This window comes from Pelecanus crispus, chromosome 13 (genome assembly GCF_030463565.1).
Source record: "Pelecanus crispus isolate bPelCri1 chromosome 13, bPelCri1.pri, whole genome shotgun sequence".
NCBI lineage: Eukaryota > Metazoa > Chordata > Aves > Pelecaniformes > Pelecanidae > Pelecanus > Pelecanus crispus.
In genome coordinates this window covers 5,125,942-5,270,120 of record NC_134655.1, presented here as the reverse complement: position 1 = coordinate 5,270,120, position 144,179 = coordinate 5,125,942, and the positions used below count along the sequence as shown (strand labels likewise).

The 144,179-nt window shown below is 43.1% G+C and overlaps 2 protein-coding genes across 4 annotated transcripts; one reads left to right on the top strand and one right to left on the bottom strand.

Annotated features, from left to right (window-relative positions):
- Nucleotides 1-23,378: 23,378 nt before the first annotated feature.
- Nucleotides 23,379-59,391, bottom strand: SMARCA1 (SNF2 related chromatin remodeling ATPase 1). Of its 2 annotated transcripts, XM_075720741.1 has the most exons (24): nt 59,284-59,391; nt 54,797-54,883; nt 52,030-52,196; nt 50,975-51,075; nt 50,753-50,853; nt 50,281-50,460; nt 48,891-49,046; nt 48,497-48,628; nt 47,667-47,735; nt 46,810-46,919; nt 45,889-46,115; nt 45,208-45,329; nt 44,659-44,811; nt 43,088-43,220; nt 41,978-42,126; nt 41,235-41,354; nt 39,896-40,006; nt 39,578-39,691; nt 37,002-37,124; nt 35,297-35,429; nt 34,214-34,332; nt 33,803-34,015; nt 28,462-28,572; nt 23,379-27,777 (listed from the first exon to the last, which is right to left on the bottom strand). In XM_075720741.1, exons 1-24 carry the CDS (start codon nt 59,389-59,391, stop codon nt 27,706-27,708), a joined length of 3,111 nt encoding a protein of 1,036 aa, XP_075576856.1. In that variant the 3' UTR covers nt 23,379-27,705. The 2 variants fall into 2 exon arrangements, with proteins under 2 accessions (XP_075576856.1, XP_075576857.1); XM_075720742.1 differs by lacking the exons at nt 54,797-54,883; nt 59,284-59,391 and adding an exon at nt 54,000-54,040.
- Nucleotides 59,392-73,726: 14,335 nt separating this feature from the next.
- On the top strand, nt 73,727-142,570 carry GAB3 (GRB2 associated binding protein 3). 2 transcript variants are annotated; one of them, XM_075720461.1, is made up of 10 exons: nt 73,727-73,839; nt 120,395-120,698; nt 128,267-128,483; nt 128,930-129,408; nt 132,007-132,062; nt 133,206-133,461; nt 135,199-135,280; nt 136,943-137,045; nt 138,297-138,410; nt 139,422-142,570. In XM_075720461.1, the coding sequence occupies exons 1-10, from the start codon at nt 73,768-73,770 to the stop codon at nt 139,536-139,538; spliced, it is 1,800 nt and encodes a 599-aa protein (XP_075576576.1). In that variant the 5' UTR covers nt 73,727-73,767; the 3' UTR covers nt 139,539-142,570. The 2 variants fall into 2 exon arrangements, with proteins under 2 accessions (XP_075576576.1, XP_075576577.1); XM_075720462.1 differs by having other exon boundaries at nt 73,750-73,839; nt 132,010-132,062.
- The last annotated feature ends 1,609 nt before the right edge of the window (nt 142,571-144,179 follow it).

Below are 144,179 nucleotides of genomic sequence, written 5' to 3'. Positions count from 1 at the left end.
TTTGGTTCCTATAATATATTATTAACGTAGAGGAGCTGATGCTTCACATTTCTTTTTGTCCACTTCCAATCACAGCGCCAAGTGCACTTATCTGAAGGACATTATTTTAATGAAGTCATTTATGCCCTTAAAAATTAATATGTCAGAGCAGTTGAAGTCTAGTGACTGTAACCAAACCAAATAATGCATAAGGGAGAAATGTAATGAGAAAAAAATACAGCCTGAAGTCAAGGTTAAGTAGTTAACCTTAGGAAAAAAGTGAGAGGGAAAAGAAAAGCCAGCAGCAATTATATGTCCCCTTGACATGCCATAAAGGATACCATTACATTGTCATCACCCCACTGTATACAGTTGTGCATTGAGATTTTTAACTATCACTGTACTGTACACTGGAGGCACCAGGAGTTTTATCTTCATTTGAGGAGATAAAAACGATGCTCTTGTGGTCTAGAAACACTCGACCTAAGAGAAGCCCCTTTAGCAGTGCAGTACCAGAGCTTCTCAGCCAGCCATGACTAAAACTGTCCTTTTTGTAGTAGAGTTTCATAAAAGTTCAATACACTGCAAAAATATGATGAAATGAAACATTCGGTCTTCCTGTTCTTTAAGCTAAGTCATACAGAAACTGCTCTTTAACTCCATCAATGCATGAAAATATTTCATTCATCATTTGCATAAAGCCATAACAGACTGTTATTGCAGCAGCTCCTTAAATTAGAACAGCTCCTAGTCAGGGCTTCCTGTCTTTAAATAATTCAGCTTTTCCACCATTCAGGTAAAACTGAACCAGGTACATCCCTCCAGCCCTAAAATGCCAACATGAGTAGCAAGAATACAAAGTGCACATGCTAATATGCTACTACTTCATCTCCTTTCTTGCCATGAAATTTTCTTCATTGAATGCCATCATTTGAATAATTATTAACAGAAGTAGAGTTAGTCCCCTGTGCAAGGAAAGGAAGTGTCCACATGCAGAGCTGAGGTTCCTCCCTGCAAGCTCCAGCAGATGCACTGCCCATTAATTCACTGCCCTCTTTGGGTAGCAGAAGGGGATCCCTAGCTAAACATGCAGGAGGTCTAAATACTTGAGGAGTTACTCCTTTGTCCAGATTTCCTGATATCCAACACTCCCCACATGACTCCCAACAAACTGACAATATTTTTCTCTCCAGAGAAAGACCATGTCCACTGGAAGCCATGCACCAGTCAGTAATCTAATACCACGGCAGTTCACTTGAGCTACTGCTCACATAGGGGTTGATGTCTTCATCATTAGCTGCAAGCGTTTCCAGACAAGAAAAGCATAGTCATGTTTGCAGAACCCATCACAGATATTTATGCATTCTTCTTCTTGGCCCATGGAATTTACTGGTTTGATCAACTTCCTTCCCCTTTCAAAGCAGCTTAGCGGTCTCAGGTGCATCTCCAAACTGGGTTAATGTACCTCCAGAACATTCATAAGGTAAAGAAATGTAATTTAATTTGTGATTGCATAAACCAGTCACGGAAGCCTCCCAAGAAGCCTGAGTTTTCATTTCTTTCATAGTAGACATTTAATTATATGATAATTACTTACAGCTTGCAGCTCAGCTTCTACTTTTATGAAATATAAATTGCACTTCACTCAAAAGTGCAGGATGAGCATTTAAAAGGCTTCATTAAGTAGGTTTTAAGATTTTCCTGACGACTTTCTTTAAGCTGTGGAATGGAAAGCAGATGTACCTGCAAACTGAAACTTGCTTCACAGAAGAACAAAGTAGAATTGCTAATGTAATACCAGGATGGATGAGTCTTTACAAGAAAAAAAATACTAACATTTAACAAATACATTTTTTTAAATAACAAACAAAATATTTCTGTCAAGCTGCATGATAAAAGGGACCAGGAGTGAAGAAGCAGTATTGCCAGCTCTCAGACTTGAACAACAAGGTTCTTTATTCCAAATTTCCAGTGCTTGGAAACCTGAGATTGTGTCAGACCCACACTGTCATTAAAGCAGACGGACCAAAAAATTCAGCTCATTTGTACCTTCCTAAAAGCCTGGAAAACAGGAATTAGGAAAGCAGAATGATGAAGACAAGAAAAATAACTTCACCTGAATTTATGTATTGTAATTCTGTGACTGGTTTAACCTCCCTCTTGATTTTGGACTATTAGGAGATGATCGCACTGGTACTTCCACTCTGTCATATCTTCATAGTACTGCAAGCTCAGACCTAGAAAAAAAAAGGGATGAGGACACAAAATCACCAAAGGCAGAGGTCCTGGCTGCTACAAAACATTGTGCAGGTGTTACTGTTATCTGGTGGCCACACCAATACCACACAGTGATGGTAGAAAGGTGCTCTTTGCTGCAAATCCTGAAGGAAACCATTACTCAGGCAGGCAGAGTAGTCTTCTGCTGCAGGGTTGTGGCTCTTTCCATCCCAGGCAGGAGTCGCTAGCCGAGAAGGGAGCCAAGATGTGAACTCTACCTTTTGAACCTCCAGCAGGTCAGGTTTTCTTATTTTAGTTCAGCAGTAGGGTATTCCTGTATTATCAGCTACATCTGAATTCATTAAACATGAATATCCAAAATGAGATGATAAAACTAACATACACAACCTGCCTGTAAATTCTGGGAAGAATATGTTCCTGGAGAAAAGAGAATGCACAGAACTGTGCAAGTCCTCTCTGCAATTGCACCAGAGTGCCATAGGAAAAGCAATCAAGTACAGTTGTTAAAATTTGTCTGTCATTTACAAAGATTGCAAAAAAGAAAAAAAAAAAAAGGATTAAAAAACCAGAAGTCTAAGCCACCTTTTGAAGGAAAGGCAATAAAACATTTGCTAGGAACAGAAGTTATTCCAAAGTGAAAACTGAGGAATGTGTAAAATTCACTAGCAAAGTCCCGCCCACCAACAGCTGAATTTCAGTCTGTTGTGTAAGGTGTCCAACAGCTCACCTGCACTCACACCAGCACTCTGCAAGTCAGAACCTGGCCTGTACTTTCTCCCAGCTCAAGACAAGGACAACAGCGAGAAGTCCCTTCTAGCAGTTTACAGTCGTTTCTACCAGCTAGAACAATAAATCCTAAATGAACACAGACATAGACAGAGCTTCTTTCTTAACTGAAATGAATCACATTCTGGCATTAAATGTTGCTAGTAGCTGTTAATGGCATTAGGCACGGGAACAGAAATTTGCATAGGAATGATTATACAGGGCATCCCCCTCCCTATAATGATGATGGTCTCCCAGTGACTTTTGCAGGAGCTTTTAATTGATTTGTTTGGAAGTAGCTCTAGATAACGCAATTGTTCAACTGAGACACCAGAGTGAAAACAGAGCGTTGCTTCAGCTGACTTGGGAAATCTATAAATACATACACTATTTCATAGTAGCTAAGTGTGCTAGGTAGTTCTGATATGCTAAACATAATATTTAACACACTGTCAAAGCAGTTCTCTGCTTTTGTGTATTCTGGATTTAAGACTGAACAATTGCTTAAAACATGTTGTCCAGCATCTTACTCTCCCCAGCAAACCCAAAGGCTGAGCTCAAGTGACAGTCTATTGCAGAGAAGTACGGCGCAGCTGTTGTCTGCCACCCTCCAAGTTGGTGCCATGATGGAGAAGATAAATTCTCTCTGAAACAGAGGAACACAAAACTGGGGACTTGCCTAGACCAGAGCACTCTCAAGGAAGCTAATCAGATCTACAAACACAAATTGAAAGGCTTGGTTAAACTGCATTAAGTCCTTGTACAGACACTCTCACTCACAAGTACCCTTAATTTAATTGAGGTTTATTAATTTCCAAGGAAGAACAAAGCTTACCAAAATTTTAGGCACTTAAATTCTGAAGAAACAAGTCTACCCAGAATTTGATCATTTGGTTGAAAAGCTACTTTGGAATAATTTCCTTAAAGGCTCCCATCTAGAGCAGCATTTGCACTGTGGTGTCTTTATAGAGACTGCAGTACTGAGCACTCACACTACCCCAGGCACACCTCTGTGCAGTCAGTGAATTCCGTTTACTAGGGTTTTGCTTCCTCTGGAGATGATAAACCCCAAAAAGACACTTTTAAGGGTGACTGTGGGCAAGCAGCCCCACAGACACTGATCTCTGTGTGCAGGCTGTGAATGGTGCTCCTAACTCACTGCCGTCGGGAGTCAGCCATGATCCAGTGGAAAATCCAAGAGACAACACCCCACAGCAAGGTGTGCCTTGTCTGGAACAAGCAGGGAAGTTCATCTTTATTTAATATAGTTTACAAAAGGGCATAAAATGCCACGCCATTTCATTCTGAACAGCTTCTTCCATTATCTACTGCAGCACGTAGCACTTAGCAGCTAAATAACAGCAAAGGAAGGAAATTAAGAAGTATAGAGGAGAGAAAGGAGTTGTATTTCCAGCTGCAACGTGAAGTGAATCAAGAGACAGTGCAAGGCTGCTTTATGTAGGATAGAACATATCTTCCGTACCCTTAATCACACCAATGCACTCTGCTGGGGTCACGCTCTCATATACCCTCATATTGATCAGTAACGTCTCAACCTGTGGAAATCAGCTTAACGCTGAAACAAAAGCTACCTGCTGGGCTGCAGCATATAAAAATTTAAAGCTATTTTGTGAGCACAAAAGCTGCACTGAACGGCGGTGGCCCTGTGAGCTGCCCAGCAGCCCGGAAGGGCCTTTCCCACAGGGAAAAGGCCATGGAGAGCTACTGTGGGACCTGGCACACTTTTGGCCACACGCATTGCCCTGGAAGGGGACAACGACTTGGAAGGGCACCTGCATGGAGCCCCACATCTCTGGAAACTGCCTGGGCACGGCAGCAAAGCCAAGCATTGGTGCCTGATGAGGAACTCCACAGCCTCAGCCACCCCAGGGCCAGAGCTAAAGCCTCAGAAAACAAGCACGTCATGGGCAAGCGCCTCTCCAAAACCACATCTTACTTCTCAGGTGAAGCAAACGCCCATATGAGTACTTTGTCCTCTATACCATTTGTCCTCCACCCAGTGTCACATCTCCCACTCACTCACATCTTCCACAGCTGCTTTTCTGGAACTTGTCTCACATCCAGAGAGGGAAGAGGTGGGTCAAGGGACAGGGGGACATCACTGCCATCTCTGTCCTGGCCTCTCTGCTCTTCTCCTGTTTCCATCATAGCCCATCAGTATACAACAAAATTGATCCTTCACCAGAAGGATCGTTCGGTGAAACAGTGGGGAGGTAAGGAGAAGGTCTGATCATGCAGCCCCGTAAAAATAAAAGGTTTCTTTTGATCTCAGCTGCTGCAGTTCCATTAAACCTGGCTGAAATTTTCATCCACAACAAGTGCACAATTAAGACTATAGGAGATAAAGTTGTAATTTAAATCTATAATTAAAACAAAACTTCTAAAAAGCAATCTTTTATTCTTCCCAATCTGTGCTTCTAACTTCTTATCAGTTCGAGGCATTTTTAAAGCCTATTGCAAGACATAACACCACACCGTTGCCAGGAAGTTAAGTGGCAGGGCCGCAGACAATATCTGCGATCGGGCAGGTGCACTTTGTGCTCCACTGAAGAACGTCCCATTTTTCAGAGCTGGATACTGCTGGGGAACCTCATTAGAAACCAAATTACTACCTGCATCAGGTTTACACTAATGTATTGACATCTACAGCACTTGTTAAATGAACCGTAAATCCAATACACTAAAGTCATTTTCAACTGAATCAAATCAGGTTTCAGTCAAAAGAATTACAATTGTTATATACTTAATGCTTGGCACTTTCCTGCTGTCTCCAGCTAGATCATTTCAGACACAGAGAGAAAATTGTAAGCCTATGAAACAGTGCAAGCTAAATTGGACACACTGCAAGCATACTAAACATGGTGCTAGGAGTTTAAGGATGATAATTGGCTCTAATTGACTAGTTGGTAAAGCTATCCAGGCATCCACAGGCACACTCCTTACTAATCTGTTTTCAACATGCTATTTTCTTCTCCTTAGTTAATTTATACTTTCTTATTATAAACCACACTGTTTGCATTTCCTAGAATCTTTGCTTTTTAAAATCTTTAACTCTTTTGTAATAGCTTTATGGGAATATGGTCACAGCTGCAATACGTAAGGAAAAGGCAGAGCGGCAGCACTGTGCACAGCTTTCCTCACACCACCTCAGTCTCAGCAGGAATCACAATGCCTTCCAGGCCTTGGGAAGCAAATTCACACTCGTGTGTTGTCTCTTCCCCTCACAGCTACAACTGGTCATCTTTTAATACTGACTTAGAAAACCTTGACCCATGTGTGGGACAGCATAAACGCCTTATTTCCTTTTCAGCCAGCGGACAGATGATTTCTCAGTAAATGCAGCACTACCATCCAGTGCCTGGTTGTGGCCAGGTGCACAGTACAAGAGGGGACGCCAGCAGAGGGGACAAAGCCAGTTTCCCTCTGCCTGCTCCTCCAGCCTACCCCCACAGCTTGTTTAAAGACATTTGAAAGACCCAGTTCAAATTCAGTACATCTATAAATTAGCAGATTTGTCCAGCTAGATTTTCCTCCAGCCTCATACAGACACTTTCCCTAAGTGGCCTTAGTTCTGTTTAATTTGTTTCCCAGAAATAGAAAACAGCAAAATGGAAATTAAAAAGGAAATACATATGAGCCAGCTCCTCTATCAGCATAAATCCATCCTGATACCAGTGAATTTACATTGACACTTGGTGTCTGAGGAACCACCTCTGATCAAGAGTTTATAGAGATGAAATTCATTTACTAGGCCAGACTCTGAACAACCTTCTCTGGTCTCTTGCTATCTAAATCCCAGGCAGATTATCTGCACATGTACTCCTCCTCCCCTTTGCTTGGAGCAGTGCTGTCTCCGTGGTATTCTCCAGCAATAAAGAGGTGCCCCTTGGAAGAAGTAGCCACACAAAAGAATAAAAGGCCACATTAAATTTATGCAGCCTGAAAGCAGTTCTGCTGATCAGCCAGAAATCAATTGGTGACCTTCTATTATGTGAAGAAATAACCTCAGTAGAAAGGGTGGAAACTACTTGCTTCCATTCATGCACAGAGCTGGATTGTCTGGAGAGCTCAGGCTGTCCAGCTGGACAGTGCTCTCGCACCTCTGGCCACTTTCCATCCCCGTTTACCATTTTCCACAGTGCCCATGTTGGTTTTGGCAGCCCACTGTGCTGTTCCCGGAGGATTCTAGCAGAAAGTCATCCTGCCAGTGTATTCAAGGACACTTTTTCAATACTCTGTTACTCATCTGACACATTCATTGGCTGATGCTGAAAGTGTGGATCACCCACACAGTGCATCCCATTCCCCTGCTGTTGCTCCAGCACTGGATCTGCCCCTAGAGCGGGGCTCCTGAACCTCCCAAGTCAGGCACCCGGCCGGTACTTGGCCTGTCCCCTGAACCAAACAAAACCAGAGCACAGGGCAGGTCTTCAACAAGGAAAAGCTGATACAGCTCAGCAGAAGGCAGTGGGCCATTAACTCAGTACATCTGCTCTCAAGTGGAGGGTCAGCAACTTATTTGTGGAAAAAATATGGAAAATGCTGGCAAATTCGGGTAAAACCACAGCCCCAAGCAGAGTGAAGATGGTTAGAGTGGAAGATCACACTCACCTTTGAACAGATTTGTTTTCAACTGCTTCTTCCCTCTGAATCCCGAATTTCTTTTTGTCCTGCTCAGTTTTCCAGCACATTGTTAGTTCCTTCCTCCCCTGCGAACACGCATCATGCACACAAATTTTACGTAGGTGTAACTCCTTTATATTGCTTACCCAGACTGCTCACAGTTTGCAGCAGTGTCCATCAGGAGACAGATGAGAATGATTCTATAATGTGCCATTGCGCAAGTGGCATGAATTCACCACGGTCTCTTCAGAGAGGTGGTACGTGGGCCTGCGCCCTCCTCACCGCATCGGAGCTCCTGATAAACAAAGGGCTTCAGTCCACAGCCAACTCTCCTACACTTCGTCTATGGTGATCTTACCCCCACCCCAAAAATAAGAGAGCAAGTGCTGATTTACCAGCTGTAGGGTTCCTTGGCACCCTACAGAGCCAGCTGCAGTGGGGACCAAACTGGATGCTTAACAGACAAGCAAAACGTTAGTGGGATAACCAGCACTGTGGCTAATGCAGAAGTTATGGAGACTTCTGTTACTGGATACATAAGCTGCTATAGCATGAGAAAGAATAAAGTCTGGGATTTCACTGTAGCTGAGACTATAACAGACATCATCTGCGAACCTGGACCTGCCCCACACGTTCTCCAGGGAATTAGGGGACCACATGACTACACTGGGCTTCACTTTACAGATGACAAACAAGCTGCAGGGCAAGTGGGGAACAGAGTTCAAGGAAAGTCTGGTCCATTGGGTAAGGGGAAAGAGTTTCAAACCATGTACCAACGAAAGGGCAATACCAAGAAATTGAGGTTCTGCTCCAGTTACAAAAGCTCAGAACAGGGAGCGGCTGTATGAAACTTTAAAAACTAGTAGCAGATCCAAAAACCAAAGTCCATCTTAAAATGAGTGGTAAAGGAAACAATCCCTAACATACTAACAGGTCAGAAAGATTGTTTCAGTGCAGAGCTCTCCAAATATAACACAAACAAGCTGGTTAGTGCTGACCTGGAAGAGTCAGGATAGTTTTCTTGTAGCACAGCATCTGTGCCCAACCATGGTGCAAACCAGCCAGAGCCAACACATCAAGTCACATAATCAGTGCAGGAGGATCAAAACCCCTTCCTCAAACACCTTTGACGGGGGCTTCTGCACGTTGAATTAGCTGCTATGCTTTGATTTATTGGTTTTGATTACAGTCTTTTGTCTTCATCCAAACTAATTATGCCTAAATCAATGGTAAGGGTAGATTTGGCATTGATTATCCCTGTAGATGCTCTAAACTTAAATTGTCCTTTTGCATATAGATAATTCCCTTGGCTATCTCCTGCCAGAACATTGACACCTGAGTATTTAACTAATTATTTTTATGCACGTCATCACTGGCATCTGATATAAACAACAGGAATACAAACAGCTTCTCTATCCTATATTGCCCCGAGAGGTCAGAAGATGGGCTCCCTTAGCAGTGAGCCGCTGTCTAATATTCCACTCAGAAAAGTGCATTGAAGCTTGGCCATGTTCACAAGATCAAGTTCCTCAGCCACAGACCCTGTACCAAAGTGTCCAAGCAGATCATTTGTGGAGTCTTACCTGTGTAAGACCAAATCTACTGATGTAATAAACCCATGTGTCTACATTTACCTTACTTGAAGTGCCAATAGTCCAACAAAGCTGGAAACTGTCAGGCTTTTGGGCATAATAAAAAGACTTTTGCAGTTTTGCAGCTGCCTTTATAATTGTCCACTTCTCCAAGTCTTCCCTGGCCTGAAAAGGGATACTAGATTCTGAAAGAGAAGCAAAGCCCACAGTGATCAGGGTGACAGCTGGGTCCACCTGCTGGCATAACAACCAGAAACTTCAAAAATATAAAGGGGTCTGTGGCATTTATGGGCATAACTGTTTTCTGCCTGTCCCACCTCTAAATTAGGAAAAAAAAAAAGCTGCCTATTAGAAGTGAAAGGCTCCTACATTATCAGAGGGAATTACTGTTGTCCACCTTATTACTCATACAAAAGTCATCTAGGTCAAAAGTACCCACTTGACTTTTCATAGAGAAAAGCATAACCAGATAGATGCAAAAAAATTTTTCTGACATTTGAAACTCAGAATGTAAAAATAGTCTCAAATAGTCCCTCTACATTTGAAAATTGCATTTACTTCCAAGACAAACAGGATTAGTCTCAGTGACAGATTAATTTGCTTTTTGATACAGAAAAAGTGCTCGGCAGGATGAACACAAACACTCTGCAGGCTCCAGAGGATTGCAGCAGCGCATTTCACGTCCAGGTCACTGGTTCAAATTCCATCTGGGGGTAGGGACTGAAAATTTTTAATGTCTAATGGTTGTTCAATGGCCCATGTGAAATGAGTTTTGTGGTTGTGCCTTCACTCCAGGTAACACTACTGAGTGTCTTAGCGGTGAGGCCAAGGACTGGGCAAGCGTACTGAGCAGCGAACCCTCACGCTTCCTGAGAGTTTCCTTTCCATAAAGGAAAGTCTGCTCTTGAGCTAGCTGTAATACAGTTGTTCAGTGACAAAACAGGCATTTTCATAGCATCAGGGCTTAACAGCTCATCACGTGTCACCAGAATTAAATTTGTTCTAAGTGAATGTTCAAGGCAGCATTTATAACCCAACAGCACCTGTTAGAGACTAAGATCTGATTTAGGGGTGAATCAGCTATTCCCCTCGAAAAGTTTCTCCTTTTTTCCTATTTGCAGATATTTGGGTTTCTCTAAAGAAATACGTACAGTCCCAAAGCCTATGAGACTGCAGTTCTGGAGCATTTCCAGATGCACCAGACGAAACACATTGCACCTGGAAAGGTCAGCTGTGGGCAGATGGAAATAAGCAATAAGCCATTTTTCCTTTATGTAGTCCCGTACCGCCAGTAACACAGCCCAGAGGCCTCATTCTGTACCTGATATGCATATTAAGCTACTTTTACTCCTGTGAGATAACACACTTACTATATTTTAAAGGCAGAAGGCTACTTGAGATTTTCCAAATTGGAAACCTGTTTTTAAGGCCGTAACTTGAGACACTTTGTCTTAGGGAGAAGACTGCTGCTCTCACGAAGGCTGCTCTGAGGACCTCAGCAATACCACAGCACTAATAAAAGCATTGCAGCCAGACACCAAGAACAGCTGTGCTGAATGCAGTGCTCTGCAGGGAAGGGAGGACACTGGAGAGGGAAGGCAGAGAGGCTGCTGCATGCTCCCAGCTTCGGGACCTCCGAAACCCAAGCGGCAGATACCAGCGTGATCTTCAAAGAACCAAGAGCTGCTCTGAGGCTACTCTGATCATCTTCTCCTACAAATTGCATCCTTTCAGTATAGCTCCAGCTATAGTGCACTACATGGGAGAGGGGAAGAGAAAGGCAACATTGCATTTTGCCTGCAATGAGTAGAGGAAGCAAAAAAATGAACTCACATGTTTCCCAGATCTTGCTGTAATGCTATATAAAACAAACAGCAGATGGGGAAAAGGTTCTTGCCCCAGCTACCCACCCATAACAATTTATAGCACCTGATTTGGGGGCATTAACCTGTACATGCAAAATGTGTCAGTTCTTATTATTCACTGTAAAAATGTCATATGCATGGAAATATGCCCAGCAAGGCTACTGAGGCTGGTACTGAAGTAGTAAACAGCCCATTAAATAGAAGCAGTAAATACTCCAAAGCACTGTAGATCTTAGGCAGTTAAAAAGCACTGGACAGGCTTTAAAACTGGAAAAATACTTGGCTCCATCTAAATCCTCTTCTTGCAATCCAACCTAACTTTGCACTGCAAGAAATTGAGGGGAAAAACAGCCAGGTAAAATCCACACAAGGGCAGCAAATACACTAGCACTTCAATAACTATTGGCTTCTAGAGTAAACACCACAGTCAGCATAAAAAACAGGCTCCACTAGAAGACAATAGAGGGACGAAACACTGGCAGGGGATACCCATGAGCACACATCCTTGTTCAGAACAAAGGTGCATCCAAGTCAGTTCAGGGAGTAGAAACACTGAACAGAAGGCTCTGCTGATGGTAACTGGTGATTTTGCATTGGAACACAGGACTACGTAGGAGGCAGAAACAAAGACAAGCCAGCGAGATAGCGGGAAAAGAAGAAAGCCCAGCATATATAGAAATACCATCAGATGATGCTGAGTAAAGAGCCAGAAAGAGAGCAAGAGCTTTTGGAGAGCTTCTGGGCTGACAGAAGGAGGCTCAATGCAGCACTGCAAAACTCTGCATTCCTTGTCCCACCACCCATTTTATACCCATATATATGGCTATAAACCCATAAAACCTTGATTTCTTTGGCTATCAAAAGGAGTGAGAACACTGCTCAAGTCTCAGAGGTATTGTGCTCTGGATAGGTGCAAAACAGAACTGCAAACCTGCTATGAATGTAAACAGCGCAGCTGATCCCTCCCGTACGTATCCACAGCGCTAACAAGGACACCAGACTGCCAGCTCTCTATTTCTGGGAGCTGATGGACCTCCAAATAGTCATAGCAGCCACACAAAGCCCCATAAAAAACAGAGATAGAAATTTGCAATTAGGTCATGTCTATGCCCCGCATTATGCCAAGTGCTTCAGACCTACATTTAGCCTTAAGTGACTTCCTTTAAGGGCAGGTACACTCGGGCTCTTTCCCTCTTCATTAACTGCATGTACTTTCCAGTCACAGAAAAGCTACATTGCCTTACAATTTCTTTCTTTACAATAATTCTTTTACTGTCACAGAAGTAATAGGGAAGATAGTCCAGAAGTCTTGATAGCACATCAAATCAGGCCTAGTAGATCAGGAAAACGCCTGTGCTGGGGATGTTTGGAGTGGGCTAAGCTTCACCACTACGCAGCGTTCTGTATCAGTTCACGGCTGGCACTGCCACCGCGGTCCTGGGGCACTGATGCTGGCGCAAGTACCAGTGTTGCCAGACCAAAACCAACTCTTCTCATCAATCCCAGATTCATATTAATAGGGACACTAGAGAATCTAAGACTTCTTAGATGTATGCACTGCTTTTAACTCCTGCATAACTAGTGAAAAGTTAGTTTACTTGGATTTTAAGTTGAGTAATAGGCTCGAGTTCCAGCCTATGAGAATGACCTCAAGCTGCGTAACCGAGCTATAATACTCTCTGTGCCATTTTAGCCTGACTTAAGCACAACTTTGGTTTTGTGAGTGTCCTGGTTTCAGCTGGGATAGAGTTAATTTTCTTCCTAGTAGCTGGCATAGTGCTGCGTTTTGGATTTAGTAGGAGAATAATGCTGATAACACACGGATGTTTTAGTTGTTGCTAGGTAGTGCTTATACTAGTCAAGGACTTTTCAGCTTCCCATGCTCTGCCAGGTGCACAAGAAACTGGGAGGGGGCACAGCCAGAACAGGTGATCCAAACTGGCCCAAGGGCTATTCCATACCATATGGCACCATGCTCAGTATAGAAACTGGGGGGGGTTGGCCGGGGAGCAGCGATCACTGCTCGGGGACGGGCTGGGCGTCAGTTGGCAGGTGGTGAGCAATTGCATTGTGCATCACTTGCTTTGTATATTGTTATTACTACTACTGTACTTTATTTTGTTTCAATTATTCAACTGTTCTTATCTCAACCCAGGAGTGCTTCTCACTCCTACTCTTCCGATTCTCTCCCCCATCCCACCGGGGCAGGGGGAGTGAGCAGCTGCGTGGTGCTGAGTTGCTGGCTGGGGCTAAACCACGACAGTAAGGGTGAGATGTATGGTGAGTCTGCCACATGGAACTGAGAAGTAAATTTTTCATTTCAAGGCTCCCCATCTGATATAAATAGCTTCCCTAAGGATTTGGTATCTAGTTCATAGAAATGTTTTTGCTAACAAGAAGGCACAAACATGTAATGCAGCTGCGGCTGTGTAACCCAGTCCGTGGACCAGTGCAGACACTGGGACAGGATGGGGACCTGTGTCTTACCACCACAGAGGAAATACCTGATCTGATTATTGTAGGGCTGAAACTCGGCTGTGCCTCACAGTAATTCACACTGCTATCAACGATAGAAACCACATGCTTCTTTCTTTACCAAAGACCACAAAACCTCATTTACTCCCCTGATTGCATTAGCCAATATGAAACAAAGTAATTTTTAATAAAGTGTGCCATGGCAGAGAAAAATTGATACAATCACAGAGCCGGTATAATAGGATTTAATTCTGCTTCAGATGTGCTAGTTTTAATAAAAAAGGATTGAGAAAATCTAAAATAAATTACACTGAAAGGTCAGGCTTATTGCTTGTACAGTTATGTTAACTCTTCCACAGACATTTTTACAGACTGTATTTATGAGACCTTTTGATTTTCAGAAGAGGTATAAAATACATCTGCAATTTTCCCATTATTTGCAGCAGTGTTTCTTCTACAAGTGTCATTTCTCAGTACTTCAATACAGATTTCTTTAACCGACACTTATAAAAAATGATGAGTTATTTATGGGGTGGTTTTGTTAAATTAGCGAAACTGTAATTCCCAATGGAAAGTTAAACCCAACTAGAAAAAAAAAATGTAAGAGAATGATGATTCCCATTTGTGTGCCAGTGACACTCATGATTTCTTATTCATTAATCATTCCACTGGCATGTCATTTTTTCAATAGGAAGCAAATCAATTCCTTATTTTTACATGTAGCTAAGGCCCTGACGCTGTGAAGTACTCAGAACAGACATGAATTGGAAAGAACTGTAAACACTGAATCTTATTACAAGGCTCTTATTAATATTAGAGCAGCACCTAGAGACCCTAGCCAAGATCGTAGCCCACTCCGCTCAGCACTACTGTAACACAGAGATAAATATACATCCTAACCCGAAATACACAGCATAAGCAGACCTTAGCAGTGGAGAGAAAGAGCAGAGAGTCTGCAAAGGAAGGAGCTTGTTGCAGAGGAGAGCCAGAAATGCATAGCAGTGTCCCAGGTGACAGTCCTGCGCTGCCGTTCAAAGGACCGTGCTGCCGCTCTCCAGCCTTGCCTGGGCACAAAGACCACACAACTCCTGCAGGCATGACCAGGGGCCTTGCAAGCACTCCAACAAGCTGCAGTTACACTGATTCTAGTCTTACTGAGTTTCTTGCCATTGCCATGACTGCAGAAGCATATCGCATGCAAATACAGATGTTCTCTGTTGTTTCTATGTGTTTTTACCCAACTCAGGTATACGTGAGACCTCACACTTAGAAAAGGAACTCAGCTCTACATCAATCCTGAGATAGTATCTAGAAACAACAAGCTCAATTCTCTACAGTCACCACCAGAGAAATTCTGCTGAATTTGATCAAAGGAACTATTAAAAAGAACAGAAAATCCAATCCACTGTTGATATCTGTCTGTATCCACACTTTCAGGGAACCTAGGTACAAGTCCATCAGCAGTGAGCATAGGCAAAGTAGGCTGGACTGTCTCATCATATTTAAAAGTAAAATTAAGTCTTGGGTTCACTGTGGCGTTCTGCTCAACACTCTTCAGGAGTTAAGAGTATCTCCAGTGGCAGGAGACTGCATGCAACCACCACTGGCAGCAGAAGGATAATAAAGACTCGCCACAGCAGCCAAGGACTTCCTGTGGGGGTCTTGGGGTTTAAGAATCACTTTAATTCCAAAACATTGATTTTTGTTTCATTCTGATGAAATCAACAAGAAATGGTTGCCAGCCATTACTATTGAGGAGCAGAGATAATACCTGCTTTTTGCACAGCACAGAGAATTCAACCAGAAATCTGACTGCCCCATAACTAGGAACATAAGCAGCTCATTTGAAATTAGAAAGCCACAGCTTTGTGCTGTGGGCTACAATAATTCAGTTTCTGTGGGCTGGCAGAGGAGATTCTGTAAAACACACATATCAAAGAGCTACACAGGCATAAACATGAGCTTCTTTGCATAGTCTGAGTCATATGAATATGCAAAACAAAGGCATCCTGGGAACACCTGTGAAGCCCCTTGACAAACTCTGCTTAATTTTATCCACATTGCTGCTTTTGACAGAGAAAAAAAAAATGTTGAGGTAGAGTGGTACCCAGAGTACAAAATTCCGTGTTCAACAAATACAAATGACCAACAGAACATGTCCATTAATAGAGCAGTGCTTGCAGTACAGAACTGTTTAAGTTTTGGGGCTTTCTGAAATACAGTCAAGGAACCAGCCCAGATCCTGGCCAAGGGCGGTAGACACTGTGTGTAAGTAGCAAAAGACAGTCTCAGCCACAAAACAGTACAGTGAAGGAGATGAAGGAGGTCACGTAGTACCAAAAACCTTCTAGAGAAGGCCCACAGTCCTGTCGGAAAGAATATCAAATGGCTCTGAGCGAACAGGTAAGTGTCATAGTTTTGCTGCAGTCAAACTGCAGGGGAAAAAAAAAAAAAAAAAGACATACAAGAAAAGTTAAGTGTGGTCTTTTTCTTTTGATGACTATTAGGTGGCTAGTAAAAAACTGGAAGAGGATGTTGTCTTAATTTTTCCATTTGGAAAATATAGCAAACCTTATAGAGACACCTCCTCAACTTTGCTTCAACAAGTAAAACATCTACCAAGCTTTTATAGATCAGTTCACATACACTTTTTCTTCCGATACCACTGACTCTTTGACAAGATATCTATATCTATTTTTATCTATGCAAGATAGAAACACAAACTACAGTCATTGCACAGGCCCTACTACGTACAACCTGCAGTTACTGCTGCTGTGATTGATGTGAATCCTCTGATCTCCAACAGGAATGTGGTCCCCATCTGACAAAACTGACTATCTTATTTTGTCTTCTATTTTAATAGGTTTCCTGCCAGCTGGGCTCTGCCTCCATTTGATCGAGGGTACTATGTCCTCAATCAACTCTTCTCCTTGGGGTTTTGTTTCCTCTATTTTTAAAAGCAGTGGCCCAAATCCATGAAAGCAGTAAAAATATTGTACTTTCTCAACTTTTATGACTATAGCTAATTTGCAATGAGAACAGTAATTTCTATAGCAACCCTCAAATTAAGGTCTCAAAGCTCTTTAAATCAAAAATAAATTATGTATGTAGACAAGCTGGCGATGCTGCTCATCTCAGTTTGTAGGCACCTTCCTTCATCCAAAAACAACACAGAAAGACCAGGTACATAATCCACTAACAGTCTTAGCAAAGCTGTACTTGAACACAAACTCATCCTGCTGCACTAATTACAAAGCAGACTCTCTCCTTGGCTCTTCTGCACCTTGGCACACGCAGGCAGGCTCTGAATGACAGGTTACAAACGTCGCTTCATCTAGTCCAAAGCATGAACACCTAGTTTTAAGCAAGGAAGACCACATCCACTCAAAACTCTTGGAATAACTTAGAGTGCAATGGTTTCATTCCAATCCAGGAAGAAGACAGGACTAATTTCTATGTGCTGTGTTAATAGGTGTTATTAGCTCCATATTACCTTTAGTTTCCTCCATTGATGAAGACTTTCTGACCATGTTAAGACAGACTACATTCAACACTGGATTGGGCCCTTTGTGCAGAAAAGACGCAGATTTCTGAAGAGCGATGCAGTCAGCCTATGTACAATATTCAAAATGCAGATATACAGAGCAAGCTAAAAGTGATCAGGTGGACTTTAGGCCACTTGAATAGCATCATACATAATTTTCCAAAGAGTTTTGTATCTCAGAAAATAGCCAGAAGATGCTAATTCATTTTTTTCCACCTACTACAACTCAGTAGCATTGTGCTCCTGTTTACAGTGGATTATTGCCTATAATCCCTGTTTTCTGCCTCTGCACTTAAGATTAAAGTAAGCCTCGAACACTCCTTACTTTGTACACAAAGCACACAAATGCTCATGGGGCTCTGCAAATGGTAAAAATGAAACTGTGGGCAACATGCAGCAAAGCATCTGATGCAGAACTATGGGGATCAGTATGAAAATAGTCAGCAACACCCTGCTTTGGGCAATGTCTGACTAGATCTAGAGAGTCCTTAGTAGACATGTTTAGTACACGTATTATCAGAGAAGTAGAATCAACATTGTTAGTTTTAAATATAAAGCAACTGTGGCAATTGGTCAATACAGAGACACCATTAAGGTTGGAGGCAGCTCTGCAGTAGGAAAATTAAAAAATTACGAATGCATAGAATACCATAAACCACCTTACAGCAATCAAATTGATGTCTGTGTTCTACCTCCTGCCAGAGATTCAGTCTCCTCATAAAACCATTATACCTGTCTTTCCAATTCAAATCAGCTCCGTCATTTAAATGAAACACTATCAGAAGAGAACAAGCTCTGCCACAGTGTACAGGACTTGGTGCTTTTAATACCAGAAAAAATTACTATGCAACTGTGTTCTGTTTTTCAGTTGGTTTTGGCTGATTTCACACAGCCATCAAGCTGCTATTTGTAAGGATCCATGGAAAGAAATAGCCATGCTCACTTGTTGGCACATGAGGGTCACGCCCTCCACCTGGTAGAAGCCCCAGGTGATGGTACGGATACCCTTATACTTCTGATGGGCAGTTGGTTGCTCTCCAACATCATGGGCAGAAAGGTATCTGCACTTCACAGCAAGGCCAACAGCTTACCTTAAACAGTCTCCACCACTACTTGACTTTGCCAGTCTCACAGCTACTGCCCTTTAAGGGATTGTGGAAATAGTCATCTCCTTCGGCCCATATCAAGTTGAGATATCATTGTCCATAAGGCGAGAGAGAGCTTGAAATTGGCCCTGAACTACTGAATCAGCACAGCGTGGTCACAGCTCTACCAGCACCTGTAATTGAGCAAATTTACACAAAAGGCTCAAAACCACAATTAAAAAGACTGTACACAGATAACTTCCCACCTTTCAACTGGTCCCACTGAAGATCGGATGGGCATCAAGGTCTGTGATCAGACAGCAAACCCTTAGACCCCAGGTTGCTAAATAAACTTCTAAAACGGGATGCCTGTCAGTCAGCATTTTAAGAAAATTGTCTCAGCATCCAAGAAATAAATAGACCAACATTACTCTTGTGTTTCTGATTCTGCCTCAGGTTCACTACAAAGTAACTTGCAGCTCAATAAACCTTGACAAGTTTTCATGTTATAAAAACAAAGACAAAAACTTATTTATTCACTTTTTACCTCATACATCCCAAATCAATAATTGCACCTATTGATCGATGACAAATTCAAAACATTTACATTGAGTACCGTAACCTAGCAAGAAGGCAACAACTGAATTTGTTGAAATCAATTTTCCTTTTGTTTCCAACAGAAAATCTTCAGGCCTGTAGAATAATAAGATGCAGTGCACAGAGCAGTTAATTATCAATGAGTAACACAAAAAGCTAAAATTAAATTTCTTTTGAATATGGAAAGAAAATGTTGAGTGTCCAGGGCTGCTATTTAAGTAAAAGAAATTTCTTGTACCTGTTCCACATGTACACTCAAGCAATGTGAATCATGGAAAAGTGAATTTCAGCATGTACTAAAGTCACTTTATAATGTAAATAAGTAAGATTATTTCAGAGATATGTACCTACAGAAACTATAAAGTAATGCTGAAACATTTAATTTTGTAAGGGCAGTATTTATTTATTTATTTTAAATTCCAGCAACCTAATTTTAATAGTAAGTCACTGAAGCAAAATCCTGTGGCACAAAGTGATGCTGCCTTTCGTGGTGCAGAGGGGCCTGCCTTCAAGCAGCAGTTGGATGCAGGCAAATACAGAGTCAGCACAGTTCTTGCACGCTGGCTCAGAGCATTGCACTGCCACACCAGCTAACACCTTAGGTTAATCTTTGATAGAGGCCTTTTAAAGTTGAACAAAATGCAATTTTTGGACAGGAAGACCTACCCAAATCACCTCTGGTAACTATCCAGCCAGCTTTGCAGGTATGTTTGGTAAGGACTGGCGAACTCTGAGGAGACAGCTGGACTAAAGCCCCGTCGAGACAAAACCTATGCAATTGCGGAGAGCACCTCAGCATTGCCACACCACCGGCCTCACCCACGTGAAGGGAGCAGCTCCATCCTCAGATTTCCTCCTTTCACATCCAGCACCGATACCTGGGGTCTGAATGGGTTAAAAGCACGAGAGCACTGCAAACAGGGAAAGCAAGAAGAGAAAAGCCTAACGCCGTCTTCACAAGCTACGCTCCGTCCTGAGCGTACATCACACACAGCTCTGGTGCCTTCAGTGGTAACTCCACTCACTCGGCAGCAAGTTATGGTGGCTTTACTTTTATTCTGGTTTACCATCAATAAAAATAGATAGATTTAGCCATCAATCTCCAGTTAATTACACACAGAGTTTCCCAGCCCAGCTCTCACCCCAGCCTGGCATGGGCAGTTGTTTCCAAGATTCAACCTTTCCCCTCTGCGTTTCAAATGTCAGAAGAGGAGCCTGCTGCGAGAGCAGCACTTGCACAATAACTGGGAATTGCGCCAAGGCACCCAATCTGTTCATTTGGACAGGCTTCCAAGGAGCCTCCTCAGGAAAATACCCATGATGGCAACTGACCCAGCAGGATTTGAAATAAGGCCTAGAAGCAAAGGCTTCCTCTCAACCAAGAGCCACATTTTTATTAAGCACATCACACACACCTGTGCATCCTCCTGCTTCTTACAGGGACCTGACCACCCTTCTATCCAAATACCAACCAATATTTAAAACAGGTTACAGTAATAACTCACAACTTCTTGTCTCCTCTGCGTTTTCCAGCCTTGTGAGCACAGCTCAGCATGCAGCGGCACAGCTTGGTATCAGGCTCCAGGGCTGGCCCAGCTCGGTGCCCAGAGGTCGGGCTCCGCAGAGCAGAGCAACAAGTGCCTCCAGGGAGGGTCTGTAACCCATGGCGGCCTCAACCCATGGCGGCCTCAACCCATGGCGGCCTCAACCCATGGCGGCCTCAACCCATGGCGGCCTCAACCCATGGCGGCCTCAACCCATGGCGGCCTCAACCCATGGCGGCCTCAACCCATGGCGGCCTCAACCCATGGCGGCCTCAACCCATGGCGGCCTCAACCCATGGCGGCCTCAACCCATGGCGGCCTCAACCCATGGCGGCCTCAACCCATGGCGGCCTCAACCCATGGCGGCCTCAACCCATGGCGGCCTCAACCCATGGCGGCCTCAACCCATGGCGGCCTCAACCCATGGCGGCCTCAACCCATGGCGGCCTCAACCCATGGCGGCCTCAACCCATGGCGGCCTCAACCCATGGCGGCCTCAACCCATGGCGGCCTCAACCCATGGCGGCCTCGCATGGGCTGCAGGGCAGAAGGGAAGACCGGGCACGCAACAGCCTCCTTTGTGCCAGGATACAAGGTACCGAATGAAAGTACTGATCCACATATTTGAGAAACCCTATGGGGTGCTGAAGGTGTCTAAGCCCGTGAATGGCCCCGTTCAGCTCCAGGACCAGGCCCAAGTGTCACACTGACAGAGGGGGCAGCCACCAGCCCAGAGGACTTCTCCTGCCACCCAGAGCAGAAACTAGGCAGGCACAAGCCACATCAGCTTGAGTTTTTTTGAGAGGAGCTGACTGAAAGAGGGGGGAGATGGTGCAGAGCAGGCAGGGGAGCGCACGCACGCTCATACCGACAGCCAGGCTAAAAGGTCCCCGCAGCGTCGGGGCTCCTGAAGCAGACATCGTCCCGCACCTTCGCCCAGGTTACGCCACACCCAGCCGACACAGCCCTCTAAGTCACACACAAACACCCAGAAAACAAAGTTGGAAATATCTAACTCTTCGGTGGCATCACCCAAATCAGGTAATCAGTGCTCTAGTTTGATTCAGCAGTATCAAAGATGTTAATACATTTACCAATGCATTAAGTTAGGCCCCCAATTAGTTGATGCTAAAGTACTCAAAAGTGTTTGTCTACAAAAGGTGTCTCAAAATCTCTAATGAGCAGCTACTCTTTTCAGAAGAGGACAAGAGCACTTCACTCACAATATCTATTCAGATACTTTGACTAAATAAAAGCTAAGACTCAGTATCAGTGAAGAGCTGAAAATTAACTTCCTATTTTTCTACACTGTTATCATGCCCACTACCACGGAATACGAGTTCATTTAACAAAGCATTAGTCAATGAAAATGTATTTCAGGCAGAAAGAAAAGAGTAATTAGCAAAGCTGTCAACATTTTACCCACACATACATAAAGGAAACAATTACTGACACAGATAAATATGAAAAGAAAGTTTATGGTTTACCAGTATGGCTGTTTACTATATTGCTGACTATACCATAAGATGGTATTTTACAGCCAGTTCCTCAAGGTGAATGACGATTAAAAATTCGTAACAGCCAACTTCAAGAACCCTAAACTGTAATGAGTTACTACTTGAACAAAATGCTGTATAACATTTATTTAGAAGCAAGGACTGACTGCTAACAGCATGGATATATCCTTGGAATTTTGTAAAAGTTCCATGAAATTCATAAACCACCAGTATGCAACAGTTTGCACTATCTTCACAAAATCTCAACTACAATTTTATGAATCTAAGGACTTAGGATTATTTTAATAATTTGAAGTACTCAGTAGTCAATACACTTTTTTTTTTCCTTTTCCTAAGCAGAAATGACAAAAGGCAAAACCAAACAAAAAACCCAACCAAAAACCATAAAAAAAATCCTGAAGGAATAAAGACATGAGAATCAAGGTATCTAGAAATTCAGGCGGCCATCTTAAGAAAATGTGAAAGCAACAGTTCTAAGGAAAGGGAAATAACAGAAGCCTTACTGGACTCCAAACCCTCACTGTGAAGTGGTCTCCTGAGGAATATCCACCTGTTAAGCTAGAGAAAGAAGACACATAATGCCATTTACCAAACTGCTGAGTGGAATTTAAGATTTTGTGGTCTTCAGCAGTGTCCACCTAATTAACAAATGAGAAGATAAATGAAGATGACTTTTCAGCCTGGTTTCTTATGGCAAGAAACTGCCATGTAGAAATAAAAAGGTCTGTTCCCTGAAAAAGGTGTCTGTAGCCTGACCTTCCCAAAACCACTGAATGCATACAGTGAGAATGATCATCACATGACAATACCAAACCCCACTGCAAACTCCACAGCCACTGAGTAGCTCTGCAGACAGGATCACTGTTCCCATTAGAAGTTCTCATGTTTGAACAGAGAATCTTCTCCAGAGGAGTTGGCAGGTACTGCTTCCAAGAAAATCTTGAAAACAGTAGACTTTAGCATTGGTAGATCGCCACAGAGAATATGTAAGAAGCAGAAACTAGCTATGGGATCATGCTCAGCTTGGCACTAAGCAAAGCTATCTGGAAGAACGGTAGTTCTTGTAGTGAATCCAACAATCATTTAGCCTGCTACTGAGGACAAGGTAAGGACATTCACATCTCTATTCCCAGCTCCTTCTTCCTGGTCTAGGTGCCTCAGCTGAAAAAGAAGGAGGTCTATTTAAAAAAACAAAGAAAAATCACTGTGAAGCTGACAAGAATTGCTACCAGCCAATGCCAGGATAAACTGGTCTTCCAGAGCTCCTTACTGTCTCTCTTTTTTTTAGGGGGTCATCCTGAGAAAAAAGTGTAAAACTGCACATTCCTTTAGGGCATACACTGCTCCAAGCAGAGTATCTACCATGTCTACTAGTGATCAACAGCTGCAATGACAAAATTCCTGGTCCCTACCACTCTGTGTCTCCTAGACTTAAGCTCCAAAGTATTTTATTTTAGTAACACACCAGAGGTATGAAATAACAGAAAAACAGTAATATACTTTAATACAGGATAAACATACATTGCATCATACCGTATTAAGAGACAACACAGGCAAGGCTGTCACAAAAATACAGGCACTACTAGTATTTTATTTTAGATTACAGGAAATTAGAAAGACTGAAAGCAGATGCAGAACAGCCACCGCCCCCCCCTTTACATTCAGCTACCATAGCCTGAAGGTTATGAGAGGTACAAGAGCAACAAAACTAAATCAAACTATTTTGAACAGTATCCAAGTGCATGGGCTCATCTGTACCATAAGTATAATTACCAGAAGACACCCGGTTCGTAGTAATTTTTATTTTCATATATGTACAACTTAAGAAACAAATCTCCATTTGAAAAAGTTCAGAAGTTATCTTTCAACAACACAATGTAGACATACCTTTGAGGCAGCAAATATTACTCCTATTAAGGCTCTTACGAAAGGATGGATATCATGCAAATGCAATTAAAGAGTACATTACATTTCAAAATATGCAAACCAAGTTCAACTTTAACTCTTTCCGAAAAAGAACGTATCAAACATTATAACTGTGACCCACCAAAGCATTTACATACATGCTTGAAGCTAAGTACACGGACTAGATAAACTTCAGTAAAATGTAACAACTGTCAAGTTACCTTAACCAGATCAGAACTACAGTCAGTGATCAATCCTTTCCAACGTCACAAGTGCCAATGCCTGCACCAATCATGTCATTTTACATTCACACAAACCATTGCCACCTGCAAAATTCTGGATGCTTTTTCAACCTGTAAGGCCCACGTTTAACTTTGGCATTAATTTGTGATCACTGGAAGTACTTAATCCCTCCACTGAACTTGGGGAAGAGGCATGCACAGAGAGCGCCTGTATCATAGCAGTGCACAGCAGGAACTGCGTAACGGAATTTACTTCTATCAGCCATTTAGAAAGATTCTGATTAATTTCCATATACTATACCCCTTGCTTATGATCTCAAAGAGTGAAAGCTCTATTTTTTTTAAACTATAACCAGCATTAGCACTAAATCAAACAAGCATTGCTAACCTACAAGAAAAAATTCTTACTTAATATTTTAGTATAGTAATGCTACTTGCACAAACAGTATCTAAAGATGGTCTAGTATTACCAGCAGGGAGAATGCTTCATTCCTTCTCTATTTCATTATAATAAATTGAAATTAAATATGATGAAGATGGTCAGCTGTGTGACTTTTTAATTGTCATCACTAACATAATTCAAAAATAAAAGGACTGATAATTTGAATGCAATGAATATGTGAAAAGAAAAAGAACACAACAACCGTTGTGACCTCTCCCAGGATGTTACATGCACTGCCTGATGTGTGAAAGGTTCTAGATGACTACTTTTTCTTTCTTCAAGCCTAATGCTAACACAATCAAATTTTAGTTGTCTAGTCAAAAGGAAACAACAAATTATTTTCAAAATTGTATATCATGTAATTCTTTTGGCAACTATCAAATTGCCTAAAGGCCCAGACTTTTCAGAAGTTCTGTATCACATTACATTCAGTGCTTACAAATTTCTTACAAACAGTATTTCTCACCTAAGAAAATAGTAGTTAAAAGTAGGAAGATTCCCTTATTTCAGTCCATCTAATTTTGAGTCACAGCAGCATATCATTTAGATACTGCTAGGCACATACTGTGTGTCTATCTGCAACTAGAAGAACGAAAAAGGAAAAGAAAGATCCATTTTACTTTAATCCTGACCAGCAGCTGTTAGCAATTTTCTTTAGTTATCACTGTGGGACATGATGGATGGGAAGACTCAATACGCTGAGGAACTAGTATATAGTGTACAAGTGCTCTCAAGGACTGTTGTTCAACAGCACTTTCAGTTTAACTAGGAACTACAGACTGTAAGAGATAACAGATAGTTCCTGGGAGCATCTATCATTCTTCAGAGAAGCTGTCTGATGAAGAGGATAGTATCTGGAAGAACAACTGCATGATCTTTTGCTATATAACTAGTATATCACGTCACTGAAGGAAAAGTGAACATTAACTCAAGTGGTAACTCAAACCAAGAAATCTGCATAAAAGAACAAGTTGAGATATTACCATTTTAAGACTTTCCATACACTTTGCAACACAGAGAAACTGGATATACAAAAACATACAAGTCAAACAAAGCTAATCTACAATACAGAAAGCCAGAATACACTTATTTCAAAACATGAAAATATTCACCCAGTGCTAAATAGGAGCAATGGAATAAGGTCTAGACCTAGTCATGTAATTCAATAAAAATTCAGTTGGCTCTTCCAGCCTTTATTTCCTTCCTCTTTTTACTTGTTTTCATAATTTCAGGCCATAAACTTACTGAGTGACACAGGAACCGAAAAGCAAATGTAAATAAGGCATCTTTCTCTCTCTATTAATAGCAATGCTCCAGGGATTTCTGATTATATATGTATATAGCTGCACAGCCTTTTTCCAGCCCACAATTACATGGGATGTCCTCCTCCCAAGGACAAAGCAGGATGTCAACTACTCCAATACCAAAAATATTATTTGAAAAGACATCCCTGCTTTCTGAGCAGACCTATCCCATCCAGGCTGCATACTCATTTAAAAGCATGCATTGACACCCATCACTAACATTCTGTCTGAAAGTTGTGCCCCATCATTACTAGATGGAGCTCTCAACTCATCAGATTAATCTTAACAGATTAATACCCTTTTTCACACTACAAATTTTACAAATAAAAGCCCAGTGAAATAATTAATAACATGGTCCCCAAACAAAAGCTCCATTCCAAAAATCAAATTATTAATCTTTTGAAATGCTCAACCAAGTCATCACACCCATTTTGCCCCAAACCTTAAAACACAGACTGTCAAGAAAGGCTGGAAATTACTCATAAGCTTACAGAGATTAATCCCAGAAAACTTCAAAGACACTCCAATATATTTTAAATTACATAAAAGAATATGGGCAGAATTCTGACCTAAGACTCAAGAACTTTTTATGAAGTCCTGAATTTTACAAATACAGAAGAAGGTAGCCAATGCAAAGAAAGCATGAAATACAAAGAGTTTAAAGAGTTGTTTTCATCTCAAGACACCTCAAACCACAGAAGGAAGGAAACTACACTAGAAGAAATTTACAAGTAGTCTTCAAGGGAAGTACCATGTAAAGCACACTGCATTAATCTAGACTTGACATTATGAGGGCATGTCTCACTGTAGCAAGGTCCATACTAAACACTAGATCAGAGACAGAAGATTAAAGTAGAACATTAGATGTCACAGTCACTGTTCTACTGATCCGGGAAAGGCAGAGACTCCAATGTGAGCAGAAACTACGAACCTGCTTAATAAAGGCCATTCTCACAAAGTCAAAAAATCATACATCCAACACTTTCATCCCTTCATTAAAATAGAAATACTAAAAAGGAGCACTCCATAACATATCCCCATTGCTTCTGACTGACATGTTGAATCAAAGGTAAAAGCAGGAAGTTAGCAGAGATAATTAGAGCAACAAAGATCTTTTAGCACAAGGCAGCATAGCTGAGCAGCCTACCAACCAGAAGATGAATTATTTTGTTTGTTACTTAAAGCAGCTGTTAGTTAACTACTTCAGTTTATTAGACATAGAAAAGTTTTCATCTAGAGGTCATTCTGAACAACACCTCACCCTGTGTTTAAGCACATATGAAGCCCAGCAGAAACCAGTGATAAGAAAAAAAAAAAAGTATAAGTATTTGCTGGCTTTCCTTCCAAACATTTCAAGAAAAATGTCAATTTAATGCTGACAGCAAACAAGGATGTCAGTCTAATTAGATTTTTTTGTTCTGTCATGCTCCTGATCCTATCTAAGTACTCCTCTGAAAAAAAATCTGATCGATGAAGGCACAATTATACAAACCTTAACATTCACTCTAAATGTAGCTATGCAAAAAAAGGGAGAGAGGGCAGGGAAAACAAAGGTGAAGTATATTTCTCTTCAAATAATTAAGTCAGTTTATTTTCCAACAGCCATATAAATTTAAAATATGAAACAACAATAATACAGCTATAGAATCTAGGTTTTCTTTCAAAGCAGCAGCATATAAAACATATAAAAGCTAAAACCTCAGCACAAGCTCCAAAAAAACAAGGACTGAGTGAATTTTGCCAAAGACATGAAACTCACAAAATACAGTACACAAAAATACTGGAATGCATAAGATATAAAGCTACACATTTTAGGTAGAGAAGGACATTGTGAAGTATACAAAATCTGCAAAATTAAACCATGAGATTTGGGGGAGAGTACCATGAATACAAAGAAGTTGGCAATTAATACTTGTAGATGGAGAGAAGAAAGTGGAAGTTTTACATTTAGCATTCAGTTTTCAGGTTCATGACTTCACTTTCTTAGCATCTTTTTTTCCAGAGTTCTCAGCAGCCAAATCTGCTTTTCTCTTCTGTGACTAAAAAGGGAAAAAAAATTTTTATAAATTCGAAGAAATGGTGGCATTATATAAAAAAATTAAGTACATGACAGACTATTCAAAAAGAAGATAAGTGACCCTAATGTATTATATATTTCAATTTGGCTTTGTGGGATATAATGGAAGGGCAAACAAAAATCCCAGATTTAGACACTTAATTCTGCTACCCTTTCTATCTTCTTGAAATCATTACTTGGTCTCAATGGTACAGGTACCACACATACCATGAACGGGATTAAAAGATCAGGACCTTGATTTATACACAATTCTTCGCTAAAGATGGCAACTCCTCAAAATAAAAGAAGCACTTCTTATCCTTTATTCTTCCAGGAACTACTATGTAGGGGAGGAATAACAATCTGAGATTAAAGCAAACATATGATGTAAATATGTAGGTAGAAAGAGGGCAGCGCTACATTTTCTTTGAGAGGAGTCTTCCTGAGCTACTTAAAAGACTCTTAAAAAAAAAAAAGCCCCAAAATACTATGAGTTGGGAATACCTACATAAAAGCTAGGAGAGCTGTAAATAGACAAATATGTCAGTTTAATCTCTCAACTAATGATTTATACTAAACCAATCGGTGACTACAATTATCTTTTTCATTTTCTAACAAAATATAATGGAATTCTGCCCCACTAGAAGTAAAGTGCTGCTAAACATACTGCTGTAACTTTTGCTCCTCTTTTCTTCTTTTCAGCTCGCTCTTTTTCCTCAATTTCCATATTTTCTTTTTCTATTAATGATATGAGAGTATTGCAGCGTCTCTGAAACTCCTAAGGAAACAGAAAACAACAAATTCTCTAAATAAATTATACAAATTCTCTCATTTACATAAATATGTTCAAAATTCTTGAATTCCCAAATACTTCAGTTTTCCAAAAACTTTCAATATTCAGGTACTACTAAGATCAGCTTAGTTATTGTTCATCGGTCTTTACCTTAGTGTAACCTTCTTTATAAACAGAGAGATTTACTGAAACACTCAACTTCCTGACAAGGAGTTTTCAGGATTGTCTGTATCTTCCAAACTGACACCCCAAAAGACTGATCTGACCTTGTCTTGTTTAGATGAAGCAAATTATAGACTGCCAGCATACTATGCCAGATTTTAAGAAAAGAGGTCTTCAAGTGTATCTTTAAAGCAAAGAGAAAAGGAATCAAAGCTATCTTAAGCAGTACTTTTCTGTGGCACACAGACTAGTTTTTTGTGGTAAGACACTGTGGAGCTCCAAACTGGCAAAAATCTATCCAGTCTTAAATCGTGAACCCGCTGCTGTATTTTTAGTCAAACTGCACCCAAAAGGCAGCAGGCCCTAAATACTTTAGCATCAAGACTTCCACACCATCTGAAAGTGATCAAGATTAAATGCCACAAGGTCATTTATACATTAAAAAAAATATTTCCAATACAACTCTCAAAGAATCTGCATTGCAGTTAGTAACAGGTGACTTGGTTAACAGAACTCATTTGACTTGGACAGTTTCTTGTATCCCATCTCAAAAAAGAATACCTCTTACCAAATACATAACAGCACTTGTTTTTATTATAATTATTCAGTACATTCTATGTACATTGAGAACAGTGATTCCATGGGCTTTTCTTTCCAACTCAAAGCAGGAAGCTTTCTTATGAGGAAAAAAAGCCGGAAAAATATGCCTTATCTCTATTAAATTCAATGAATTTTTGAACCACAAGCTATCCTAGAATTACCTAGTAGCATAAATCTTAACCTACAACTGGTCTATTTGCAATTAAGTGAACAGGTGACCTTTTTGCCCAGGAATTAGTCTCTATTTTCTCAGCATCTGTAACCTGTATATTGCCTCAGCCATCATGTTACATGATGGAAAACGATGCAGCCTGCACGCTTTCTTGATCCTGAACATTCTGAAACAGTCAAGTGTATGGCTCATCTTGGAGACATTAACACCCTCAAGCTTAACCACATTTCTTAAGTTCCAGAGTTACCACAGATTCCTCTACACAGGGTGCTCCATGGCCTTGGGTGAAAGCTGTGTAATTCAGAATGGATACACAGAGAATCCTGCCACCACATGCATTTTTTTTACCATGAAAAAAATTCTTCAGGACATTTTTCTTTACAACTCCCTACTGGAAATGTTCTAGTCTCATGCACAGAGTTTTGCAAACAGAGTATTATAATAGAGTCATTTCTACCACATCCATGTAAAAGTAGCCCCACATGCCCAAGTACAGGTTCAACCATAAATTAGGGTACCATGTTTGTGCCCTGGAATGTGACAGTCCTGCTGGAGCTAAAATATTCTCACTTCAATCAATAAAAAACCCAAATTCCACCCACACAACAGTTTTTAGATAAAAAGGCAACAAGGCTGAGAAAACTTGACTGCAAGCCAACATACATTGCATCCCCAAACACAGAACAAAAGAGAGCCTCTGTCCCAAAAACCTACACTCTACAGATGAACAGAGATGATAAAAAGTAAAAGACAGAAGTAGAAAGACGATTATCAGTACATCAGAAGCATTTTACATCATTTGAATTTGTGTACATTGCACTCAAAGCTTAGGAGCTGTAGGTAAAGACCAGTGACAAGCTGCTCCATAATAACAATCAGCTAGATCTTTTCTAGTATATATGAGAAACCGGTTTGTGTTAAATTCAAGGCAAGCAATTAATCAGAAAGGACCAAGAAATAACCTTGATACATTTGCCTAAAGCACTAAGAAAAATCCTCCTCTTTCCTGGGGAAAAAATGCTTGCATAAATACATACATTTATTAAACTGTACACGTTCATGGTTAGACTTTCCAAATGGACTACTACTCCAAAACAACATGCTGTGGACAGAGGATGGACTCAAAACCTGTTTTCTCTGGAAAATCACAGAAGCAGTTGACAGTAAGATGTCACATACACAACGGTTTCTTCTACACCTACCATCAGAAAGAATCTGCATGACAAATCCTGCATTGAGCTACTGAAATTTCAATATGGACTGATCCATTCTGTTTTATTACTATGAAAATACACTTAAGAGTTTAAAATGCCTTGCACCTTTAGAGATGAGATTTTATTCAGTGTGCCCTGATACTTTTCTCTTTAGGATGGAAAGACATAAGATGCACTTTCCTCACCCCTTCATAGCTATAAAGACTAGTATTGCAATAAATAAGACGGGAGCACTGAACCGTCACCTTCTGCATGACTGAAGGCAGAGATGCTGACTTGGGAGTGAAAGCAGTCCTAAGCTCTGTCAACAGGCCCGTATATTCCTGTATTTACAAAGGAGTCATTTGTCTTATACTGGATAGGGTTTGCAGAAAGGTAAAAGAGAACATGCATAATTTATGACTTCAGAAAACAGATACATGATTCACTACTGCCGTGACATTTTGCATTCTTCCTGTATGGACAGAAATAAAACAATAACACTAAATGTAAAAATTTAAACCTCTGTGCCCAGTTAAAAAAAATATTACAATTTTAGGCACGCTCAGTCTCTTTGAAAACTTACATTTTGGGTAAACCATCTGGTTTTGGGATAAATAAATGAAGCAGAATTTTTGTTTTCCAAAGAGAAATCTTCAGAAGGAGAAGAAACAGAAATAAGAAGATGGAAGATAAATTAGCTATTTATATGGAATTCAAGAGACATCTAGTGGTTAGTAGAACACAAAGTTTTCTCAAAAGAGCCTGGTAAAAGTCCTTTTCGGAATGATGCTGTCCTTTCTATCTTGTTTCATAGCAGTTTGAATGTAATAAAGGGTAATTTTGAGATCACCTGTGAATTTCAGTATTCTAAGAAGTTTTATCCACTTTCACTGAACTTACTATTTACCCCTTTATAAAGATTTGTATTTATACTTGGTTCATTATTAGTAGTATCAAGTGACTTCCCAGCACATTTCTTCATAAAAATTACCGAGCTAGTGCAAAATGGACCCATAGAAATTAATACTTCCACAAATGTCAGGATATTTGAATACATAAAATATATCAGCAATTGACAGTTATAAACTACTAAATCATACATATCATGACAATTTAAAACATTTAAGAAAATTAAATGCACATAAAGTGAAAGATCACTTCAGCTTTGTATATGCATACTATTCTTTTTCAACTGTGTAACAGCAGAAAAACTAAAAATGTTAACATTAATGGATAAAATTTTAAGAGAAAACATACGCCAAAAGATTCACTATATTCTCAGTGTCTCAATTTCAGCACTAGATACCACAGAACACATTTCTACACTTTAGCCAATGATTCCTATCCCCTTTAAAAAGAAAACTATACTGAACGTAAGAATCTGCAAGAAGATTTAAATAACTCTACCCCTGACTTAACTATATGTCAAGTAATATTATATGTTGAGCTACATTTTTAATTTCTGCTACCCCTTTCTATGATTTACTTAAATGGATTCCTCCATAGACAACTTAAAAGAAACTTCGTAATAGACTAAATATTGGAGGATTCTCTCTTTATGGACATAGTTTTAAAATCCAGTATTTCTTCAAACAGACATTTTAGCAAGTAAAGGTTATAATTCTTTTTAATTAAGGGCTAAGTGCTGCACCATCCAGAAACACTTTAACTGCTGAAATATCAAGTAGAAATTGTATTGCATAATTATAAGTAGCACTGGGAAAAGCAAATATTCCCACCTGTTCAAATACACATTTTAAATATTATCTTACATTTTATTTATTCTTAGTATAGTACCCAGAACTCTGAAAAAACATTTTATAAACAAATCCCAAGGCCAGGAAATGAAGACAGTAAACAATAATGCACAGTGGTTCTGCAACTGCTAGACTAAACTACTAAAAAAAAAGCCAGATTTATATACAAAATGACATTTCAGTTACATGACTGCAGCACAGCATTTAATTAGAAATTTGCTTACAAGACAATGGGGAGAATCTATGACAGCTGTATAAGGGACAGTGTGCTCCCCTCTTTTCTATCAGCCATGACCAATATGGTTTTGTATTCAAGCAGACAAAAAAATGTTCCAGGTCTCTCTTATTACAAGATGAAGTTATTTCCAGTATTATAAACAAAATTTGGAAGTACATTCTTCCCATACAAATATTTTCACATGAAAATACACGTGTGTTTCTTATGTAAGGTGAACAGACTTACAAATTTTACTCGTAAGAAAAAGGAACTGATCTGCGCAAAAATTCCAGGGCAGAGCTAACAGTTTTTTATCATTAGAAGAGTCCCATATTCTGAGGTTGGTACCTACACACCTTATTATTTGAAACCACCAAAGCTTCTGTTAGTGTTATCACTTCCCACTTAATGACTACATTAAAAAAGAATGGCTCTGCTCTTCAGACAAAGGAAAAAAATACAGCTAAAATTCAGAGTACTAGTCTACTTGCTATCAGACTTGTATTATATTCTCCAAGTATGAACACAATCTTCAGAAAAATATAACTAAAAAAATTTAAGCACTTGCATGTGATATTCCTTATTCACAACTACAAAGTGCATTTTAAACCAACTGCTTCAATGATTAATTCTTACATCAATCACTAAATTTCCTCATGCTTTTAGAAATTAACTGCCAATACTAGAAAAGCTGTTCTTTTCTCACAGTATATAACTTGGGTGTTTTCAGTCTTTAATATTGTCCAATATTGTGAAAAGCAGTACTATTTTAAGAGACATTGTTTGGTAAAATTTTTAGTTTGCAATAAAAGTAACAAGGATATTTGTAAGGATAGTCTACCTCTGCATTAATCCCTTCGGGTAACATGGGACTTCAGCTTTGCAGGTTTTCTAATCTGTTTGTTTCAGCTGTATTGTGTTGTTTGCTGTACTAAGGGAGAAGGCTATTTTATTAAAAACTAGGAATGAGAATAAAAAACAAAGTTATTCTTTCAGCACTTGTTTCCTAGACTCCAATATTCTGGCAAAAATCCCAATTTTATGTGATGGTGCTTAAAAAAAGGAACAAGATACTTCATACAATGACTTAGTCCATGTAACTGATACCTACCATTGCAGTTCTAGATTTGATAAACCAGTCAAATCTGAACTGAGGAGCATTGCGCACACACTGCCTTAGTTCCTCATACACATTTTCTTTGTCAAAGCCCATCTTGTGTAACATGCATATCAAAAATCTGTCTTCCTCTTCTGTGTAATTTTTCCCTTTGTTTGTTCCATACTGAATACGCAACTGATGAAAAGGCGCCTTATACCTTGCAATCTGAATGCAAAACAAAAATAAGGACTATTAAACATACAATATTACATCAAGGATTTATTACGTATTAGCATAGATTACTGATACGTGGTATACTATATACGCTATATAAAAAGATAGAACTCCCATCCCCAACTATTCCTTTTCTGAAGGAATTTGAAAGAAGTCAGCTAAAGAAAACAAAAAACCTGTAATGATTACTTTGGCATCAAGGGCTTTCTTGATACTTATCCTCCGTTGAATTCTTGCCTCTCCTCGTTCAATTTGGGCCATAATCCTCTCAATGTCCTGTAGCTCATTACAACGTTCCCAGAAAACAGCTAAAAATGCAAAACATAACTTGTAAAATAAAATCTCTTCCTCTGCTTTTAGTACTTTACTCAGCTGAGGCAATCCAGCAAAAAAAGGAATGCAGTTTGTGGTTCCATTAAATCTTGAAAGATTTGCTACTACTCTCCCTTTTACTATGCTAGCCAAGAAATAAACTTGCACAGACCCTTTATTCAATGTCTTTAAAAGTTAACTATAAGCAAAGGCTTAGTAACAACTGTAACGAAGTTCACATTCAACATAATCACCTGTAGTCATGTAAAACTCAAAAAAATGACTTTTAAGGATAGCTTTTCGTAACAGTGGTGAAACAGGTTAGAGCTGCTCATCTAGCAGTGAAACATTCGTATTTGAGTTTTCACTAGCTATCTCTAAGATCAGAAACTACTTAGTCTATTTGTTATAAAAGCTATTAATTTGTGGCTTCTCCAGTGCCATCTTTTAGCCAACCCAAAATAAACTCAACACGTTGAAGGGAACTCTTGTGGAACTCTTCTTTTTTAAGCTCTAGGAAGAACCTTGCAAAGTTAAATTTTATGAAGGCATTTATTAAAATTAAATCCAAGGATGAAAGAGGAAGAATTCTGTACAAATTAAAAAGCATTATGTAAATACAAAAGACAAAGAGACATATATACTCACAGCATGAAGAATCATTTTGCCACTATAAGGCAACTTCATGATTCCACAAGACTGTGTTGTCAATGTAAATTAACTATACCGAGTTCTAAATTTTGACTAAGGAGGGATAAAGGCAGCTGAAGGCATATTTACATGCTGCAAATTCAACATTTTAATGTAATTAAGTATTCTGAAAAGAACCATCATGTATTTTTAAAAAAAAATATTCTTATACACATCCAAATTCTACATCTTGTTATTTTAAAAGAACATGTAGCAAAAATGATGGTGATAACCATGTGATTAAAAAATACATTTCAGAATATCACAAACCTGAATACTCAATGACCTCCTCAGGTGACTTTCCCTCCACCTCACGAGCAATATTGTCTATATCATCACGACCATATTTCTCATTAGCTTTAATAAACTGGTTAAAATCTCTTTTATTCCAGTTTGTAAAACCCTGTAAGCAGCAAGAGATCAAGAAGGCATTACTAGGTAGCAGGGAAACATTTTGCAAAATTTTGTCTTATGTATGTATCATTTGGTCCAATTGGCAGTTCTTCTGCAATGTCACATAATTACAGTGGTTAATGGTCTTTTAGGATTTCCATAAACTTGTATTATCCAGGGTTTATTACTGAATCATTAGAAGTCTGAAGAGTTATTTTTGTGCATGACTCCACACGCATTAGTAAGAGCTTTTTACTCTCCTTTCTTTTTAAACTTTTTACATGGTATTTCTCCAAAGAAACAAGCTCAATGACAGGTTACTGTAATTTTATTTAAGTCACCCTTCAGCAGATACAAGCAACAAATGTCTTGGGAATATAGGGTGCACCGATGCAAGTGTCATTACAAGTTCTTAGAGTAGTGCAAGTATCTGAAGCAAGAGCTCCTACTTCGGACATGTACAAGCCTTGAACCAGACAAACAGTTGGATGAAAGCGTAAGTATGTCAAGAAAATATCTCTAGTCCAAAAAGATGTAATCAAATGGAAACTCTATAGCACTGTTAAACAGAAAATTTGTTATGTACCGAAGAAAGGAATCCAAAACTGAACAACAGTTAAGTGAGATGCAATGCACAGAAACATCATCCAAGAATGAGACATTACAATTCAAAGACAGGGAAAGGAGAAAACATCAGGAACAAACAAACAAGAAAATCACATGCCTAAACAGCAATTTGTAGCACACTGAGTTTCTTTCACCACAGAGATACATTCACAAGGAACTGTTAGCTCTTCAGCTGAATAAGCTCACTCCACAACTAGCTAGCATCTTTACAAGAAGTCTAATAGACACAATACAAATAATTTCTTTTTAATCATTAACAGCAGTACTGGCATGCATATCAGCACCAGCTTAAATATTTCGTCTGCTATAAAGAGGTAAAATTAATAGTCAAATTGTGACCTTGCAAATTTCTTCTCAAGGTACACTACACCCAATTCTCGTACAGAAGATTATATGAATCAAAAAGTCCTGTTACACACAGACACCTTTCTCCTTAACAATTAGCTTTTAATACGCCTGCTCAGCAGGATAAAATTCTAAAAAGTCAAGAAACTAGCCAGTGGCAGGGATTCAGTCCCAGTATAAAAGGAACACGCCTAACAACCCAACTGGGATAAAATTAATGGATGTGACATCTCTTATACATCTGTGTAAATACCATGTATGTTGATGAGGCTCGTCTTCTCTGATTCAAACCCTTTTTGATAAAAAAACATGCAAGGTAGATGCATCTACACAAAAACCCACTGACTGGATTTCTGCATGTACTGCTGGGTAGTCCAGATACTGTACAAGTCCTTGCCTCAGAAACATTGCAGACATTCAAGGAAAGAGTAGGTGACAAACTTGTTCAAGGACAGGAAAGGTCTCTCAAAGCAAAACCAAGCAAAATCACCACATGTGTGCTTTCTTCTTTCTGTAACATCAGTGTAGCTTTCCTGTGTGTATTTGTAAAACAGTATTTGTATATTAGTAAAAAATATATGATGAAATACTCCAGCTGTTTTTATTTTACCTGTGTTAGAAGCTTTTCTTTCTCTTCGGTTTCCTCAGTATTCAGAGGCATAGACTCATCTATCTTCTTTTGTTCCTCTTTTTGTGCCTGAGCTGCATTTGGGAGGTCAGGATTCCTGGGGACCTAAAATCAGGGTTGTCAATAAGCAGTAGTGCAGCAACGTTATTAAAGAGACTGTACAGTTTTCTACCAACCTTGGTTTACAATTTATAAGCACATTAGATCTCACAGGACTGATACAGTCACTAAGCATTTGTTGTCACAGAACAAAAAAACCAAACCCAAACAACAAAAAACACACCACCCCACACCTTGGCTACCCTGAAGAAACCAAACCACAATAAAAATAGTTTTTAAAATAACTAGAGTGTTTTCATCACTAGCTACAAAACTGTTTCCAAATTGAAAATATTATCCTCCAAGACAAGGTGATGTATCACATACTGTCATTTATCTATGCTTGTTCCTTCTTGTCTCACAAGCTCTTAATGTAAAAGTTTATCTTCACCTATAAGTAACAAAAGGGACTATTCACATTTTCTTTAAGAAACTTTAGTGAAAAACACCGTAGAATACATGTAAATGTTAAACAAGATTTTTTCCAACTATCAGTATTAAAGCACTGATCTGTACAACAGTTACCAACTGCGTTTTACCTAGATTCGAATCTTACTGCTTAAACCCTTCCTCACAAAAACAGGACTAGATTTTGTCAAATGTAGTAATTTTGTTATGCCCTGTACCCACCGCTTCTACATACAATGACTTAGGGATATTGAGAGGCAGAGCCTCACCTAGTGTAAGCTGTCACAGTTCACTGATTTCAGTGGCACTTTTCATTAGCTAAGGATCTGCTCTCTTACATCCAACGGCTTATAACGTTTTGTAACTACAGAAAAATACTAAGTTCTGCCAGGTTTACTAAAAAGTTATGCACACTGCCAAAGAACCAGACAGACAACATTATGTAAACAAGGCCTAGCAACATCTTATCTGTCCCTCTCCACACTGACACTAATTTAGTATTTGCGACTACTTTAAACTGTGTATTGGAATTCCATACCACACAAAAGCAAACAAGTCAGAAAACAGTATCCAGTAAAGATTTTGTAGACCTTACATATTTCTGCAGCAAAAAGCAAAGAGAGTTAAGAGCTGTTTTTAACATCTGGCTAAGAAATTTTCTTGGCTTTGGTGGTTTAAGTTAAGACTGACACAAAAGCTTGGTCTCTACCTATTTGATACCTTCTGATATTGTTTATGGCAGTCTTCAGTATTAATAATAAACTCTCTTCAAATGGAAAGTTATACTTCCATTTCAAAGCAGTACAAACTTAATCATATTTATCACTTTCACCACCAGTAAACAGTCATGCTGTTTTTTAAGATAACATGTTTGACCTATCCAGTCTGACAGATTTTTGTTAACAGGACAGAAACACCGCTCTTTTTATACGCATATTGCCAACATTAGCAATTCTCTCATCCTTATTTGTTGGAGCATTAACTGAATAATTCCTTTCCCTAAGTTAATTACATTTCCTTTAGTTATTATCTTAATTCCATCCTGCCATCCACACAAAATTCTTTTTGCTTCAAACTAGATTCTAAGACACCTTCTGCTTTTTCTTAAAAATAGATTTTGCTAATATTAATTCTACTCTTTTGCAACACCAATTTCCTATCTGTTGCTTTGTATGGCAAGTTTATGTTCTCCAACACATTTTATATGTGATTTCTTCTTGCTGCAACCTGCCATGAAACATGGGGCTTTTTAAAGTAAGTTACATGTCTGGAAGTAGGGGATCCATTTGATTTACTCAGCCTATACCGGCACAAGTAATGAAAATCAACATCAGAACAGAATCCGTGTTCACTGCCTGTCCAGTAATGTCAGCAGGGAAGACAGAGAAATTCAGCTAAGGCACAGTAGAAAAAAAAAAACACAACAAAATAAACCACCCCGCAAGATAAGTCTGTTGTCTGGTTTTCTTTTTGTAGTAATACATTCAGACTTCTCCATACCTTTAAACATTTTATATCCCAGCAAAAGGCAAGAAAAATTGATGTCACTTTACTTACCTTCATATCAACACGAAGTCAACTTCAATATTACCTTAAGTTACTTTCTGCACAAGATATACAAAAGCTATAACGAAAAAAATCATACCCTGGGAAGGTGTTCTTATATTAGCCAAAAGATATTTTCTCACCTTAGACCACATATCACGCTTCTGTTTTTGAGGAGAAGTATATGAAGCATCAGAACTGTCTTTCTTTTTTCTACTCTATTTTATTGTTGGGAACCCACCACAAAACAAAGCTACACAGATATGAAATTTTTAATGAAGGAAGGGATTACAGATTACTTTTTCTGTTCCACTGTGGAACAGAAGTTTTAAGCCATTTCCCTCACAATGAGAAGTGCTTTGCAAAAAATGAGACCAGAATAATATATTTTTTAGTTGCGGTCTCATTTACTTCATTTAGCTATTGTCAAGGTTGCAGTAAATCTGCAAAGAGGAACACAAATACATTTCACTAATTTGAAGAGGAAGAAAAAAAAAAAGCATTACCTTATATCCTATAGTCTTACGATAATACAGAATTTCTTTTTCCAGAAGTTCAAATAACCGTGGTGGGAAAAACTGGAAATCCTGAATATTTGGTTGTTTTGGAGGTCGTGGAGCCTTCAAAAATACACAGGTGCATTAACATTATATAAGCTTGATTTCCGTGCAATAAAACTGCCATAATTCAGCAGCAGTGGCAGCCTATCACTTTGCAAATGCATTCCTGTTATTACCAGCATAGGGCGAGAGCAGGGGATGCAACACAGAAGAGAAGAGTAAAAGAAGAACATAAAAACCCCTCCATACTTGCCAACATCTTACCTTTGGGACTTTTGGTTCACTAACACGTAGGGCCTCTCGGAAATAAGCGTCAACTGCGTAATTAGCTTTGCGTTCTCGTTTTGGAGGCTCTATCCATTCCATCATGCTCAGCTACACACAGAATAGAATAGAAAGGTATTAAAGTAACCGTACTCTTTCCTAAAGTTGCAAAAATAACTAATGTGGCACGGCAAAACAGAAACCTTTTTTTGCACAGCAAATCTAATGGCTGTGCTCAACAATATGGATACTACAACAGAGACCAAAAATAAGCTAGAAATTATAGCTGATTATAACAAGTATTTAAACACATAAAAGGTAATACACAAGTAAGGCAGTGCAGTGGCATGGATAGATCCCTTTACAGTATTCTACTTACTTAAGACACCTGAGTAAGGTTATGATTCCATCTACCAAAACACAATGGAAGGACCGGGGACTTGGGCTCTGAATTCTATTATCTTGTGATATGAATGAATGCTTCACCTCTAAATATCACAATGAATAACCTCTACAGATACTACAACATTGGCAAAAAAAGAAAAATCCATTAGCAGCAAATTAATCTTAACTAAATTACTTGAATTAAACTTACTAAAGCATATTTCAAGACTATGCTGTATTTAGCTGGCTTCTTGTAATGAAATTATCAACACGAAAAAAGAATCTTATGTATATATGCACACACCCCACTCTATTCTCATTAAGTATTTTATGTTTCTAAATATTTCTTCAAAATTGGTAAGAAACCTGGGTTAGAAGTGCATTCTGCAGTTAACAAATAAGAGTTCACATATGTGATTCCAGATAAGACCTTAGGAATATCTTGACGACACGTCCCATATGAAACAGAGATGCAGAGGTAACACTGTGGGACCCTGGAATAATACCTCTTTCTTTGGATGATCCTTCTATAATACTTAATTATAGTCATTGTACAAACAGTTCACATTAATGCTAGTGACTAAAAACTTCACTGCAAAAAAGACTTAAGTCCTAATTCCACATATAAAATCATTATCAGGCCTGTTTTTTCCTCTTGGTTATGTGGCAGTAAAGTATTACTGACTGCAGCAGTATAGTAGGATACAGCATAGCATTTTTGCTGCATAAAGGATAAAATTTGAGCAATATTATCAGATTTTACCATGAAGAAAAACAGTGGGGCTGAAAGCTCATTTAACAAAAATTCAGAACATTGATGCTTCTGCAGAGCTAAGTGAATTTTTCAGTAGCTTCTTACTTCTCCAGAATAACCTTTATAGCCATAACATTTCTAATATGGCCTTTATGCTTCGCACCTCTAAACTAAAGTCTTAAAGACTTCAGGAAAAATTACCTTTTGTTTTTCTCTATAATCTTCACCTTCAAAGTTGTATAAGCTCATCTCTGTGTCCATAGTGAAATTTCGTAAGGAGCTCTCCCCCATTTTCTGCAATCGTTCATTCATTTCAGCTGTCTAAAAATACAGGAAGATACTTTTAGGCCCACTCAAGCTGTTTTATCTTTTCTGAAAAAAACCAGCTTTCATCATTATTAAAACATTCTCAACGCTTTTTTCTGCGTTAAACTTTTACTTACGTTTTTCTTGTAAGGAGAGACGCCCATAGTGCTTTTCAGTTTTGAACAATCTGACTGCAAGACTTTCCATTAACCTAAATTTATTATCCTGGGACGTAGCCCTACAACTGTATGATTTAACTTCTAAATTTAAATGAAATTTATACCCAACTTTCTGGAGCTGAAATGGTAGTTCATTTTTCCACAGAGCTACCTATTCTCTAATAAAGTTCCATAAAAGTTTTGTGTCTATGAGAATTGTTGGTATAAAATTTACATCTTGCTAAAAGCCCACAAAATAAACAGTGCTTAAGATACAGTGCACACAGTCTGAACTTTGAAAATAATTATAACTCATTAATTCTACTCCTTCAAAACTTTCATAAGCTTTAAATATTTACAAATAGTAAAGTTATAGTTGGGCATGAAAATAGATTTACATAATCAGATTTCATATATTTTTTGCATATATATATTTAGTGTTTGACACATTTCAAATTCTGTACGAAACTGTTCTCTAACCTTCTTTTCACCTCTTTCTAAAATAGTGGTTATGTCTTCTTCTGTCAGCTCACTATCTTTGGAAGCAAAAACGTGCGTGGCTCCATGCCGGATCATCTGCAGCATTTCATCTTTTGCCAATTTGTTAGACTGTTGGTCTATGAGCCTTCCTAAAATCAGAAGAAACATGTTGGAAGTTATAATACACAAGTTCTAGTAGGACCATACAAACAGTGGATTTCAGTTCACTGGCAGAACAAGAAAGCAAAAACAAAAGAACCATACATAAAAAACTGTTTCACTTGAGCTAAAAATAAACAGAAATAGTGAACTTCAGGGAAAATAAAAAAACAACAACTTTGGATCAAGACATAACAAAGAACATTTCACATTCAGACAATCCAAATTTTATGTTTAAGATCTGATTCCTACAAAGTCAGCTGAACTTTTAAGATCAAAATCCTATTTCAAGATGAAAAATGATGAAGTATTCTGTAATAACCAGTGTACTAAGATTTTTAACACTTACTTCACTGATTTCAACCCCAATCTCTGAATATTTTTCCCAAAATTCTAATTTCTGTCCCAAAATTTCACTTATCCTATCTCATCTCTTCACAGACCATCAAAATTTTGACCGTCATCATTTCAGTAGCCCACCCTTTTGGAAATACAAAAAACCTTCAAACCTTATCTTGAGAACCTTAGTTTTTGACAAACTACTCTTCCAAGAGCTTCTAAACAAAGACATACAAAGCAGTTTCAATGTTCAGTAAATACATGTGTGGTAAGAAGCACATCTATATAATTATTTTTATCTGTCATTGAACATTTTTTTTCCCCTTTTTAACATCACAAAAACCAAGTAACATCTATTCAGCTGTAAGCTTGCTTTCCTTATTTAAAGTGTTAATATCTGAGTCCATGCCCACATTATTTAGGAAAACAAATTTTTTTCAAAAATTTCAGCTGAGCAAGTGAGTAACTTATAGTTTCTTAGGTTGATTTAGTGTACTGCTATTATACACAAGGCCTGCTTTCTCTCATACTGTACATTTGTACAGTTATTGAACCCGTACTTTAAGGGACTGAACAATTCTGTTGCAGACAAACATACATAGCAGTTGATACCTTGTTGTATAACTATAGAGTCCAGTCTCAGTTTTATTTCAGCTCTTTCTACAATCCTCTCTTCAACAGTATTATCAGTGATTAGTCGAAACACCCGTACTGGTTTCTTTTGACCAATACGATGCGCACGATCCTAACAAACATAAATCAATGAGTGTTCAGCAACAAAAACTCACAAGCAAAAGACAGTTAGCTTGCTATACAGCAGAAACAGCAGACTGAAACTCACATATATTTCTTGGTTCCTTGCTTATTCAAGAGCATACAAAAACCAGTATAGCAATATTTACTTACACCTGGCTAATACACCTTTTACATTTGGGTCATTCTACAGTAATAAATGCATCTATGTCACTATAAATGAAGATAACGGAGTGCCTGTCTAGACTGCAGTTGGGAAGTGGAGATACAACAGTACGTACATACACACATCTGCACTGCTTTCAAACTAATTCTCTCACTTGACATAGGTATTGCAACTTCGGCATCCCTGGCTCGAGCATATTAATTCCATGGGCAAAGTCCATGCAGCCACAGCTTCAATACTGTAGTTGTCCCAAGCTAGCTACATTAAAGCATTGATATGCAGCTCACGTAGTGCAGGTACAATACACAGCAAATGAGGTTATATGACCAACGTCCTATACTTATTTGTAACAAAATTTGTCTTTATTCTCTCTGGAAAACATGAATAAAAATATTTTGTCCTCTTAAATAAAAGTTAAACAACTGGCCTTCAAGCTGTTGGTACCAGGATTTTCTGACTGTCCTTTAAACATGAGTCGTTAAATCTTTTACTCTCCTGCATAATATTAATTTCTTCCTGAAAATCCTACTAAAGCTCACAAATCACACTCATCAGTTTCCAGGAAGTCAGTCTACTATTGGTAGTAAGCATGCATATCAAAAGGATGAGTTATTCACAGTAAATATTTGATGCATTTAAGGGCATTAAAACCAAACCAAAATCAAACCCAAACCAAAACCCCACACCCCCAATCACGCAAGAAGGATCACGTGATTTTTACTCCACATGAAACAAATTATAGACTTGATTTTTTGATATTCAGCACTCAGAAAGAGAAGATTTTAGTATGTTTAACCCAAACATAAGGTTTTTTTTTTCCCCTGGTGTCACCACCAAATGATTTTACACTTATGCAGAAACAAGGTGGGTTGCAAAGGCATAAGCTTCCCAAAAGGGAGGAATAAAGCTGCATGCTTTTAATTCTTTGCTATTATTTTGGCAACAGCCCTCTGTTATTCATTTACTGTTGTCTTCTGGCAAGACAGAATTAAGAATAATTCTACAGATAAACAATATTGATACAGTATTTTGACAGAAGTATCTTTATTCAATTATGAAAATAATTAAGACAGATATTTACAGAGAAAAATCTACAGTTCCTTCCACAATTCTGTTCATGCCCTTTTTATTCAATTCCTTATTTTCTTGGTATTAAATACAAAAAGTAAAGAAAAAGAACAAAATTGCAAGTTCTGGAAACACTTACACAAAATAGAACAATGACAACTTTAACAAACAAATGTGTATTAGGGAGTTAACTCACCATGGCTTGCAGGTCTACTTGAGGGTTCCAATCTGAATCATAGAGAATAACCACATCAGCAGTTGCCAAATTAATTCCAAGACCTCCAGCTCTGGTACTCAGCATGAAAATGAATTTACTGCTGTTGGGAGCATTAAATGTGTCTATTGCTTCCTAAAAGAAAAAAAGTGTCATTAGAGTATCAGTTTTCAAACAAACTTCCAATATGTTGGTGGCTTTTCACTGAAATTTCTTTGAAATTGACAGAATTTTCACATGAAAACCGGTTTTTTATAAAAGTAAGAGACTGTAGGTTTGCACAGGTGGAAAAGCCCATTCTGAATCCAGAAAATGTTACATTTTTCATTTAGTCAGGGAACAAATGAAACCTACTTTACTATGGACTTTGGTTAGGAAAAACATATACCCTTAGCAGCCTTTCTAAACCTGTAGCATTTTTGCTTTACTTCAAAAAATGATGTAGCTACTTACATATAATGTAAGTAATAACTTCTTCATAATCTAATATGTAAAACAAAGACATTCCTTGTCTATATACAACTTTCTCACCTCTCTTTCTTCATGTGGTGTCTGTCCATCAAGTCGGCAGTACTCATATCCACGCCACATGCAATAGTCTTCCAAAATATCCAGTAAGCGAGTCATCTGACTAAAAAGTAGAACTCTGGAACCTGACAGAACAACACAAGTTTTGTTGTTGGTTTTATGTTTTCACATTAATCTTATCACAGAACCTACTACACAGCGTAAGTAAGAATTCATGTGAAATATTCTGCCTATGCCTAACTTACTCAAATAAGTCTTTCTTCTGAAGTTACTTTTCTGGTATTGATTTAACTTCAACACAGGTTATTTGATAATTTATACAGAAGACAGACACAGCTGAAGAAACAGAACACTTAAAACCATGGTAAGATACGTGGCTGACAACTGATGTGCACAGACAAACTAATCCTCTCATCAGAAATTTTCTTAAGGACAGCAGAAGGGAGGCTCTGCTTCTCCTTTCCTTCTACTTCTCCATATCATTAGCCTTCCTCATCATCCCTGTAAAGACTTCCTTCCCTCCATGTGTAAGATCTACAGAAAAATTATTTTCAACAAAAACTTCACTGAAAATAATGAATACATTCACTGGAGGAAAGACAAGAATGAACCTATGCAATTTCTGAAGTGTAGTTTTATTTACAACGACCACTCAGATCACTCCTGTTGATAAACGGTACTCACCTTGCTCTCTGAGTTTTGCTAGCAGTTTATCCAGAACTAACATTTTACCACTGTTCGTGATGAGATGCGTGTCAGTGGTGTAAGGAGGGCCTGGCTCAGCACCATCAAATAGGTAGGGGTGGTTACAGCATTTCCGCAGCTGCATCAGAATATTCAGCAGACGCATCTTATCCATTTTCCCAGCTGAATTCAGGATATCAATATCTTTCATCAGGATCCTTGTATACCTGAGGTTTTACAGGCAATTTTGAACAACTGTCAGTTTTTGTTTGATATTGAAAACACAAATGAAACCCTGCAATATCCCAATTACTTATTTCTGGGTGTGGGAGTTTGCTTTGTTTAGATAATAATGAGCTATGTTATTATGAAGTTTGGCAAAACATCGGCCTGATAATAAGGATTTATAAATCCATACCTAAACATGAAAGGCAATTTGTCTGAGAGTTACAATGATCCCTCACTTACTGGGTTATCTTACACTTCTATTTTAGGACTATGAAGTGGATTAAAGATATCATTTATTTGACTGAAGCTGCTACACTGACCTGGCTCCTTTTCTCACATCTCTTCTGGGTATGTGGCTCCTCAAGGTTTTATTTTAATTTCAGCTCAGACTTCTACGGGTGCATACATACTTGCATCAAAGAAGGAAACTCAGTAGGCATATGTTCTTTCAAATAAAATTAAGGAAGGAAAAGAAGTTTTTGCTTTCCTCCTCCCAACCCTTTTCATTACCCTTCCTGAGCTCTTTGTAACTTGTGCATCTTTAAAAAAAGACCCGAAGACAGCTATAAATAAGCTTCTCCATCTGACTGTCTTAACATGCAACTACAAGGAGGCGGGGGGCAAAAAATCGGTGTGAAGAGCTGTAGTGTTCTTTATCAGAAAAGAATCCTTACTGTGACATAAGTAACTCACCATTCCCTCTGCATTTTGCTGAGCCCAAGATAAATTTTTACTTCCTTCTTCGGAGGCAAACTCTTTTCTACTTCAGCTTTTATGCGACGTAATAAAAATGGCTTCAAAACCTACACAAATTAAAGAGTTTTTCCACAGATTTATAAAACTGGTTGCCTCAAAAACAAAATTAACAGATTCAATTATCTGATATTTATTCAGAACTAATCAATACCTACTGCTGTCATAGTGACTCCTTCAGAAAAATTGTGCTAAATCTGCAAAATGACGTTGTCCACTAATAGGCTAAGTTCACACATAAATATGTAATGCTACATAAAGATTGCCATATTCATCCCAGTTGTTATCCTAAGCAAGGGTCAAACCCATAAGCTTATAAAATTTATTTATTACCTTTTAACATAAGCTCTGTTTCATTTCTACTAGCAGCATATACAAAATACACCAACATTTCAAAGATAAGCAATGTATGTTGTTCTTCCTTCTGATTTGTTTTGTTACTGTGTGATGAAAAACATCTTTTCTCATGCACAGTAAAACAAAGGTAAAGGCATGCTTTTATTCAGACTAGCACAACGTGTATCAGTGTACTATTCACAACAGTAAATGGTTTCAAAAAGATCTAAAAATTCTTCATTTTATGTATAGATTTTGTCTGCTTCAAACAGTAATGTTACAAAAAGCAGTATCTATAATAGTAAGTTCCAACATTTAATTCATGAAAATTCTGCTGGGCATTTCTGTAACTAAATACCTTCACTTTCATCTTCTCAAGATGAAGGGGGAAATAATCTGTTTTTCTTTTTTTATACTGTGTATGCTAACAATGACACATGATTACAGCTTTAATTACTTACAGCATGAAGTCTTTCTACAAGTTTCTGATCACCGAGACAATTTTTAGTGTCGAACCATGAGTCAAAATCCTGTAGTGAGAAACAGCACAATTGGTATGAACAGTTATCATCTGTAGTTTTAACAGATGCATATTGCCTCTCCTTCACTTCAGCTGAGTGGCATAAATCTTGAGACAAATGACTTCTACGAGTGAAAGAAAAATCAGTCTGCAATTCTGTGCCAGTTCCCCAGCACGTTATAACACTCAAGTCAACCGAGTAACTCTGTAGACAAAATACTACTACTCTGCTTAATTTACAATGGTTTTCCATGCTGATCACTGCAGTGTCCAAGTTCTTCCCCCTTACTGCTTGTGTAACAATGGGGCAAGAAGGTAAAAAAAAGAAAAAGAAACCAGAATCCTTAAGTAAATGAGATAGACAACAGAGCAAAACCAATCGAAGCGAGCAATAAAAGGACGATGAAACATTAACAGTAAAAGAGGAAAAAGATGACTCAAATTCTAAATGAAAAAGAGGCTTATGCCTATTTGGATGCTTCATATTCTTCATTCTGCATTGCTTTCCCAAATTTTGTTTCACTTTGCATAATTCTTGAACTATTTAAAGTATTACTGGCCTGAGGCCTTATCTGCCCTAACAGAATGCACTGTTTTAACTAGGTAGAGCAAAACAAGTAGTCTACAGTTAGGTAAGCCACAGAGCTTCTACTGAATCCAGGTCTTCCACACCATATGTCTCTTACTAGGCTGGTCATTCTTCTTTTCTGCAGAAAGCAGCCTGGAAATCAAAATAAAAGAACAAGACTGTACTTCCAAACTTCAACTTACATCTGCAGAATTGAAGACATCAGGTAAAAGAAAATTGAGTAATGCCCACAGCTCATGGAGGTTATTCTGTAAAGGAGTTCCTGTAAGCAGCAATCGATTTGTCGTCTTGAACTCACGTACAATCTCTGACAGCTAGAAATACAACAAACAGTTATCATCATCACGTACATTTAAGTGCAATGAGTTTTCATCAGTTTCTGAAACCTGAAACAATGTCAACTAAATTTGAAGACCGTGAGCTACCTATGAAATTCATGTTTACCACCCAATATCCAATACCTTACGGGTTATATTTTAAAAAAACACCACACTTAATACTTTTAAAATCTGCTAAAATCAGATGGAATCTTCTGCGTCAAATTATCTTCAAAGTATCAAATAATTTTGACTTTACCTTAGACTTCTCATTCTTTATTCTGTGGGCTTCATCAATTACCAGGTACCTCCAGTTAAATTTTTTGAAGACTGATTTCTCTTTAATTACCATTTCATATGATGTAACACAAACATCCCATTCACCAGGCATCATAACATCACGGATAAAAGCAGCCTAAAGCAGAACAATTTAATTAATAAACATTTATAAATATGAACAATTTATATGGAATTCAGTGAAACCTATCTCCACCAACACTACTGATGCGCTAAGCTAGCACACAAGAGAACACTCAAACATCTTTTCAGTAACTGAAAGTTACTGTAACAAAAGCCTTCAACCCTTTGTAGTTTAGGCACAGACAGATAATCAGCTGGGGTTAAGCAAAACAAATTTTCTCCTATTCAAAATGAAATATTTACTCTTCAGCATAATTTTTCTGTAATTTAGATACAGTACATACTACCAATAGTGAAAAACCCTCTAAACTAACTAGTCCAAAGTACACAACGCAGTATTTGAGATGCAGCCTCACCAGTGCCAAGTACAGGGGGACAATCGCTCCCCCGGTCCTGTTGGCCACACTATTCCTGATGCAAGCCAGGATGCTGTTGCCCCTCTTGGCCACCTGGGCACACTGCTGGCTCATGTTCAGCCAGCTGTTGACCAACACCCCCAGGTCCTTTTCCACCGGGCAGCTTTCCAGCCACTCTTCCCCAAGCCTGTGGCGTCACATGGGGTTGTTGTGACCCAAGTGCAGGACCCGGCACTTGGCCTTGTTGAACCTCATACAGGTGGCCTCAGCCCATGGATCCAGCCTGTCCAGATCCCTCTGCAGAGCCTTCCTACCCTCAAACAATAACAGGCAGCCATGCAATCCATATGAGAAGCTATAGAATTCACAGGAACATCCAGCTCTTTGATCCCCTTCAAGTTAGAAAACCACCCTATACCTATTTTAAGACCTTCACTATGAAAGATTAAAAGCTCTACAACAGAATCGTGGTTACAAGGCAAGGCATGGACATAAGAAACAAGTAAAGAGTGGGAGAAGTCACCTAAAAAACACGAAGAAAGAGGAAACAAAGTGAGGGCAATAAAGGAAAATGAATAAACACTGTCACAATACAAACACAGAAGAGATTAAAAAAAAGCAAAAATCAAAGAGGAAGACAACAGAAAAAGAGGTTAGCCAACTGTACTTTTAACCCAGTCTATTATTTCACCTATTGATTTGCATTTTTCCCTCATAGTTACAAGCATAACATTTTGCTTTTTCAATGCTAATATAGTCAAGATTACTAAAAAAAATACCGTAATCAAGGAGGTAGCTTAGGGAGAATTCCACATACCCAAATGCTAGTTTTTGACAAATAATGCATATGTGTTTGAAATGTAGAGAACTTACTCTGGCATCTTTATCTCCAATAAGGCAAACAGCACGTAATGATGGAACCCAGCGTTTGAATTCATTCATCCAATTGTGCAAAGTTGATTTTGGAACCAGGACCATGTGTGGCCCAGGAATGTTTCGGTAATGCTTCAGATAGCCTAATAATGCTATTGTTTGCAGTGTCTTACCAAGACCCTGCATTGACAAAGAGAGGGGGGGAAAGAAACCCACTGAAATGAAATACCATACAGAAATAGTTTCAAACAATTTTCCTACCATATAATTCTGCCATTTAAGTGGTTTAAAGCAAGCTACACAACAAATGTTTGCAATACAACTTCTTTCATTGCATTACAATTCCAGTAGTGAAAAATCTAACTGTTGTAGAATGATGCATACTACTGCATATATATTAAATACCATAGGCACTTTAATGTTGAATTTTGCTCAATAATTACCACAAAAATTCCAAAAGATTACTGCTTACCATTTCATCTGCCAGAATGCCATTAACACCATTTTCATACAATGAGATCATCCAGTTCAAACCTCTAACCTGATAATCTCTTAGTGTTCCTCCTTTCACATCTGTAAATGTAAGATTCCTCTAAGTAGAAAAATACTAATTCTAAGTAGAAAATTTTCATTGCGATCTGCTCAGATTTTAATTGTATCAAAGCAAACAGAAAACTGTAAATACAATACTTACATGAAGGAGACTCCTCAAATCGAATACACACATTAGACGTTTTTCGACTCTCTGACAACAGCTCTTCATCTTCCTCTTGCTCTGTGCGCCTGTGACGATAACTGAAGAAAGAATCCAAGATTCATGTTTATATGAAATCATTTCAAAACATTGACTATAAAAATCAAAAGAAACAAGTTATAACAGAAACAATCATTGATCTACAATGTGTATGTTCCAGTACCCTTACCAAAATCATATCCTGTTAAGTTATTCCTTATGGTTCATTCCAGCTTTAATTAGAAAAGCTGATATGAAGCCCTCTCCTCCAGAGCCATAACTATACTCTGACAACAAGCATTCCAAGTTCTATAAGGTATTTTTTAATGAGCAACACAGAAATACAAGACACAGGTCAGCGGTTATCTTAGAATCTATTACTTGATAACTATACTGTTCAGAAGAATCACATATTGAATTAAAAAAAAAAATTAAAATTTATAAAATAGAAAATGCCATTTTGTAAACATTCCAAAAAACTAGTTCCTTGCTATTTCAAGATCCCTCAGAAACACTACACACAGGCTATGCCTGCATTACTGACTAATATAGACAGGCTGGTGGAGCGAGACAATTGGTGCTGAGGATCCAACATCCACACTACATGCACATTGCCTTGTTTTAACTTGGTCTAGCTCCATTCTGATCCCACCGACATGCCCACCAGCAGCTGGAACACACACGTGCATTTCTGGAGTGCTTCTTCTAGTTCAGCATTATGCAAAAGAAATTCAATTCATGTGCTCCAAAATCACTCCACAATATGGACCAAATCATGGTAAGTGGCAAGAATCAGGGAATTTACCTTAAAAGTGCATTCCTGATCCAAGGTCACACTAACATTGATGGATCAGTATGCATACACCAACCAGCTTTTAAAGAAATTATGATACACCATTAATAGGAAAAGTTCTGGACTTACTTAAGCACAATCTCTATGCTACAACTAAATAGGTATGTTAAAATGCGTAATATGTTTGAAAGCGGAAGAAGTTGGAAATAAAACCAAAACATACTCCCCAGCTGAAATCAAACTCTGTTTTTCATCCTTCTTCATCCGTGGCCGTCCCAGCTTGACTTTCAATGGAGATGTTGGTGATTTTTGTGCTGCAGGCTGAATAAAATGTGCAAAAAGTTCTGTCTGCTTCAGGAGGAATTCAAACCTTTTTGCTCGATCGGCTTTCTAGTTTCCAAAGTGGGGAGAGGATTACAAAAAGAAAAATCAGTAACTTTTCTTCATGAAAAAATGTATTTTTATTAAGACACAGAATTCAGACACTCGTGATAACAACTTATATGAGGAAAGACTGACAAGACCACCTGCCTACTGTTAGCCAACTCAGAGCATCATGACATAGCTCTTGAGCTGCTTCAGCTTACAACTAAGCATGAATTGCTTTAGAGCACTCAGTTGTAATGTTTGGTAGTTCAAATGATCCTTCATGAATACCACGGCAATCTGGAAGACATGGGAGGACTGGATAACCTCATCCCAGCAACTCATCCCCATTCAAAATTCAAAGATTAGCAAAACAACCCAAACTAGTTTACTGTATAGATTGTTTAAGACTGCATGGCACACCAGCAACTGTGAAGGGATGCTTTAAAGGACTGTCTACAAAAGATAAAGGAAGAACTGAGGTCCTGACTTATAGTAAGGGATGAAATCCTTGCTCAAGTCAGTGGCAAAACTTCCATCAGCTTCAAGGCTATCAGGATTTGATCCAAGACAACAATGTGGTAGCTCTGCTTTTAGAAGTATGACTAAAGTAATGGATGCACCAGCTCAATACTGCTTTGACTGAAGTTTGTGAATTTTGCTGTCAGATTTCAAATTTCAAATGTTTCAGTTTTGCCATGTCAATGAGGCATATGCACTTCACTATCTAAACAGAGCAGAACATATGTACTTCTTTTTATTTAGAAGACATGTTACATAATTTTTAAGAAGAATATGTTAAAATGCAAATGCTAGCTGACAAAATGCAATTGTTACCATTTTTTCTATACATCATGTAACACTGTATCACTTAAAGCAATTTTCATGTGATCTCATTTATGTATCTTGATGTAAAATACAAAAGTCAAATTGTAGTTCTGTACCATAACCATTCTAAGAAATATAAAAACAACAGAAAGCTTTTCTGCATGTAACTTATAAGCAAGTAAAAGTGCTCTAACAGCAGTAACACAAACCAAAGGGCAATATAAATGAACCTGACATGCAATGCATGATCTTGCCACATGAGGGCAATGCATTTCTTTTAATAGTGCACCACGTACCAGCAAATAAACCTCTTTACAAAGATCTCCTGAAAAAGATTACTATTATTTTTCCCCTGCATTCATTATTGGACCATTTGTGTAAATAACTTGAAAAACGAATTAACTGTAAATATCAAGTAAAATTTTTAGGGAAAACAAAAATTCTAAAAGGGGGAGTAAAGATGTGGATGTTTATGCTCATATGCAATAAAAACAAATATATTCAGAGGATTTATATTAAACTAATAATACATGATGGTTTTGACAAGCTAACCGTAACTGGTAAGGCTCTATATTGAATGCCACAATGTACTTTTTTGCCTGCAAAATCATTGGCTGGGTGTAAGCAGCATGCCTTGATAAATAGTAAAGGTCTAGCTCATGACTGCACTATTGATGAAAGGTAGATTTGAGACCTATTCCCTTTGCCTCTCAGAACAGCTGAACTAACATTCTAATTTAGGAAAGATGTAAATTCACCATGTATTACTGTGAGGCCAAGTTTAATTATCTACTCAACTCATTCTCAACAAACAGATTTACTTGTGTGTCTTTGGCTAAAAATTAAATATTCATACAAGTAGGTATCAATTTTTCTACATCTAACAGTGATACTCTTCCCTGGCTTCTATGGTATCCAGTCCTTTCACAATCTACTGTAATTATTAGGCATCTATTTAATGTTAAAGCTTTTAAGAAAAATGCAGCAAGGTATACATACCAGCTTCAACGAAGAACTTGCTACATGTGTCATTCAAAAACAAGTCCTGCAATGTCCTCCTGGTTTCTGCCTCTTTGTAATACAGAAGTTACCCTGTTATCTCTCCTCTCCAGCGCTACAAGCTCCCTTCACTTCTGTCATGGACAGATCCTTTTTTGCATTGTTATGGCACATATATTGTGGGGCATAACAACATTTAAAACCTTTATGTTTTTATATGATGAGAAACTGGGAGCTTCAGTATTTCTCTCATTTAAGAAGTAGCTTAAGGATGCCTCTTACATGACTCAAGGGGTCATCAAATAAAACTAGCAGAGACAGATTCAAAACTAAAAAGGGAGAGTTCTAAATAAAAAATGCAATTGAATAGAAAGTCCTTACCACAAGAGAGTGTGGATAACTAAACCTACATGAGGGGGGGGAAAAAGCAAACAGACAAACCCGTGGCAGGGGGCGGGGGGGGGTGAACCAAACCAAAAATGCCCTAACAATTACCGAGTATAAAAACCACAGCCTCCAACTCCAGAAATCATGCAGACAAAAATACTCGGAAGAGTGGGACAGTATTCAACAGAACTATCACTACCTGCTTCCTTGGTTCTCATATTCTTCACTAAATACCTACTGTTAGCCACTGTGAGAAACACCACACTGGAATAGACGTTTAAATGAATGTTGATTTGTTTTTCTTTTCTGACACATCCAGTCCGCAATAAATCCTTGTAACTGTGTTGATCTAGTTCAAGCAAACAAGCATCACAGAAAGCTGCAGTATGTTTTGTCATGAAAATGCTTACCATCTTCTCTTCATATTCTGGGTCAACTTCTTTTTCAGGTCTAGCTGCCTTTGGAGGAAGTTTGAGTTGAAACGGGGGATCATTTTTCTGGAATTCAAATTTTAAACACTTTATAAGCATCAGCTTCTTTATTTACTAAAGCAAAAAGATATCAAACTGAACAAACCTACACACTACAAGATAAGCATGCTACTTTTTAAAAATAGTTATTTCAAAAAGAAGTGACTGCATTAATCATAGTATTTCACCCAAAGCAGAATGTGATATCCACTATGAAACTGAAGGGGAGATATGACCAGATAAAATGTAAGTTGAAGATGTGTTTCATCCTCATGTTTCTCTCTACAAATAGGATCCAAGTTGAAAGCATTGAAAGAAAGTACTTAAAGAGGATGAAGTTTAATCTTTCACAGACGTCTTGCTTTAAATGCATAATTAGATTTAATATCATGAAAAGATATTTTAAGAAACTAAATGTTTCTAAATGGAAGGCTCCTAACTGTAAATTTCTGGCACTTGCATCTTGATAGAGTTTTGTTTTCACTTCTAGATGAATAGTCAGAGTTCATTTGGAAATACAGGCTTAACTACACTTAGCCATGTATCTAGGAGGAGACACAAATTAAACAACCAAATCAATCCATGCAGCAACCACTGCATGGTATGCTCTTAGACAGTTAACAAAGAACTACCTTATTTACTATTAATGAAAGAAATTTAAGAAACTGTAACAAAAATGGTTGACTTTTGTAGTTTATGAGATTCATTTGTGTCTTCAATTGGGAAGCTCAAAGTGGGTTTCTGCAACTTCAACTGCGACATTGCTATATACCAAAAAAAAAAGCTCACAAAACCCATGATATTGGCAAAATATCTTTTTTAAAAAGAGAATCGTGGGAGAAATATTTGGTGGATTTATTTTTCCTAACTCAGTCTTTGAAGTATGCCTTTTTACGCACCTCCTGCAAATAATAAAAAAAATTATTTTTTGAGATGCATTAAATTATAAAAATGTTTTTGAAAAGCACTGAATAGTCTGAAGGGAACTCCTACAGTGCATGTCTGTATAAAATGTAACAGAGCAGAGTCTTAATCTGACAAGTGCTTTAAGCATCAGCCTACTATAAATACATCAAAATGAAATAATTAAACTATTCAGGGTCCAGTAGCAAAACCAGATGAAAATGGGACTAAACATGTAAAAGTCTGTCAAGCAACATTACACTTAAATTTCAGAACTGTTACTGATAAATACATATGCCAACTTACTCTTTAACTTTAAGCACAATCATGCAAATGGGAAGAACATTTTCTGAAGTCAGAGATCACCTTTTCAAGTTTTGGCCCAAAGGCATAATTCTCTGCAAAGGTGAACAGTACGAAGCATACAATGAAGTTGTTTGACAATTTAATGATTTTATAAATGCCTGAGTTTGGCTTTGCAAGGCCAAATGATTATGTTGCAAATAGGCAGCACTAGAAATGTTTTATTCACTTACAGCTTCTTCAGTCATACAGGTAATCAGCTCATCTCAGAAAGCAATGTTAGGAGACGACCGTTACGCCAACATGCCAAAGAGCAGGTCATATGTATCTGTATATTCACACCTCCATTATATTACTGTATAACATACACTCCAGTAAGAGAGACTGCCAGTGCTAATATCAGGCCCAGTCCTTGTTATTAAAGTGACAAAATACTCCTTACGGGAAAACAAAATTGACAGTAGGCCATTTCAGATTCCTCACTTCCCCTAGAAATAAATTACATAGATAAGTGCTACTGGAAAAAAGTTGTCTGTCTACCTCAGGTAAGAATGAAGTTTCTCCTGGACAAAGCAGAACAACTCAATATTATGAGCATCCCTTTTAACTGCAATTTTTCCAAGCAAAATGTAATGCAATATTATCTTTCTAAGCCCCAAGGCAGATGGCTCTAATGCCAGTTCTGTTGTTACTCAGATTTCCCCAGAAGAAGGTGGCATACAAATCGAATTTATTCAGAAATAAGTATTTGTGAATAACACACTCTGAGTTAAAGAAGTAAATGAACTGACATGAGGAGTTACTGCAGCCACAGCACTACAAAATCCCATCCTACACCTTACCTTTCAAAGCAAAAGAGGTTCCCTGCCCCCCCCACTCCTCAATGCAGTGTTTGTGTCAAACATTGATGGCCCCAAAATATGAGAAATAACAAACAGGAGATGGTCAAAAGCTGATGAAAAAGATGAACAACTTAAGACACGTGCATCCCAATACCCCTTCTCTTCCTCATAACTTACAAGGGAAAAGAATATGCTGTAGTTTCACTAAAATACTATTCTGAGCTGGTGGAGCCAGATGGGTAGTAGGGACGAGCATCATATCCAAACTTGCTTCTGCATAATGCTGAGAGTTATAAAAATCTAGACCTTGTCAATTATTAAATTTTGATATGAGTGAGAACACTTTTCTTTTACTACCAACTGGCTCATGTACCTAATGCAACACAGAACCACAAAATACTTCATCAAGTCTGTGAAACTTTATACAACACATCTTCATCGCTTAGAGGGCTGACTTAACAGGAAACAGGAGGATCAGCAGAAGCCTCAGTGCAAACAATTGATTAACCAGCAAAAAGTACTTTTGTTTTTAACTCGGGGAGCTAGCTGGTAACAATCTGCCTCTACCCTAGAAAAGTGTTCCATTAAAGATTAAACCCTACATAAGAGAGTCCCCTGAAAACCCGTGTCATTTAAACACCTTACAAGAAACACTACCATGGAGCAGATTCGAAAATAACAGACCCTGAGTCTTCCAACGACCCAAAACACTTTCCCTTTGAAATCTCTACTAACTAGCCTAAACAGAGCTACCAACTTCAGGCTGAGCGAGATTTCTATCTAGTAAGTGCAATAGTCCTAAATTGGGTAGGTCATGTGAACATCTAAATAAATGACTGGGAGTAAGAACTGCTGCTGCTTTAGCTGACTTTACTCTTGTAACCTGTGCTATGGAGAACTTTAAACAGATGCATTGAGAATAATTAGAAGGACCCCTTTTGTGTTTAACTGACATATACAAAGTGGAAATGCATTCCAAATAGCCATTAGGTTAAGGCACTGTTTTGGTACTACTACAAGTGAAGTAAAACAGTGCGAGGGGAACAGAGCACAACAGGCTGCATTGCATGCCATTATTATGCAGTTTGTGTAGCTAACCGTATAGCTATGTAACAGACCTGTGGCCCAACATCAAGTGAAGTTCCATTGTCTGAATAAAAAACTTTTTTTTCCACTAAGAAACATACTGATCAGTATGGCACAGTAGCACAATGCTGGCAATATTCAAAGCCATTCACTGTTTTCAAATGATTTCTCCAGGCAAGCAGTCTTCAAACATTTAGCACCAACTTTTTATCAGCTGACATGCATAAAACGTTGTGGAATAAGTTGTATCCCATGCAGAAACTTTTTCTCCTGAACAATCGGGTAACGTTCAGAATTACACTGTACCACATCTGCTAGCTTTTTGTATACATGAGTAACAAAATAATCAAGCGTTCTTTTCAGGCAAAAATGGACTTTCATCAATTTGAATTAAAATCCTGATTGCAGTAACATCAATCTTTCTGCAACTGTCTCCCCTATCATAAAAATATGACACACGGTCATCACTCTAAGTTTTTATAAGATGCAGCCTTCAGGTTAAATCTTGTTCAGTTTCCAAGGAGACCCGAATACGTCACTTTTTACATTCCTCGTGTCTTAGCCCATGATCTTTTTTCCAAAAAGCTACAGGGAGGGGGCTGGCAGCCATACATGCTCCTTTGAGGGGTTTATCCCGCATCACGATTGCATTTTAGCTGGGCAGGGGGAAGGCCGAAGCCCCTGAAGCCTGAGGGCGGGGACAGCCCGGTGCGGCCGCGGACTCTGCGAGGGGGCAGCCCCGCGCAGGGCCCTCGCCCTGCGGAGCCCCCGGCTCCCGCCGAGCCCCCCGCCCGCCGCCGCCATCCCGCTCCGGGGCAGCGGGGGCCGGGGAAGGGAAACGAGCGGGCGGGGGGCACCAGCGGAGGGGGCCGCGCAGGGCGGTACGGGCAGCGCCGGCTGCAGGCAGGGCAGCCCGGGCGGAACGGCCAGCACCGGCGTGCCCGGGCTGCGCGGCTGGGAAGGGGGCCCCGCAGGGGCGCACGGATGGCGGCAGCTGCCACGGCGACGCTGGAGGGCAGCGCCGGGGGCCGGCCTGCGCGGCGGGGCCGGGGCGGGGGGCCGGGCGGGGGCCGCCGCGCAGGCCGGGACGCGGCTCTGGCGCAGGCCGGGCGCTCACGGACAGCGGCGGAGGGGCCGGCGCGCTGCCAGCGGCCCGGCTCGGGCGGCCGCCTCAGGGCCGGGAAGCGCGGCCCGAGGGGCGGCTGCAGGAGGGGGCGGCGGGGCCAAGGCGCGCTCATCCCCGGGAGGCTCCGCCGCCCGCCGGACCCCCCCCCCCCGCTCCCGGAGCGGTACCTCCTCGGCGCCGGGCTCCTGCGCAGAGGCGGCCGCGGCAGAGGTGGAAGGCAGCTCGGCGTCCGGGCGGGCGGCGCCGCCGGGGCCGGTACCGGGGCCGGTGTCCATTTTGTGCGCGGCGGGTGGCTGCGCCACGGCGGGGGTGGGGGGGGGGCGGCCCCACCACCCCCAGCACCGCGCGGCCCCGCCCCTCCCGCCGGCCCGGCCCGGCCCGCCCCGATCTCGCGATACTTCCGCGAGAGGGGGCGGGAGCGCGCGTTTCCCGCCGAAACGTGAGGCGGCCCGGGGGCGGGCGGCGAGGCGAGGCGAGGCGAGGCGAGGCCAGGCCAGGCCAGGCCAGGCCAGGCCAGGCCAGGCCAGGCCAGGCCTAGTCTGGTCTGGTCTGGTCTGGTCTGGTCTGGTCTGGTCTGGTCTGGTCTGGTCTGTGGTGGGGCCGGGCAGGCAGCCCGGCCGCCCGGCTGGGCCTCCTGTGGTGGAGCAGCGGGGCCTCTGGGGAGGCTCCCGGGCCCAACGCCGGGCCGTTCCCCACCGGCTGCTTCACAAGGGGCCGCCCGCAGAGGCCTCGCTGCCTCCCGTCCCCTCAAGTGACACCACAGCTCACAGAAGAGAAAGCGGTCAGGGCCGCTGCATATCTAAGCGGTAGCTGTAGACATGCCCAAGGACAGTGTTGCGATGTTCTGCATTGTCTCAGGGCCGCCCTGGCATGCGCTGCGTTGCAGAGGCAACACTGGCTTGGAGGGGCCTGTGAACTGGTGCCACCATTGCTGAGGTCCTTTCCGTGTCCCACCCGCCGCCTTTGTAATCTCCAGAGAGCAGCCGAAGCTCTCCAGAACCTCATCTGCAAGGGGCAGGATGCGCTCTCCTTCCCGTGTCTTCCCAGACAGGAGTCCCTGTGGCCCCGGCACAGGCATGTAGAGCATGTGGACTGTAAAGCTGTTGTGGAAGAAGGAAGCACGGCTGCTGACAGGGAGAGCTGACAGAAGGATAAGGTGCTGCAGGAGCCAGGCGGTAAAACAGAATGGTAGGGGGCAGAAAACTTTGTACTTGCAGTTCATTTTCCTCAGTTCCAAACCCTGTTGCAAATAGCAAGTGTGTTTTCCTAAATAGCCCAGGCTGTACTTGAGAGAGAAAATCATGTCTTAACGTCTGCAGGGCTAAGAGGTACCAGTGGAGCTCCCAAAGGAAGAGTAGCTTATGGGAAAAAAATTGTTTTTCTTAAGCCATTTCAAATTCAGCAGTGTTGTGTATTGCATATTGAAAATTGCACTAATGAAGCCACTCAATTTAGTTACTGTCAATGCACACATTTCTGGCTGTCCATGCAAGACATTCAGTTTCTCAGCTGCTGAGCTCTAACTTTGTTCGTAGTGCTAAAGGATTCTAAAACAATCCTTGAGACAGCAGACTTAAAAATTTGAGAGCTCCAAATCAGCCATTTTACCTGGTGATTACTTAGAAAGGCAATATTGTGAGCATTTTGTCCAGATAAATGGATGAAATGCTAGCCTTGTAGGCAGAATGAGCAATAAAAGCTTTTTCATTCCAGTAAAAAGCTCAGTAGCTGTTACCAAGATCTTTTTGCATAACTCAACAACTAAGCTGAGCAAATGGGTTATTGCAGCTCACATACGCTGCACTTAGAAAGACCTCTAAGACCTCTTTTCCATCTATACATTGACTCTAATAAGGTGCCATTTTGTGAAGACTAACCATGTCTGAACTGTTTCCATGACTGCCTGATTACTCTGAAATTCAGTTTCTAAATTATGGTCCAACATAGAAGATTTAAGCTCTAAACTCCCCTTTTCCATGTTGTGAAACAGCTGCAAAACAGTAACAGCGCTGTTCCGAATTATTTAGCACCCTATTGCCTTCCATGTCTGTTGCATAGTTTGCAACAAAGCAAGGCCCACAGCATCTGCAGTAGCCATTCCATGTGATTTATTTTTAAAAGCTTTGGGAAGTACATTTTTTATAGCACGATTGAGAAGAGTGACATGACTGGTTTTGAAAGAGGACTCCAAATAGATTTTCCAAGCAGGGCTATCTAGAAAATGAAGTTTACCGTTAGCTATGCAAAAAGTCTCTAAGGTGGGAAAATTCCAGTCTATGATGTCTTTGTACTTAGCCTTTACGGAAAATAGCTCACTAACCATTTTTAATATTTGACGTTCCTACTCCAGTTTCAAGTGCTTGTAGCTTCTGTTTATGCAAAACACTCTCAAGTGTTTGTCACAGCTTGCTTTTTACTTGAAATTCACAGGAACATTACATGCTGTACAAAACAATCAAGCTGCTGCTTTCATGAAAGATCCCCTTTGGATATTTTTTGCTTGTATGCTTAACATTTGCCTTTGGCACTTTGCATAGATGTTCTTAGTTGCTTCTGTTAGACTATGTTGTGTACTCCTGTGGATCCACAGGCCATTGGCTGAAAAAAAAGCACGTAGTCATACAACAGTATTGTCATGTGATAATCTAATTAATTATAAAGAAAAAGTAGTGAAGTGCTTTTTCTGTACTTTATATACTTTATTTTTACTCATCTCTTTTCTAATACATTTGAAAAATTCCACAGAATTTCTCCAATTGTGTTTTGTTTTATTTTTTTTTTCCTGTGGTTGGGAGGCAGAGTGCTAATTGTCATGTTGAAGTTGTAGATTTGGGTATTAGCTCTTTGTTTTCCCAGTTCTGTTACTCCTTATTTTACAATCTGCCAGACACAATCACCAGGGCTGAGTGTGTGGTCCCCTACACACTAAGGTTTCACAGCAATTAAGATGACCTCCTCTGTCCAACTCAGAAAGGTGGCACTGACATGTTGTATGATGAGAATTATGTTTTCTTGTCAGACACAAAAAGAGAAATTGCATATACTTAGGCTTACTGTTACCTACTTTTATGTTTCAGACACTGCTGAAATATGTAAAGAGTTGATGAGATACGGATCCAGGGGCATTTACATATACTATCCAGGTAAGACCATAAGATTTTTGAAATTTTGAACTGTGGCTGCTCAGCCTTTTCCAAACAGGGGACTAACTGCAGTGGTCTTAATTTCTGTAACGCAGATATATTTGGGTTGGGTAGCTTTTTACAATATATTTTAGTAATGTGTGGAATTGCTTTATAGGCCAAGTTGTTACAAAAGCCCCTTTTGTGTGAGTTTGTGTGGATGAGTTGTGTTAAGTACCTACCTCTGGGTATGGATGGAGAAATGTTACCAAAAAGCAGGCTGAAGAAAAAAAAAGGTACCTGCTGAGAGAGAGCGTGTGAAAATCCCCTGAGAACTGATAAGCTTTAGAGACCAGTAGGCCTGTTGAATTTGCAAGAACAGACAAACTCAGTACACCAAGAGTCTGCCAAATCCATACAAAGCCACCAGCACACACAAGCATCAACAGGTTGTGTAACTCACACCACAACCAAAAAGCGGTGGCTTTGGCTGCTAAATACAAATGAAGCCGGCAGGGCTATGTATACACCTGCTGAAAAAAGAGGAGCCCTTCAAAGACTTTCAGAGCACCTTAGTAAGCGGGTGGGGTTGGCCTCCCAACTGTTGCACAAACCAAGTAACTTAGTGTGTGTTAGTAACCATGTGAATGCATTGTGTGGATAGTTATCTGCTGTTAGCAATAAAAACTTGATTCTGTGGATAAGAACAGCTTAAATAATAAAAGCTGTCTTAAAAACCGGTCGTGATTTTTGTCTTCCCTGACTTGAGAATCCCATTTACAATCCAAGGCAGCACCGCTGTCAGATGCCACTGGGTGGCAACACCGACCTGCGCTCGCCTGCGGCCGGCTGCGGCAGTCCTGCCTTCAAGGTGATCCGGCAGCCTATGTGCTACTTAGTATAAATGCTGCTCAGTCTTAAAACCGATTTGATCAAGAACAGGAAAAAAAAAAAAGTTAGATTTGTAAACCGTCTTTTACCTTCTGTTGTTTAATGACTTCTAGAACTGTATCATGTACATTCAGTACCTTCCCTCCAGCACGGCAGAAGTGTCTTGTTAAGAAGGGCCTTGGGTGGGTAGTACCTAGTAATTACTATCTTGCGTAAAATGCTTATATCAAGTGTTGCTATTTAAATATTGCTTATATTAAATACTTCTCTTTTCATCTCAGTTGTTAACTGGTTCGGAGTTTCACGGGTGCCTTGGTTAAAAGGACATTGGTGACAGGGCTGAGGAACCAAGTGTTCGGGGCCCAGGGGCACTAACAGAGCCTGGCCACCCTCCCTGCCCATGGGGGCCAGGAGCCCCTGTTAAGCTCAGACCTGGGCCTTCAGGGCCTGTCTGAGCTAAGTCCCAGGCCACAGCAAAGGCTGGCTGCCCCTTGAAGGATGCGGAGCCAAGCACAGTAGCATGGCCAAGAGGGCAGGGGCCTCACCAGCTAGTGTCCAGCCCCACAGCACCTGAGCAAGAAGGGCAGGTCTAGAAACAGTAGCCAGGCTCCACTGACAGTCCAGATCATCACGTGAGTTTGTGGTAACAAAGCAGATCCAAGGCCAAGCCAATCCACAGGTCAGAACCACGTCTGGTGAGGGCAACCAGGATCAGGCACAGTCTAGTGACCCGCAGGCAGGTCCAACATCAAGCTGAGCTGAAGACCAGTCCTCCTACAGCACAGCTCAGGCAGGGACTGAAGGTCCAGGGCTGAGCCCAAATGGGGCTCCTGGGCCTATGGGCAGGGAGTGTGAGTAAAGGCCCCAGGTGAGGCTGGCCAGGATTAAGGCCTATTAGTACACTCAAGCTGCTAGCAAAATCATACGTCTGTTAACGCAGCAGAAAATAGGCAATATTTTCCTTGTCTGTATTTCAAGCATCTTCCAGACAGTACTGCTCTCCAGCAGCTCTCCCTAGGCTTTTTCTGGTGTTCATGCAGGCTCCTATGAATGTGTCAGGGGTTTCCTTGTATTTTCTTTGTCTTGTTTCACGACATTTCTGCCTCTTACATCTCTTCCAAAATGTAGTTTACAACACAGCCAATCTAACCGCAGTCTGAAAATGGTGGTCTCACTACCCTTCTCAGGGTTTTGCTCTGTACTGCCCTGTGCAAGCAGCGCATTCATCTCAACATAAGGTGAGCAACATCGGCAAGGCTGACCCAGCAGAAAACTATTTCCTGTCTTTTATAATTTTGCTACTGCTTTAATGCTCTGAACAGACTTGCTATATGGTCATAAAAATGCCAGAAGTGATACAAGGAAAGTGGTGGGAGGAGTTCATAGCTAGGGGCAGGAAGGAGAGCGAGGCCTGCCTTCCAGCAACAGATTGCTGCTGGGATGTGAGTAAACCCAGACTAAGTTCACACCCTGGCACATAATCAAACTCCATCTCCCCCCACTATCTCTGTCTCTTGGTTCTCAAGTCAACTCACAAGGTGAAAACCTTCCGCCACCCATCTCTTGCGCAGTTTTACTTATGGCCTGTGTTTTAATACGTGCCTCCTATTGTTTAAGTTGTCTTAACCACTTACCTGCTCCCTCATTTGGCCTAAGCTAAAGGAGAACATTGTACAGAGAAGCTGTTTTCCAAATCTCCTAGGAAGTACTTCTTTCAGTGAAGAAATGACTGCTGTTTCTGCGAAGTCTCCTGCCTGGCTGGAGAGAAACCATCTCTGCCAGTTTCCATTATTACATCTTCTGTTGCTGAGATTTCAGAAATGCCACCTCCATTCATACATCAGTGGTTACGCCCTTACAAGTAACTGTGGTTATGTCCAGCGGCACAATTCTATGTGTTCTTGCACTTAACCTATGCAGCCCTGTTTCATTCAGATCCTTATTTCATAGGTTCCCTTCCAAAGTTTATCCACTTCTTTTTTTCCCAGATTTTTTCCTTCCTCATAGGATTAGAAAGAAACCTAGGCCGCCTCCTCTAGAGCTCACAATATAGAAACTACTTCTAAAATGAGCTCTTGGTTTATGCATCACTCATTTGTAACCCAGGTTTTGCTGAAGATGTCATTTCCGATGATGTCCATTGCTGCAGAACTTTGTGGCAGCTGAGAGATAAGAGCAGTCCAGCCCCTGCATGATGTAGTTCGTGGCTGCAAACAACAGCTGATTGCCTGATTCTGCCTCGGTTACAGGCACAAGCACATCCAAGCAATGTACTCTAATAGGCTTGACATTAAGTATTCTTACAGAAAGGGGGTTTTTTCGTTTGTTTGTTTGTGTAGGCTTCATATTCATGCATCAGTTTTCTGTATCGAGTTTTCATTTTACCCAACAGACAGTCTCTGGAGTTGCCAATAGGGTTTGCAAATACAAGACCTCATTCAGCATTAACAACTATAACACAATAGCTAATGTATCCTTCGTATCTGGTTCAAAGAGCTGCTAGCTGTACAAATACTCTTTGGGTTTTCCCATCTTGTATGCAATACTGCATTTTTAATTCCAGGTTTTAGCAACCAAAGCTTTACTGTGATACTGCAAAGGCTTCTAATATTTCTGTATTTCCCAACCACGCAGTTTTTTTGCTAAACCTTTTTTCACTTCATATCCACTTTTTTTGGCTGTGTGTTCATTTTCTCAGTGGGAGAGCCAGGAACTCTCACAGTTTGGTAAATTATGAAAGTGAGAACACTGTCATCTCTTCATGGATGTGATGAGCCAGGTTTATGTGATCACATTAGAGTGTGTTAATTTACTGAGCCTCATCAGGAACTTACTGCAAAGATACCCTAATTGCCTCTATGGATACCTTTAGTCCTTTGCAACTTTGAGATTAACCATAGCAGCCCCTTCCACCCACACCATGTTTCTGTGTTCCTGACCCCTTGCACTGTTACTGGCATTTGTGCAGGTGAGCGGTGGGTTAGCTCAAGGTTCTAAAAAGCATAAATTGAGCCCAACAAAAGAGAGTTACTAGTTTTTTCTCAGATCAGCACAGCAAAACAACTCAACTGCCCACACACACAAGGGCCAGTGCCAATACAGCAGCGGAACAGATACATGGCAAGATGGAGGGTGGGATTGCAGCCACACTAATTTGTATCAGTTTAAGCTACCATAAACCAGACGTTAATAAACAACGTTACAATTGTGCATTCTGTTGTGAACTCCAGATTTTGCCCACCTACAATGAAGTCACACAGATTTAACAATGATCAGTGATTCCTTTGGCGGTCGTACAATAATTCCTGATGTAATAAGCTATGACTTTGCCAAAACCTGGAGTGTTGTGTCAAGAGAGCCCCTGACTAGAAGAGACTAGTTTTGTTGAAAGTGAAAGGCATTTTAAAAGTGATTTCAGAATAAAGCAAGAGCTTTCAAAAGAGGTTTTTCCAACTGCAATAAATCTGAAGCATACTTTGCGGCTCACTGCAATGGCATCCTTTTCTCCCCTAACCTATGCAGTGGTTTTGCAATATTCAAAACCTGTAAATAACTTGCCCGTAACAGGGACAGAATCTTACAAAATTTTGAATATTTGCAAGTATCCAGCAGGCAAGCCAGTGCAGTATAGCCTCTAACTCTCTTTAATGATGGTTGAAATTCTTCACAAATTCTCTGCCCAAAATAAATTATCTCTTTCTTAGGCAAAAGCCTGTTTCTGTGGGTTTGATTTCACACTGTTATCCTTAAGCTGATCACAGACTATTTGTAAATGTAACAGTTCTTGTTCAAAGGTTTTAGCGTGTACCAGGATTTCCTTTAAATACAGGAAATGCACAGAAGGATGCTGTAAAGTACTGCCTCCATTAGCCTTGCAAGCATGGCAGATGCATTGCATAAGCCAAAAGCCATCACTTCAGTTGCCACAGGCTTTATCCTGCTGTGAAAATACTTTTAATCCTGTCCTTTCTATCCATTTTTACTTGCCAACATCCACTCACTGTGGAGAACTAGACTGAACCTGTTATATTTTCCAGAGTACTATCCATTTCTGCTGAAGGATCTGTTAAACTACAGTAGCTGGTTTTAGTTTATCCTAGTCCACATAGAATCTGTTTCTGCCTTTCCCCCTCACTCCCCCATTTTTTTGCTATTTTGCTACCCTAACTGCCTGGGCCTTCTTTCTTCCTCATCCTGTAATGATTCTTCCTTTTTTGTAACAGTCTCAAATACACAGCTGCCATCAAAACAATTCTTCCTTTCCTGCATTTACATTCTTCACACAGGGCAGCCTTTTACACATGTAGTTCAGTAATCTGGTCTGTTTGCTGTAATACCCTCTACTCAATCGTAATTAAATAAGGTAGCATTTCATTTTTCCTTCAATTACCTAGAAGGGGAAGGTATCTCTTTCACCCACTGTTTTGCCATCTGCATGAAAATTTCTCACAAATCACAGTGTAAGAGGTAGGGCTCCTATAACTCTCAGTAATGCATTTTTGGGCAACATAGAGAACAGAGGCAGGCGGTGTCCCGTGTTAATTTTCCTGTATTCATTTTCTCATCACTCTGGAGTGTTCTCTGGTCTCAGTAAGAATATTTTAGGGAAGCCGAGACTCATCCTGCACTTCATGACAAGCCTTCCACATTTGTGAGTCTGAAAATAGCTAGGTAGATTTTTTTCACTTAAACATAAAACTACAGACCTCTTTTTCCATTTGTTTCTGCAGGCCTTCCTGAGACCTTTCTTTAAGCTTCACATCCAAACTTCAAGCTGCTCTGGATAGTTTGGAGTAAACTGGTTTCAGCACATCCTCGCTTTCAGGAGATTAAAATTAAAATTTAATAATAATTTGCTATTTCTGATCTGGAAGAGGCATGTCATAATCTTGATGTCAAATAGATTATTTTGGATTTCTGGCTGTTACAGATTTGACAGTGTCATATCACCAGAATCCATCAGCTGTGCTCAGGTAAATTCCTCCAAATTGCCATATAAAGTTAATCAGTAGACCCTCTCACACGTGGGCTGAGTAGTATTCATCATGTTATACATGAAAAAGGAAGCAGATTTTTCTTAGCTTCTAAAAGTAATTAAGACAATTAGAAAAGAAATTTTGGCTCTGAAAGAAAGCCATCTTCTCTACTTCTGTATCTCTTCTCTCAGCCACAAGTATTATTTGCTGACCTTGAGGGGCCATTGATAAAATTACCCCACAAGGAAATCCTCAGAAAAGGGTTGGTACCCATGCATATGTAGAGAGTAACAGCCATGACTTGCTTGACCAGCTATGTGGACATCATAAAATTGTTTACTAGTCCGCAAACAGAAGCTGAAAAGTAGCAAAAGCACAGTTTTTATTGTGTCCTTCCGTGGATGACAGAGAAGAGGGAAACCTATCTTCTGGCAAAAGTGCCAGACCAGAGGTTTGTGCCAAGGTGGGGCTCTGTTTGTTACCATCCCCCCTTTAGAAAAAGGCAGTTGTACATTTGCAAATAAGTACACTATTCAGCAGAACGCCAGCTCTTCCACCAGTTACTTTCCTGAATGGAGACTTTCCCAGGAGATGCTGGATGTCTGCTGCTGTTCCCCAGAGGAGACTAGTGCCAGAGGGCGTTGGTCTGTTTTCTGAAACAAATTGACAGACTTTTCCCTATGTGTCATGAGAGCTTTTGGTAAAATTAGATTCTGCCCTGTCCATAACAATAAAGGCCATACCCACATGCAGCTTACATAGTTCATATACTTCCTGGAGCAAAACCACAGCAACGTTCAACTGTCTGTTTTCTTTTTTTATGTTCACAATGGCTCCTGCTTCAGAAGCAGGTATCTGACCGTTGGGTCCCGCTGCCACTGAGAGCTTGTGGGTGACCGAGTACGCAGCACGGTTCAGGCAGAATATATTCATCAGTGTAGTGCAGACAGGTTCGGCGTCGTTCTGCGCCAGTCATCAGGCTCCAATTTTTGTAGTTCATTGTTTAAACAACAATAAATGATGTTGCTCTGATGATCTGTATGCTTTCCTCTGTTAGACCTGATTTGTATGGTGAGGACAGGCTACTGAAAGGAAGAGAACGGGTTGAATTATCCCCTGTGACTTTGCTGAATTTGTCCTTGTGAATGGAAAGAGAGTGAAATATTTGTCTGCAGGGGGGAGCAGAGTGGTAACTGTCAGGAACAGCTGGAACATATATACTGTGTCATGTCTTTTTGTGATACTGGGCTTTTCTGCTTGCTGTGGGAATGCTGCAGAGGCATGTTAGCATTTTGCTGAGTAAGTGTGGTGCGAGCTCCATATGTAAACAGGGATCAGTCACTAGATGAGAGAAAAGGGCTGTTCTTCCAGGGCTATGGCTGTCTCTTGCATGCACCTCAACCTTCACAACCCCTGCAGGGTTTTGTAAATTAAATGTGGGGCTAGATTCTGGGAAAAATATATGCTTGTGGGAATGTCAGTCTAGATAACTCTGGTGTCTCCTCCTGCTTTGATACCTATAAATTTGTGAATGAAATAAATCCTCCTGATTCTTCCCATCCTCTCCATCCTGATTATTCTTCTGTCCACAGGGGAGCAAGGACTTTCACTGCTCTCAATATTAATAATAACACCACCAGTTGCTCTGCAACATGGAAATGGGCAAGCTTAAATAGCACACTTCTTTAAATCGGTTGCCTGTAGGGTCATGAAGGAATTTCCCATCAAATGCAATTAGCTAATTTGTTCTCTTCTGTTTTATTAGTAGTCAAGTGTTGTTTTCCTCTGAAACATCAGTAGCCTAGGTTAGGAAAGGAGAGGAGTAGACCAGTACAAGCAGAGAATTCCTCTTAGGTACCTGGCTGATGTGGACTGCACACACATTCAGGGTCAAACTGATCATGCTTACTCGGATCTTTGCTAGTGGCACGTAGGAGGTTAGTCTGGTGAGGATAAACACTCTGACATGATCCAACTAAAGACAGATTCTTGAAATTTGATTGAGACATAGCAGAACATGAGTGACCTGTACAATTTGTGTAGAACAGAGAATGATTTTACTTTCTGGGGTTTCAGTTTTATGTTTTACATTTTATTTATTTTTACTTTCTCTGTAATTGTATCTACAGTTCATATCCATGAAGGCTTCTCAGCTTATGACTTTATTCTAGGAAGTGCCACATCAAGAAAAAAATTCTTTATCAGACTTTGAAGATTTGCTCTGCCTGTCTCTGATCTTATACAGAAAGAAAGAGAATTTTATCCTAACTGCAAGTCATTTTGGTTTGGTTTTTTTCAGTGGTCAGTGATTTTTGAGAACATTCCTGTAGCTCTGCCTGCAGCAGATTTGGAGAGGCAGGCCCCACTGGCTGATGTTACTGTTCCCAAGCAAAACCTCATCTCTTTCAAGGTAACTAGGCAATATGTATGAAAAAAAAGCTTAAAAGGCAAGACAAATAAACCTAAGCAAACATATGTAATTCTACACTTCCAAACCTTTTGGCATTGCAATAATATTAGGAAAATAATTTTTATTTTTGAACTTTTTTAATTGCGTTTTGCCAGGGATTTCAGCATATATATATTCAAAACATACTTGAAGACCGAAACTAAATGCTAATAGATAAATGCAAAAGCTGGAGCTAAAATAGAATACCCCAAGGGTTTCACAGAAATGTTCAGCCAAAATCAATTTTTCTTTGCTCTTCTTTCCCTTCACTTTGCATTCTGTTTCCAGCCTCAGCTCACTCTCTACATATGTCTTCAACTGTAAGATTTTTAAAACAAAGACCCTGTTATTCACCATCATGATGAAGGATTTAAGTAAAGAATTTTATAATTTAAAAGTGGCTGAAAAATTTGTGCACGGGGCGGGACAAAAGTGAAATCCTGCGTCTTCCATCAGGGCTAGATACCATTCATTTTTAAGCCTGCTATTGTCAAACACGTACGTGAGTGACATGTTATCAGCACAATGAAAATCATTAGGGTAAGAAAATAACTTCATTTGTTCTTTTAATGTTTGGAGCACAAATAGCAAGAAGGCACAGCAGCTTTCATAACAAACATGTTAACCCCCACATGCTCTGCTTAATTACGATTTCTGGCTTCCTGTATTTCCCCTGAGGCTACTGGCACCATAAGTAAACTGGCACAGATTTTATTTATTCTGAATATGCTGAGCTGCAACGTGCAAGTAGTTCGGCAGGTGCTTCACAAGCAACTGAGCCGTTCCAGCAGTGAGGACAGGAGCCGTCTGACAGAGGAGCGACACATCAGCAGGGAACAGAATCAATGTACCCCTCCCTGTCACCATGGCTACCACTCAGCAGGCGTTTTTTGGGCAGAAGAGGCAATTTAAGCAACTGCTGATTTCTTATTACTGCCCCTGCATCACCCCCTCCGTAGGTCAGGTATGAGTGTGTAGTAGGCCACAGCATTTATCAGATCAGGAAACTAGTCCTGATCCAGCTGGAAAATAATCTCTTTTTTCGACTCACTCTTTTCCAAACAGTCCGTTTTCTCGTTCGATTCATCTCATCCATTCAGCCACACAAATATACTGTGTCTGTGTAATGGAGGAGATGGCAGAAGGGCAGGGACAAGTGGCTTAAGAGATGGGGACTGCTGGTGAGTTAAGCAGCATTATCACTCAGCGCAAGCCGTGATGGAGCCGGAGCTCTCGTTGAGGCTGTGGTTTGTTGTTGAGTGTTTAGATCCGTTTGGCAGCCCAGGTTCCTCGCCACCCTGTCCGGCCCGCTCCCCAGCTCCCCTGCTGCCTCGTTGCAAGTGGTTACGCAGCTGCACAAGGAACCTGACAGGGGAACCCATCTGCCTGTAGAATGATCCAGTAAAAAATGGGTATGGTTATGACACTGCGGGGATACCACGTGAAGTATATCACAATTCGTTTTGTTTTGGCAGAGTAGTGTTCTAAAGCCTTCAGGTTTAAGGCTATCAAATGTGTCAGAGTGACACAGTCAAGTCACATGTGGAAGGGAAGTGTGACTTTCCTTCCCTAAATATGTTCCATGGCTGGATGCATCTCTCCAAGGAGAAGTGTTACAAAGCCTTGTTCACAAACCTGCTATTAAACATGTGAAGTTGTTAAAATGTCACTGTGGATAAAGGATATATGGAGCTGAATGAAGGTGGTAGTAGAATATAGGGTTGGGAATTAAATAATATTGCAAGGCTGCACAAAAGTCACTCACACTCAAACAAAAACCTATCTAGAGAAGTCAGAGCACATTTGAAATAAATTGTTTATAGTTTATTCATGACAGTTTTCATTTATGGTAAGATTCTTTTAAGACCAGTGATAATGTAAAGCACTAGAAACAGGGATGCTATGAGTTTATACGGATTTATTTATACGGTTACGTAAATGTACGTAGGCCATATATTTATACATTATATGCCATTGATAGTACATATTATATTAAATACAATAAATACATATTGCCACAACATTTTTTGCTTCAAATCTTGAAAAAAACCAAGCATGGTTTCCAGTCAGATTGCAGCAGCGACACTGCAAGCTGTTGTCAGCCTGCCCAGCACAGCTGTGAAAAATTCTGTGAAAACGTGAAACTCTCAGCCAGGCCCGATACCGCTAACCACACGGTGCAGGGGCAGGCCCCGCCGCCTCTGCCCTGCCCAGGCTGGGGCGCGTGAGACTCTGCAGACACTACGGACTCGAAAAACCCAGCGAAGAATCGCTGCGTCCACTTTAAATCTGAGTCAAAGTTGCTTGTAACTTCTTAAAAATGAACACAAGCTGTCCTTGTCCTTGAAAAGCCAGGAGTTTCCCATCCTGGAGAGAGGCACTAACTCCAAGGACATCAGCAGTGTTACGCGCTCCGCGGTCGTAATTTTTAGTTGTGACAGCGGAACGGCAACCCGTCTCCCTGAAGGCACTTCTGAAAAAGTCTGTCTGTAAAAAATCTGCAATGATGTGACCAGGAAAACCGCATTTATTTGTAGTAAATGCATACAGGGGACCAGATGCCACTGAAAAACCTGTAAAGCCACGCACCGCAAAGTTTGGAAGTAGCGGCCCAGGCGGATGGTGGGAGCCGAAGGGGACCTTTCGGTGCGGCCGCAGCAGGGCAGAGGCTGGGGCCGGCACCGCCGGCGCTGCCCGTGCCTCGGTCCAGGCCGAAGCCGCGCCGCTGCCGCCGGGGCCAAGGCCGCCGCGGGGCACCGCCGGAGCGGCTCGGCGCCGGGGCCAGGGCTCCTGCCGGCGCTCAGCGCGGGGGAGCGGCAGCTCAGCCCGCTGCCCGGCCGGGGGGGCTGGCAGCATCCCCGGGGCGCGGAGCCGGGGGGCGGGGGGGCCGGGGCTGGCGGAGGCGGTGTCGGTGTCGGTGTCGGTGTCGGTGTCGCAGCCGCCGGCTGCGTGGCGGCGAGCCCCGGCCGCCCGTCACGTGCTCGGTGTGTTGCATTGTGTTTGCGGCGGAGGGAGGGCTGGCCGTGTCAGTGATCAATGTCATGACTTCCTCCTCGGGCTGGAGCAGTATCAGAGCACAGCTGAAGGAAGCTGATTACTGCTGGTTTCAAATTGGCTGGGAACAATACACACACACACGCACACGCACGCACACACACGCACACGCAGCCCGCACCCTGGCTCCCGCGTCGCCGCTCCGCGCCGGGGGGGAAGATGAGCTCAGGGGACGTCGTTTGCACTGGATGGCTCATCAAATCACCCCCCGAGAAGAAACTCAAGAGATACGTAAGTGTAGAGGCTCCGCTGAGATATATATATTTTTTTTTTTTTTTTTTTTTTTTTTCCCCCTGGCTAAACGGATTTCGGCATGTGCTCGGTGTCTTACTCTTCCTTTGCAATGTCTCGCCTGTTTCGGCTTCGCCTTGGACCAAAACAAAAAGATTTACAAGTCCATGCGCTTATGGAGTATCTTAATTTTCACCGATATTCTTGTGCCCTTTGGAATTAACCTTTCCCGGCTCGTAAGATTATAATACTTCAGTTGTTATGCAACATAGCTTTAGGTTAAAAACCACATTTTGGTTTCAGTTAATGTTGCCGTAACTAACAGAATTGTTGTAACAGAATTTCAGATGTCACTTTTCCAGGGAAGGGCAAGAACCTTCTGCAGAAAAAAACCCTAATGCTTTAAATTCTGAGGCTCTGCTTTGTTAAGATGCTCTCTAATTTCTATGACACTTGCTAAAGGCAACATCTGCAGTAGTTTTGTTTACCAATTCAATATGCCAGATGCAACTGCTAGCAGAACGCTTTACTTTTCATCTCTGATAAAGAGGTGCTAGAAGATGCCATGCTGTAAAGTTCCTGATAGCTGAAAGGTGGAGGGGGCTGGCGAGAAGCAGCGAGCAGCGCACGCATGGAGAGCTGCGACTGCATTCTGTGTGAAGGGGGCCCCTTGTTTCGTTCTCTATCTGCCTGCCTGTTTTTCTGACAAAAAAAAAAAAAAAAAAAAAAAGGGTGTGTGTTGCAAACATAGGAAACTGTATCATTGCAGGGCTGCGAGGAAGGCACTCCGGGTAGAAATAAATGACCCTTAAAAAAACTGCTTGGGACAGCACTAAAAATGTAAGCCCATCGTGGGCCATTTTGCATACTCACTTGTGATGGTTCTTCCTCAGGCATGTTGTTACTGTTGATACACTTTTGGAATCGGTACTACTCGTTTGAGTCACGCACTTCTAACCTAACTTACCCCAGAGCACTGCACTGTGCTAGAAGGATGCCACCATATGTGCCTCTCGCACTCCCGAGCCACATACAGAGCTTACATCATTTGTCGTATTCACTTCTGTTTATCAGCATTTTTTCTGGACTGCTGATGTTAGCTTTCTCGACTCATAAGAGGAATAACTGTCTTGTGAGGAATGTGGTAGATATCATTTGGTAGTGTATTTTTTCTTCACACTAAAATCTAGGAGAAAGGATAATTTACTGATGTTAGAATTTACTTTTAACTTATTCTAAGCCAGAGCTGCTTCTTTTAGATCACAGTATTGCATTGAACTCGTTGAATATTTGCTTTGTTCAGTTAGCATTTTCCAGTTCTAAAATAACCACTATGATGTGTCTCAAGGGAGCTGCAAATGAAATATGGATATCTAATTTTTGTTATATTTTGTAACGAGTGTACTAATAGCACCGTATAGCAGGCACTAGACAATGTAAGAGCCACTGATTCACCCAGCTGGTATCATTAGTAACTCTGTCAGTGAAGCTATTTTTGATGACTCAATATTCATAAAAGGGCAAAGTAGAGAAAACAGAATGTGATAAAGCTGGGATTTGAAAGCCCCCATTATACAGTCAAGATAATAGTCACAACAGGGGCTCTGATCAGCTCACAAGACTAGCTGCAGTCTGCTCTGCTCAGATTTTGCACTACAAAACCTAGGGAAATCGGGTCGATGTTATTCTTCAAACATCAACCACTAGATTAGCCAGATCTCTGCAGATTAGGCTTTGTTTTCTGGTTAGGAGGATAAACTACTCCTTTGTCCATAATAAAGCAGAAAGAAATCTGCTGCAAGTACAGCAAAGATTAATGTCCTTTCTCGTATGACTGGTTACACAGCAGATGCTACAAACCAAATGGAATTGTGTCTTACCCGCCGTACACTATTTTTTTTTCTACTTTTTACATAGTTTCACCAGCATGGTAGCTTGTGCATCTTGCACTGGGGTGGTAGATGGCTCAGGCTGAACCACAGTGACTGCTTAAAAACAACACAAGCTTTAAAACAATGACTGTTTAAACTGACTTCAGTAGGTGTCAAGTGTCAGCCGCTTACAGGAGAATGGTGTTGGCTCTGGTTCTGAACTGACAACATACATAAATCCCCAAGCTTTCCACCACCCTTTGTGTTCAGCTGGCAAAACCTATGGTCTGAGCTGAAGCTGCCAGGGAGCTTCACATGCGGGCTTGGTCTGCTGCTCGTTGGGACCTACCTCTCCTCCCCTGGAGCCACTCGGTTGCTCTCACCGGGTTGTCTCCCAGTGCACATTTTCCTGAGTTCAGCATCTGGCCTTTGTAAGGTCCAGCCTGAGGGTCTCTTGTTTTACACACAGATAAATTCTTAATCCTCAATCTATTTCAATCACTGAGAAAATCCAATTAATTTCAGTGGAATCTGTAGTTAAGAGACCAGACAAAGTGATGAATTCAGGTTGCGAGACTGGGAACCGCAAGTAGTCCCACTGAAGCCACTGAGAATATTTACAGTGTTTATAAAATTAAACAAATACATCTTTGCAAGATTGGAGCCTAAAGACCAAAGTATACCTTCATTTGTGCTTGTTCTCTGATGAAAGCAGTTAGGTTTTCTACACATAAACAAGTCAGAATTTGGCTCTAGGTAAGCAGAATGTTATTTTCAAAACTTTGAAAAGTGAAAAGCAGGTGTTAAGGGTCTGTATTTTTCCTGTAATGTCTTACAAAGCTGATGCTCTTAGTAGCACTATTCTTAGAAGTGTCTTATCATTCCCTAACAAAGGCTGCTCTCTTACATGTGCAGGAAACGAACGTGAGATTAATTACCCAAGCATAACTTTCTGTAAAAACAGAGAGCTTAATGCTAAATGCAGAGGATTCATTAGAAAGCACAGGGAGCTTCACTTCAGCGGGCAAATACTCTAATAGCAGTTTAGTAGCATGTACAATGCTTTTCCCTCTGTCTGATACTTGAACCATGAATCCACCACGTCAGCCTATCTAAAGAGGCAGTTGTGCAAGGAGTCTCCCGGGAGAGCGTTTGGTGTGCGTTGCAGTTCTTTGTCCCCTAAGTGCGACCTGAAAGCTGTGCTGCTCTCATTTCCTCACTTGGTTCCAGCTTTTCTCACCGGTCGGGGCTGTGTGGGCCTGAGGGGTGCCAGGGAACCCCCGAAGCTCTGGGGGAGCTGGCTGTGGGGCAGGGGCGACAGAGGAAGAAGCTGCTACCAAAAACTAGGAAGCGGTGGTGGTGGAGGTGAAGTCCATCATGCTCTAGACCAAAAATGCTAAGTTTCATGCAGAGCTTGACATTCAGCCCCACAGGAGGAAAACCTGGCCCCACTGGAGATTTTTGGTGTTGATATGAGTGGATCATGAGTACCAGCCTCTGTAGGAAATTAGATGTCATGGGAGAATCTGCTCCAGGTTTGATGGGTTTCGTAGTGCCATGTATTATTGCTGAATAGATCCAGCCAGGGATTTAGATTAGGTATTCAGAGCCGCAAGGGAAAAAGGTGTTTACATTTGTTAAACAAAATTTAAAAATTCAGAAGGCTCAGGGTGGTGTTGATCACGTATCCCAATTCTGTAACGTCAGCCTTGAACAGCCGGCTTTTTGCTACTTTTCATATGGAAATATGTCTGCTCACTGACTGGTAGTATTGGTTTTATGTTTATTGGAGAGGGGGGCGAATGGTTGCGTGGCCTAGGAAACAAAGGAGTTACTACAGCCAGTGCAAAAAGTCACTATGAGGGGAAAAAAGACATGGAAGAAGGCACAGAGGATGCCTAATGACATCAAGAGGCTAGTGCCATTGAGAAGACACGTAGTTCATGTGCTGAGAAGAAGGAGATGGGATTTTTAACAGGCAGCTGATTTCAACCTGTCCTCAAATCGCTGTCCTGTAGTTTGTCACACTTGTGAGGAGCAGCAGCGGTAGTTAGCCAGCCTGCCCGCCAGCTCCGGTGAATGCCGCGCCAGTATTTACTTACTAAGTTACGTGGTTTGCAATAGTGAAGGGCTATATACAGATGCTTGCTTGTTGTGAGTCAGTGCAGCTCCATTTAAGTCAATGCTGCACAGCTGTACCCCAGCTGAAGAGCTATTTTTAATCTTCAGTACTATACAAATTGATGAGGGAAGACCACTTGCTCAAAAAAAGGCAAGTTTCCCACTTTACTTGAGCGACTGGATTCTTCAAACAGTATTGAAAATCGAAATTCCTTGTCAGCATCTCTAGAACAAGAGTCCAAAATGGACCCTGCGTTAAGAAAACTTAGCCTTGCACTTCTTCTTGGAGCGTCTGGTCTGGGAAGACAAATAGAGGTGTAAGTTAAGGTACCAGATGCAAAAAGCTAGCAAAGCAGCGTCCGTTCCTGCTGTCTCTGCGCGAGGGGCAGGCAGCGCTGTCGGGAGGGCACAGCAGCAAGTAGCTGCAGAGGGACGGCTCTGACTGTTGGGGGGATCTGCCAGAACTTGACCACAGCACACCATTGCTAGGGTTTTACAAGATAAGAGAATCTAGACGACTTCTCCATTTTTAGGTGAAGTTCTGGTATTTATCAGGAGAACAAACAGGAAGTTACTGGCCACTAAGAAGAAAAAGTAAAGTAGAATTATGGAAGAGTTTGCTCAAGTAATAGGAACAAGAGTCCCACAGCACTGCTAAGAGTGGGGGGGATGCAGAGCGTCTGCTCTCTGATCTAGCATTGGGCTGGTGTCAGCAGAGGACACTGCCACCCTCGCCTAAAAGAAATCCCCAAGTGCTGTGTGAGGTCAAGTACTTCTGCTGGTTTGGGATTTGGGGGAAGTTTCCGAAAAATAACTATCAAAGAGAAATCTGCACGTAACTTTTGTCCATAAGCCTTTTTATTTCCAAATGCTCCCTACAAAGCCTCAACTCTGGAGCTCTGTCCTCTCTGAATAGAGAGTTACGGCCACCTTTCATACCCTGCTGGAATCAACATCCTGAACTCTCATTGAAATAACTGAGTTTGTTTAACCAATTTGTGCAGGTTTGGTAACTCCGGTTAATAGGCTGGGTGGGAGTAGGAGTCCCGCGTGATGGAGAAAGTTGACAGAGCCTTTTAGCTGGTTCTAGTCGTAAGTTTTGTACCTATATTTTTCCTGCTGTTACTTCATTTTAAAATCCAGCGTATATTCTATCTGGTTTGTATATTAAGGAAGAACTCGATTTTGAGAAAATGAAGACTTTCATGCAGAAGCTCCTGTGCTGCAAACTGTGTGTTCCCTTCTCTGTGAAATCCTGAACAAATTGATCTCACTGGTAAAATAACAGCAGAAAATTTATTTTAGGGAGGCATTTCCATCATTAGAGTTAAACATTTGTAATTATCTAAGTGCGAATCAGACCATTTTCCACCACTTAAGCTTGTTTTGGTAAGTTAAGTGCGATGTTTATTCTAGACCATTTTCTTCCATTTTAACCGTGTTTTGGTAGTTCAAATGCAATGCTTAATGAGATAGGCTGACTTCTAAGAAAAAAATAATTTCTAAAAAACACTGCTGTTCTTGGCAACCTGTGTATCAGAATGTTAAGCAGAATAATTTCCCTTGGATTATTTATTTGGGTGGAGCCGTAATGGCCCTGAAGCCCCAGTTTAATCTTTGACTACATGTTTTCAGTTCACAGGAATGTCCAGCTATTGGTTTCTTTTCAAAACAGAAACCTGCAAGTTATCAGGTCTTTGCATTCAAAAATAGAGACTTAAAAAAAACATGCTAGTTTGAAATAAAGAAGGAAATGTTAACTTGAGTGGTAATTAAACTAGTGATGCAATCAAACATGTCTTAGAGGAAAAAATGTTACACGTAGTACTTTGGTGAACTCTTTGTTGTAGCATGAAAACTATAATATGAATAAATACGTCATTTCTACCAATAATGCATTAAAATGTTATGAATGTGTATTATGCCAATTTGATAGGTTTTTAGAGAAGGGGACAAGTTTACTCCTATAATGTTACTCAGTAGAGAAACAGTCGTTTTTATTTGCTTTCTTGTCCTCTTCATTTGAGTTGGAAATGAATTAGTAATGTGATAAGACAAGGAAAAAATGCCATCTTTGAAATGAAATTTGCATGTCAAAACATTACATCCAGCCAGATAAAATAGAGTTTCCTCTCATTTAGTTCTTGAATAAAATGCAATACTTCAACTTTTTTCTGCTTTACAATAATATCCTTGACTTGTTTCAGTTTGTGTTGCATCAGAAAAAAAAAACAACCCACAACAAACATATAGCCATGCAAAACTCAGTTTTAAAATCTGCTGCAACTTGGTATTTGTTAAAAATAAACCAAACCCAATGTCTGTTCTTCATGGCAGAAAAATACTCCCTTTCCGAGGCTAACTCATTTGTTGCTTTGTAATTGTTAGAATAAGACAACTGTTCTTAGAGATTTTGTTATTCCCTTCCCTTCTGATGCCAGAAACCCCACCTGACCCCTGCAGTCAAAACTGCTTTGTAGCTTTCCACAAAAGCCTTGAACAGCGCATTTCAGTTATTCAATATCCTCTCCCATAGAGCATTTTACAGAAAGGCAGTAAAATGTCATTATTAGTGCGAATTTAAAATTAGTTAAATGAAGGTGTTAATTTAAATGGAACTTAGATTGTCATCTGAAAGTTTTGAACCATTTTTGGCAATGCTTTTTAAAAGACAACAGTTTCTGTGAGCCCTGTTAGTGACAAATAGTATTCATCCTGTGACTCCCAAGTCTCGGGGACCATGGGTTATGTATCCATATTTCTGTTGGACAGAATAATGGCCATAATGGGACCCTGTCTAAATTTGCAACTGTTGTAATCTCAGCAGAGTGCACAGTTTGTGAACAATCTGTTTTTACATACCAGACTTGGAAACTGTTTGTAGAAGTTCAAGGATTTTACAGTTGTGAAGCCATTTTTTTTAAGCTGACATGAACTGGACGTGCCAAGGAGAAGCCAATAGTTCGGAACAAGCGTGAACTATGTTTTACTTGCAGACTTTACAAACTGTGCAGTAAAGCCACTAAGTTTACAGATGTATTTAGTTTATAAATGTTGGGAAAGCTGAATGCGTATGCCTGCTGTAAAGCTACACTTCCAAGATCTGTTGCCAATTCCACAGAAAAGCCACCGGCATTCAGAGGTGACTGCGTGCTGATCAAATCGCTATGAGATGAGAAAAAGCATCTGAAGAGATGCCAGCTGAGTTTACAGTAGCAATGAAGAAACAGTTTCATGAGAAGTCATCCACTGCTTCATGAAGTGCTCACTGCAATTCCACCTACTACATCTGTATTGTTTACTAATATTTATAGTGGAAGCTTTGGAAGCTTCAGTTTTATTTTTAAAAAGTTCAACATTTTGAACCCATCCTAAGAAAATGATTGAGTTCTTATTGAGGCCTTAGGTTTAAAAATAAGAAGCACTTAAGTAGCTCAGGGAATTGCTTTTTTGCAATATTTAGGCACATTGCTCCCACTGAAATAGGGATTTGCAAAATGTTTTCACTGGGCACTCCTCTGACTCCAGGGCTGGTTTTACAGGTCTTCACTGGCTAACTTTCCCTGTAAAACAGTGGGATTTGGACTGTCAGCAGAAAATGGGACTGTTACTCCAACTTCACTTTGTGCTTTTTAAAATGTTCCTTTTTGACACATCACTCTGAGCGTCATATCACCCTTGAGCTATGGATTATAAAACAATGGTGAACTGTTTTTGGAAAGTGAGGGAAAAACACCAGATAAATCCCATCATTATTTCAGTATCCTCCCCAAACTCACGCTTTCGTCTGTGCTGAGCCTGAGAAATATTCAAGCTGAAACATCACTAAGACAAACAAACAAAAAGGTTAGGGGACAGTCTGGTTGGCACAGGACGAACAGGCTTTGTAACAGTGACACTGCTTTGGTTCCCCTGTGCATCCCTCTGCATCAGGTTTGCAGACTGGAAACCTAATAATACTGGCTTGTAAAGGGAAAAATAGAAGCCTTTATTGAAGTGTTACTAGACTGCAATGCTTTAACAGTTTTCTTACGAAAAATATGTTCCTTTTTTTTCTTTTTTTCAAATTCACAACTGAAAGTACTGTTGCTATGTTACTGTAATGGTGTGTAGGCTGCTAAATAAATAGAGGGAGTTTAGTCCATGCCAGAAATAGAAAGCCAGGTCAGAGGTGACATTTGGGACATGTTGAGAAAAAAGAGAATATATAATTATTTCTTTCCTTCCTATCATTCTCTTCAGCCTCAATAACCCCAGACTGCTTAGAAGGAAATTACAACAGAATTTCTGGACATGTGAGAGTACTAAAAATTGACACCTCTGGAGTTCCACTAAGTCTTTTAGCTTTGTTTTTTTGTAAGATCAAATTTGCAAGGGAAACTGGTAGAACTGTGGCACCTTACACACTTGTGAATTGAATAGCTACTTCGAGGTATCAAAGGGCATGGGGAACTGTTGAGAATTCACTCTGCAAAGGTGTGCTCAGAAGCAAAAATCTGACAGAGGGAACAAGCCTTGAGAAAATGTGCTCCTGTGAAGCCAGAAACAGGAAATTTGAGTCCATTGTCCATTTTGGGATAGTCTGGCAGGTTACCCAGGACCAGATACACAAAAACGTGCTTAGGCTCTTGTGCGAGTAGCCCTAGGTACCTGATGGCACCTTCAGCTGCCTAGACATCTCTGTAAACCTGGCTTGTGAACGTGCATGAGCGCTCGTCTGTACAGCAGGGTCATTTTTATCCCTCCTCTGCTGCCTGCATATGCTCCTTATGTGCATACCTTCACACGACGAGCTCTCGTTTAAGCTCCAGCACCCGATTCACTAAATGATGGGAACTGCAAGCCGCTAATGTGAGAATTAGAGCCCAGTCCTCCTTCCATCCACGCCAGTCAGAGCAGAAGCAGCCCTTATCCTAGGAACGAGCCCTCCAGCCTCGGTACTTGCAGACAGTGGCCTCTGACTATTTCCAAAACATTACTGCAGATGCTGGATGCTCTGGGCTGTGTTCCCTGAGCCACAAAGCTCCTCAGCCTCCTCCCAGCCCCTTGCGGGCATCGCTGCGGGCGTGCGCAGCGCCCCGATGCTCCGGTCCTGCCTTGCCCTTGGCCCCGCTGCTCTGGCGTGAGCATCGGCAGCCCTGGGCCCACAGCAGAGCAGCTGTGAGCTGCCAGACCTTCGCGCTAGCAGCAGGTGGGACGCAGAAACGCGGACAAAGCTTGCTCGTATGCAAGTTAATTTAGCAGATTTGTAATTAATCCGGAAGATCTTCTCTTTAAATACATATGTTTACTTATAAACAAATTATTAAGGTGACACAATATGAGGCATCTGATTTCTTTGTGAATTAGGGAAGAAGCCCACAGCCGTAACCTAAACCAGTTCAGTGCATGCAATCCCAGTAGAGATTTCTTTGTGGTGTATTTGTAGTTCCACGAATCTGTTACTTTCCTACAAAGGAACAATGTAAATGTGTCCCCTACTCAAGAGACCTTTGGATCTGAGGCATTCCAGAAAATCCCACATTTAGCATAAAACTTACAGAAGAGGATTAAATTAGAGGGTACAACGAGAATCAATGATGCTAAGTGCAGTTATTCTTGTTCCTAAATTGCAGTGGTTTTTAAATTTTCATTTTATTTGTTAACAGTCCTCGAATGGAGGGCTGGAATTTGAATGGCTAGGAGTATTTCCTAACACGATGGATGTGAATAGCTGGTTAAGAAGAAACTTTACTAATTTTCAGCCACAAGCCAACCCCTAGTGCCTTAGACCTTGAGACATGTCTGCAGAGTGTCTGAGGTTCTGTGTCAGAAAATGAATGAGTAGTTTAGGATCCATCAGACTGAAGGAGAGGGTGTTAGAGGCTTTCTTGTCCCCTGTGGAGTTCAAACCCTCGTTTGGGCTCTGTCAAATCCTTTAGCCTTGCCAGAGACTGCATTTATCTCAGACCCTACAGAGCAATTATTATGATTTATCTGTCTTCGGAGTGAATGAAATTTTACCAGGCATTTTCTACACAGAAATCTCCAGCCGGCAAAAGTGCAACCTACAGCCTGTCCTTTCCAGGGCTTTGTTGCCCACGCTCAGCAAATTGCCCAGTTTTAACCAGCAGCAGCAGCATTGCTAAGTGGAAAGGAGGATGAATTATACCCTCTGCAGTTCTGTTATGTTATCCTCCTAAAGGACCTATTTGGCTTTCATTGTATTTCCAGGTCCTTTGTGCTTGAAATGATCTTCTAAACTTTATAAGTAAACTTGGTTTGCTGGCTGGTAAATTAAAGCTGTTTGCCCATTAGTGTATTCCAAGCGGGCTGCAATGGCGTTTGCCTGTAGTCTTTGTTGGGGTGAACAGCTTGATTGTTAAAACTGAGTGAAATTATGTCAAGGCAGAAGATGGCAGACACAGCCAGGTTTCAGATAAGCTATAGTTAGCTAGGTGAAGATTAAGTGTCTTTACACTGCTGCTTTAAATCCCTAAGGACACCCCTCAGCATGGCACTTACCTTGTCGTGCGTTCAGAGGTGCTTTAGTGAAACTTGGCATCCAAGAGCCGGTGACACAAGTTTTGGAGGTGAAGAGCCAGAGCGAGCTTGAGTGAAGCAGTAGCTGTGCAGTCCTTTCCAGAACACAGTGATGGAGAGGGATAGTCACAGAGATGCACCCCAGTGATATATCTCAGGAACATTTCCAAGCAAACCATTTGCATGTACTTTAGCAACCTGAGCTATGTGAAGATTTCAGCAGCGACGGCCCTAATTCTCATGTGCTGAGAACTTACTGTGCACCCACAGGCAGGTTTCAGTTTGACTCGTTCCTCGGGTTTACTGGATTTGGAAATGGAACTGGGATCTCTATATGAGCATATCGTTGTAGATTTGAGTTCAGAGATTGGGTTTTTTTAAGAAAGCAACTGTTTTATGTGCTATCTATGCGTAGGAATAAAAGAGAAGGAGCAGAGGAAAGCACTCAGATATAAGACCTGGTACTATTAATGGTCATAAGGCCTAGGATCATTTTGTTGCAGGGCAGCTGGTCACTTCTGACTTGCACCTAGGGTTGCTGCAGTCAAGGTACCTGCTCTGAGTGGAAACATGGTCATGCAGAATCACTCCGGATCTAGTTCATGGTGCCAGTTTAGGGCAGGATCTTCATGGTTCCTTGCTGGGACTAACAAGAAAAGGCATATGACCCTACACAGCAACAGCAGCAAGTAAGTATGGTGATGTAGCACAACTGAGTCTATACCATCAAGCAGGAAACTTCTCCCTTCTAAAATAAAATGCACCTATAATGGACAGAAAGGCCAAGTAAATGTTGGCTTTAATAAGCTGCTGGAATTGGACAGGTGTGCAGTCAAACTGGAAGGTTAGATATGAAGCTTTCATTTGCATTTATCAGTTTGCACAAATCTGCTTGGAATACCTCTTTGTCCTCTCTGAAAAGATTTCAGATATAAAGTACTTAGACTCATCAGAAAAAAATGTCTTGAAATAGAAGTGGCACCTCATGTTCTCCAGCAATATAGGAGCTTAAGGAGAAACCAGCAGCCAAAAAAATGCTGTCTCAAATTCTAACCCATGATGACCATATTTATGGGGAACACTTAAATAATCTGAGCTGTTTCCTCTACATATTCCTCACTACTAACAACAGTACCTTATCACTGGTGATACCTCGTCTTCATTAAACACTGAACTTGAATATCAGAGTTGAGCTTCGGGCTTTTCCCTTTAGCTTTTGTATCAATTGGCTGGAAGCAGATCAAGTACAGAGCCATGGTCCTCGGCAACAAGGGAATGGGGAGAGAAAAGCAGATAAGAGGATTTTGCCTCCTCGTGGAAACCCCCAGATCTGCCATTGTGAGAGCCCCTGGTAGCTCCGGTGTAACTGGGAGGGGTGGTATGTGGTATGGGAACTGCAGCATTTACCAGCTTGTAATTGGAAACTGAAGACAACGGACAAGAATATGTTCAAATGCCCAGTTTCACTTTATTTTGTGTAATATCTTTCACACAAAACTTCCCACTCAAAGAGATTACAGCCAGATAGAATTATGGTGAAAAATAAAAGCAGAGTTGCAGGGAAATTGGTAACTTCTTAAAAAGAGTAAACTGTCACTGAAAAATCTCACTTTCTGTTTGACAGATAAAAATCTATGCATGGTGCAGCAATTTTGCTTTGCCTGGCATAAGATTTGCATGACTCACAGCCAGCAGCATGCTGAGGATCTAGAAATACATAATACAAAAGCAGATGCTGGCTGCTGGCCGCTGGCTGGGGAATTCCCATACCATCTTTGAAATGATGATCGTGTTTGATGGGGCAACACTCAGAGTGCGAGGCAAGTGCATATGATGTTTCTCCCTTAGGTAAGGTTATTAATCTGAAGGGTGAGAGACAGTGTGAAGGCTGCTAAACACCTACTATCGTAGCAGTCAGTCCCAGCTGGTGAGGATGGGTGATGTAATGGATCAAGCAGGAGGAGAAAGTTTTCAAATGGGAGGGTGTAAAATTTGAAAGGCTGCGCATAGGAATGAAGAGTCGCAGTCCTAATTCGAGCGCGCAGGCAGCTCAGCAGATGGCCCAGCAGATGAGTTGCTATGCACCACGGTACGTGTGAGAACATGAGAGTAACGGTGAGGCTCCGTGCAGAAACGTAGCCCTGCCGTGTGCATGGTATGGGGTAACATCAGATGCCATAGTCCTTACCCCAGCTGGGCCCTCCGTCCCCCATCAGGGCGCTTAGTTGGCTTGCACACTGAGCTTTCCACACCAGTATTTCATAGTGCCGTTCTGCATTACAGCAATTTCCTCCCCCATGCTTTGCTTTCCCTCCCCAAACAGAGCAAGAGCCATCACCAGAAGTGTAGGTCCTTGCCAGTCCCACTAACAGAGACATTACATCGCTAACTTCTCCTGCCTTAGGCTGCAGCTCGCAGCCTGAGCTGGCATGTCTCTCGGGGTGGAAAACCTCCCGCTTCAGCCTCACTGGGATGTTTTGGGTTTGTTTCCTACAGTTCCAGTTCCTCCAGCAGTGAAGTCCAGTGGCCAGAGAGATTTCATGTGCATCCTATGTGACTTTCACCTTCCCTAATAACTGCAGCTCTTTGGGAATTTTAGGGAAAAACTTCAGAAAATCTCTAAAAATCCATTCTTTGTTTAAGAACTGACCGGTTTGCATCTAACTTTCTCCAAGGGATCTGTTTTGCTGCTTACTGTTTGTGAGATTTTTGCGCTCCATTTGCAAATCACCTATGTCGTGGTTTAACCCCAGCCAGCAACTAAGCACCACGCAGCCGCTCGCTCACTCCCCCTGCCTCGGTGGGATGGGGGAGAGAATCGGAAGAGTAAGAATGAGAAACACTCCTGGGTTGAGATAAGAACAGTGTTAGGAGCTTTGTTTTTTCCAGTGGTTTTCTAACAAACCTCTGTTAATCCAGAGCAATATATTCATAAGGGAAATTTCAATAAGCCATGTTTTGTGGTACAGCAAATATCTGTCTCACTAACCAGTTTACGTGTAACATTGATGAAATGACTACCACTAAGTCGTTCCAAGAAGCTCCATTTCCAATGCAATCTACAGGAAAATTACATAGGTGTATAATGATGCATGAATTCAAATCACTATAATTATGCTGATAAACATCTTCTCAGATAGTCTTGGGATGAGTGACATCTTTTTCCTTTATGTTAAACTGCTTCTGAAGCAATATAAACTAAACTGGGAACAATGTTCTTTTTTCCAGTACCAGAGTGTTCCCATGGCATACTTACACCAGCAGCTAATGGCAGCTTAGCCATGCTAGTAAAGCTGTACACAAGCCCTCAGATTCAAGCAGCAATGACACAAGCAGTGGTAATCCCTGCTTTCCCACATGCTATCCTGTCAGATTCCTTTTACCATCTTACAGTCTTAAGAGCATAGTTCAGGTTTGGTGTCTCCTTCACCCGTGGTATATTTACTTGAATTGCAAACAAAGAGATTCTTTAATCCCTCCCATTTTTGTTACGCTTCCCTGGAGCTGGCCCTAAGAGTGCCAAGCGCAACTGAGCTCGTCCAAGGGTAGACTGTTGTTTCCATCCTGGGTTGGCCAGTCATTGGGACGACAGTAATTCTGTGAGTCCCCAATGAAGGTTGTTTGGACCAGGTGGTGGACTAGGATATACGGTTGAGAATATTTCATTATTGGACCTTCAAAGTGTGTTTAGCAAGGAGAATGTTCTGGTCTTCCATAATTAAATTCTGTATGTACAGGAGCCAAACAACAAAAAAATCCAGGTCTATATTCACTGTTTGTAAAATAGAACTCTCTGAAATGTCTCTCAGCAAAAGGACTGTGAGTCAAAGTGGAAGGTTTTCTGTTAGTAAAGGAAAAATTAAACATCATCATCCACCTTAGTGTAAAGAAGCAGAAGGATGTTAAAAACTATGTTATGCTGGCTCACATTTTTTCTACATAAATGAATTTTTTGGGCATTGTACATGCTTACAGTAAAACAGTTAAATAGGAAATAGTGAAATCCACTATGATTCTTACATAACTTTATCTTTCATAACATACTTGTGCAATGGAGTAGTCAGAATGTAATAATCAAACTATGTTTTTTCCATGCTTGAACATTAGTGTCCCTCTGGAAAATTTTAGGCTACCTATATTCAGTGAATTGGCTGAGCGACAAAGTCACCTACAAGGAAACTAAAATTAGTTTTATGTGTTTGGGTAAGTTGACTTTTGCCAGAAAGAAACATAAAGAGGACAGAAAAAATCTTGTTTGCTATCATTTGTCCTTGGAGATGGTATCAGTCGGCACCGGGGTGCTAACGCTGCTCTCGGACCCAGTCCGTAGTCACCTGACTTGTCCAGGGACTATGCTCACATAGGAAAGGTGGCGAGAGGCCTGACGTGTTTCTGGTAAAGACACTGGAGGAGCCTCCAGAGCAGCAAAGAGAAATGCCCAAGTGCTGGAAAAAAACTTAACCTTTTGTAGGAAGATCTTGTAGGAAGCACTGACCACTTCTGACAAGGGCTCTGCCATTGCAGGTACCCTTTCTGCCTGCAGCGCTTGCAATTGTAGCGTAGCAACTTCTTTGAAAAACTTTGCCTGAAACGGACAGTTATCATTCTGCTAGTGCAGGGTGTTGCCTCTTCTCTTCCAGGTAAAAACGCTGAGCCGCAGATGGGGTCTGTTCTGGGAACGGGCTACAGGCGCTCTCGTTAGTCAGCAAATACCAAAGCCCCAGGGCAGGGAGTCAGCAACAGGGAACAGCGAGGAGGGGACACGTCCAACACCTGTTGATAATCCACTTATTAAAAATAAATGTTAACATGATGAACTTCTAACCAAAAACCTGTTATGTCTTCTAATGCTCAGCTCTTAAGGGCAGGGGTGTAGCTGTGATAAGGCTGGGGACAGCTCAGCTGGGTGGAAAGAAGAGCTGAGCTATCCAGATAGCTACCTAACTACACGAGGCCTTGGCAGCTTTGACCCCTGTTCTTTTGAAACCCATGTCTGACTATGGGATATATTTGGCTTACTATTATTCCTGGATTTGCTCAGTTTTTTGGTGAAAATGCCATTAATTACAAATTTAGTTCAGTGGAGTAAGAAAGAGTCCAACTGTGTATGTGTCGTACATTTAGTGGTTTCAATCCTTAGCTTATAATCGCTCTTCCCCGAATATGATGCTGTTGGGAAAATTCTTAGTTTCACAGTGTCAAGCCATTAATTAAGGACCAAACCAGAAGCAGAGCACTGTGGAGAAGATTTTTAGCTGTCAAAAGTCATTGATAGTAAACCTTTGTGGAAGTGGTGCCTGGCTGCAGTTGGGGAACTTGCCTTCCAGTTACACGTTCCCCTGGCTGCAAATGCAGTGCTGCTGCTTTTTCCCTGCGCAAAGACGAGGCACAGCCACCAAATGAGTCACGGATCTGCGCTCAGCTGTGTCTGACACATGAAACTCTGGAACAGGGCAGAGGCAGCAGCTTTGCAGTGTGGGAATGCAAGACAAAAAAAAAAAAGGGTCTTATGCTCAGTGCAGCCCAAGACTTGAAGGTCTCTTTAGAGACCTTTGGCTTTGCTGCTTTTGACTATCCAGCCAGCCCCACTCCTCCCGCATTCTTCCTTCTGGTGGTTTTCATGGCTAACCCTCAGCATCCATACAAGTGCTTCCCTGGCCTCCTTGGCTGGCTGTGACCTGTGCTAGCCCACAGAAAAGCAAAGTAGCCACAGGCTTAGGAAATGGCAAACAAACAGAAAGATCTCTCGTTGCTGTTTCTCTCCCTTGAACTGCAGCTTCTTTAAAGACACATTGCAAAACAGGTTGTGGAGCGGGGTCTTTTTGCCTGTGAGTAGGGCTGTGGTCCTGGAGCTCGGAGAAGCAGAGCTGCTTCTCTTGGAAGGTGTTTCTAACACAGAGCACGTGACATCTGTCACGTAACGCCATGACAAAACGGTGTTTGTAACCCAGAGCTGAAGCAATTTGTGAAGTGAAATTAATCATAGGTATATGTCATGGTTATTGATTTAAATGTGGATTAGAAAGTATGTATAGCAACAGTCTATTTCTAAAGACATTGATTCTTTACTGCAAAAGAATGAAAGTGAAAGTATCCTGAAAAACAATAAAACAAAGAGTACTGTAGCTCTGGCTCTGCAAAAATACAAAAAATTCTCATTGCATGCAAGAAGTGGTATGGGGAAGGGACATGGGATTATTTTAGTGCTTCATTCATCTTCGACTTCATTTGTACATTATGGGTCTGGTTTTGCACCTGATTTTGAAAATCTTGAGTTCCCATTTTAGCTGTCGAATAGGAATGAACACAGAATCAACCATGGAGAAGGAGTCTTGGATTAAACAAATGCAAAGTCCTAATCCAGCTCTCTTTCAAGGCAATTGGATTATTCTGCTTGATTTTAGTAAGAATTGAAATAAACTATAATGGAGAGGAGACTCAGGTTATAGGAACAAAATTAGCATCCAGGGAGAATGGACAAAGATGTCCTATGGCATATTTAAAACACCAGTAGGATAGTCTTCTCCTGGATTTATTGAAAGATGTGTCCCAAATATCCCCAAATTCCTAGATAGGCTTAAAACTCTGTCTTTATTTTTTTCAATAAATCATTGTGTAAATTATGTGTATTGTAACTTCATGACAGTAGCAGTGCAATAATATTAGTAAGCACTGTTGCTTAACTTTCGTTAAGTAATATGAAAGTCACAGAATAAAATATGAACATATGTGATGGGTTTAAAAAAAAGAATTCAAACAATCAGTAAGACCAGAAGCTCTGTTAAGTGCCAAATTATTTTTGCAGAAGTATTCTTTTTATCTATGGGTCATGACTTCCAAGAAACGAGTGAAAAATGTAAACACTTCCAAGCATTTGTCCCTTTGGGCACAGGGTGTATTAAACAACAACAACAAAAAATACTTCATGGACAGAGAAGAATTGTTGGCCGGGGCATTTTAGACAGAAACCAGTAACGCCTAACTTGGTGAACAAGCAAGAAGAAAAACTTGCAAATGGTTTTATCACCTGATTCATGGAAGTTCTCCATTCACCTGAGTTTTAAAATGAAGTCTCCTTCAAGTTTAAAGAAACAAACTGGAAACCTTTTTCTGTAGTAGAATTCAAAGCAGGAGATGGTTGTGGTAATTACTGGCAAGCAAATAGTAAATACTCTCGGAGGTGAAAACCACAGAGCTGGAAATCATGCCTCTGCTAAGCTTGGTCAGATTTTGTGCTTGATTACACTGCATGAATAAATTATTGGAAGACACGTTTCAAGCTCTTTTTTCAGAAGTGAAAAGATAATCCAAATTCTTACTTTTGCAAAGCAGAGCAGAAATATGCACACGAGTGTGGCATTGTTAGTTTGCTGCATTATTGGTTTAGAGGTGCCCTTTTGAGTAATACAGGTATGAATATCCCACTGCTTCCAGGCTAGATCGTAAAGTTTGTGTATAAGTTATTTAAGCATCTAAATCCATTTTGTTTCCCATGTCAGCTCTTTGATGTTGGTTTGATCCCACAATAAAAAGTTAATCAGTATGTCAAAGATAGGCTGAGAATCCATGCTGATAGGGTGAAGGAAAATTGGCAGCACCCAGTCTTTTGTTGATATGATCATTAAATAATGGCACTAGGACTGTTTCATCCAAAACAAGAAGCGCATTGGAATGCCATAAAAATCGGTAAGGTTGCTTCTCCTTTAAAATCTCCTGGAACCCAGCTGAGCAAAATATTGTAACTTTTGGAGCTGCCAGCTGGCAATAGTAATGCTCCCTGTTTCACCTCAAGTCTTCATCTGCCCAACTGCTGTTCCAATTGCACACAAAACCAGCTATGGCAGTGCCACAGGAAGGATCAAAGTCTGAGCAAAATTCTTTGAGTTGTACCTGGTGCAGACCAAGACCACCAGAAACCACAAATTTCAGGCAGTGTTGAGTGCAAAACCAGAAAGTGGCCAAGGCTTTTCTGTCTGTTGCAATCCTTGAAATTTCCCCAACAAAATACAGATTTCTGGGCAAGCAGTCGTGTTGTAAAAATGTCCCTTGCCTTCTTTGGAAGCTTTTTCAGTTTTCCTCCACATCTCACAGTCAATCCATCAGCTCTCTGGAAAGACCAGTTTTCAGCGTACTTCCATAGTTTGAGACATTGCATTGTATTGCTTATCTTTATCATGCACAGTACGCGTGGTTTTTGTACGTGTCTGATTATTCTTGTAACCTGCTGAAATCAGAAAAGGAATTTTTCCCCTTGCAATGACTTCTAACACAAACATCAAGACAGCATCACCATATGATTTCTTCCTAGGCTTTTCAAAGTATCAAAAAAATATTTTCTACTTAGGAAAGGCTTTTCTATCTGCAGAAGGGTTAGACCAATCATTAAACTTTCTCACAAGTTCACGTGTATGCTTGTCTTCTATCGTGTCTCTCAGCCTGTCTTGTAAAAGCCTCCTAAAAACATCAGCACCACCTCAATGTCCCCTGAACAGCCCGCGTGTATGCTACAACCGCACTTACTCTTTGCCTGAAAAACGTCCATAAACTTATATTTTAGAATCCTCTTACTTCTGGTTGATTTAGCAACGTTTTGTAACACAAATCTTTGTCCTGACCAGGGGGTATTTTACCTCCCAGTTGGCTTCATCTGAATCTAGCAGTTAGGTTTAACATTTTAATAACCGCATCAGCAGCACACAACCTGGTTGGGTTACTGACTGCGGCATACATGTTACTTTTTACACTGCATCCTAACGAGTCACATTTACAAACCGTCTCTGAAAAACATGGTAAGAAAGAGTCATAAGCGAAGGAGAAGAGTAGGAGTAATTCCGCATTCAGATCTAAATTTGTGTCAAGTGTGGGATGAAGTTTAAAATAAGAAAAGATAATAGTTGGGGTTCTGTTGTTTCTTTCCACCTCTTTGAAAAGTCATTTTTGATCATACTCTTTATCTCTTTAAAAATGTAAATTCAAGTGATGGACCTTTGCTAAAGTGTTTCATGAGTTAAAATTAACCTTGAAAGTTAGCAGGAGGTGTTACTTGCTCTGCATTTATTTCTACTTTATTTTTTCGTATCTGACCAGAAATGGGTAACATGCAAATGTCTCTTTGTGGTTTAAACAAATAAGCCATGAAGTCTAAAAAAGGAAAGCAGTTACTGCTTTCTGTGTACAACCACTGCTTTCAGATGTCTCTTTTGTATCTGCTAATGCCTGTGACTATGGCTTCATTTTTTCTCAAAAATATTCTGTGTTGTTGGGTAGGAGGGATGAGAGGAAGGGATTTTACTAGTTTGGTTTTCTCCTTGAAGGGCAGTGCTGCAGTATCCCTCCCCTGGAAATCAGCAAGGACATGGGGAATCGCACGAGGATGAACCTTGTCTTTCCCTACAGAACGCGAAATATTTGTTATTCAAAATGTTGGTTAATCCACAGTAGAAAACTGTAAAGGTTCCAAACACAGTGCCCATCCCCGAATGCCCCTGACAACATCCGTGGTTTTACAGACGTCCTTTCTACGCGCTGTTCTCTGCTGTGTTGCTGTGTGCAACACCCAGACAACAAGGGCAGCACCTTAAAAGAAATTCTCTCTTCCCATTCAGGGCCACCCTTTTGGGGTATCATGTGCGAGAATTATCTTAAGCTTCGCAGGACAGAATTTCTCGCCTCGGTGCAACTCAGTCTTCAAGTCTGTAGACAGCACTTTGCACTGGTATGTTTTAATGAAAGCCAGAAGAACACAATAACTTAATTATATTTTTCCTTTTCCTCTTCAGTGTATTAAGGGTTTTATGTCAACTTTGAGCTTTTGGATTTAATTTAGCTTAGATCGTTTTCAGTTACAATGAGGCACATGGCTTTAGCGAACTGCGAGCTCTCACCAAGTTAGCTTTGCTGCTCCTGTTAGACATTTTCTTGGTCCTTGCTCTGCCGGAAGGTTTGATGCTTCCAGACTGGTGTTTTTCTCTCATGGTTTATTAGTGAATCATAAAGGTCTTGCTCCACTGTATTCTGATCTATTTTATTTACTGATGATACGTACTTCATGGCCCTCTAGTTTAGCAAAATTGTTTTTACAGGGAATAAATGAAACAGAAATACAGCCATTCTCTTTGTTTAAAATATATATTATCCTCTATATTCAGAGTTGTTAGGCATTCTTTGCACTTTTACAGGCCTCCAGAGTTTGGGTCAGCCATTTATATAATTAAGAGTTAAGTATTCTGAAATTCAAACCGCTTTGTTCTTCATTTGTGATGAATCTGGTTTCTCACATGGCACTTCAGCCTTTGGTTTACATACTCGGAAAGTGTTTGGTTAACAATCTACCTTTCTTTATAATACCGTAAAAAATTAAAGTATATGGTAAATTTTGACTTTTTTTAGAGAGGGAGAAGAGTTGAAGAAACCCATTGTGCTGAAGCAGCAACACAATGCAGTCTTGCATAAGCAAATGTATTTTCGTTAAAAATAAAAGGTAAAATTTTTGAGACACAACGTAATTAATTTGACTGCATTCTGGCTTCTTCTAGAAGAGCCCACCCCTTCCGCCTTGAAGTTTCTAATTACTGACACAGCTGATAGTGACCTGACCGCTGCTGCAGGCATAGGAAGACTGGAAGTGTAAAGGAGATCTAGAGCTTGAACAAAATCTTTCCTGTCACTTAAGAAAATAATAGTGAGAAACCCTGTAAAGGGCTCTCAGAAACATATGGATTATGAATACACAGAAGAAGAAAGATCAGTTCATAACGTTCCTACAGTCCATTAGCCTCAAGTGGATTTACAAAGCAGGTCTGATGATATTCTGGGTGGGGGTCGCCTGTTATTGCAGGGAGCTGTGCAGAACCCCCCCCCTCAGCCTGCATCTCCCGTGGAAGGGGTGCGCGTCGAACAGCATCTGCGCTGAGCTTGTCTGGCTAAGCATCTTCTAGGTAGCTGGGAAATGTACTGCCTTGTTGTCCAGACTTAAATTCCTTTTCATAACTATAGGTAAAAAATAAGTGTGTGATTCAGAGTTTGGCTTCAGCTGACCCATGGGTCGAGCTGCTGTTGTTTGTTGTTGTAATTTCTATAGTTACACTGGAAGCACTCTGGGCATTTAGGTATTTTGACTGCCAAAAGCCAGAAATAACTAGTTGGAATAAAAGTGTTAATAGTCTGATGGCTGCGTGTGAGTCATAGCCACAGTGGCCTTTGAGACAAAAGAGAGATTGCTCTGAGTACAGCAGCAGAGAAAGCCCTTCCTCTGCACAGCATTACACGCTCATTGCAGGTCAAATTTAAACTTCCTTACTCAGAGCACAAACAGCTCTTCTATTTATACAGTCTGAGCTTCCATACTCCAAGATCCCTGTATCATAGAATCATAGAATCATTTAGGTTGGAAAAGACCTTTAAGATCATCGAGTCCAACCATTAACCTAACACTGCCAAGTCCACCAGTAAACCATGTCCCTAAGTGCCGCATCCACATGTCTTTGAAATACCTCCAGGGATGGGGACTCGACCACCTCCAAAGAAATACTCAAGGGACCATTGCAAGGCTTGCAGAAGCAAATCCTGCCTCGCTCTTGCTGCTGAACCCCGGGAGGGCTTCCTCCCAGGCAGCTCCCGGACAGGGAGAGGTTAATCGTGCCTGCTGGTTTTGCATGGCCCACTTGCAAATCAAAATTAGTGGGCAGCCAATGTTCAACATGCAAGAAGATTTCCATGTACCTCTCATGCACACGTTCATGTATGGTGCTTACTTGCCTCTCTGTGGTGCATGGCTTTTGCATTAGAAGAGGAAGTGTCCTCTCGTTTCATACTATACAATATGTATGCTTCAAATGCATACTGTGAAATAGCATTTTTCAGAAAGAAAAACATCACTTGTCTTTCAAGTGAGAGGATGGTTAAATAGGAGCACGTCACTTAGTTGGAGTCAAGATTCTCACTTCATCTGGCCAGGCACTGTTCAGACTTTGGGCAATGGAGGCAGCAGGGAAAACTTGGACTATAGCCCAAAAAATGTGGGTTCAATTCCTTAAAGTATTCTAGTTTAAATGAGGTCAAAGACTATTCCTGAGCTTGCGTGTGCTCAAGTACCTTCTGGAACTGGGACCTCAACTTGGAGGGCAAATGATTTGGTTATAAATGATTAGGCTTTTTTTGGTACCCTCAGGAAACAGCCTGCAACACAAGAGTTTGTCGGGTTGAATTTGGGAGGTTAAATACTGCACTTACTGTTTTGGACTTGGGAGATAGGGTCTTTTCTAATTGTGCTAACCATGCTGAAGTCTCAGGATCAAAGTGCTCTAGGGTGTTTGTTTGCTCTGTGCTCAAACAGCCCTTATCTCACATCACTTTTTGTGGGATTCAGTTAGCAAAACCAGTGACTGTGAACTTCACGCTTCTGCTTGCAGCTCCTGACACAATCATGGCTCTGTAGACAGAGCAGATCGTATTGAGTTTCGTTGTCAACGTGAAGATACAGCACCAGGGGCTGTAGCCTTACAGCGGCACAGCTTCCTGCTCTGTGGGCAAGCCTGGAACTAGGTCAAACAACAAAAGCAAGTAATTGTTGAAGTATTAGGAGATGTGTATCTTCAGGAATGGGGCAGGGGGCTCTCAGCTCTGTAGCCAACCTGCAGACCATTTTGTCCAAAGATTTCGGGGAACTTCATGAGAACGCACATAGAAATTCAGGATAATCTAACATTTTTGCTGACATGAAACTTGTCTGTTACCATGAGAGACCATTTCAATGCAGAAGGACCGCACAGTGCCATGGTGTGGGATGCCTATCTGGGTTTGTGTCGCAGTGCGGCGTGCCTGTCTGGATTTGTGTCAGAAGCCCGAGAGCTCTGGATGGAAAAATGAACAAACCCTGGGATGCTTTCTGATGAGGAGCAAAACCGTGCAGAAAAAGAGCTGAAGTCTGAAGCAAGTCTAAGTAACAGGCTCTCTCTTCTGGGGCTTTGTTTTTCTGGTATAGTAGAGAAACAGGCTAAGTGTACAGGGAGCTGAGCTGCAGTGTTTTGCATCTTTTTTTGGTGTTGTTTATTTTGGGGATTTTGGTATGTTAAGACTGCTCTCACACCTACACACTGAATTATGTTACGCCCAGATAGACACCCTCATCGGTGGCCTACTTTACACTTGCTCACCAAAGTGTGAAGTATTACATACGTACCATGACCTGGTCTTTTTAATGATAAGGTGATATCAGGCATATTTGCATATTGGTTCTTAAAGAGAATTCTAGATGTGTCTGAATTGTGACTGTAGTTGCCAGCTCAGAGTCTGCCAACAGTGAGAGCAGGCGGGGAAAACCCATGCGTATGAGAAGCTCCAAAGAATCTGTTAACGTGCATTATTCTCGTGGTCCTTGTGAAGATGTGTGGTGGCTTCTTACTGTACAGCAAGCAAAATTATTGGGTCGAATTGTTGGAATTAAAGTATGGTGAGAAAGATTAATTAGTCAGCCCTTCGATACCTTTTGTGGGTGAATAGATGCCCTGTGCTGTGACGGTCCGTCACTGCCTTTTTGATGTGTGTGATTAAGGGTATGAAAAGAGCATTGCATAGAACATCGTTCATCACCGGCTACAAGGGTTTTTTTCAGTCTGGGAGTACTAGTAGTTTTATTTTTATTTTCAACGGCTCCCCTCATGATACTTCCCCAAACTAGTCCAATCACCTTGAGGAAGTTTTCCTATATAGAGCATTAATTTGTGTAGAGCAGTGATATCACTGATTTTTATAATAATTTAAATGAGAAGGTAGAAATCTTTTAATTAAATAAGAATTTCTTATTGTCTTTTTTTTCCCCATGGTACTTTTTCATTTATTTCCTTGAAATACACTTTCGTTAGTTGCTTTCTAATGATTTACCATGAAATGGAGTTTTTAGAATAAATGTGGCTCTTATTTTTGCTAACAGGGATACCCTATATCCGTCCATAAATATCTAGGCATTTGTGTAGCTTAATACACAATTACTCGTGTTCTTTTTGTTATAACTTTGATATTAAAGACGTACCATTGTGGAAAGCTTTCTTTCCCCTAGCAGGGATTATTTTATGTGATTTGAAACAAGCTGCATTTGAATGGAATTGGAATTCAGTAAAAATGCACAAAAGCCTTTTTAAAAGGATTTAAAATTAATTAATTAGGTGACATTACCTACAAATAAGCTAGGTGTTTTTTCTGTGTTAAATTTTTCACCCTGTTTTGATTGCAGGATTGTTTTGGGTTTGGGTTTTTTTTGTGAAAACATATTCAAATACAAAATTCCAGTTTCTTTGACGCTACCTATTTAGAAAGCAGTAAGTGAAATACACGTAGGAGTCAGAACTTTAATGCAAACTGCTAAACTGCAGAGTCCAGTACCACTTCCTTCTGCTATTTACGAGAACTGCTGTGCACTGAAGCTCAAAGGCATGATGTTACCCCTCTTGCCATATTATACAAGTATAAATCACATATGCTGATACATATCAATAACACACCTGAATTCCCTTGAAGCTGAAAGCCTGTGAATGGTGTCCGTGCATAGAGGTGTGCAATATGTGGAACTTGTGTGTTAGTGCTTATTTGCAACAGAAATGTGACTTGGCTTTGGAACAGCTCTGCTTTTGCTGGGCAGGAAGAGACAAATCTTTTCTTTCGTACCCGCTGTGAAACACACTGATGATCAGAAAGAGCCCAGATACAACCACCAGCTGCAGAGGCGGGGAGAGCTGGTGTCCCAGCCCTGTCCAAGCAGGGTGAAGCAGGGAGGGCTGACACCGGCAGCAAATATCTGCAGAGACCTGACCCAGGGAGGAGATGGGGCTTATAGCTGGGCTGGCCTCCGTATGGCCTGAGCATTCCCCAGCGCCAGGGGATCCCCAGCTGGCACTGCGTGGAGTTTGTTGGACAGAAGAGTACAAAATTTCAGCCAAGGATCCTGCCCACAAGGTGATATGTGTTCAGTTGTTCAAAGGAATATCAGTAAAAGGCAAAGATCATTCCTACTCCAAATTCTAAGAAAGGAGAGTCAGAAGCAGCCAGTCTGCGGGTGAGTCACACAGGAAAACACTAGCACACATGACTTGTACATAGTGATTTTGCCTACTGATGAGTAAAATACAAGAAACAACTAAAAGCTTGCTTTGAAAAGCCTTTGTTTGAAGTACATGTTTCCTGAATTCTTTTGAGAGGTCCCAACAGCTCTGCCGAACGACAAGAGAGCGTCTAGGTTAGGTCCTGCCTTGCCTTTACCAGCAGTGGCACTGTGTGTCAGAGCCGGTGTGTGGAAGGACGGTAATGACAGCTCGAGTGCCGAACAGTTACGTAAAAGTTTTATCTAGGCTTAAGATGGAGCATGGCCTGGTTGTGCAGGCTGGCACTTACGTACCTGGGAGCAACTGGAGCTCTTGCAAATGCCATCACAAATTCCAGTGCGCTAGTTGTGACTGTAAACTCCTTGGATCAAAACCCATCTTTTTTGGTTTGAATGTTTTTGTCTAGTGCAACAGGGTCATGGATGAAGGCCGTCAAGTATTACAATACCATGTCTGCATCTAGCCCTTTTTTGGATTTCCAGGGATGCATGGGTTTGTCAGACTGAAGCTATTGGCTTCTGTCACGGTTGGGAAGAGGGCGTTCCAGTGCCTTTCTCCAGGTGTCCCCTCACCCCAGCCAGTGCCAGAGCCATCAGCCTAGCAAAGGCAGTGAGGCTCCTCCTTAGCTGTGCTGAAAACATCTGAGCTGGCAATGTCACTGTTAAAGGCTGCTAAAAGTCAGTTCAAGATGTATCGAAAAAGATGCAGAAGACTGTTAAAGATGCAGGGAAAGCAGAGCAGTGCTCCCTCACCTCAGCCTCAGCGTCTGCCCAGCATCGCTGACTGCGCTGGCTGCATTCGGAGGCAGAGGAAAGCTGGAGGAGGAGGGGGAAGCTTGCACAACTATTACTTGCTCTCATAATCCCAAAGGATCAATTTTCAGACCATTACCTACTTTCCCACATATGCAGACACACATACTTCACTGATCTGGAGAGGGTTTGTAAGTTAGCGTCTGAGGAATAACTATCAATATAGAGACACCATTTGCTTTAGGGGTTGTTAGTGGTTCTCCAGTAATGGCTAATGCTGAAACCCAGAAGCAGCCCAGGCCCAGTTGTCCTACTGGAGACAATGTACGGTCCTATCGGCTTATTTTTCTCTAAGGCACATGTGGTGTCTTTGGGATCTTTTAAATCTGTCTTCAGCTTAGTCACAGAGCAGAGGCTTTCTCCGTTGCTAAGCCAGCTCGACAGACACAGCTATCTAGCAAGCCAGACTAGCCCTCTCTAGCACAATCGCAGGAAGTTATTCCAAGCCTCAGACAAATCCCATTTCTATCTCTGGAAGAGTAAAAGGTCAAAAAACACCAGGCTGTAGCTCTGCCAGCAATAGCAGCCCCAGCCGTCGCAGCGCCGCGGCGGGGCTGAGCACAGGGGAGCGGGAGCCCTGCGGCTGCGTCCCGCCGCGGCTCTGCCCTCCGGGCTGGCCCGGTGGCTCCTGCCCACACGTCTCCAGGAGGAGGTGGAGGGGCCTGGGGCTCTGAAAGGGCTTCGCAGGAGGAGGTGGAGGTGCCTGGGGCTCTGACAGGGCTTCGCAGGCTGCATCCGTCCACAAGAAACCCCGGGAGAGGGAAGAAGGAAAGCTAACTACCAGGCTACCAAAGCAGGCTTTCTCTGGGAGTCAGCGGAGCCCTCTGAGCCCGCCTACCACACTACTGGTGGCATTCAGCCACATCCCCATCCTCTCCCAGCAATAGGCAGCTTAATTAGCACAAGTCCTGATTAGCTCTTGCCCTCTGCTTGCAGTGTACTAGCAAAACAGGAGGTTTCTAGGGCTCTCCGCAATTCTTTAGCAGCAGCCAGGTGCTCCAGAGCCAGCTCTTCAAGCTACCCTGGCCTGGCCATGCCTGCCACGCAGTGCTTTGGACACTTTGCTGTTTCAGTGACTGCTCCTGCAATCAAAGCAGGGATGTGAGGCGTAGTCTTTCATCATTCCTCACTGTTCTCATAGGATTTCAGTAACAACCTCTTCCCTCCTGTTGCTTTGCTGACTTTTCTGCTTGGCTTTAGCAAAGAAGATACCTCATAACAATGCATACAATGGCCAGCCCACAGCCTGATGATTCAGAGCACGATAGGGCTACTCCACCCATAGTAAAAACTTGGGTGTGATTTTGAGAAACCCTTGCCTGAGGAGCAGGAGGACTGCCGTGCCGGCCGTGCCTCCCTCGTCCCGGGCAGGGGTTTGCTATCACCGCTCTGCCCGTTGTGGTGATGTGAACCACTGGGGATGGAGCTGCTTCTCGCTGAGGTTCTTCCCACTGAGCTGAAGAGCCCGATCTTTTCTCTGCATGATCCCTGCAGTTTGTTTTTTATTTGTCCTTTTTCCTTCAGCTTTCCTGTTCCCATTCCTGTCCTTCCTATTTTCTTGCCCATTTGGGGTTCCACTACTCTATCTTTGTAGCTTTCACTTTAACTCTCCCTTTGAAAACACTTATTATTGCTCTACTTTTGCTTTGCTCCTAGGACATAAACACTCTTGAAATGACCCCTGTTTAAACACAGCCCTCATCCCTTCTCCCATCACTACCTGCAGACGCCAACAGGCCTGTGATACCCATGTCCCATCACTCCTAAATTAACCAGGCAGGAGTCTAAATGCCAGAACCAGGGGGCAAAACATTGCCCACCAAAACAGAAACCTTTGACAGGTTTTAACAGGATTTGAGACCTGTTAAAAAGAGACCTGCAGTGATCTGTAGCTCCTGCGTGCATGTGCAGAGCTACAGAGAATAGCACTTAAAACCAGCGCTGGCTAAGGCCTGCATTGGTGCCGTCGCAGCCGCGAGCTGCGCTGCCCTCGCTGCTGTGGCACACTGGCACCTGCTGGCACCCGCAAAGGTGTTTTAGTCACTTGCTGAAAAACCTCCAAGCTCTACTCCCCACCAGTGCCAGACAGCTTGCTCTCTTCCAGGATACTGCATTCTTTATAAATAGGGCTGAACCGATCGTACGGCTCCCGAGCACCACATTTCAACTGAGGGCAGCAACAGGGAAAGTCTTATTTGTTTTTCTCTAATAGACTGAACACTGTGGGTTCAGCCTGGAGCTGAGGATGTTTCATCCAGTTTCTTTGTTGTGAATCTGTCTCCACACCCTCCCTAAGACAAATGCTCTGAGCAGGACTTTCTTTGCCAGCGCGAAGGCACTGGCTGTCAAGGATCTGCACTCTTTGAAGCAAGCTGAAAACAAATTGTTGGGCACAAACCTTCAGTTACTTAACTGTTCTGTGTCTGGGGCATCGCTGATGGGAGGCAGAGGAGACTTCAGCGTTGGCTGGGAAGGGAGTGCGGTGGCCTCCACACAGGCAGGAGAGCCCTGTGGATTAATTCTATTTGCACATTCAGCTGATCAGGAAATGGTTCTATCTGTGGAGAATTTGGAGTTTTTATGTGTTACTTTGTGGTTTCAGCAGCTCTCAGTGTATAAGGCTGTCTTGGCATTTCTGCTGTTAGTTTCTCTGTCTTCATGGACCTCTTCCATGGGATTAGAAGCAATAAAAACCACTTAAAAACTGAAAATGAGGTTATATGATTTCAAAAATCAGCAGAGGATCTCCAAGCCAGCCTGAATTTCACTTCAGCTCCTGTTTTGCAGTTCAGGTTGACAGCGTCATGTTAGCATTAGCATCAGCCACGCTTACATTCGCTTCCTTCTGAAGCATATGCAAGCACTGCAGACTATGCAGAGGACTGTATACTTTGGGGTTTGAAGATTTATAAAATCTGCGCTGGGTGAGGTATGGTTTTACGACCAATTGACAAACTCTTCCCATGAGAGGAAAGCAGAATGCAGACTTCGCGGTCATTACCAAGGTCAAGAGGGGGCCCTTCGCCCCAACGCAGTGTGTGGCCTCGCCAGCTGGTTGGGATTGCGTCGTCCCGGGGAGCCCTGCAGCCTCACCAGGGCTAGAGCCAGATGTGCTTCAGGTGCCCCAGATGTGCTTCAGATGCTCCCCCCGTTTCAGGGCACAGGGGGAGCTAAACGTACCGATACTTACACCAGGGCGGAAGGCATGTCGGTGGCCGTTGCACAGAGCTGGTGGCACTGAGCTGCCATGACCGGCTACAAGGGGCTGCCCAAGGCGCAGGGGGCTGTGAAGGCGTCACTCACAGGCGCTCAGGTGAGACAGGGTAACGGGGAGGAAAGGGGATGGCCAAGGAACTAGTGGAGCTCTTCGTCTTCCACACTTTCTTGCAGCCTTGACATAGGAGAGGGCGGCCGGGTGGAGGTGTGAACGGCCCTGCCAGCCTCATGCTAGCAGGACACAGCAGCCCAGGTCCGAAGGAACCCTCATATCTTTAGCTGCAGACACTGGGAGGGCACGGGGAGGAACTTCTCCCTGCAGCAGCATCCTGTTTACCTCTGGGGAACACCGATGCCGTGTGTTTCTCCAGCGCCAGTTCATTCAGCACCAGCAGCAGAAGCGGTGGGACATCCCCACACAGCAGCAGTCCAGTCTCGACGCCTTCTCCTCCTCCCCGGTCCTTTCCCTCGCCGCCTCCAGGGAGCCCGGGCACTCCCGCCCTGACCGGGGCGTGCAGTGGGGAGGCAGCCGGCAGCACGCACGCGGAAAATCATGCAGTCACAGACTGCATCCACGTCCTTACTGCTCCTTGGTGACCTCATTTTCTGGGTGTAGCTCAGAGTGCAAAAACCACAAAAAAAGGGGATAGGGAAGGGAGGAGAAGAGATAGAGAAGAAGTTGCAGAAAAGCAGAAATAAACGCTGTAGTTTTGAAAATGACTGTGGAAAAACCCAGCTGGCTCATTATCCTCACTTTTGTAACAGTAACATTGATCCTATTTCACCATCCCACAAGCACATACTCTTCTGATAGTTTTACGGTTTAAAAAAGATTAAGATCCGGATAAGCTGCACACCACTGCCTTCAACTGCGTTTACCAGTTTACATTTACTAAGAATCTGGCTTTTGGTGTTTCATAGATTAGTGTTCTGACAGCTTGAAAAATGATAGAAAGGGAGCTATTACCCTTCTCCCACATTGCTCATATTTAAGATATTGCTGAGCACATTAATTGCACGTTGTTCCCAATAGATCAAGCTGAACTTTCATTTCTGAAATCTGTTTTTACTCCCAAACTGTTCCACTATTTGTGGAGTTTGGCAGAGAGTTTTACTCCTGCTGTACTTGCAAAAAATCTGCATTACAAAATACTGACAAATGGCCAAACGTAACCCCAAAGAGAAGGCACCTGCTCGGGAAAACTGGCCCATCCTTTTGCAAGCTGCAGCTTCGCAGAGGAACTGGCACGTTTTGGCCGTGCCTGAGGAGCCAGGCAGCGTGCGAGGGTGGGCTTGCCAGCTGCCTCCAGTGTGGGCTGCTCTGGGGCAAGCCACACCACTCGACTCCGTCACGACGCTGATATCACAGAAGTATCATCGTGCCATCAGCCGCGTCACAGCAATGAACCGCTCTGGCTGTGAAATCCATGGGGTTCTGCAGAAATGAGCGCGCTTTTTTCCCTCTTTTTCTCCGTCCCATTTGGGAACCCCCCCGTTGCCCTCCCTGGCACCCAGCAGCCCTCCCAGGATTTCACGCGTGTGGGACCTGGCCCAGGGAGGACCACGGGCAGCTGGTGAGGAGCAGCCCCGCTCCTGCCCTTCCCTTTCCCCGTGGCTGGAGCGGGGACGTTCAGACACTTGCGCCGGCACGGGGTCCGGGTGGATAGCGGGGAGGGAGAGGCAGATGCACAGGCAGGCGGGGCAATGCAGCACATCGCACCTCATCATTTTAGTGCCACACTGAATTTGGGCTTTCGACACCAGAGAGACAGCAGGACGCTACCCGGTACTAGGTCGGGCAGATTCCCGAGCGACGCCGATCTGCTGCCCACATGCTAGCAGGTAGGAAGCTGGTTGGGGGCAGCCTGAACTTGCTGGCTGGGTTGTGCACTGCTGTGGCCACCTGAAACCCAGGCTGTCCAGGCAAAGCTGGTGTTTGGCAAGTCCGGGGAATTTCCTAGGAAATAAATCGTGGTGTGTAGTTGTTTTTAAAGCTGCTGTGATCAGAGTGCAAGGCTGTAAACATGAAGGGATACCAGAATTTGGAGTGTTAAGGATAAAGTGCGCAATGTGCCAAGTGTAATTGTTTTCCTTTTGCAGCCCGTTATATTCAGATGTTGAGGAAATGATTTAATATTTCTGAACACGTTGTGATTTCATCGTTTGGTTCAGCAAGGGAAGTTTGAGAAGTCATGCAAATTAAGATAAACATTAAATATGCTGTTAGTACTTTATTTGCCACGCTGATTTTTTTTTTTTCAATAGCAGTGCTATACAGGGTATGCCAGCCCAGGGCATGTAGATGTCTTCACATCGAGACAAAAGTTGCAGCAGTAATAGGCGACTGCAAAAACTTAACCTCTATGTGACTCGCAATTGGAAGGACCAGTCTCAGAAGGTGAAAAGAGGAAGGACCAAGGATGAGCGACAGAGCTCAGGACCCGGCCGCGCAGTCCTGAGCTTGTGCCAGAGGCCACTGGGTTTGCGCCCTGGTGCTCGTTCCCATTGCGCTCCGCAGGCCGGTGTGAAGTAGGCAGAGCATGAAACGATACGCTGAGAAAAAAAGCACAGGTCTGCAGAATTTCACAGGCAGCGTTGCCTTCCCACAGCGGAGCGGTGAAATGTGCAGTTATCTCCTAAGCATGGGAAGTTTACATGATGAATGTTTGGATACTCGAGCTGACTTTAACCAGCTGACTTTGTGAAATGCACCTAAAACGTGAAGGAAAGCGGAGCTTGCAGGGTGTTATTTCTTCAATCCCTTAGCCCTGAAAACCCTCTTTTCTCGGACGAGACGCAGGGCACAACAGCAACAAAAAAAGATTCTGAAAAGTCAGAGAGAGTTCTTAAACAAAAGAAAACCTGGCACAGGGAGCATTTTTTATATTTTCCTAACATTTATGTATTTTAAAATAAAAAATGACAGGCAGTGGATGCTATATATTACAAGCCAGATGAGTGATGACCACTTTTCCACAAACTAAGGAGAATGAAAAAATAATTCTAAAAATGTTTAAAAACCAGCTCAGCCTCCTGTGAAGTGTAAAGCAGAGATTTAAGACAGCTTTTAAAGAAGATGAAAACGCAGTTCTGGAAATGTAAGACTTCCTAGCAGAATACTTAAGGGTAAAACAACACAATTTCGTTGATGAGAAGACAGCTGAAAACAGCAGAACTGCAATCAAAATAGATTTTTAAATTCCTTAGCGTAGCTGGTTTTCTAATATTGTACTTTGAAATGAACAAATGGGTGTAAAACCAGCTATTGAGCACTTCCAGCCTCCTTCAGTGTTGTTGAGGTTCAGCTCAACCCCCTCTAGAGGTAGCATGGGCCACCTAATATCCCCCCCAAAAACACATTTGTACTTGCGTACATGCGATATAGGAACAGACTTCATCCAACGCATTTCACCATGTGTTTTGGTTTGTGTCTTACCCACACTCTTAGTGCGTTCTTTAATGCAGTTATGATATTTACTAAATAGGTCTGACAAATAACTCTTAGTTTATAATCTGGTTTGTTTTCTGTAAATATTCAGTGAGGGAATCTGGCTGGCGATGACTGGCTTCGGCTGAGCATCTGAATCACCCAGCGCTGTTTCCAGTTTGAGACTGGAGAGACCCAATTTCTTGAATCGCGTTTCTGTGACAAACGCAGACCTTTCCAAATTCCAGCTTGTTTCACCATAATTCATTTGTTTGCTGGTCGTATTCTGCCAGCCACCGCGACGTGCCAGACGCTCTCCGCTCCCGCAGGAAGCCTGGCAGCCTGCCCATGGCGCCCAGACGTGCGGGGTGCGCGCCCGCTGAAGCCGGCAGCGCCGCCGGGACCCGAAATCCCCCGCTGGCTCTGCCCCACGTTGCTGCCAGAGCCGGTCGCTGTTTGCGCCGCGTGCTGCCTGCCCTGTGCAGGCAGGGCCGGGTTAACAGCTATGGGGCAGCCTGCCTTCCCCTGGGACCAGCTCTTTTACCATGCCCGAAGCCACCAGTAGATGTTTGCTCTCTGGCTGGAGAAAATCCAGTGTTGAGGGCTGCCTGTGTGTAACCCACAAAAACCAGGCTAGACCCATGAGGGGGGAGTCCATCTTCTGATGTGGTTGATAGAAAGGCTCCTCCTCAGTCCAGAGGCAGATTTTCTTTATTCAGATAATTCCTTCATCCCGTGTTTCCATTTTTGGGAATCTGTGTTTCTCAGAGCTTCCTGTCAAGAGGAGGACCTGGCCCCCTCAGAGCAAATGGGAGCTTTGCCATTTGCATCAGGGGAGTTTAAATGTCACCACAAAGGCCGGGTGGTTCCCGTGGGACTGATTTCAAGCCAATACATAGATCCTAGCAGAGATCTTCAGAGTCTGTATAGCTAGGAGCGGGCGGTGAAATCCGTGCCCCCCTTCCACAAGCCTGAATCCAGAGCTCACCTGGATACTAGATAGTTGCTATCATGATATTGGACCTATTTCTATTTTTCTTTCTATCTTGGTACATATGTCCGAAAAAGTTGGTTCTTATTTTCAACAAATGTGACCTGCTCTCTAAGACACATCCTCCCACACGTGTGTGCCTCCTCCCTGTTTTTCTGCTCGCCTCCTGCACACTTCCTTTCTCCAGGCAATTTTAGGAGTGAAACAAAGTGCAAAGGTCAAAGCCTTTGCAGCATGTAGCTGTGAATTCAATAAGGATGTAAAAAAGGACAGTCCAGATTTGGCCCAAAGTGGATGCGGAGGACGCGTCTTTTTACTCCCGTGCGCACCAGGGTGGGAGATCAGCTGAGCTGTTGAGCAAAGCGCTGAGCGCGGGTTCATTTCCCTACATCGAACCACGTTGTTATGATCAGGCAGAAGTGTTACAGCGTAAACATTTGCGGCTTTTGTTCTGATCCTGCTGGCTATTCTGGTTTTCTTCATTAGGTCCAACAGCGTGTTGTTGAAGGGTTTAGTTTAAAAAAAAGAAGAAAAAAAAAAAAAAGCGGTGTTGTGGTCCCCTACTAAAAGAGTCACTTTGCCCAATTTCCTGTTTATGTTCCTTCTCTTTGGAGCCGTCGCATCATGTGAGCACAGTTATAGATAGGCTGCGTGACTGTTGCTGACCTCACACCACATGTTCAGTTGACAAGGTGAACCAGCAAAATGTGTTCTGTTTGTGTAAAGAATACTGAGAAAGCTGCCAGTTCCAAGTAACGCAGAGGGAGAGGGACTCCCGATAGCCCGAGGCAGGGCGCAATCTCCAGGCAGTTCTTTCTGGTCTTTAACTGCTTTGCACATCTGTATTTACATCGTGCGTGCGAGTTACAAGGGGATTAGCCCCAACTCTATTTCTTTCCTTAGTGAAGCAGGTTTGGAGTCCTTCCATAAAAGCTATTAGTTTAGCAAATTTGCTCAAAATTTGTCCAAACTTCAGTCCCTTTGGTATATACATTTTCCTATATTTGCTTCCAAAAATGACTGAAAACTCCCGTGACTTAGCTAGCTCCAGTTATCCAGCAGATGATTATACCCAGCGTTTGTATTTCAGAACTGTTGTTCCTTAAACAACCTGGGAGCAACCTAATTTTTACGAAGATCTCAAGGATCCGCACAGGGCCTTTTAAAAATCCTTTAAGATTATGCAAGACTTTTGGATTAAAGCCATTCTAAGAAATTGAAATTTACCTCTATTCAAGATTATATCTTCTTACTATGTTGGTATTAAAGAATTTATTGTGAACGAGTCAGAGAGATCTTAAGGGTTTCCTGGCCATTTTACACACGTAGTTTTCATGTAACAGTAGGAATCCCTCTTGTGCGGCATGAGGTTTCAGTGGCACTTTTCCCACTAACAGAAAATGAAATTATGTTCTTAAATCCAGGAAGACCTGCATCAGTGTGTTCGTTTCTCCTTTCTCTGTTTTCAACTCATTTCTGTAAAAAGCCCAATCCTCCATCCTGATAAATCAGAATTTTGTTTTCTAACTGAGCAGAGGAGTGGCACTAAGCCAGACCAGCGGTTTTCTGTCCATTGACCTCTGCCACCTTAAACAGGTAAATAAGGATTTCACATGGAAAAGTTGCACCACAGATTGGTCGAAGCCAAACGCACAGATGTGAGCGCAGACCTGTGGGTGTACGGATAAGCATCCTGATTATCAGGAACGCGGCGTGACTTCGGAGGCAGGTGTATCCCCATGACAGGTGAACGAATCACAACATATGCGGCATGTAATGAGCATGTACCAGTTGTCAAGTGCTTTAGGCTTTAAAGGTGAAAAAAAGCACTCCAGAAATTTAAGCTGCGCTCAGGATGATAATAATAATGTCATTTTAGATACCACACATAAACATGCTGTGAGGGAATATGGAACGAAAACTCTTGGCTAGCTGGCGAGGCTGTAAACATCCTCGTGTGAAGAGTCCTGCCTGTAAGTCTTCACTGTCAGGGAGTTTAAATGCCTGCAAAAATGTAGCAGCAGTCAGAAGGTGTCATTTGGGGGGCAGCTTAAAGGAATTAATGTTTCACTGTGCCTGCCCTCAGGAAGGAAAAAATGTGCCAGAGGAGAGGAGGGCTCTGGGTGGGAGGAGATCCTGGAATGGCTTTAATCACTTCAGTGCTGTCTGCTGCTGCTGGGACCTCTACTCAGCTGCGACCTACTTTACACCCCCATTAAAAGTGGAAGAAACCGGCAAAATGAAACAGAAAGGAGAGTATGAGGATGCTCACGATGTCAGTCGATGTCCACCCTGGCTGCCCCCGCAGTTCAATACCCCCGGCCAGCGTCACGGCAGCTCGGGCTGCAGCATGCAGGAGTCCAGGCGGGACGGGGTCCGCCTACCTGCCCCGGGCAGGGGCAAGGCCAGCTGGCCAAAATCTGCTTCCCTCCACCCACGGCTTTTGCTAACCCATCGCAGGTTCATTTGGTGAGAGCTGGTGGCCCAGTGGAAGCGCTGGCGGCCGGGGCAGCGGGTGGCCAGCCCTGGGCCAGGGCTGTACTAAAAGCATTGCAGCTGCCTGGGCTCTGCCCCACCTGGAGGCTTCCCGAGCTTGTGTGGCTCTCACACCGCAGCTGGCTTGCTTTTCCTCAGGTTGATTTTTCATCGGTTCTCCAGATCCCTTTGGGTGCTGCTTTATCCTGATGCCAAGTCACAAAAATTTTGGTTGCTTCCTGAAAGCGTGTGGAGACTGTCTTTACCGTCTTGTTACTCCCAATGAAACACAGCCAAGTGCAGTGGGGGAGTGAGTTTATTTATTTATTAGTACCAACTGTGTCTTTTCACTGGCGCCCTGCAGATGCTGGCGAGATTGTTGGCCAGCCCTGGTCGCTTGGTGCTCCTGACAAAGCCCACTCGGCCACAAGCCTCTCCCTGGGAGGTGCAGCCCTCCGGGGCGCGGCGGGGTTTCTGCCCTGTGGTGGCAGTTAGCTATAATTTCATAATGACTGATCCTTATGCTTTCTATAAATGAGTTCAAAGGGGCCTGCACACATTTGCAGGGCAGCTGTTAACAAGAAAAGCTCCAAGCTTTCAGCACCACTGCTGTCAAAATAGGAGGAAGAATAGAGAAGTCATGCCCTGGGCTGACAATGGGGAGGGTGGCTTATTTACTTCATGCCTGGTTCAGGATTTCACTGTTAAATGAACCCACTGAAATAGGATTGCCATCCTGCCATCCCTGCTTCGGTGTTTTGTTGCTGTGGATCTCACAGGTAAGGCTTTGTCGGCCCGGAGGCACTTCCATAAGCCGCGGGACACTTGGAAGCAGTGAGCTCTGCAAAGCGTTGGCAGGAACAGTGGGATCCTGCCTTCACCGTGTGCCCCAGCGCTGTGAAGCCATTTTGACACATTTCAGTCCCCCCAGGTGACATGGAGCCATGGTGTTTTTCTGGTGTGGTAGGGTTTGTTGTAGCCCAGGTCAAAGCCGGTGAATTCTTCCTCATAGCAAGATAGAATCATAGAATCATAGAATCGTTTAGGTTGGAAAAGACCTTTAAGATCACCCAGTCCAACCATAAGATCTTGTGGGATGAGATGGCCTGTCAGCATCTTCCCCTGCAAAGCTCAGGGACCTATTCAGGGGGCATGACCGCAGCACCGGCATTTCTTTTCTGCGGGAGAGCCCCTTGAGACCCACCTGCCTGGAGCCCTGGGGAAAGCGAGGAGAGGACAGCGGCACTGCTCCCCTTCAGCCAGCAGCGTCTTGTCGAGCAATTCCTACTTGCATGAGGAGCAAGGGGATGCTCTCTCACCTTGCCAGTGTCCTCAGAGGAAACCTCTAATCAAAATGTTTGCGAGAAGCACAGTTCTCGTTTCTTTACTGCTCTTACTAAAGGACGAGGGACGTGCGTGAAATGACATTTCTTCATCCAAGCATCTGCCTCCTTCCTCCCTCCCCAAAATGCAGTGGTGTTATTATTAATTTTACTTTCAGAACTTGTTTTCTTATCTTCCACAAGGTTTTTAAGAACTTAGAACTCCCAAGTTTTTGGGTCACTATGACTTTGACCCTTCATGCCCAAACGAACCCATTAGCTTTACAAAGAATCTGCATGTTTATTAAATAGCAGTGACTCATTCTGTTGCAGATGTTTGTATATGTAAAGCACCATAAATATTATGGATTAGGATGTAGACCAGGCAATGGGAATGTATGTAGGTTAGCAGGCAACATAAGACTATAGGACTTTTTCTCCCTTTTTGTAGTGTGTGTCATTTTTTCTTCACAAACCACAGGTTTCTTTTTGTGAGAAACAGAAACAAAGGAAACCTCTCTGCTTCTGCAGGACGTCATCTTAGATGCTTTATTACAAATCTTTTATTGCACTTACAGTGCAGGAAATTTTTTGGTTAGCGTTTTTAGTCAACTAATGTATCTGTATCACCTTCAAAGGAAGAAGGTATTTCCCCTTCCACTACACACCCGTTGCATCTCCTCCAAGGAAGACTCATGCTGACTTTCTTGAAACAAGATTCATTTAGAGTCATACTGAAACTACCGCAATCAGAAAGACAAGTGACTCAATAAATGACTCACGACTTCGCAGATGGAAATACAGTGTTAGACTGCTGTCTGTCCTGAACTCACTGTATGACAGTCCTTTGCACGGGATAAGCCAGACCATTTGTGCTAGTCCGTGTTGAAAGTTGGTTTGTATGGGAACACTGGTTAGCTCAGAGCTTTTTCCCCACCATAGCTGAGCTCTAACCTTGAGAAAACAGAGCTGTAGTGGGCATAAACAGGCAGGGGAAGGGAAAGCTGATTCCTTTCCAGCACCCTCGGGAATGCACCTCAGCTTCTGGGCACCCAAGCAAAGAGAGAAAAACTACTGCAGAAAATTTCTCCTTCTGTTCTCTAGGTTAAATAGAATTGCATGCCTGTGGAGGCAGAGGAAAGCCCTAAGGGAGGAGTATTCCTCTCTGAATATTTATTGATTTTATTTTCCCAGCCATAAACCATGAGTTTCAGCCTCTCAGTGCTGAAGAAGTTTGTGAGATCTGAGTGGAAAATAGGGGAAACCAGACAGCAAGGGAGACAATATCCAAGAGAAGTGTTAAACCGGTGGGTGGTGCGCAATGAGCTCAGCTGCTCCCAGAGCGCTGCACGGGGGCACACTGGAAGGGACAAGCAGGCAGCCTCATTAGGAAGAGATTTATTATGCAGAGCTGATGGGAGCTGCAGACCAACAGCCACAACTGAAATAGCAAAACTCCAGCTGGGGACAGGCTTGGTGGTTTAAGAGGACTTTTTCATCTCAGATTTCTCCAAGTGAGTTAATCGAGCACTATTACTGAGCAATGCAGACTACAGAGTAGAAGGCATGAGCAAGGGTCTCGCAGTCCGAGGAGCACAAGCTGCATGGGGCTGGCCCTTTTCTCTTGAAAGAGTGGCAGGAAGAGAACCCAACAATGTCCTCGCACCCAACAATGTCCTCGGCTCTTTGAATGCGAGGATGCTTGCTGCGAGCTGGACCTGACTCCTCCCTCCTTCCTGATGCACAGGTCCCTCTTGCAGGGACCGTGCTCTGCAGTTCCAACACCTCCCACTCCATGCAGGTGGGGGAAACTCTCTTAACTTATATGGTCTTAATAGTCTTAGACGTCAGCTGCTTACAAACCTGTCTACGTATGAATTTGAACTTCCTCTTTTAAGTCATTTATAGGAAATGCTATACAGTTCCACCTAATTTTTTTCCAAAAAAAAACTGTTTAAAAATTATTCTTTAAAAAAAAAGACAAGGTTTGAAAACTTGTGTCTCAAGTGCTGGCACTCCTGTGGGACTACTGTCCTGCAGCTCTGCTAGTTTTCTAGCCCCAAGGATGCCTCGCAGCTCAAGGCAGCAGAACTGCAGCGAGTAGCAGGAGGAGCGCTCTGCACACAGGTGCTCCCAGCCCTCAGCCAGCCGTGGGAGGGAACCCACGCCAGACCCTTCCCTCTCCAAGGGAGTTTGCAGGATGACAGCAATCCCAAATGCTCAAACCTTTCACTGTCCTCCCCATCACTGAGCTCTCGAACTCTTCTTGCGGCGTCAGACCTCCCCACCGCAGGCCTGGGGGTGAGCACGTGTCCTTTGCCCAGAAGCACGCCTGCAAGGCCGCCAGGCAGGCGAGGAATCAGTACACATCCGCTGTTCATTCTGCTTCCCCTCACCATGCCCTTTGCTGCATTCGGTAAAATGAAGATTATCCTCATGGGGGAGTGGTGAGCATTAATTTAGCTGGTAAAGAATTTCAAGTTTGTTGGCTATTCTGTGTTTCGTTATTAAAGCCAGAAAAAAATCAAAAACCCACAGGACTAATTATGTTTCAGGCCAATTTACCTCATTTAGCTTGTGTGTTAATTATTTAGATCTCAGATACTGGATAGTTTGTACATACAAATGAAAATGTTGTCCTCAGACAGAAGGTAAGCAATGAAGGTCCTTGGCTAAACCTTTCCCACGCAGGTGCTCAGCTCCCATTCTGCCCTTGTTTAGCAGCTTGCTGGTTTTTCAGCACTTAATAGGTTCGGTCGTGGCCTGTTTCATCTGACATTGCCACAGTGGAGCAAACAATCGCATGTAATAGCAGCCCTTTTTAAACCTCACACCACTTATTCAGCAGAAGCAGAGATGTCAGATTGTGGAAGTAGCAGTGGCTTTCTTAGAACCCCTACTGAAATGAAAACAGAGCTATTCCTCTTCCCTTCAGAAGTGGCTCTGGAATTCCCAAAGTGAAAAATGCAGGAGCAAGAAGAAAACACTGATAGCTTGTGTTGCACAGAGCAACATGCTGGCGACCGACCAACGCTGCTGCAAATTCTTTCTTCCTTTTGGCACCGAACTATTCCACTTACAAAGGGCAGATGAAAATTGTTCTAGATTTATGTTGGCTCTTGTCTGATTGTAGTTATGCTTTGCTGATAAAGCCTTCTCTCTAATGCCAACAAAGCTTTGGAGGACATGTAAACATATCAACATCATATCATTCCTTCATCAAGAAGGAACTAATTTCAAGAGGCCCCCGAATAAATGTAATATTTCTTCTGGATGCGTAGATCCTTCCCATAGTGTAAGTGAGGAGCTGAATCTCAGGAATCAGTTCCTGTTAAAGTATACAGGTTACTTCATCTCAACCATGGGAGCACAATCTTTCACCCTTAAATTGATCCAAATTCTCTTGTAAATTTGGCAGTGTGTGCAGCTCCAGACTAAATATTGTCAGATATTATTGGCTCTGATTAGCTGAAATAAATCCCTCCTCGGCACAGCCCCGGCGCTCTGGCCGTGCTGGCTCCTCGGGTGCCCCCACCAGCCTCGAGCCACTGCGGGGGCTCGAAGGTGCTCTCTAGCCTGACACCAGCACCCCGCAGCAAACACCAAAACTGGTCCCCTGGGCACAGGCTTGCGGTAATAGCGACTGTGCCTTACAAACCATCAGGGGGAAGGCATTGCAGCAGCACAGGCGTGCAGGTTGATCGTGCACACAGTGCTGCCTGGGACTGGAGGGAGCAGAGCTTCTTGCTGTACCATGGGGTGCTGGCACACCGCACCCTTCCCCAGCGAGGGGTCCGCCAGCCATGGGGAGCCCCTCCGGCCCCACTTTCAGCGTGGTGCTGGCACGGGCACAGCTTCTGGTTTGGGTGAGTGATGGGGAAGGGGAGGAAGGCACACGCCGCACCACACCGTGTCCTGGTCTGTGGGCAAAGGTCACACTGCAAAGATGGAAAACCAGGAATGGTGGGAAGAATCATAACAGGGGAAGGCGGAGGCAGCCTTGTGACTGGTAAATGGTAAAAAGAAAACCACTGAGAGCGTACAACTGTGTAAAACCCCACCGTGCTCTGCCATGGGGCTGGGGCCAGGGCGGGCACTAGAGAGGAGCTGCCATGGGGCACGACTGCCTGCCTTGCGGGCCGGGGGCTGGGAGGTGCCGGGCACCCTCTGCGCCTCTGGCCCAGGGCTGAGGAGCCCCGGCCCCTGCCCTGGCAGAGGGGACTGCGTAGTACCCGAGCTGCCTGGGGCCCTGCGAGCTAAACGCTGCTGCTGCCGTCTTGTCTGGCCAAGGCCTGCCACGGCTGGGCTCCCAGCGACTCCAGTGTGCTGCATCCCTTTCCCCTGGGGAAAGGAGGCATGTAGCTCATTGCAGGCAAATGCCAGGAAAATGAGGAGAGGGTATTTGCCTCTTGGAGATAAAAGCCTCATGCTGAAAGGTGTGCCAAAACCCCTGCTTTGCCTATGCCACGGAGCGGGGCGAGTCCTGCGTGTTGGCAATGGCAAACCTGCTCGTGTCTGTTTGCAGGCAAGCTGCAAGTGTCTCAAAAACTCGGTGCATTGTACACTCAGCACTGTAGGATAAGCAAAAATGTTTTGGAGTATAACATATGCAAGTAAAGGCACATATCAGTGAAAGTTTCAGAACGGAAATGAGCCATTGGGAGGAGACAGTGATGGCACTGGATACGTCAAAGGGAGAAGAGGTGCAAAAGATGGTCCTTCAACCCTACCCATGCAGGTAGCTATGTTGGTAGCCAATGCCACGTTCCTCCTAGAGCGTGGAGGAAAAAAAAGGAGCCCAGAGAGGCAAGGTGCAAGTGCAGTGTGTGAGTGTGGATGCAGTCTGATGGTACAACAAAGCTCATGTTAAGAGCAAGCTCCCAGGGAAGAGCTAGTCCCGTCCCCTCCCACCCTCCTACCCCCTTCCTGGTGCTGGCCTGTCTGTGCCCAGGCAAGGCTGGGTACTGGGGCACCAGGCTGCCAGCGCTCCCATTTCCCAGTGTAGGACGAGGCAGTTTCCGCTCCTTTTGCTCCCCAAGACGGCTGCCTTTGGTGGCAGGCAAGGAGCAGCGCTGCCACGGAGCAGCAAGCGAGCTCGCCGGGCAGCACTGGCAAACTCCCCATGGGCCAGGCTGCGCCATCGCCCTGCGCTGCTGCCACCCTGCTGCGGCACCCGCACGGATTTCAAGGGGAGTCGAGTGCTTAAATGTCTTTGAAGGTCTGAGCCTGCGAGTGCTGATTCAGCCGCGCTGCTGACTCAGGCTGTGCCTGTTTAAAAGCTGCCGTCCCTCGGCACCTCTCCCTCCCCTCGGCTCCAGGTCCAGCAGCGGGTCAGCGGCACAGGCAGGGTACTTGCTCTGGTCCCTGCAGCTCACAGCAAGATACCACCATGGGTTTCAGAGCACGTCAATATTTGGGGCAACGACCGGCGGCAGCCAAGGGCTGTTAGCTTGCCCGAGCTTGTGGTATCACCGAAGGGCAGCTCCTCTGTCCCTCTCTGCCCCCCACCTTCCTGCGTGTTTCCTACAGTTCACGTGTTACCCCTGCAAGGAAAAACTACTCTGTTTTCAGGCAGCTGGGGTGCTGGCTGGCCGCACGGGCCCTGCCGTGAGCCTGGGGAAGGCAGTGAGGGTGGCCACGCAGGAGATGGAGAGGGGAGGCCCACCCTTCCCAAGGGCAGTGCAGATTTGGGCAGCTATCTGGCATTATTTCCCCTCAGCCCTGTTTTCACGGCTGCCCGGCTATGATAGCCAGTGTTTTCTCACACAGCCTCGGCCCTGTTCTCCTCTCCCATCAGAAGCCGCGCTGACCGGGCACCTCTCCATCTCCAGTCTCACAGCACCAGCCAGATGATAAGCTTGATCAAATTGTGTATCTGCAGGGAAACAGGTTATCAGGCAGCTTCTCGGCGAGTACAAAACCTAAAACAGCGGAGCCACAGCCGCTCACACCACACCGAAGCCAGCCTTCACCTCCGACCGCAAGCCTTTCCACAAAGCACAGCTGCAGTTTTCTTTCCTCTCGCTGGCTGCCTGGGTTGTGCTGAAACTACAGACCCCTTTAGACTCAGGAAAATTAAAATGCTGAGGAAATGGGGATGGGTATTGGGCCATCCTGCCTAAGGGTGTTGTACCAGCCACCAGCAGGTAGCCCTGAGCTGGCCCCCGCCTCAGGACTGAGCTCCCACCTCCCCACAGCTACGTGAGTGCCCGCGAGGCAGGGTGTCCCCAGCTGCTCTGCTCTGCTCTGCTCTGCTCTGCTCTGCTCTGCTCTGCTCTGCTCTCCTCTCCTCTCCTCTCCTCTCCTCTCCTCTCCTCTCCTATCCCATCCCATCCCATCCCATCTCTCCTCAGCTTGCTCCTATGCAGGTGATTTCCATGCAATTTCCATCAGAAGGAGCCAGGTGTATTTAAGCTGCAGGGCTGGCAGCCTTGGGAGAAGAGTGAGAAGTAGTTTTGCAGTCCTGGGGAGATCTGACGGCTCCTTCCCCTCTCTGCCTTAGCAGTCTGTTCCTTTGGGAGGCAAAGGAGCAGGCTGTTTGGCTTACGCCTCCTGAAGCATTTCTCTTCTGTTGTTTAGGGGGCAGAGTGCGTTAGGGGATGTGCCCTGTGTGTCCTGATGCATCTGTGGGGTGTGCATTAAGCCTGTGGGGCGCTTGGTTTGCTGGTGGCAGAGATGTCGACTCTTTCTGGGACTATACATGTGAGATACCTGCTGGGCTGCAATCCACTGTTGAAGCTTGGTAGACAGGAAAGTGTTTTCTCCATTAAACATTTTTCCTTTGTTTCTGTTTCCTTTGGGGGGGGTGTGTGTGTGTGCTTTTTTTCCTGGCTCCCACAAAATTAGACTTGTCTGAGGTATCTCAGTAATCTGTTTTCTCTAGCTATTTTCAACAGAGACCAAATCACTTTCAAACCTCAACAGGTCATGAGGGCAAGACTTAATTTTCTTTGTGCAATACACTTTGCACCTCACCTCTGTTTCCTGTTTATTTCTGATGTGACCCCCCCCCCCCCCCCCCCCCGAAAACCCTTCCTGACTCAGCCTTTCAAGACTTGCATCTATGATATTTCATTCTCTGGTCCCTGTGTATTGTTTTTGAAGAATCTTTTGCTTTCAAAATTAAGGTACTACCAGGCTGAACTGACTTACTTCTAGATAAATTTTTGGATTAATATCAACAGACTGTGAAAAGCTTGCTGCACTGCAAGGAAGTCTTTTTTGAGTAGAAAAAAAAAAAAAAGAGGCTTTTTCTTGACAAATGATTGTTGCTCTTTTTTGTTGATTGCTTCAACTATCACCGTGCCCATGGGAACTCGGTGTCAGCGAAATCTGTAGTGCCTGTATTGATCGTAAACTGTGCCAGTAAGGACTCTTACATCTTAGTGAAAACATCCTGAACTCTGTTATTGTGCCTTAAGGCTGAATGGTTGGCTGTCTTTAAACTGACAGACAGATCCACTCTTTGCAAAATGAGCATGATTTGTAACTTGAACACAAGCTATCACCCAGGTTTACGTCGTTATGACAAGTCATTTTGCAAAGAGCACTTGGATAAGATTCAGGTAGGGAGGTTGTGGTTGTTGTTCAGATGTTTCTTTAATGAACTTTTAACTCTTATGAAGGCAATTAAACCAGCCAGTGGCTGTATAGCTATTGCAGGTACCTGGGCAGTGCGTGAGCCCCTGCTCTTTTCTCAGGCTGCCATCGGAGCTGGGGCAGCTGCAGCCTTGGCTTCATCTGTGCCCTGGCAGCCGCCCGGGCCTTGCTGGCTTGGCCGTGACTTTACCCAGCAGTCTTTATGGCGTTTGGTAAGGGGGAAGTTCCTAATGTCTTATTTCAGCTTTTCTCTGTGGAACAGAGCTCAGGATGGATTTCTTCTCACCCTCAAAGTAAGTGTGTTGGTGACAGCTGTAATCAACACAGAGGCGCTTATACTGTTGATGAACAAAAACAGCTGCTGGAAAAAAGGGAAAATGTTATTTTGTTCCTAGAAACTTGCATATAGCTTTACAAAGTGATGCTGCATCTCAGTCCTGCCAGGACTTCATTTAAGCATGTACAGGACCCATACCTTCAACCACAAGGGTCTAAAAGACACCAGTGCTTACCAGTTTGATTGGGGTTGACGGCAGCGTGTGTGCAAATAGATGTCCTTCTGTAAGGTTTGGAAGTTTCCTGTTTAACTTTTAGCACTACAACTCCCTTAAGGTTTGTTCTGGGCTTTCAGAAGTAACTGGCAGCTCACTAACAGATTTTTATTAGCACTGAAAACCATGGGAGGGACGCTGCAGTGGTCATCTGGAGGCCTTGTCTTTGCTGGGCAGAAGGTGTTCACTGCCAGATATTAGCTCATGTACTGCAACACAGGGTGCAGTCCTAGCTGTTTTCATTTCACAAAGAAAAATCTGTTATAACCTCTTCTACAGACGGGATGGTGAAGTATCAGATCATTTTGATTACACCATGCTGGCAGGTTGAGGGTGAGAGGAGGGGAGAAGTCTTGTTCCTCTTGACTTCCAAAGGGACAACACTCTGCCTTCCTATCACAAATGCAAGCTGATAGCAAGCATTTCAAATCAAAGTCACAATTTGGTCAGCTTATCAAAACAACTATAAAACCTAAAGGAAAATATGCGTGGGTGGGCTGATTGATATATTATGTGGGTGGCACTAAAAGGGCCCTGTTTGTGCCGTTTGCAGGCGTGGAGGAAGCGCTGGTTTGTGCTGCGCAGAGGCCGCATGAGCGGGAACCCAGATGTGCTGGAGTACTACAGGAACAACCATTCCAAAAAGCCCATTCGGATCATCGACCTCAACGAGTGTGAAGTGCTGAAGCATTCGGGGCCCAACTTCATCAGGAAGGAATTTCAGAACAACTTCGTCTTCATTGTGAGAACCACCTACCGCACCTTCTACCTGGTAGCCAAAACTGAGGAGGAAATGCAGATCTGGGTGCACAACATCAGCCAGATCTGTAACTTTGGACATCTAGAAGATGGCACAGGTAGGTTCATGCTCATGCTCATCTTGGGGACTGGGAGGATGATCTGTGTCTGGGCTCCTCCACAGCAGCACCCGGGGTGAGAGGGAGCATGGACCTTGCTGGCTGGTTGGGCTGGGCGGGTGGTGTGGAACTCTGTTTCCTGTAGCTCCACACAGCACTGAGATGCTGCTAAACCCTGATTTGAAAGTTATCAGGGATCTCACTTCTGCTGGGTAGAAATAATAGCCGCTTGGTCTCACTTCGCTGAAGCAATTCCTGCTAGAATAAACAGCAGGTCCTTAATAAGAAAAGGTACTGTTTATGTGAAAAGCTGACTGACTGTTATCTTCTGGGGCCATTTATTTCATTACATGTCCCATATTTATTTAGTTTGGCTTAATGTAAGACACCTGTTCTAGGAAAGTGTCCTGGAAAACTTGCATTTTCTCAGGCTTTGCTGGATGTGGAATGTGCACAGATTTGGGTGTATATGCACGTACATAAATCAATGACAAAAATACTGAGCTGTCTTAGTCTATTAATGAGAAGAAAAATAAAGAAAAGGCAGAGGACAGGAGAGTGTTAGAAGTGTGTGTCTAGACTTAGGAGATGGTCCTGCCAGTGAAGCATAAAGTCAGCCTGTTTTGCCAGGACCTACACCTGTATATACTCCGTAGGGTGAATGTCTTGGAAAGCTTCCAAGAATTAACCACTCCAAGATGGATGTAGCCAGTAATTAAAGTCAGGATTTGTATCATCATTAACTTACCTTTCAAATGAGACTATCAGGCTCAGATAACAGCAGTCTGTCTTTCCCTTGACATTTCCAAGGGGCAGATACAGCAGCAATTTGAGAGCTTCACAGGAAGTGAGTCAGAACGAAGTCCTTTGCTGTGATAAAAGGTAGTGCAAGAGCAGAAGAGGGTGGTGATGGAGGGACTTGACCCCGAGGGCAGTAATTTGTTTGGGAATATCAGTAGTGTGGCTGGGCAGGTTATCCTGCCGCGGTCCCTGTGCTGCTGTGCTCAGACTGCTACTGCTGTCTGCAACTGCCGCAAAGCCATACCATTACCTTGTAACTTGAAAGGAAACAAAAGACCATGGTGAGATGTTTTATTTTAATCTATCGTGGCTCCTGGCCTTTTTAATCTTCTCTTCAATAGTTTATTCTGAGGGGAAATGGGAGTGCAAAGAGCACTGCAGTGGTCCTGGTATAAATGTGATGTCTGCTCTCTTCCCATTCACTTTAGAGACCACCAGGAAAATATACTGACATATTTTTATGTGAAAGTACAAGCTGCCCATGAATGCAACTTGCAAACTAGAGCTGGTAGCTTTGAGGAATTGGAGTCAATAGCCCTTTGGAGCTTGGATGTAATTAGGGATATTCAGTAACCCCCTTCCTACTGATCTGCCCTTGTTGACACTGAGGTGTTGGTCTTGTGTTGCTACTTCTGGTGCAGTATTATTTTAGATATAATTTTACCAATTACTCTGAAATGAATGTAAGTCTTTCAATGCAAAACAGAAAAAAGAAAAATATTTTTTTTCTCTCAAATGTGTATGCAGACTTCTGCTGGCACTGTGGTGAGGATGTGCATAGGGAGATGTCATCTGTGACAGAGGAGCTAAGGCAGCGGCTGTCCCCAGGATAGGTGCATTTACACTCAGAAATGCCTGTTCTGTTATGCTGGTACAGTGCAACGTTGCTCATAAGACTTACATGGGCAGTACTGAGAGTATTACACAGTGGTGTTTCTCTCCCAGCAAAGATTGCTAGTGTAGACACTGACGGACGAGAAGTGACAACTCTTGGTGAGGCAGTTGGCAAAGCTGACATCTCAGCTTTACGCTCTGTTCAAGGTGGATATCATCCCCCAAGAAGTTCAACAGTGCAGAGCATTTGCCTTGGTTCAGTATAAAGTCTGGCACCTGATCTTACAGCCCTCATCACAGATTGCGTAAGCTAAGCTTCCAGACATGCATTTATTGTATCGCTAATGGCAAATAGCTCGTAAGATCTTCTATTTATCCTGCAGCTCATGCTGGTGAGGTCAGGTCTGGGGTGTATTCAGGTCAGGCTGCAGGGCATGTTCAGATCCTCTGATTTAAATCTGCAGTTCCACAGGTTGCACATCACATTTCAAACAGTTGCTAATTGCTTCAGCTTTTTGGAAGCACCTAAATCCCCCAAGAGCCTGTAAGTTTAAACAAATTACTCTTAAAAATTAACATAAGAAGAGAAAAGCTCTATTAAATGCCATATGCTTTTTTAACTTGAATGCTACTGTGTTAAATAATAGTCCCTGAAATGAATCATCAAAAGAAAGACACATCAATCGCAGGAAATTTTAATAAGCTGTTCTATGTATTGAAATGAATCTCAAAGCCAGTATTATATTGTGAAACCAATCACTCTTAATCCTTGCATCTCTGAAAATTTGCTGTGACTTTGAGGCCAAACCCAAATCTGCTGCTTTCTCTGCTTAATGCACAGAAAGTGTGGCCACGAGTTTGTGCAGCGACACAGCCGTAAACACCGTCCCGTTGTTCCCAGTTAGTCCCTTCCAGTAGCAAAGCAGCTGGACAAGCAGCCAGGTCCTAGTCATCAGAGGCCTCTGGTCTGACATGTAAGGAGCCAGATGCAGACTGAAGTTAGCAAAACCGCGGCTGGCCTTGCGAGGACAGCTTTTTAGTCAACAAGAGAGGGGACAGCTGAGAGATGGAGGCGAAATGCAAGCTCCAGGCAGATGTCAGGAAGCACCTGGGAGGGCGGCTGTCAGGAAGGTCTTGCCAGCAGCAGTCATCACACTGCAGCACTCGTCTGCCACAAGAAACTGTGCCACTGGCGTTGCTGAAAATGATGGGGGAGCTGGCACCTTCAGGGGAGTCAGCTGGAGGAGAGAGGAAGAGGCCTCCCTCCCTATTTTCTTACCATTTCTATGTAAAATCTTGCTTCCACCTCTGGTGAAGGCTCCCAATAGAGCAGTCATTTCCCCAACCCCATGGACCCGTGGCCATGCAGGGGATCGAGAGGACGCTTGTGCCAACTGGCTGGGGAGGGGATGAAATGAGGTGGCTGTGGGACATCATGGGCACACTTTATCCCATATGCAAGCTGAAACCATGATTAATTGACACAACGCAATGTAGCAGCTTTTCATTGGAGAAACTGCTGTGACAGTTGTTGAGCCTTTTTCATTAGGAAGCATTACTTTTAAAGATTGTAGCTGTGCATTGAATGTTAGAATCATAGAATCATAGAATCATCTAGGTTGGAAAAGACCTTTAAGATCATCCAGTCCAACCATTAACCTACACTACCAAGCCCACTCTAGACTAATCAAGGGTAGACCAGACTAAACCATATCCCGAAGTGCCACATCTACCCGTTTTTTAAACGCCTCCAGGGATGGGGACTCCACCACCTCTCTGGGCAGCCTGTTCCAATGCCTGACCACCCTTTCCGTAAAGAAATTCTTCCTAATCTCCAGTCTAAACCTCCCCTGGCGCAGCTTAAGCCCATTTCCTCTTGTCCTATCGCTAGCTACTTGGGAGAAGAGACCAACACCCACCTCACTACAACCTCCTTTCAGGTAGTTGTAGAGAGCGATAAGGTCTCCCCTCAGCCTCCTCTTTTCCAGGCTAAACAACCCCAGTTCCCTCAGCCGCTCCTCATAAGACTTGTTCTCCAGACCCTTCACCAGCTTCGTTGCCCGCCTCTGAACACGCTCCAGCACCTCAATGTCTTTCTTGTAGTGAGGGGCCCAAAACTGGACACAGTATTCCAGGTGCGGCCTCACCAGCGCCGAGTACAGGGGGACAATCACCTCCCTGCTCCTGCTGGCCACAGCATTCCTGATACAAGCCAGGATGCTGTTGGCCTTCTTGGCCACCTGGGCACACTGCTGGCTCAAGTTCAGCCGGCTATCTACTAACACCCCCAGATCCTTTTCGGCCAGGCAGCTTTCCAGCCACTCCTCCCCAAGCCTGTAGCGTTGCATGGGGTTGTTGTGACCGAAGTGCAGGACCCGGCACTTGGCCTTGTTGAACCTCATACAGTTGGCCACGGCCCATCGATCCAGTCTGTCCAGGTCCCTCTGCAGGGCCATCCTACCCTCGAGCAGATTGACACTCCCACCCAATTTGGTGTCGTCTGCAAACTTACTGAGGGTGCACTCGATCCCCTCATCCAGATCATTGATAAAGATATTGTTCTCCCAGGCCATGCCTTAGCAGGCAGCTCCTCAGCCCAAGAGGGACCTTTCATCTTGGGTTCCCTCTTCGCTTCTTCCACAGGCTCTGGGTATTGTTCCACATCCCATGTAAATGCCTTGCTCCTTCCAGATGCAGCCCCTGCCTGAAGGTCCCTGCTGATCTCCATCGCTCCCCTGTTGCTCTACTCTCTCCCGCAGTACCCAGGGCTGCAGTGGAGCCTGATGTCCCTGGGGAGGCCCTTCACTGGTGCCCTTCCTGCACAGTGCATGGACCAGGGCATTGGCAGGGTCATCCTAAGTGGCAGGTTACCCTTGGGTCCCTCTTGGCTGCTGGCAGTTGCATTAGAACATCTCTGCTCCTCCACTTCTCCCTCACCTCTGGTTGCTCTGTTGTTCACACCCATCCTTGCCCATTGCTGGGACCTTCTCCCTTTCTGTCTGCTCCTCTGATGGTTTCTTTGCCTCCTTAAATGTCTCTCCCTTTTTCTTCCCTTTTGTCAATGTGCACAGACCCTGCCCACCATGGCATGGGGATGGTATGATTCCCCAGGACCTTGCTGCAGCCACTCATCTCCCTCAGCCAGGGCAGCATGCTGGGAGCAAGGGGAGCTGGGACCACTGCACTGAGGGGCTACTTGGAGGGACTGTGCTCCCCTTGCAGAGACTTCCTCCTGAGGGTCTTCATTTCCCCCGTGTTCCCATACAAAGTAGGGCAGGCAGTGTCCTGGCAGGTTTGCTCACGGCAGCTCCTGGCCTTTGCACAGGAGTTCAGGGGAGGTGTGACAGCTCCTCCCAGCCCATGCTGGAGGACAGACACTGGGGCTACTCCCTCCATGCTCCCCTCTCAGTGGGAGGAAATCCCTTCTCAGCTGCACGGACTGAAGGCTGCTCTTTAATGTCAGGCTCTGGCCCCTGGCCAGGCGGGGTGGGTGGCATTTCTACCTCCTTGGTATGGCCATGAAGCCTGGTGAGGTGTTGCTGTGAGCAGGACCCCCCTATTGCACTGTGTCCCTGCACTGCTGTTGCACCGTAACAATTTTTGGCGAGTAGGGTGGGGTCTGTAGCAGGAGGGAGAAGCCCTCTGTTTCTCCAAGCAATGGCCCTGCATTGACAGGGAATGTCACCGTGGAGGATGTGGAGCATCCTCCACGGTGACTTTGTCAATGCAGGGCAGAGATTTTTTGGGTTAGTATTCACCAAAGGAGTTATTTTGGCAGCCAAAGCCTCCTGCTGTCTCTCTGGCAAAGGGGAGGGGAGGCACCAAACCTATTCTCTGCCTTCTTACTGTTGAAAGCGGCCATGCATAATTTATTCTACCCAGCTGCTGTCGTGGTATAACTTTAATGCACGCTGATTCGGTTACCAGCAGAGCTGGCAGGGACAGGGACAGTCTGTTAGGAGCTGGCTGCAGGTCCCTGAGCCCCTGAAGGTTAGAAAAGAGCAGGTCTGTGCTGTCCCCATCCCTCCCTCCTACTCACAACGGTTGCCATGTGGTCTGCAGCTCGCAGCCTTTCCTGAAGGGATAATCCATGGCTAAACCCTGTGAGTACCAGATGGAGTTCAGGCCTGTTTGTTCTCTGTGTTAATAATCCAGAATGTCATTAATTTCTCTTACGCATTGTGGCAGGTTTTAGTTGGTGGGTTTTTTAAAAAAAAAAAAAAAAGAAGTGGTCAGATGGTGACGTGAACATGCTTTTCTGAGATCCCTACGGAGTTAGCCTGGTGCATATTTGATCATCCTGAGCTTACAAGACAGCTCTCAGAGTCCAAGATTTGAAAGCAGAGTTACTGTCTGAGCCAGCACAATGAACAAGAGAAAAGTTATTTTTCAGATGGGAAGGCTGCAGCCATCAGCTCTGCTTTGCAAATGTGAAACCCCGGAAAAGCCATTCCTTCCAGATGCTCACTGCTGAAATCCCGCTGCTATAAGCACCTGCTCAAAATTAAGCAAATGCTTTGCTTAAGCTCGAATTTAAGCATGTGTTTATGTGCTTTGCTGACCTGGGATCCACCACTGCACCCGACCTCCAAAGCTACCAGGAGGAAGCAGTAGTGAGTCAATAATGGTAGATGGGAAGGGAAGAGGCAGCTCCCTCCCCAGTTTAAAGGGATGAGGTGTGGGGTAGTGCAGGGAGAGAAGATCAGCTCTTTTACTCTTCATCTGACTGAGATTAGAGAGATGACGGGGTGAGGCCCGCTGTGGCTGGTGTGGAAGTCTGGGTCACTGGAGGGTTTTGCTTGTGTTTAGTGATGAAGGACTTGGAGGTGCTGGTTGATGAGAAGCTCAACATGACCCGGCAATGTGTGCTTGCAGCCCAGAAAGCCATCCTGGGCTGCATCAAAAGAAGCGTGGTCAGCAGGTCAAGGGAGGGGATTCTGCCCCTCTACTCTGCTCTTGTGAGGCCCCACCTGGAGTACTGCGTTCAGCTCTGGGGCCCCCAACACAAGGACATGGAGCTGTTGGAGATAGTCCAGAGGAGGGCCATGAAGATGATCCGAGGGCTGGAGCACCTCTCCTATGAAGACAGGCTGAGAGAGTTGGGGTTGTTGAGCCTGGAGAAGGCTCCAGAGAGACCTTACAGCAGCCTTCCCGTACTTAAAAGGGGCTTACAGGAAAGACTGGAAGGAACTCTTTATCAGGGTGTGTAGTGATAGGACAAGGGGTAACGGTTTTAAACTGGAAGAGGGTAGATTTAGACTAGATAATAGGAAGAAATTCTTTACTGTGAGGGTTGTGAGACACTGGAACAGGTTGCCCAGAGAAGTTGAGGATGCCCCCTCCCTGGAAGTGTTCAAAGCCAGGCTGGACGGGGCTTTGAGCAACCTGTTCTCGTGGAAGGTGTCCCTGCCCATGGCAGGGGGCCTGGAACTAGATGATCTTTAAGGGCCTTTCCAACCCAAACCATTCTATGAGAAGTTCAGAGGTGCAACAAATCAGGCTACTCCATGAGCCGCAAAGCTCAGTTTTGTCCACTGAGATCTCGAAAGTGGGAAGAAATCAATCCCTTTCCTTGTCGCTGTTAATTTGAAGTGTTGGAGATTAATAATTAATTATTTGGGTTAGGTCCTAAAAAATACTTGATAAAACAGACTGCTCTGCCTCAGCACTTTTCCTCAGCAGAGGCTGTATCCATTACTGTCTGCAGGGGGGATGCTACATGCCCCTCGATTTGGCAACTGGCTTGCCTGGCCTGGGCAGGGGGTGCAGCTGCAAAATCAGGCTCCCCTCTCCCCAGAATCAGTTTTTGCCTTGACCCACTGCTGCTCTGGGGTAAAACATGTGCACAAGCAAGGTGGTGATGGCCGGGAGAGGCAGTGGGCCAGGGTGAGTCAGAGCCGTCCCTCAGCCGGCGCCATCCATTCCCATTGCAGGTTCGGTGGAGAGCCTGTCTCACACGACCTCGTCCCCGCAGCCATCGCCAGCTGCCTCAACCCACGCCTCCCGCATCGCCGATCCCTCCTTCTCAGTCGACCACGCTGCTGCTGACGTGTCTGCCGCGGAGGAGACCCCCAGCGAGTCAGAATCGGTCTTCCTCCCCGACTACCTCTTCCTCTCCAACTGCGAGTCGGGCAAGCTTAGCCACAACAGGTAGGTCTGGGGTCTGCCAGATGCGTTGGGCTGGAGCCACCCTCTCCCTGCCCAGTGATGCCCTGGAAAACTGGGGCAAACTGGTCCTTGAGCTCTGTCACTCAGGGTAGGCTCCTGAGCACAACAGGGGACCATCAGCCTAATCCAATTTACAGGGGGCTTTTCACAGCACAGCTTAGCAGTCGAGTGTTGTAGTTGGTCCTGTCCCTTTCCAGGGTGGGTGGCTGGGGACCTCACTTACGGCCTCCCTCCAGACGCCCTTTCTGCCTGCTGCTGCCCAAGGTGCTCCACAAAGTGCCCCAGCTCAGGGGGGACCTTCCGCAGCCATAGGGAAGGGACAGATTTTTGTCCCAAACTGTGGGGCAGGTTGGTTTTTTGCTGTGCACTTGCTCAGTTGCAACCAGGAGAAAAGGAAACCGCAGGTCCTGACCTCTCTCTCTGTGCAGGTGTGACAGCTGGTCAAATTCGGACAGATCTCTGGAGCAAACCTCATCAGACGATGTTTTTGTCGACTCCTTGCAGTCCCAGCCCTCCTTGTACCTTGTGCAGCCGTCCAGCACTGGCACTGTGCACCAGGATGGGGCCCCACTGGCAAATCCCAACACCGTGTCCAGGAACATAGACATTAGCGGGCCACCCAGTGACTTTTCCTCCTCTTCTCCACTGCTGGGGACGCCGCTGACACCAACCTTTCAGATTGACAAGAGCCAAAACGCACTGCCCTACGGTGTAACCCAGCTGGATGTCCTGTCCAACACGCCCCCGCCGCGGCCGCCCAAGCCGACCCACTTCTCAGACAGGAGAGGGGATGAGGTGGGCGGCGGGGCCCTCCAGAATGGGCACGCAGGGATCTGCCGGGCTCAGGTCACTCTGGTGCCCAGGAGGATCTCCTTGTCCAGCTTAGACAACGTGAGGAACTGGAAAGGTGAGTGTATTTCTGAGAGCCAGTGAAGCAGGACTGGGGTGAGAGATGGAGCTGCCCACAAGCACAGAGTGGGTGCCCACCTCCAGCTGTGCCTCCCTGTCTTCCCCCCTGCGAAATCATACACCACCCAAAGCAACCTGAAATGCTTGTTTCAAATTAGTTAGGAAGCAGGATTCAGATCTGTCCCTCGCATTCAGCTCCTGCTCTGTAAAAGCCCCTCGGTGTGCGTACAGCAGCAGTGGGCAGCAATTTGGCTGTGATCTCTTCGAGGTGCCTCATGACTGCTAGTTTTCCATGCCCCCTCCCTCTCCAAAAAAGAAAGCAGTAGAAAAACAAAAATGAAAAGCCAGCTGAATCAGGCAATGCCAAACTCTGTTTATGCAGGTCAAAATGTGGGCTTGCACATGGGAAGTGCCTTTGTAGCTGTGCTGCTTTGCTACATGCAGTCCTTTCCATAACAGTGGCATGTCTGTTTGCAGCTTAGAGTAAAGAACGGGAAGCCAGGGAGACACTGGGGATAGGACGTAATCCCAGTTGAACCAGGGACTCTGTGTGTCCTTGAGCAAATCCCACTCTGTCCTTGCACTTCAGTCAGGGTAGCCTGAAAACCTGCTGCAGAGCGAGGCTCTGCTGCAAAGCAAGTTCTGCTCTGAGCTGACGTGACTTTTCCACTTGCTCTTGAAATACCATCATCACAAACAAAAATAACAGTCAATAACCCAGAACATCAAGGTGTCAAAAGCCAGCATACGCAGTATGAGAAAGTTTTATTTTGTGGAGTCACAGAACAGAAGGAGGCAGCTGGAATACCTGGCTGGAAATCACCAAGTATTTTGCAGGGATGTGTCATTTTTGATGAGGAAGAAAATGTAGGTTTTTAAGGACAAGCATCTTTTAGACTCCTGTAGTTTGAATGACCAACCGCTGTTTGGGGCTGTTAGATCTTGCTCTTAAAGCTCAAAAGCCACAGCAAGGAGACTTCTGTCCAGCCTGTTTATCAGTGTACAAACAATTCTTGGAAGGTTTCTGGAGAAACACCCATCAGTGGAATTGGTGTTCTTAATTATCAGTTACATTTGGTTGCTCCCTGAAAGGTGCTGCTCTTGCTTCTGCACGCGTGCCGCTCTAACGCTGCCAGTGCGCTTGAGATAGTTAATGTTCCTCCAACCCAATTTATGCCAAAATGTTTTTAAGAGGATTAAGTGGCCAAATGTCCTGTTCTGCTACCGTGCTGCAAGGTTATCTCTGCCTGACAGGGGGCAGCAATGAATTAATAAGTGCTGCTATTTTTTCTTACCATAAGGACAGCTGAAACTATTTGAAAGGTTAAACTCTGAATTAAAATGTGTTTAACAAGAAAGATTGGAAAAAGAAACAGGGAGAAAGCAGCTGTTCCTCAGTAGCTCCCAGAGTGAGCCCACTCAAGTTACTTACTTCATTTTTTGCCCTTGGCAACCTGTAAAAGCTGAATGGATGTAATTAACCCAGTGCAAAGGCAGTGTATGCTGCTTGCAGTACCGTGAAGGGGAACAAGCTGTACATGTGTAAGGCACCTGTATCCTGGCATCTGCCAGAGCATTGCGCCTGAATGTCTTTTTGCCAAAATACTAAATAAATATAGCTGTCCCAGGACAGTGACTGTGTCTATCTGAATATGTTTCCACGCAAACAGTATTGCTTTTTTCTTGTTTAGCACTTTTGCCTTTTATGCTGATACCACTACAAAGACCCCCAGTTGCAGTGCAGCATTGACAACTCCACCATAAGAGCAGGGACTGGATTAACATCATTGCATGGTTTTAAGGCATTCCCACAGAAAAGCCATTTTCTGCACAGAAAATCATTTTCCAGGAAAAGGGTGGTGGTTGTAAGCATCTCGCACTGCTGTTCTTCTATGCACTGAGTGCTGGATTTCAGGTTTTTTGCCTTTTGCTTCAAAAATAAAATGGACCTACACCAAGACAAAGGCCAGCCTGCACAAGGGGACGCTGTGGCTGGTGACCTTTTCTCTGGCTGTTTGTTCCCCATCAGCTTGAGCCACTTGCACCACATCAGCATTTCTGGGTGACAAAGAAAAGAATTTATCTCCTACCATTAAGTTCCCCCAGGCACCCTCTGTACAATAACACGTGCTTTCCTGGCACCTTACATACGAGGCTGCCAAATAATTTTCCAAACAATAATGGATTAATATTCCCTACAGTCCCTTTTCATCTGATTTCCCCAATTTGACAGATGGGAAGACAGAGCAGGACTAGAGCAGGAGCTGGGTTTAAATTTTGGCTTGGTTGCCTTCTCTCCACACCACACCAGTCTTTCTCCCCAACTGCTTGTGTTACAGGAAGCATAAGTTACAGCTGGATTGTACATGAACATGTTCCTGGTTCATCATACTTAAAATAGATGTAATTGCTCTTGAAATACTACTGAGTTGGTTATGGGCTTAAGTGTCATTGGATTTCCTCGTTTAGGATAAATACTAGGAGTTATGGAATCTTTATAAAGCTCTAATTTTAGAGCCATATGCTTTACTCCAGAATTATCTCCATAAGGTTGCGCTGCCTTATCACATTTTTAATAATTTTCTTTTCCTTGCAGCAGACATGGAAGGCAGTTCCTTAAGAAGTCGGGATAAGAGGCTTAGCTTGAATTTGGTAAGTACTCTGCTTGCATAAATTTAAAACACTGGCACATGACAAACTTCAGAAAGTGAATCATTTCACATCCTGATATTCAATCATTCCTCTCCTGTGTTCAGAGGAAGAATAAAAAAAATGGAAGAAGCACTTGGCTTTGGGCAACTTCTGTGTTGCTGCTTCGTGGCTGCAGGAAGCCTTTGAGAGAGGAGGGAGGGGGAGGCCACAACACTGAGCACCCTTTTTTTAAAGTAGGTGAAGCCAGGTCTGTTATGAAAAAGGGTACCAGTGTCTTCAAGAATTAAACTGTTGACCAAGAGCACCTCAGAAAACTGTTTATCTCTTGAAAAAAGGATCTAAAGAAGCCTATCACTTCATGATCCTGAGGGATATCTCCTCTTTAGGACATAGGAAAGTCTCTGCTCTCAAAGCACCTGTGATTCAGGGCTCTGTCGGTCCAAAGCTCCCTGACTCAGCCTTTGACAGACATGGTTATATGTAGTAGCACCATCACATGTCACATAGCCAGTCTTCTGCGGGGCGCTGGACACTGTCTTCTGTGTGGGAGATCCTTTGCTGCTTGTGTGTAAGTTCTGGTGGTGAGCAACTTCTATTTTTCTCCCCTTTGAAAGCTTGCAAGTTTTGTAATCAATCCCTCTCACCACTCAGCCAGCTCTAACCTGCATGAAATTAATTTCTAGTGTTTATTCTCAGCTATCAGAAGTATGTCTGTGTGCCTGCTCTCTCAGCTTCCACATTAGCAAAAATCTAGTTCATCGGATGTTCCCCTTCCAGATGTTTTTTTTCTATGAAGGAGCCTCCTTCATTTGATAGGCCAGAATTGCTGCTGGGAGAGTCAAGTGCAGCTTCACTGAAGTTGGAGGGTTTAACCTACTTAAGTGACCAATAAGTTTGGTCCTGGTTTCCAGGGGTGACTTGCGAAGCTCAGAAGTGCTCTCCAAAGCTGGAGAGTACGTCTGAACTCATGTGTTTGTCTTGTGCCTTTCCAGCTTGCCCCTCTCAGAAAGGTCACGTCAGGACTCTCCTGGCCTGGGGCTTGGCTCAGATCTGTTGCCAGCTCACAGCACCTCCTGGCTTGCAGGGGGTTAACTATTCATTTATCAACCTGTTTCTCTTTCTTTTCCTCCTTTGCTTCTGAAGCCCTGTCGGTTCTCCCCACTCTACTCAACTGCTTCGGACAGCACGGAGGACAGCTACGTACCCATGCGCCCCAGCACCTCTCCCTCTGCGCCCGGCTCCGACTGTTCACCTGACGGCTACATCCCCATGAGCCCTGGCTCAGCCACGTTTACCTTCCCTGTCGTCAGCACTGAAAAACTCACCAGCCCGTTACCTGAGCTTCCCTCAGACCTGGAGCCCCCTCCAGTGAACCGAGACCTCAAGCCTCGTAGGAAATGTAAGCCCAGACCTGAAATGTAATTGGCAGCCAGCGGGTCCTGATAGCGGGGACATGGGTGACTTCCTTTGATAGTGTCCTTGGCACATTTTAAAGTGCTTCCAGCTCTAGAAGAGGGATTGAATTGCTGTGTAAGTGGCTTATAGTACTGTAACATAGGATGCATCCGCAGGGTTGTTTGTGAGCAGAGGAAGAGCGTCTGTGCCTACTTTTGCAGTTGGAGACTGGGTGGCTGCATTAGCATGGTGCACGGCTTCAGATCCACTCTGACTGCAAATCACCAAATGGACATAGCCTTGGAGAGGCAGCAGACTAAATCCTGCAGCTCTGAAGTATTGATACTGCTGTCTCACCAGCTCCCTGACCTTTCAGGAACAGGACATCCAAACACTGAAATACTCAAACTTGATGTGTGGGCTGTTGGTTAAACCTCTGTTGGGTAGGCGCAGCTGTCTTGGTTTAATTAGGAATTTCCTGCAGATGCTTTTACTGATGGTAATTTTCCACTCCTGCTTTTCATGGCATCTCCAAAATCTGGGTTGCACTTCCAGAGGATATACTGGGGACGAAATTCAGCTTTGCAGTGGAGAAATTGCCTAAGCCTAACCTACATTAAAGCTCTTTGGGCTGCAGAGCCACAGGGCTACTCAGAAATTGGTTCAGGAAATGCTACTGTGAAGTGGGGACAGAAATTTAGACCACTGCCAGGAAGCAAAGCAAGCTCAGGTCCTTTCTTAGAGGGTTTTGAGAATGGGGTGGAAAATATACATGGACTGGTGAGAGGAAGGATCTTGATCTCCACGTGTAGGACCTTTTTGTTTAGAAGAGAGCCCAAAACCTGGTTTGACCTGTAGGCTTGTCGTGGTTTAGCCCCAGCCAGCAGCTAAGCACCACGCAGCCGCTCGCTCACTCCCCCTACCCCGATGGGATGGGGGAGAGAATCCGAGGAGTAAGAGTGAGAAACACTCCTGGGTTGAGATAAGAACAGTTTAATAATTGAAATAAAGTAAAATAATAATAATAACAATATAATAATAATAGTAATAACAATATACAAAGCAAGTGATGCACAATGCAATTGCTCACCACCCGCCGACCGATACCCAGTCAGTTCCCGAGCAGCGATCGCTGCTCCCCGGCCAACCCCCCCCAGTTTATATACTGAGCATGACGCCGTATGGTATGGAATAGCCCTTTGGTCAGTTTGGATCAACTATTCTGGCTATGCCCCCTCCCAGTTTCTTGTGCACCTGGCAGAGCATGGGAAGCTGAAAAGTCCTTGACTAGCATAAGCAGTACTCAGCAACAACTAAAAACATCAGTGTGTTATCAACATTCTTCTCCTACTAAATCCAAAACACAGCACTATGCCTGCTACTAGGAAGAAAATTAACTCTATCCCAGCCGAAACCAGATCAAGGCTGAACTGGCCTCTCCTGTTGAAGGCACCATATGCAGAGCAGATTTGAGGCAAGCACATGGATCTTGTGGGGCATTTGCTCTCCTTATGCCCATTGTATTTATTCTGTTATTTTAGGGTAAATGAGGGACTTTGCTTTCCAGAGCTGACCGAAGTGGTCATTTGTTACTGATTTCTGTCTTGGTTATATCAGTTATGTTCTGTGAAATACTCTGTTGGTTTCTTGCTGTTAATATAAAACTGCATTTTTCTAAACAGTCTATACTTTTCATTAGCTCTGCTATTGGAAATGTACTTCCTTTTATATCTACTTGCAGCACGGCCACCTCCTCTGGACCTGAGGAACCTCTCCACAATCCGGGAGCATGCTGCCGTGACCAGGATGTGGACTGTGCCTTAGTAAGTCAACAAGAAACCTGCCGTTCCAATCTTTTAAGCATTAACATTGTGGAATGGAGTTGAAGATAACTTACCACATCCCACAAGAAACAGTTTCCTGGCAAAGTCCATAAACAAAAATTCCCCCAGGGCTCCTTCCAGCATCTCCCAGGCTTTTGCTGTCTCTAAAACACAAGGTTCCCTTTCACAATGGGCAGCTCCAGTGCATTCAGCATCACGCAGTGATGCTCAGTCTGTTCTGAAGGTTCCTTTTGAAAAGGCTGGAGCTGGTCTGCACTCTGGTGTGGCTGCTGCAACGGCTAAAAGCTTCACATGCCTTAATTATATTTTTTTCAAAGTGATAGAGCCATTTTTATTCCTGAAAATTAATATAGCAAAGGAGGACCAGACAAGATCTGCCTGACTTGTAGCTTGGGTGCAGACTTCTGCACTGCCACACAGCAATTCAGATGTGATCTGTTGGTGTGACCTTTTGTCACTGGAAATTAGTTGTGGGGTAAAACAAATTCTTTTGGTCCTAAAGCCAAGTATGAATAGATGATACTGTTGGGCTCCAAGGGCAGTGAAAGACTCTTCTTCAGGGAACTCGTGAGCAGGGGAGGACTGCAGCCTGCTGGTTGGGGGGATCTTGGCACTACGGGGAAGGGCTGACAGGAAAGCCAGCTGTGCTGAATGAAGTGTGCATGCAAAAGCCAGGAATTCCCACCAACCTCCTCTGCATACCCCAGGCACTCCGGAAAATGTGGTTTTTCACTAGCCTGAGTGCCATTTCCACTCCCGCCGCCTCAGGTAGTTGTTGGAGGGCAAAAGGGACACGAGATGGGCAGTTTCACAATTGCAGACCCCTCTCCCAGCCATACAGTCCAAAGCCAGTTAAGCCCTTTGGTGCTGCCTGCCACATGCTGCCTGTTAGGGAAACCCCAGTAGCCTGCCTCCCAAGCATCCCTGCCAGAGCGCTGTGGTTAATTAGTGCTGACACAGTGCAGAGTCCTGAAGGATAACAAGCTCAGAGGGAATTTGCATGTTTTACATTAACAAAACTAAAGAAGAAGTATGCCCGGAACTAATAAAGCACAAGGAATTATACTTGTTCATGCTGCACAAAGTGGCCATCTCATTTCCGAATAACTAACCCCATTGTGCCGGCCTGCAATAGTTTACTCATGATATACCTCTGACGATTGTGTTAGTGGTAGAGATTTCCTTGTACGAGGGCTTAGTTGCAGCCACCTCTATAGCACAGATAGCATGTGTTTACACTGTGTTCAAAGCCAGACAAGTTCCTCTGCTTGCGCCTCCAGTAGCTGATTAATTCACATTGATCTCCAAAATGTGGATACCCGCACAACTAAGTGGCACATATTACCCGGATGAATGGTATCTGTCTCTGTGCCCCTTGTTGGAGAACTGCTCCAATGGTTTATGCTTTCTGTCATACCAGAGATGGCAAACTTTCATAAATCCCAGGAAAAAATCAACAAAACCACTCATAGCAATATAGCATGCTTTTTCTAGAACTAAGGAGTGGTTTTGGACATCCTCTCCATAAAGGCTGCAGCGTTAGTGTGAGTTTATTCACCATATGGACTGTGTCAGGCTTTGGCTTCATTTCAGAGCATCTGTAAGATGCTTCCTTAACCTCTCCTGTGTTTTTCTTCATAGCAATCGAATGAGCTTTATCTCACCAGAAAGAGACGGTATTAATTCAGCAAGAATATTTGCCAATTCAGTTTCCGGAGAAGAGGAAGAAAGTTACATTCATATGGTAATCTTCATTTTCACACAGCCATCCTTTGCTTTATTCTGCTCTGTCACATTGATGGAGAATGCAGAAGTTTGTTTTCTAAGAAAAAATGTTGAGGAGGTTTGTCCTTTGCCTTCTGTTTTTTTAAAAAAATGATGAAACGGTTTTAAACCAAAGACACTGGGACCAATTTACGGAGAGATAAGGGAAGCCCTTCTTCTGCTCTGCAGAACTCAGCTGTTCGCCCACGAATGTTGCTGAGCAGTTCCAAGAGATCACAGGGATCAGCCATATTTACATGAGAACTCATTAAGGCAAAGGAAAATTAAATCTTTTCACCTTTTAAAAGTGTGCCCTGCAGAATCTCCTAGGAAATGACAGAAAGCCGTTAGTACACTTCCTAAAGAAACACACCAAATATTGTGCAGAAACAGAACTCCCATTAAAGTCTCTTATTGCTTCTGCTTTGGCTGGTGGCACTAACCCCACTTCCCATCCCATGAAAGAAGAACATCTGGCTTTGTGGCTTCCTTTTCTTCATTCACTCTTTAGCCATATCTTGCAAAAGACCAGAATCTCAGTTTCCTTTGAATTTTAGGTGGAAATAGATCTCAAATCCCTTGATCTGAGCCAATGTCTACAGATTTGGCTCCATAACCAAAGCCCAGTGGCCAATGGCTGTAGAAATACATGGCAAAACTGACCACAATCTCCATGAACCATAGCCTCAAATTTTAACCCACACCTCTACTAGATCAAAATCTGCTCGGGGGGCAGTTCCAGTTGTAACTACTCTCCATTTGGTTTTTCTAGTCAAATAAAACCTTCCCTACATTTGTGGTCATCTGTGATTTTCCTGAGATAAATTTCCAGTTGCTAGATTTGAACAGAATTACCACCATTTCTTCAAACTCATAGAATGATGATGGTTAAGAGGGCACCCCTGCAAATCTGAGCCTTTCAAGGACTTGGGTTGAGAATCTGGGTGCAAGTCCTTCCTGACAGCATTGAATGAAAATCAGCCCAGTTTGCTTGTTTTGCCATAATTACCAGGTGAAAAAGGCTCTCACAGTTCCTTTATGCCATCCTAAAATTAATCAGTGTTATCCTGCAGTTGGTCACGAAACGCACCCTTGGCATAGACAATTACGTGGGTGCTGACCCTCCTCACTCGCTTGCTGCCAGATGAGTCTCCCACCTCACAGCTGTAGTCCTGCTTCCTTTTGGGATCATGTTTTAAGAGCATTAAAAGTTTCTCTTCTTTCCTGACAGGAACAGAGACAGGCAACATCTCCATACAGTGGTGCTTTTCCATGGACAAGGAAATCTAACCTTGATTACTTAGCATTGGATTTTAATTCTGCTTCCCCATCCCCTGTACAGAAGGTATGAGTCATTTGAAAAACCCCACAGCCTCGTATCTTTTTGTCTGCTGGGAGGAAAACAAGACCAAGAATCAGACTCTGCTAGGTGCCCTAAGTATCATGATGAAGCCAGGCATGTTTCCAGCTGATTGCATTTGTGGCAGGTTCAAGATTAATATAATAAAAGCACTATTAGGGTGATGACAAGGTGTCCTTACCGTGAGTCGTGGGGTTGCCATTAACACGAGCTCGGCAGAGGGCACGAGACTCTGCTGGGATGTGCAGCCGTGGGGGTTTGTGGGCAAGCTTGTTGGTGCATGCAGGATCTCTGCATGCTCTTTCATTTTCATCAAGTCTCCACAAACCCTTTCCTGCTAGTTTTCCCCCAAATCTCTTTGCAGTAACAAGTTTACAGCCCATGATAAATTCAAGGGTAAAACTGTACCATCTCTTCTAACATGGCAAAATGTGCATCTTTATTCTTGAATCACCAAAAGCATTTCAATTTCCTTAGCAATGCTGAGAAAATATATTCCTTGTTCCAAAGAGCTTATAACCTGCCCAGGTGGTGGGTAGGTACCATTGCAAAGCAACGAACCTGTTGTTGGTTTGGGCCATTTTATGTCCTGTGTATTGTTTTCGCTATCAGCTAATACTCCTGGATGCAAAAGACTCAAGACTCCTGAGCTTCCTTAAATTTAAACCATCCCTTTAGTTAAAATGCAGTTAGGTTATCCCTGCAGCAGGATCACTCAGATGAGAAGAGAATGATTATCTGCATGGAAATAGCCAGAACAGCACGTTTCCCTCGCTCACTGTGCTGGGCTGAGTGACAGGGTGACAGATGGATAATTATAGCTAAAGCAGGCTGTAAAGCAATGCTTTTGTCAGTTGATGTCACTGTGAGCTTCAAGGTGAAGTGAAGCAATCAAGGCACAAGGGAAAAGGAAAACAGAAAATCAAGCCAAGTTTCACTAGCATCCCTTTTCAACTCTAAAATTAATACGTTGGTTTTTTCCTCTCTCCCTGACAGAAACCTTTTCTCTCTGAGGAGCAGAGAGTGGACTATGTCCAGGTAGACGAACAGAAGACTCAAGCTTTACAGAACACTAAGCAGGAATGGACAGATGAGAGGCAATCAAAAGTCTAAAGGAAGACAATGTGGGATCTGGAGGATTTTTTTTTTTGCACTGGAACCACAATGTTAATGAAGCAGCTATCACAGTAGAGTTCAAAGGCAGAGAGAGTTGTAAGATGCTTACGGTCTCTAGAGGAATGGCATTTTTAAAGGAAACCTTTGATTCAGCTGGAAATAGTATGTTGAATGAGTGAGTGGTTCACTGATGACTAAAGTAATGCATTACCCTTTTTACTGCCCTTACCAGTAAGCTACATGGTACCATTTTCTGGCGTGATTCTGCAACGAGTCATACACTTAATGTTAACAAACCACTACATGTTGCATTAATCTAGTTAGTCCTGCCTTTTCCTTCTGTTGCATAATTCCTAGTTGCTAAAGCTATTTTTTGATATTCCTACAAATACTGCGGGTGCTCAGAGTCCTTTTATGGCAGCGGGCATCTGACAGGTATTGGTGACTAATCAACTAAGGGCTAAAATACTGAAACAATAAAAAAACTTTTTGAATATATAGTGCTTAAGCAAAGAGAATTTTGGAAAATATTTTTCCCCTGTGTTTAAAAGGTCTGACTCTGAGCTGATGCTGTCAGAAGCTCAAACAGGACTATGTACAGATGGGAATGGAACGCATGGTCTTTGACCCTCTGGACGACGGTCATCGTATTAAGCTTCTTCTCTCCATTGTGGCTCATACTTGTCGCCTTTTTGTCTGATTCCTACTGATGTTTTCTCCCCTATCTTGAGGAGTGTCTTCAGCACAGCACAGCACAGCTGCTCCTCTAGCAGGAGGCTGCAGGCACACAGCTCTTGGCTGGCCAAAAAATAGAAAGGGAAGCTGTGAGCCTGTTTCTGCAAGTCTTGGGAGAACTGGCAATGGATCAAGAATGCTTTCATCCGAACTGCAGAAGAAATGCCATTGGAATTGCTGGTAGCAGTCATCAAACTGATTGTTTCGCTAGACCCACCCCCCGAAAAAAAAAGAGAATTAGGAAGCGCGGTGTGCTCCGAGAGAGGCTAGCAGGCCTGCCAAAAGAAAACAACAATGCATTTACGCGGCATGAGGACTTCTGGGTTCAGGAAGCTTATCTACCTTGGGGCTTGTTACAGGCACTATCTCAGGATCACATATGTGTAGAGTTTATAACATATTTAACTTTAAAAGCTTGGCTGCAATCTTTATTTTAAGGAGGTACATAGCCACTTGAATCATGGAAGTACGCAGTACCGCTGAGTGACCCACACTGGATTTGATCTTGCAGGCTTTGCTCATGCAGGTAAGTCCCGCTAGCCAGAAGAGCTCTGATCCTGTCAGCAAGGACAGACAGCCCAGGACCCTTACATGAGATTTCCTCCTTGACAGTGCCAAGTCACTGGCCTCCCTTCACGTGCCTGTTGCTACCACGTTGTATTACTGTAATCTGACATCCCAAAAGTGCTGATTTACCAAACAGAGGTAGAAATGTCATTGCAGAAACCACTGGCATTTCAAGGCTCCTCCTACTTACTGTCCTCCATGCACCCATTCTGCTTCAGCCATTTGGGCACTCTGGGAGGCTGAGGGACGCAGCTGAGTCGCACGTCCTGCTAGGAGAGGCAGCGTAGCTAACAGAAACACCATTTTTCTCCTACCTCAAGAGAGCTGAAGTGCTTGCAAGTCTCGCTGCTTCTTTAGAGCAAATACAAAACTGGGGATCCGTGGTGACCAGGCTCTTATTAGCGTACCCTGCAAGAGCAAAGAGCTTCACCAGCGCCTTTATTAACTCTGGGGCAAACTGGGCACCCAGGCCTGTGAGCATAAAGTGTCCTGGACTAGAGCTGCTTGGAAAAATGGGGTTTATACTGCAGGTAGCTGACCTACTGTTTCTTCCTACTCTGCTCCTCCCCCCCACCCCCAAAGTTCTAAAATGAAAGTTAGTGTTCATAAAAGTTTTGAAAAGAATGCAGACTTTTCCATATAAATCCCATCTGTCTGGTGTGAAATTTAGTTTGTTAAAACCCAGTTATTTTGTCCTGAAAATGATTTAGGAGAGCTCTGAGCAACTGTGCCCTGGGCGTGGTATTGCTACAGGGGAAGTGGGTTTGGGGAGAGGCGGTGGATGGAGATCTGCACCTCCACAGAGGTGTTAGAGAGACGTAGTAAGGAAGGGCCACAGTTACAGAGACGTTTGCCTTTCTGCTCAAAAGAATTGCCTTTCGAGGTGTACAAATAATACCTGTCACTGAAAGCTTTTGGTGTATGCTGCCTTACTGAAAGAGTTAAAAGACCAGCTAAGACATGTATTACAGTAGGGGACAGAAAATATCCACAAAGAGCAGGTAAAATTATGCTATGCTACTGCAGATCCCAAATTGCAGAGTGATGGCATGGCAGCCTCCAATGCGGATTGCAATAGCATACAAATCAGCTCATGTTTGACTGGAGTGTTTCTTTTCATGCTGTCAGAAAATCTGCTGAAGTGGAAAAACACCGAGTTATTGGAGACAACTGACTCCCTTGTTATTCTACTTTATTGTAAAAATATTTAAACTTTGACAAACCTGGCTAATGGATCGTTCAGAAGTTTAGAAAAGAAAGAGCTCTTTTGGTATTTTTTTCCCCCTAGAAAGACATAAACACCCAGCTTGGCGGGGACTGTCCTTAGACCAGGATGGCCCCCTTTCAATTTCCGCGTGTCCCCTGCTTGCCCCCACCGCTCTCTTATCTTGATCAAAGGCTGCTCACTGGTTTCTAACTTTCACTTTTGAACTACAAGCGAAGTTTGGGGTTTATTCAGATTTTTCATTTAAGGTGTGTTTTTACCTGCTGCTCCAGGGTCCATGACATGCATTCTTGTGTAAGCACAACACAAGAAACAGAAGCAATTAAAAAAATAATAATAAAAAAAGTGTTTAAAGCAGAGCAGTCCTCCCCCAAGGTTTTTATGTTTTTGTTTTAGTCAAATTCCACAATACTCCAAAGAGGGTAAAGAGGAGGAGGATGGTGGGAGGATAGCAAAGGCCAAACCTGCTGTGGCCATCCCATCGTTAAGGATTTTGGTGCAAACGGAGGCACAGCAGCCCTGCTGTAGCAGACGACGGACGTACCCATGGTTCTGCCATGCTGCCGACCGCCGCGGCCGGGGGCCGGCACCCGTAGAGCCTGCTGGTGGGAGAGGAGGGATGTTACAGAGCAAAAAGGAGTCACTGCTTAATTAAGTCTGTTCTTAAACACTGATCCCTTGGCCAAAGAGGAAGGAAAACCTGTGAAAGGACCTGAAACCTGAGTCAGCTTTTGACAGTGTCATGTCTGAAAGTGTAGCCCAGGCAAGAGCCCTCGCTTAGCTCTGGCTCCGGGGTCAGCCAGGCACGCTCCTGGTCGCGTCTTGTTTATGCTGTGGGTCTGTTATGTTGTTATTTGTGTGCATTTCTTTAAAAATTGTCATGAGAGCTGATGCAGGGAGAGGCTCTGCACCTAAATGAGCGTCGGGCAGCCAGTGGTTCCCTGAGGAAACTCTTGTCTCCTGGGGGAACCGGCATCGCCCGGCTCAGGACTTGCAGTGCCTTCTCCAGCACCACTGCGATTTCACGTTTAAAATGGAGAGGAGCGCTAAACGAGCAGAATAGTTTTTGCTTAATTGGAAATGTCGCTCTGTGGAGTTGCCAGATGAAGCTCGGTTGCAGGACAACGTGGAAAACAAGCACGCCAAATGGTTTCAGTCCTGTGGTTATTGCTAGGGTGATCGGCTGGATTCGCCCCGCCGTTGGCACGGCCGGTGAGCGAGCCGGCGTGCCAGCACCCAGGCACGGGAGGGAGCCGGAGACGAGGTGGGTCTCTTTTACTGAAATTGTCTGTGGCCACTGAATGCAAGAATAGCCTGTGTCAAACACCTGCTTGAAATACATCCTAAAGAATCATAAAGAAATCAATCTGATCTGAACGTCTTTCCTGGAGCGAGCAGGATTTCAGTGCTTCCCGGGAGCTACACGCATTCCCAGGGTCTGTACTCGCTTCAGGTTTAATATGGCCTTACTCTGCAGGCTTTCAATGATCACGCATTTGAACGAGGCATAGCAAGATCCAAGACTCATTTGCTTTTTGGACCAAACTGCATTTTCCATTTATAATTCCTTTATTACAGGAGGCAGCATTAAATTCCTTACTGGCAGATAGGAACACTTTACCTGAGAAATGTCAACAGCCGTTTAACTCGAGCCAGGTGTGTTCAGCCAGCTCCCTTTTGCCAACGGTAGCGCCTGCTCTCTTCCGTGTCACTAATTACGTTGTAGATGTAGATTTTGGAGCTGCATTCACTTTGAAGTGATTCAGTGGTTTAGTAATTCAAAGACCATCAGATGCTGCGATGAGAATGAAGCACAGGGCAATGCCTTTCCTTTGTTCCCCTGTTCCGCAAAACTTGCTCAGGTTTTTAAAAAAAAAAAAAAAGCCACCAAAATAGCAGACTTTTGCCATGTCAAAGCCAGAATATTTTTAGTTCAAATAAAAATAAACTTTTGTCTTGTGCGAACGAAGCATTATACGTTTTTTGTATTTGTAAATCTATGGGGAAGCATTAAACAGTCATCTCTGTTACGAAGGAATAAGTCATTGATAGCGGGAAGGGGCTTGCCTTCCTCATGTTTCACTGTAATATTTGTTGTATATATTTGCACA

Coding starts and splice junctions, on each gene's coding strand:
- SMARCA1 (XM_075720741.1), bottom strand. CDS start 59,391: ATGGACACCGGCCCCGGTACCGGCCCCGGCGGCGCCGCCCGCCCGGAC. Junction 50,461..50,752: donor GCATTCTGGCAGATGAAATG/GTAAGCAGTAAT, acceptor TTGTCAATGCAG/GGTCTTGGTAAGACACTGCA. Junction 40,007..41,234: donor ATTATAGAGAAAAACAAAAG/GTAATTTTTCCT, acceptor TTCTGTGTGTAG/CTGAGCATGATGGAATGGAT.
- GAB3 (XM_075720461.1), top strand. CDS start 73,768: ATGAGCTCAGGGGACGTCGTTTGCACTGGATGGCTCATCAAATCACCC. Junction 133,462..135,198: donor CCTCAAGCCTCGTAGGAAAT/GTAAGCCCAGAC, acceptor ATCTACTTGCAG/CACGGCCACCTCCTCTGGAC. Junction 135,281..136,942: donor AGGATGTGGACTGTGCCTTA/GTAAGTCAACAA, acceptor TTTTCTTCATAG/CAATCGAATGAGCTTTATCT.